At 45.4% G+C, this 122,934-nt stretch overlaps 3 protein-coding genes and 1 long non-coding RNA gene across 5 annotated transcripts; 2 read left to right on the forward strand and 2 right to left on the reverse strand.

The window, feature by feature from the left end:
- Window positions 1-2,026: 2,026 nt before the first annotated feature.
- NDUFA9 (NADH:ubiquinone oxidoreductase subunit A9) lies at window positions 2,027-43,799 on the reverse strand. 2 transcript variants are annotated; one of them, XM_047787785.1, is made up of 11 exons: window positions 43,689-43,799; window positions 37,577-37,747; window positions 37,155-37,252; window positions 32,616-32,707; window positions 30,906-31,047; window positions 30,022-30,124; window positions 25,948-26,015; window positions 24,593-24,669; window positions 21,817-21,912; window positions 18,961-19,027; window positions 2,027-2,296 (listed from the first exon to the last, which is right to left on the reverse strand). In XM_047787785.1, exons 1-11 carry the CDS (start codon window positions 43,735-43,737, stop codon window positions 2,222-2,224), a joined length of 1,038 nt encoding a protein of 345 aa, XP_047643741.1. In that variant the 5' UTR covers window positions 43,738-43,799; the 3' UTR covers window positions 2,027-2,221. The 2 variants fall into 2 exon arrangements, with proteins under 2 accessions (XP_047643741.1, XP_047643740.1); XM_047787784.1 differs by lacking the exon at window positions 2,027-2,296 and adding an exon at window positions 15,614-15,907.
- Window positions 25,166-30,060, forward strand: LOC125131337 (uncharacterized). The gene is made up of 2 exons (XR_007135896.1): window positions 25,166-26,077; window positions 29,439-30,060. It is a non-coding gene; the product is annotated as an uncharacterized LOC125131337 (long non-coding RNA).
- A 39-nt stretch (window positions 43,800-43,838) lies between the features above and the next one.
- Window positions 43,839-68,351, forward strand: AKAP3 (A-kinase anchoring protein 3). The gene is given in 7 exon segments (XM_047787782.1): window positions 43,839-44,409; window positions 44,878-44,921; window positions 49,908-50,015; window positions 52,798-52,893; window positions 55,774-57,426; window positions 57,428-58,090; window positions 66,739-68,351. Coding segments are annotated over 4 exon segments (2,568 nt in total). The 5' UTR covers window positions 43,839-44,409; window positions 44,878-44,921; window positions 49,908-50,015; the 3' UTR covers window positions 66,895-68,351.
- A 260-nt stretch (window positions 68,352-68,611) lies between these two features.
- Window positions 68,612-118,727, reverse strand: DYRK4 (dual specificity tyrosine phosphorylation regulated kinase 4). The gene is made up of 14 exons (XM_047787786.1): window positions 118,637-118,727; window positions 93,183-93,263; window positions 92,095-92,211; window positions 91,252-91,396; window positions 89,532-89,695; window positions 87,881-88,017; window positions 87,452-87,592; window positions 85,495-85,633; window positions 83,833-83,914; window positions 79,090-79,262; window positions 76,317-76,377; window positions 72,888-73,017; window positions 69,656-69,852; window positions 68,612-68,970 (listed from the first exon to the last, which is right to left on the reverse strand). Exons 1-14 carry the CDS (start codon window positions 118,721-118,723, stop codon window positions 68,741-68,743), a joined length of 1,884 nt encoding a protein of 627 aa, XP_047643742.1. The 5' UTR covers window positions 118,724-118,727; the 3' UTR covers window positions 68,612-68,740.
- Window positions 118,728-122,934: the final 4,207 nt, after the last annotated feature.

A 122,934-nucleotide genomic window follows, 5' to 3' on the forward strand; every position in this document is an offset into this window, starting at 1 on the left:
AATAAAAGTTAGGAGTTCTTGTCATGGCTCAGCAGTTAATGACCCCAACTAGTATCCAGGAGGACACCAGTTTGATCCCTGACATGGTTCAGTGGGTTAAGGATCTGGCATTGCTGTGAGCTGTGGTATAGGTCGCTGATGCAGCTCAGATCCTATGTTGCTGTGGCTGTGGCTGTGGTGTAGGCTGGCAGCTACAACTCTGATTCAACCTCTAGCCTGGGAATCTCCATATGCCATGGGTGTGGCCCTACAAAAAAAGACAAAAAAAACAGATTTATGGAATTCCCTTGTGGCTTGTCAGGTTAAGGATTTGTCATTGTCACTGCTGTGGCTCTGGTTACAGCTGTGGCATTGGTTTGATCCCTGGCCCAGGAACTTCTGCATGCCATGGGCATAGTCAAAAAATTTTAAAAAAGGGAGTTCCTGTCATGGCTCAGTAGTGACTGAGCGAATCTGACTAGCATCCATGAGGACGCATGTTCAATCCCTAGCCTTGCTCAGGGGGTTAAGGATCTTGCATTGCCGTGGCTGTGGCATAGGCCGGCAGCTCCAGATCTGATTGGACCCCTAGCCTGGGAACCTCCATATGCTACAGGTATGGCCCTAAAAAGAAAAAAAAAAAGTGATATTTGTTATGCAGATTTCAGTTGGTACCTTCTCCATTAATAAATCTCTCCTGATTTACTTACTCATCATTCTCTCTCTTCCAAGTACAGACGAGATACTCTTTTTTTTTTTTCTTTCTTTCTTTCTTTCTTTTTTTTTTTTTTGTCTTTTTGCCTCTTCTAGGGCCGCTCCCTCGGCATGTGGAGATTTCCAGGCTAGGGGTCGAATCAGAACCATAGCCACCAGCCTACGCCAGAGCCACAGCAACGCGGGATCCGAGCCGCATCTGTGACCTACACCACAGCTCACGGCAATGCCAGATCTTTAACCCACTGAGCAAGGCCAGGGATCGAACCCGCAATCTCATGGTTCCTGGTCGGATTTGTTTTTTTGTTTTTTTTTTGTTTTTTTTTTGTCTTTGTTGTTGTTGTTGTTGTTGTTGTTGTTGTTGCTATTTCTTGGGCCGCTCCCGCAGCATATGGAGGTTCCCAGGCTAGGGGTTGAATCGGAGCTGTAGCCACCGGCCTACACCAGAGCCACAGCAACGCGGGATCCGAGCCGCGTCTGCAACCTACACCACAGCTCACGGCAACGCCGGATCGTTAACCCACCGAGCAAGGGCAGGGACCGAACCCGCGACCTCATGGTTCCTAGTCGGATTTTTTAACCACTGCACCACGAAGGGAACTCCAGAAGAGATACTCTTACAAATGGAGATTTCCTTTATTTATTTATTTTGGCCTTTTTTTTTTTAGGGCCATACCCGTGGCATATGGAGGTTCTCAGGCCAGGGGTCTCATTGGAGCTACAGCCGCCAGCCTACCCCATAGCCATAGCAACACAGGATCCAAGCACATCTGTGACCTACACCACAGCTTTCCACAGTGCCAGATACTTAACCCACTGATCGAGGCCAGGGATTGAACCTGTGTCCTCATGGATGCTAGTCAGATTCATTTCTGCTGAGCCATGCCTGGAACTCCCGAGATTTCCTTTATAAATGTAAATTTCCCTTGTAAAAGGGTAACTTCTATTTTAGTTTCAGAGCTTCTTCTGTGTCTACTGTTTCTCAAAATAATCTTTGTGACGAAAGGGCATATTCTTGGATGGCATATTCTAGTCTCCAATTTCATCTATAAAATCTTGGCCACCTAACATCACTTAATCATGAGAATAACACCAGGGGGTGGAGGTCATAGGGTGCATCTTAGCTTCTTTCTTCCTATCACAGTAATGATACAGAAGATCCCAATAACACAATCAACGTGGCCTAATTGTTATTTACAGAACACTTGCCCATAAAGTTAATTATAAAGTTAATTATAGGATGTAGCTATTCCATTCCCAGGTGCTGTCCAAGAAAAATGAAAACTTTTGTCCAGAAAAGGATTTGTGTGTGAATATTCATAACATTGTATAATTAACAGAGTAGATTTTAATGATGCCACTAAAGCATATGCCTCCTTGTAATAAAATAGAAGCAATTAGAAATTCTAGGAGGTTTTTCTTTTTCTGAAGTCACTGAAAAAATGTGAGAGAGCCAGAGAGGCAGCTAAATACATGTTGGAAGGATGCCCTCATGCTCTTTCTGTCTTTTCCTCCTTCCTGGAAGATCTTAGCTACAGACTTTGGTCTCGAGGTAGCCGGACAGAGATCTTAGGTCATCCAAAGTTGGGATGGTGCACAGCATCTGCAAGGGAGGAAAAAGATAGTGAGAGAAGCAGCCATAGGTGATGGAGGGACTCCATACATGTGCAATGATGGTGGTGACGGTGGTGGTGGTGGTGATGGTGGTGGTGGCAGCGGTGATGGCGGTGGTGGCGGTGGTGATGGTGGTGATGGCAGTGGTGGTGGCGGTGTGCTTGTGCTCCTGTATGATGGGGTGAGTGGAGATTGTTATTAGAATCCAGCAGGACCCTGTTCGGCCCTCCCTCTACCCAAGCCCCTCCGTGTCCCCTACCTCTGTTTGTAGAAAAAGGCTTTGGTCTCCAAGGCCTTCCCTGAGCTCCAGAGAGCAGATTCCAGCCATTACTAATGGGAAGTGAGGGAACACAGAAAGGAAAGAACGCCGGCAACAAATGTAAGGGCAACAGTTCAGGGATAAAACAGAGCCCTAGTTCCTGCTCAAAGGATGTACGTAACACTCTGAGGCGCATCTTTGAGTTGCTCTGCAGAAAGGAAGACACCCCCTCCCCACTGCCCAGGTGGAGGAAGGTGATTGCATGCTGACCCCAAGCCCTAGACCCCAGACTGGCTGGAACCAGAAGATGACGAAGACACCCAAAATATCACTCTTTCACCCCACCACCAACCAATCAGAAGAGAGCCCACAAATGGGCGCCCCAAATGTTCCCTTTCAAAACCCTTCCCTGAAAGCTGTCAGGGAGTTCAGGTCCTTTGAGCATGACCTGCCTGTTCTCCTTGCTCAGTGCCTGCAATAAATGCTGTACTTCCCTTAATCACCACCTAAGGTGAGGAGATCAGAATTCAGCTTCAGTAATGCTATTTCATGATGGGTGGAAAGCAGCTTGGGCTGTGGGAGGCGCCGGGGGCAGGTGTCACTATTGCTGTGACTTCTCTCAGCCTTTTTTTTGCGGGGGGAGCACTTGAGGCATATGGAAGTTCCCAAGCCAGGGATGGAATCTGAGCCACAGCTGTGACCTCTGCCACAGCTACAGTAATGCTGGATCCTTAACCCACTGCATCACAGTGGGAACTGCTCTCAGCTATTTTTCTTTTTTTTCTTTTTAGGACTGCATCCGTGGCATATGGAAGTTCCCGGGCTAGGGGTTGAATCAGAGCTGCAGCTGCCAGCCTACACCACAGCCACAGCCACCCCAGATCCGAGCCACAACTATGACCTATACCGCAGCTCAGGGCAGAGCTGGATCCTTCACCCACTGAGCCAGGCCAGGAATTGAACCTGCATCCTCATGGATATTAGTCCAATTCTTAAACTGGTAGGCCACAACAGGAACTCCATCTCTCAGCCATCTTGAATGTTGTCACTATGGGATTATTCTTGGCGGAGGGGTGGGCAGGGGAGAGGAAGGAAAGTGTTTGCCAAAACTTAATAAGGGATTTTGCCAGAGTTCTAGCTCTTTGGGAATAGACTCCCCCTCCACCCTTCTGGAGCCACAATATATAAATTTTCTTACACCTTTTCAGGAAGGCAAAATGAACCAAAGTAGGAGAGGGCTTATTGCATACATATTTTAGCTGTGTGTGTGTGTGTGTGTGTGAGTGTGTGTGTGTGATTGGCATCCTGGCTTGATTCTAAATCTAGCTGATTCATTCAAATTGGCAGAGCGGCTCTTGGAAAGGCCCTGTGCTTTGGGGCTGAGGTGGGTCCTGGGAAAGTGTGCTCCTTCCTGAGCCCCTCCCCTATGCTCCACAGCTGGAGACGAAGCCCTCCTATCCCTGCTTCCCTCATCTGGGCAGTTTGCCCTCAGAACAGTCTCCTGTCCATGAGTCAGGCTGGTGCTACCTTTCCAGGAAGTGTGCCTTTTTAACTCTCTGGTTTTAAGGGGTTTTTCCAACTATCCTCTGAGACACTAATGACCCCATACAGAGGCATTTGGGGCTGACTGTAAGGTCAGAAGGTGGACAGCAGCCTAGTAGAACGCTAGACCCGTTATCCCCCTCACTATTTTCCTGCCTCCATGGACTACCTTGCTTTTATCTGTTTCACATATAAGCTGCCAGTAAAGGAAGATTTCAATTGAAGGAGGTGGTAGGCTGTTCCTCCCCCCCCCCCAAAAAAAAACAAAACCAATAATATGTTTGGAGATGGTCTTTCTTTTTCTCTTTTGCTTTTTGGGCCAAACCCAAGGAATACGGAAGTTCCTGGGCTAGGGGTCAAATCAGAACTGCAGCCGATGGCCTACACCACAGCAACAGCAACACTGGACCTGAGCTGTATCTTTGACCTACACCACAGCTCATGGCAACACCAGATCCCCCACCCACTGAGCAAGGCCAGGGTTCGAACCCACATCCTCACAGATACTTGTCAGATTCGATTCTACTGTGCCACAATGGGAACTTCCTGGAGATGGTCTTTCTGAAAACCTTGTGAAGAGAACTATTTCCAGAAGCTTCTGCTTAGCTCTACAACCATATGTGCTTTATTTCCTTATTTAAAGAATCTTTACTTACTCTTACTCATCGGGCATAAATACTCAATGCTTTCCTGAGGAAAATTTTTTTTCTTCTCTCTTTTTTTTTTTGGCTGAGCCTGCAGTGCATGGAAGTTCCTAGGCAGGGACTGAACTTGCACCACAGCAGCGACCCAAGCCACTGCAGGGACAACACCAGGTCTTCAACCCACTGCACCACAAGGGAACTTTGCTGAGCAGCGTTTGATTTAGAGCTTCGTCATAGATGTGACCTGAAGTTGGCACTTGTCATCAGCCGAGACATGGATTAAATTATGAGCCACTGCAGCTGCCGACCTGAAACACCCAGGGCAAATATCAGGAGTGAGGCGTTTTTGTGCTCTGGGGAAACTGGAAGAACAGACCATCAGAGAGTCAGATATTTTTAGAAAATTTTATGTGCCCAGTTCTTGCATCTCCTCATAACTAGAAAAAACACTAAAATCCTTCATGGTGATGTCTGCTCCTTGTGACTGGTCGTAGCCTTCAGACCCCAGCAACAAACTTTTGCAAAATGTGTGCTGCATGCACCTCCCCCTCCCCTTTATCACATCCTCATGTTCCCCCTTTTCCTCCTTGGGTGGTATTTGCAGTTAAGGATACAGAATGTCACAGTCATCTGTAAATGCAGTCACCTCCAAGGGTCCTGCACTGCAGGCTGTGGAAACTCAGGATACTGGCCCTGATAGTGACAGGGATGGAGTAGGCACAGGTGGTTGTAGAAGCCCCAGTAAAGGATCATAGACAGAGAGGGAAACCTAGGGGGCTTCGGGGGGTCACTGTAAGTTAATACATTGCTCACAAAAGCCATCCGAACAAGGCAGGCTTGCTCGACAAGTGGAAGTGCCAGAATTGCCTCAGGTTGATAGATGGGGAATGGGACGAAGCCTGTATTCAGATTCAGACCAAAGGCTGGAGTTTGAAGACCTCCCTTCTGCTGATTTGAATACGCACCTTACCGGATCCCAAGGAGGAGCTGCCACTCCCAGAAAGGAAGAGGCGGGCTTTTCCAACCTCCACTCCCCTTGGATGATAACACTGTAGCCCACCGGATCCTGGGGCACAGCTTCCCTGCCTGCCCGCTTGCATCTCTCACAAGCATCCTATCTTAATAAATCTGTTTCTTGTCTATCACTTTGTCTCTCGCTGAATTCTTTCTGCGCAGAGACATGAAGAACCTGAACCTCAGTGAGTCCAGACACAGGGTGCATGATTCTAATTTAAAACCATGGGTTTAAGTCCCAACCTGGGTTCAGGCTGGGTTTGAGTCCCAGCACGTGGGTTCAAGTCCCAATCTGGGTTCTAGCTAGGTTCAGGCCGTTAATACTGTAGGTTGCAATAGAGGACGTGCATATCAAAGGAATGATTTCAGTGACCCCAGGCCTCTTTTGCTCCTGCTCCCTGTCCTTTGTTGCAAAAACTCCTGTATCTCCTAGCTCCACCCTCACCACCTTGGAGTGGTGTCTCCGGGCTGCCTGAGATGCTGTCTCCTGGGCTTAAGTCCTAATTTCACCCCCAATAAAACCTAACTCTCGACTTTCAGGTTGTGGATTTTTTTAGTCGACTTAGAAAATGTACAAATATAAGTATCTACCAGCAAAAAAGTGTTCCCACTATGGCCACTGGGTTAATGATCTGGTGTGTCTCTGTAGTGGCACTGGTTTGATCCCCAGCCCAGCACCATGGGTTAAGCATCCAGTGTGATGTAGGTTGCAGCTGCAGCTCAGATTCAATCCCTGGCCCAGGAACGTCCATATGCCACAGGGGTGGGAAAAAAAAAAAACAAAAACAAAAGAAAACAAACAAAAAAACTTGTTTACAATTTCAGCTGAATGATGAGCCCTGTCCTTCTTCTTCAGACTGGTCCTTCCCTTCTCAATTTAGGTGTCATCCCACACTGGCAGCAGTGATTTAATACCATCATACTCTGGCAATGGAGGTTTAAAAACAGCTATTACTGCTTTTTATAATTTCATTTATGTACAAGTATTTATTAGTATTATTGTTGTAAAAATCCAACATGTTCATGACACAAAGCTTATAAAATAGAAGCAAAATCAAACAAATACTTAAAACATCTGTAATCCCAACACCTGTGGAGAACTGGGGATCGCATTTTGATTACTTCCTGCCACTTTTTAAAACATTTTTAACAATGAAAGTGGGATCATGTGAAGTTTTAACTTGCTTTTTTCTTTTCTTTTTTTGTCTTTTCATCCTTTTTGGGCTGCTTTCCTCGGCATATGGAGGTTCCCAGGCTAGGGGTCTAATCAGAGCTGCAGCTACCTGTCTACACCACAGCTCACGGCAACGCCGGATCCTTAACCCACTAATCAAGGCCAGGGATCAACCTGCAACCTCATGGTTCCTAGTCGGATTCCTTAACCACTGAGCCATGACGGGAACTCCTAACTTGCTTTTTTCCATTTCATGATGTATTTGCATATCTTTCCATTTAGTACTCCTCAAAAACATTATTTTGAATAATATAATGGAATAGAATGGAATTTTATTACAGTCATTCATCCATGCCTTGAGGGTTGGCAGTAATTTCCGATTTTTTGCAACTATAAACAATGCAACTATAGACATCTTTGAAGACAAATATAATTCTTTGTCTAAATTCAAGATTACTTTCCTAAGGTAGATTCCTTGCTGTGTTTCTTTCACGCAAATTCCCAAATTGCTCTTCCTTTCATTTTACATACCCCCACCCCATCCTCCCAGGAGTATAGAGCTTTACCCAGATCACTGATCTCTGCAAACTCTGAATAATAATAATCACAATAATAATAGTTATTATTTGCTAATATGATAGGTCCTGAGATTTTTTTTTTTGTCTTTTCTAGGGCTGCACCCGTGGCATGTGGAGGTTCCCAGGCTAGGGGTTGAATCAGAGCTGTAGCCGCCTCCCCAGGCCTCGCTCAGTGGGTTAAGGATCCAGCGTCACCATGGGTGCGGCCCTAAAAAGCAAAAAAAGAAAAAAAGAAAAAGAAAAACCGGAGATCTGGCAACACTGACCAACATCCCCGTCTAGAAATAATATCTGGAGAGTGTGTGGGGGGGGAGGCTGCCCCAGTTCTCCATCGTCCTTTTGCTTTGTGTTAAAGAAAAATTGTGAAGCAAGGGTACCACAATCTCATGCAGAGGTAACAATGAACACATTAAAGATTGTGTTTAATTCATTCATGGGGAGAGTGGAAGGTGTTACAACCACTTTAAAGGAGAATCCAAAGCTCGGGAATATGGAAATAATTGTGCCACTGGAGACAAAACTGGGGGAAGCAGGTCAGCTGAACCTCTGTGGGCAGAATTTACATGTCTATAGACAAGAATTATTCTAACAACTTGGTAAAGCAGCTCCCTAGAATCAGAGAATCAGATCACCTGGACCAGTATGTTCTCATCCAGACTAGACTCCAGACAACACCTCGTTTTTCATGAAAGTACAAATTTCCCCCTACATTTCCATTTCCCATTGTCCTATCTGCCTGGCCCCAGAAGTGTTTGTCCACCCAGATCTTATAGATGTGTCATTTCTCTTGTTTTCACTCAGTTTCTGCCATTATAAAATGTAGGAGTTCCCATCGTGGCTCAGCGGAAAGGAATCTTGACTCGTATCCATGAGGATGCGGGTTCAATCCCTGGCCTCGCTTGGTGGGTTAAGGATCTGGCATTGCTGTGGGCTGTGGTGTAGGTCGCAGATGTGGCTCAGATTCAGTTTTGCTGTGGTTGTGGCACAGGCTGGCAGCTGAAGCTCTGATTTGACCCCTAGCCTGGGAACTTCCATATGACGCAGATGCGGCCCTAAAAAGCAATATATGTGTGTGTGTGTGTGTGTGTGTATCTTTGGAGAAGATAGTGGGTTATGAAGCTTCTTTGAAAATTCTCCCAGCCCACTCTCGAAAGGGTCTTCCTTTCAAAAGGGCAGGTTCGGCTACTTAAAAAAAAAAAAAATCTGCTGCCAAGAAGGCCCAGACGTCTGAAGTCTGGACAGAGCTTCCCCCCATAAGACTGCACCCCCTTCCCCCAGCCCCTCCCCATACTTGGCCCAGTCCCAGAGAGAGGGCAATCAGGATGAAGATTAGTGAAGGCTGAGAAAAGCACCAGCCACATCATCTCACACCATCCCTCTGAACCCCAGCTGGTGGTGGAGAAGAGACTTAGCTGACCAGGCTAGAATTTTAATGATTACATGACATGGGAGATCCTAAGAACCAGACGGAGCCTGTTAACATGAGATTTTATTACAAAATGGAAAAGGTTATTACCTGAATAAGACCAGAACAATCTGGAGTTTGACGGAGGTTTTTTTTTTTTTTTACCTAAGAATAAGGAAAGAATCTTCCTACCCCATTCATTCATTCAACAAACATTTATCGAGCGCTGAGTAGGCGTCAGGCCCATCTCAACTACGTCTTCCATTCCCTCCACCTCCCGTTCACCCCAGGGCCTTCCAGAAGAATGTGAGTCTGAGCTGTCTCTCTGCTGTGTGTCCTTAATTCCTTCCTGGAACACAGCATCAGGGCAGAGCCAACTCAGCCACTCACTAAAGGCGCAAGTTACCTTCTCTAAGCCTCTGTTCCCTTCCTTTCTAAAATAGGGATCACTCCCTCCCTCAGGAAAGGAGACGATTACTTCCTGAGTCAGGAAATGGATGTATGACTCAGACAGCCACTGCACAGCAACTTGAATGGTAAGAGCTGATATTTACTTAGTGCTGTGGGCCGGGCTCAGCATTTTAGGTGTTTTATCTCATTTAATTCCTCAGCACAATCCTCCAGTGCAGGTATCTGTAGGTATTACTATCATCACCTCCATTTTTCCTGTGGCAAATGGAGGTTCCCAGGCCAGGGGTTGACTCGGAGCTGGAGCTGCCAGCCTACACCACAGCCACAGCCCCATGGGATCTGAGTCGCATCTGCGATCTGCACAGCAGCTCACAGCAATGCCATATCCTTAACCCCCTGAGTGAGGCCAGGGATCGAACCTGCATCCTCATGGGTACTAGTTGGATTCGTTTCCCCTGAGCCACAATGGGCACTCCCATTATCTCTATCTTACAGACAAGGAAACCAAGGCTGAGAAAGAGAGGTTGGGAATTTGTCCAAATGTCACAGCCACAGGGTAGTGGAGGTCTGGATAGAGCATACCAGCTGAACCACTGCATCACCTCTAAGGGAAAAGGCTCAACCACGCTGGCCTCCCCTCCCTCAACACCCTGTTGTGCTGCTCAGCTTAACCACCTACTTTCCTGCCCCAGTGATCTGATGGCTCAGGCTGTTCCCGTCATGCCCAGTGACTGCTCCCTCCTCACCCACCCACACACACACATACACAGCCACACACACACAACCCCACCCATCACCTGGTTAACCTCAAGACAGCTTTTTTTTTTTTTAAGATCATAATCAAGATAGCTTTAGAAATCTATTTTTGGTGGCGTTTTCCTCTTCAAGGATCTCAGGGCCCTTCACACACATTCTAGGCATGCTTCCACTCTAGAACTTACATTTGTCCTTGGGTTCAAGTTCGAGTGCTGAGAGCCAAGCAAAGCCAAGGGTGACATACAGGAGGGTCCAGGAAGACAGGAAATTAGAATTTGGAATAGGAACTTAGAGTGGGATCACAGGGTTAAATAGACTTGTTGAATTGGAGGCATAATGATAAATGTAGGGAAATTACAAATGCCAGGGTCGTGCTAAGTGGGGTGGCTAAAGTCAGCTTGGATGGTCAAGTCACAGGCAACTTGGATGCAGAGCACATGGGCTAACGTGCACCCCTAGGAGAACAGGATTTAAAGTCCCTGTGAGAAAAGCCCCTACAGATGGGCATTCAGCTCATGCTGAATTTTAAAGAAATCAGTATTTGTAATTTTAAAGAATTTAGCCTTTTGGAGTCTGGCAGATTCATCTTATGATCCCAATTTCAAATGTGAACTTCATTAATTCAGACCTAACATTATTATTATTATTATTGTCTTTTTGCCTTTTCTAGGGCTATCCCTTCGGCACATGGAGGCTCCCAGGCTAAGGGTCTAATTGGAGCTGCAGCTGCCAGCCTACACCAGAGCCACAGCAACGTGGGATCCGAGCCCCGTCTGCGACCCACACCACAGCTCACAGCAACGCCGGATCCTTAACCCACTGAGCAAGGCCAGGGATCGAACCCGAAACCTCATGGTTCCTAGTCAGATTCATTTTTGCTGCGACATGACGGGAACTCCAATTCAGACTTAACTTTAAGTTGAAAGGGATGAGAAATTTGCTAAATTTGTAAATAGTATCATGATTGCCAGACTTTAAGATTAATATCTATATAATTTTTTACTTTGTCTTTTTAGGGCCGCGCCCACAGCATATGGAGGTTCCCAGGCTAGGGATCAAATCAGAGCTAGGGATCAAATCAGAGCTGGGATCAAATCAGAGCTGTAGCCACTGGCCTATACCACAGCCACAGCAACACCAGATCCCAGCTGCGTCTGTGACCTACACCATAGCTCACAGCAACGCTTGGGTCCTTAACCCACTGAGCGAGGCCAGTGATCAAAGCTGAATCCTCATGGATGCTAATCCATGAGATTCATTTCCTCTGAGCCATGACGGGAACTCCTATATAATTATTAATTTTACTAGAATTGTTCAAATGTGTGGGAAATGTTTGTATATTAGCCTGACAGTTGCAGAACTTAAGAACAAATTCGTAACATGTAAAAACGAGTTTAAAATAAAGAAGAAAATCCACGTAGTTCCCACTTTGGCTCAGTGGGTTAAGAGCCCGACTAGTATCCATGAGGATCTGGTGTTGCTATGGCTATGGTGTAAGCCGGCAGCTGCAGCTCTGATTCAACCCCTAGTCTGGGAACTTCCATATGCTTCCTGTGGCCCTAAAAAGAAAAGGAAAAAAAAAAAAAAACTAAGATAATCTAAGTAACTAAGTTATAAGAAACTCTTAAAACTAATAGCTAAATTCACTTGATTTACAAATAATTATAATAGTGGGTTGAATTTAAAAGCTTAAAATTAATTTCATTTATTGCTTAGTAAATTGCATAATTTGAACATTTCTGTACTGATAAACTGCCCTCTGGGAAGCTAAAAAAAATCTCACAATAAGTTTATCTACCTGTTTCTTGCCACTAAAAGATAAATTCATTGAGTTTTCTTCCTCATTACCCTCCCCCCATCACATGGTGCAAAAATGGCCAGAATAGGTCACTCATGATAAGAATAGCAGCAGCTGGAGTTCCCACTGTGACCCAGCGGAAATGAATCTGACTAGTATCCATGAGGATGTGGTATTGCTATGGCTGTGGCGTAGTATCCATGAAGATGAGGGTTCGATCGCTGGCCCTGCTTGGCGAGTTAAGGATCTGGCATTGCCATGAGCTGCGGTGTAGGTTACAGATGCAGCTCAGATCCCGAGTTGCCGTGGCTGTGGTATAGGCCAGCAGCTGTAGTTCTGATTCAACCCCTAGCCTGGGGATTTCCATGTGCTATAGGTGTGGCCCTAAAAAGCAAACAAAAAAAAAAAAAAAGAGAGAAGAGCAGCAGCTAATATTTACTGTTCATTCAATGTCAGGAGCATGCTGTGTGCTTTACCTACACAATCACACAGAATCCTCACCACAACCTATAACGACCCAAAAAGCTTACACAGCTCTCAAGTTCATACAGCTAGGGAGTATTTGAGCCAAGGCTGAATCCAGGCTCCCTGACCCCAGGGCTGTATCTTCCTTCAACTTCTATGTTACCAGTTGAATGGATGAAATTTCTCAAAGGTGGAACTTTTTTTTGGCCAAACCCACAGTACATGGAAGATCCCAGGCCAAGGATCGAGCTACAGCAGTGACAACACCAGATCCTTAACCCGCTGGGCCACAGGGAACGTCAGAGGTGGGACTTCTGACAGAATTCTTTGAGCTGAGGAGACAATGGGTGGGAAGTGTCCTGTGTGGACAAGTGACCTGGACGGAGATGGCAGATCTAAGGGGAGCTTCCTGGGAAGGAGTTGAGAAAAGTGAAAATGCTGTTTTCCTTAGAAGACAGAAAAGCTGGAGCTTCTGAAAGGAAAGAGATAAGTGATGGGGAAGAAAGCAGCTGCATTTAGGGTTGGTTGACCTAGAAGTGAAACCCTAAACAGCCACTCCCAGAAAGTTCAGTTACTGTGCTGATGTGTGGCGAACCATGAACAGTAGGTCCAGGCTGTGATGTACCAGCTACAGTTGGTACTTGGAGACAGATACCACAGTGGCCTTTGGCACTGTGAACCTCAAGGGTGTCCTCTACTGAGTGTGCTTTGGGGAAAGAATCAGATGGCAAGTGGACGGCTGGACTGCGGTGTGCCCTGAGCCCACTCTACAGTAAAGCTGAAGAAGAATGTGTGGCAGCAGGGAGGTGGAGGGGGCAGGTGGTGGGGGTTCCACCTCTGCTCAAATGGTGTTTCAGATACTTAAACCATGGTCACCTAGCCTAAAACCAGCCCCCAAGACATGAGCAGCATCCTCCCCTCCCCTTCCCTCTTCTTTCTTTTTGTCTTTTTAAGGCCACACCTGTGGCATATGGAGGTTCCCAGGCTAGGGGTCAAATCGGAGCTGTAGCCACCAGCCTACACCACAGCCAAAGAAATGTGGGATCTGAGCCACATCTGCAACCTACACCACAGCTCATGGCAACGCTGGATCCTCGACCCACTGACAGAGGCCAGGGATCAAACCCTCGTCTTCATGGATGCTAGTCAGGGTTTTGGGTTTTTTTTTTTTTTTTTTTTGTCTTTTGACTTTTTAGGACCGCACCTGCATCGTATGGAGGTTCCCAGGCCAGGGGTCTAATCAGAGCTCTTGCTTCTAGCCCATGCCAGAGCCACAGCAATGCCATATCCAAGCCATGTCTTCCATCTACACCACAGCTCACGTCAATGCTGGATCCTTAACCCACTGAGCGAGGCCAGGGATTGAATCCTCGACCTCATGGTTCCTAGTCCGATTCGTTTCCACTGTGCCACGAGAGGAACTCCACTTCTTTTTTTCTTTTAAGGCCGCACCAAGGCATACGGAGGCTCCCGTGCTAGGGGTCAGATCAGAGCTACAGCTGCTGGCCTATGCCACAGCCACGCCAGATCCCAGCTGCATCTGTGACCTACACTGCAGGTAGTGGCAGCACCGGACCCTTTAATCCACTGAGCCAGGCCAGGGTTCAAACCTGCATCCTCTCAGAGACTACGTCAGGTTCCTAATTTGCTGAGCCACAATGGGAACTGCCACAGCATACTTTCAACGATGTCCATGGCAGAGATCACAGAAATTGTTTTCTTTCTTCTTTCTTTTTTCCCCAATTTTGGCTGCCCTGCAGCGTATGGACGTTCCCGAGCCAGGGATCAGATCCTAGCCACAGATGTGAGCCATGCCTCAGCTGCAGCAACATCAGATCCTTTAACCCGCTGTGCCCTGCCGAGGATTGAACCCACGTCCCGGTGCTGCAGAGACGCTGCCAATCCTGTTACACAGTAACTGTTCTCAGCAGGAGTGGCACAGCCCCGGGAGGGTACCCGGGAAGTCCCGGGGGGCACAACAATTGAGAGGGACTATGGGCATTTAGTGGGGTCAGGGGGACCAGGACTGATAAACACAGCACAGGAAGTTAGAACACACAAATGAAGACCTGAAACACATCTCATGTGACTTGAGAACCCACCCATAGTCGGCTAAACTTAAAATTGAACAGTTTTACAGATAGCAAGGATTTCTGGCATGGGTTAATATATGCTCAGTTTTGTAAGAATGCAACTACTATATAAATCTAGGGAGGATTGTATTTTGGTTTGTTCTGAACTTTGCAAGAAGCTGCTCACTGATTCAGAAGCAGATGTCAAGAAAGGCAACAACGCTCTCAGGTTTCATGTGGCCAGGACAGCCCCACCCTCTCCCCCACCTCAGGCCAACCTGTGTGCCTGTGACCGCGCCCATGGACACAAGCCCTCGCTGCTTGTCTTCAACGCTGCTGTGCTTGCACATTACTGGAGCGCGTGTTATCTTATTCCGTAGCACTCTCCTTGAATTCCTTGTTCATATAAGGCATTATATTTTTCTTTTTACAGCTGTACCCGTGGCATATGGAAGTTCCCAGCCTAGGGGTCCCACAGCTACAACAACACAGGATCTGAGCTGCGTCTGCAACCTATACCACAGCTCAGGGCAATGCCAGATCTTTAACCCACCGAGCGAGGCTAAGGATCAAACCTGCATCCTCATGGATACTAGTCGGATTCCTTTCCACTGTACCACAACAGGAACTCAGTTAAATGTTTCTATTTAATACATTAATATCTTGGGAGTTCCTGCTCTGGTGCAGTGGGTTAAGGATCTGGTGTTGTCACAGGTGTAGTGTAGGTCACAGCTGTGGCTGTGATTCCATTCCTGACCGGGAGACTTCCATTTGTCTCGGGTGTAGCCAAAAAAGACAAAACAAATCTTGAACACACACAGACATTCACAAACCCAATATGATTGATTCTTCTTTTTTTTTTTTTTTTTATTGTTTGTTTTTTTGTCTTTCTAGGGCCACACCCAAGGCATATGAAAGTTCCCAGGCTTGGGGTCAAAACGGAGATATAGCTGCCGGTCTACACCACAGCCACAGCAACACCAGATCCGAGCCACGTCTGCGACCTACACCACAGCTCATGGCAACGCCGGATCCTTAACCCACTGAGGCCAGGAATCAAACCCACATCCTCATGGATACTAGTTGGGTTCTTAACCTGCTGAGCCACAATGGGAACTCCCTATGCTCAAATTTTAGATGGCTGAATTTATCATTATATAAATCTAGAAAGAAAATGCTGCCACAGAATTTCAGCTCCGATGTTTTAATAGAGGGCTCTTCTCAATATGTACAGAATGCTCTAACATAGGTGACTTGGTCACTAGCCAGGTGACCCAAAGGACACCAAAACCACAGGCAGCTCAGGGGCCTCTAAATATTAACTGTCTTGGCTGGTTTCACATCTTCCATCTCTGAAGTCAGCCAGCGGTATGTGCGGTGACGCCGCAGCACCTCGATGGCCTTGAGCTCCAGGGGTGTGGCCTGAATGCCAAGGTCTTCCAAGCCGGGCAGGTGAGGCAGTGTCATGTCTGACATGTGAACCTTTGAACAAACAAGAGGCACAGAAAGTACTGAAAACCTGCCCAAGACACGGCGTGCTGTCTTCACAAACACTTCAACACGCAAGCTGGCCCGAGTCCCGCTACTGAGCCTTGACTGGTTTCCAAGGATACGTGGCAGGGTTGGATGCCTGGGAGCCACCAGAAGCAGAGCATGGCAAAGTGTGTGAGGAGGGAAGACAAGGTCCCCACGTGTCAGTCAAGGTCTATCCACGAGCCCAGAACACGGGCGAGGTGAGGTTTAAACAGGAGTCAGTATGGGCTGGAGCAGACAAGTCCTCACGCCCGTGAGGCTCAGGACACAACAGGGGCTGAGGCAGAGCCAGCCCGTCCCCAAGGCTCCCCTGTTCCTGTTCTCCGAGCACAGCTTTCCGCCTTGGGTTTTATGCCAAACCCAGATCATTACAGGCAATCCATTAACCTTTGCACTCCAGCCATACTTAACCTCCTGACTACCGCTCACTCTCCATCTAAAAATCCGAAACCGCCTTGTTTGGAGGGAAGTAGGATGAGCCCTAAGATTCTAGAGACCCTGGCCCACCCGGGAGCGAGGAGGAGGAGGATCAGTCTACACACACAGCAGTATCGACCCTTGCCCTCCCGCCTGGCACATCTGCCATCCTTCAGCCAGACAGCTGACAAGCCGACTCCAGACCAAACCCACCTGCCCAACGCAGCTGCGAGGACAGATGGAAGATGCACACCAGTCAGATGGGCCGAGGCGTCCTGACACCTGCTCTCCGACCCCATCCTTCCTGAACACAAAGGACATCCCGACAAAGGTCCCAGCTTTGCAGACATGGCCAGAGGGGAGGAAGACAGCCTCCTGTTCACATCGTTCCCCAGGGCTAAGTGCTGTCTTCTCTACACTCGAGCTTTGGGGTAACATTCAGAGGACAATCTGGCCACTTCTTATTGATAAAAGGCCAAGAGGTTTGCAAAGGCAGGAACGGCCACATGTGTTTATTTTATTTTGTACCCTCCCTAGAAACATTTCTACACGAAGTGGGCCATCCATCAGTGAGGAAGACCAGCACGGTGACAGCAAGATGGGCAGGGCCGGGGCTCTGAGGAGCAGCACTGGAGGGGGTGCGGGCCAGCCGGAGCCGATCGGGAACAAGAAGGAAGGGACTAACGCCTGGAGGAATGGAACGGAATGTGGGTGGACTGGAGACAATGAGTATTTCCTCTACCTTTCTGGAGGTGGAACACTGTCAATACTGTTATTAACATTTTCATGATAAAAAGTTGAATAAAAGGCAGGAGAGGGAGGTGAGATCTGGTGTGTGTTTTGGGGTGTTGCCGTCTTGAGGCAACCAAGTAGTATTATACTTGCTGATGGGCTTGTAGCCACGAGCCAGAGCGGTGACTTTAATTTATTTTGAACTAAAATTCAACAAAGTTCAAATCTTATCTCTGCAGTTGCACCACTTGCCACAGTTCAAGTGTTTAAGAGTCACATGTTGCTAGCGGCTACTTTTTTTTTTTTTTTTTTTTGCTTTTCTGCTTTTTAGGGCTGCACTTGTGGCACATGGAAGCTCCCAGGCTAGGGGTTGAATCGGAGCTATAGCTGCCAGCCTACCACAGCCACAGCCACGCCAGATCTGAGCAGCGTCTGCGACCTACACCACAGCTCACAGCAACGCCAGATCCTTAACCCACTGAGAGGGGCCAGGGAGTGAACCCGCATCTTCATGGAGGTTAGTCGGGTTCGTTACTATTGAGCCACAACGGGAACTCCTTTTTTGTGGCGGGGGGAGCTAGTGGCTACTTTTTGAATACCGTGGGTTACACAACATTTCCATCACTGCAGACAGCATGGGACAGACATCTAGGGTGGAAGGAAAGGAAGAAATCAGGGAGGAGTCCTGGATCTTTGGCTTGAGCAATAGTGATGCTGTTACCTGAGATGAGCGAGGCGAGGGGAACATCGGGTCTGCAAATCTACTGCTGGACAAGCCCTGGCTTAGAGGACCGTCCACAGCTAAGTGAGGGCCTGCAGCCGGGCGGGCAGGTTGGCAATTCAGGGCCGGAGCTAAAACAACGGCCGAGCACTTACAGACAGCAGCTGGAGCCCAGGACTAGGTGAGGGTCATTTAGAGGAGCAAGGACAGAAAATGGCAGAGCACAGAGCCCTCAGTCCCCACATCAGAAGCCAGGCACAGAGGGTGAACCAGGAAGGGAGACCAAGTGAGCAGAAGCAGAACATGGTCGCGGTCAGAGAACAGATGGAGATCAGGGTTTCAAGAAGAGAAAGGGGTGCCTCCAACCCAGGGCAGCTCATAGACAGAGTAAGCGGGGGGGGGGGGGAGGTGTCAGAGCACTGACCTCCAGACTTGGCGACCCAGAGGTCATAGGTGACCTTGACAAGAGCAGTATTTGGAAATAAAAGCTGTAAAGGAGGGAGTTCCCGTCATGGCACAGTGGTTAAAGAATCTGACTAGGAACCATGAGGTTGTGGGTTCGATCCCTGGCCTCACTCAGTGGGTTAAGGATCCGGCATTGCCGTGAGCTGTGGTGTAGGTCACAGATGCAGCTCGGATTCTGGCATTGCTGTGACTGTGGCGTAGGCCAGCAGCTACACCTCCAATTCGACCCCTAGTCTGGGAACCTCCATATGCCACAGGAAGCAGCCCTAGAAAAGGCAAAGACAAAAAAAAAAAAAAAAAAAGCTGGAAAGGAGTTAAAGCAAGGAGGTAAGAAACCATTGACAGGTGGACAGCTCTTCTGAGAAGCCAGACACACAGGGACAGACAAATAGGGCAGAGGGGAGGCCTTCCGCCTTTACACAGACACAGAGCTAGTAAGGCAGGTCCGCATGTGGATGAAGATGATCCAGCAGAGAAAGAAAAAGAGAAGATGTCAGAGGTAGGAGCCCGGAGACCCTGGGCATGGGTGCATTTCACGCACATGCAGAAGGGCTGGTCCGTGGAGGGACCGCAGACAAGCGCCTGGAAACAATGCAGGTGACCCCCAAGCAAACGCAATGCTCACTTACTGTCTCCCCCGGGCAGGTGCCAACCTTATCATACTCACCCGTTCCACCTTATCCCTCGTGGTCCAGGGCTCGAACGGACTCACTTCAAAGAGTCGACCTACCCATCTGGAAAGAGGAACAGACACGGCACGGCATGCGTGATGAGCGTCTCTGCTCAGTGTTCAATGTAAGAACAATAAAAGGGAGTTCCCGTCATGGCGCAGTGGAAATGAATCCGACTAGGAACCATGAAGTTTCGCGTTCGATCCCCGGCCTCTCTCAGTGGGTAAAGGATTCGGCTTTGCTGTGAGCTGTGGTGTAGGTCTGGTGTTGCTGTGGCTGTGGTGTAGGGTGGCAGCCCTTGCTCCGATTGGACCCCTGGCCTGGGAACCTCCATGTGCCACGAGTGCGGCCCTAAAAAGCAAATAAATAATAAAAAAATAAAAATAGGGAAGTCATAAAAAAAAAAACAAAACAATAAAAGAACCAAGAAAGGAGTTCTTGCCGTGTGCCATGGGTTAAGGGTTTGGCACTGCTGCAGCTCTGTCTTGGATTTGATCCCTGGCCTGGGAACTTTCATATGCCATGGGAGAGGCCATAAAAGGAAAACCAACAAACAAAAAGAACAAGGAAGAGCTGGCTGGAGAAGCAGGAACTCAGGCAGCTTTGAGGATACCATCAAACACTGTGGTCCCGCTGCCTGTGAGGCCACCTCTCCTTTCAAGCCAGCTGCCTGACCGCCTCACTGCCGGTTCTCCTCGGCCCCCGCCAAAGGGACAGAGAGTCGGAAAAACTAACAAAGTGCAGCCACCCCACCGCCAAGACACAACAAAGAGAGCCACCATTCGGTGACGTCCATCAAATTCAATCCAAGTTAAAACCAGACGCTGAAATGTGCTTCTGCAAGTCAAGGACACAGGGCAAGTCAAGCGGTGTGCAAGGCGGAAAGGGTGACCCTTCAAAGCACGGTCTAAAGGGAACCAGAAACTCCAAAGGTAAGGAAATGCCTCAGATCTACAGTTCGAATCAGGAAGCCCAGAGAAACCTGGACAGAAGGGCCACCTGCCTCACCTCTTCACTACTGAAGCTGAGACTTTCCTTATATGCCATCTGAGTTCCCATCTTTCGTGACCTCAGGACAGGGAGGCAATCCAGGAATGCCTCGGGGTCCCCAAAGAGGCCTGGAGGGGGCAGTGCGGTGGGGGGTGGGGGGTGGGGGGGGTTGGAACACGAGCTGTGAGCAGCGACCACCGCCATGGCCAGACCAGCTCTGCTTTTATCTGACACGCCTTGAAGAGCCTGTATGTAAAAAGGCCCTGAACACAGGGTTCCTTCCACAGCTCTTTCACAACCTGAACGGGTGCTGCCAAAAATGAAAAAGGAAGCTGGAGGTTGGTCAGAATTTCTCCAGGAACTTAGCAAGCCTCAGATTCTAGCCAACCTCTTCCAGTGGCAAAAAAAAAAAAACAAAACAACAACAACAACAACAAAAAAGGCATTTTATTGGCTTAAAACACACACACACACACACACACACACACACACACACACTCCCCTTCCAAAGCGCTGCTCTGGTTCTACACTCACGGGTAACCTCCAGTCTGTATTTCGGGGTCCCCAAGGGGCCTCCCCCTGTGCAGACACCAATCCAGGGTAATCCTTGGTGGACACACAACCATGAGTTGCTCCCTGCAAAGTGGCTGACACCCCCTCCGCTGCCACAAATGACCTCACCGTCAGCAACGGTGGAAGTCTTTCGGTCGCAGAGGGCTACTGCAGGCCAAGCACTGTTCTAGGTGCTGGCGACTCGGAGGGATGTGCACACGACAGCAGCACTCCTCTCCTCAAAGCCCCCCTCCCTTTGGTATCCAGGTGGCCTGACTCTCTCCATTTTCCAGTTAACGTCTGATTACTCTGTCTCAGCCCTTGACAAACGTCCCCTGCCCTGCCGGGCCTTTAAGTGCAGGCATTCCTCAGCCCTTCTCCTTGGCCCTTCTCCTCCATCTATGCCCCCTCACCCACTGGAAGTATTAAATGAGACGTAGTAGGCAGTCTGAAAGATGGGACATGCTTGGTAAGTATCATCATCACTCTGCACGTGAGTTGTCTATTTGTCTATTTTTCTGACACCTGTTAGATCAGCTTTTGAAGGGTTTGCTGTAACATCCTGAGTGCTCAGTACATTGCCTAAGACAGAGTCAGCCGTCAATAAATATCTGTTGAAGGACTGAATGACCAGACGAACGAAGACGTGGGCTGCCGTGTTAATCCAGAAGTTAACCTCTGGCAAACTGGATGGGACAGTCTCTCTGACCAAACCTTAGTGTGTGATGGGATCATTCCAAGAGCTAAACCTACGGAAGGAAGAAGCGAAGCCAGAAGCAGGACAAGCAGACAAGGCCACCGCAGCCAGGGCCGATCAGACTGGCTTAATGAGGGAGGGTCCCTCTCCCACTCCTGGGTGAGTGGGATGAATCAGGGGGATGCTCCTTTATACCATCTGCCAACAAGACACTGCCAATTAAACACAGTGGCTCCTGACCGGAAAACCTGAAGACCTGCAGGGGCAACCCTCCAAGCACAGCCTTTTCCTCACCCACACGAATCCACCGCGCCCTTTCGTGGACTCCTCTGGTTCTTTCCCACACTAGTGTCAAGACCCCGGGAGCCCCTCCTAGTGAGAGATTCTGGGACTTCACCACGACGGACACACTCCCTAGAACCCCTGGGTGAGGGCATCACAAAAGAAGTTATTAGCTCTCTTTTTTTTGGTTGCGCCCATGGTATGCAGAAGTCCCAGGCCAGGGATCAAGTCCTCGCCACAGCAGTGACAATACCTGCTCCTTAACCAGCTGAGCCACCAGGGAACTCCAGCTTTTTTTTTTAGAACGCACAGAAGGCAGCATTTTACTTACCGATAGGCAAAATGTGGCAAAGGGTAAGGGAGGAAGGGTCTGTAGGCCACGGCAAAGATATACTGCACCAGGTCAAAGAGAAGGTACCGATTGGGCCTACAAACAGAAAATGCACGGGTCTTCAGATTATTTGCTCCTCACAAACTTTCACTCCTAATTTAACCAAACAACATTCTTATGAAAAAGGAAACACGTGTGAACTATAGTAAAACCAGACTAGCACAAAGAAAACTCACCCAGTCCCATCCCCTTACAGTTTTTGCTTTATAATTAGAAAATTACACAGGTCGTCCTATTCTGTAACATCGTTTTTTTTAGGGCTGAACCTGCAGCATGTGGAAGTTCCCAGGCTAGGGGTCAAATCAGAGCTATAGCAGCCAGCCTACACCACAGCCACAGCAACACAGGATCGGACTCACATCTGCGACCTACACCACAGCTTGTGGCAACGCCGGATCCTTAACCTATTGAGCAAGGCCAGGGACTGAACCTGTATCCTTATGAACACCAGTTCGGTTGTTAACCCACTGAGCCACAGTGGGAACTCCTATAATGTCTTTTTCATTTCATGTTAAGTCCCAGTCATCTTTCTGTGTCACTAAATATTCTAGAGCAATGTGGCTGCCCACATTGTACTAAAGGTAGTCATAATTATTTAACCAATTTAGGTTACTAAAAATATTTTTCTTTTATAAAATAATGTTTTAATGAACATTCCTGTTGTAAATATTTACATTTACCCATAGTTATGTACTTATAATATGTTCTAGAAATAGAACTAGCTCGAAGTATATTTAAAAATTTTAAGGCTTTTATAAAATACTTCCAAACAGGTTATATCCACTTTTAGAAAATGCTATAACCTCCTCACCAAAAATGAGTTTAGTCATAAAAACATAAGCAAACAAAATTTTGCCAACCTATCAGGTAAAAAAGGAACCCCAATGTTTTCATTAGCACTACTTTAGTAACTAGAGATTTATTTTTTCTTCATGTATTTTTGGCTATTTACATTTCTTTCTTTTCTCTCTTCCTGGAGTCCCTTTCTATAAGAGTGATTGTAAAAATTTTTATATTTTAATGATATGGTTGGAAATATCTTTCATTATTTGTATTTTGCCTTTTATTAAGTATTTTGCAGCATACAAAAGTTTAACCATTTAATTTAACTAAAACTACTGATTTATTTCACAGTTTGGTTTTTTTTTTTTTATTTGGTCTTTTTAGGGCTGCACCCATGGCATATGGGGGTTCCCAGGCTAGGGAACAAATCACAGCTATAATTGCTGGCCTATGCCACAGCCAGAGCAACGCGGGATCTGAGCCGTGTTTGTGACCTACACCACAGCTCATGGCAACGCTGGATCCCTAAGCCACTGAGTGAGGCCAGGAATCGAACCTGCCAGTTCACACTAGATCATGGATGCTAGTCAGATTCATTTCCACTGAGCCATAATGAGAACACCACGGTTTGGTTTTCTATTTAAAAAGTCCCTCTAAGTCACTAGTGATACCTTTCTCCAGATATTTTTCCTAATGCCTTTGAGTTGTTTTTTTTTAATCCATAAAATCAGTCATCCTGCAAAGTATTTTTGTACTGATATAGGATAAAGATGTACCATCATTTACTGAATTAACCCTTCCTTATATTTTGAAATGTCACCCTTATCACACTCTGTTCTTACAAATATTTGAGACTCTTTCTAGACTTTCTGTTCAGTTCTACTGAGCTGAATAATTCTGTACCATTATAACCTAGCTTTAACAATGGCTGTTGCTTATAACACTTTAATATCTCTTCGCCACAGAAAGCTGGTGACAGTTGAGGACTGAATAGGTAATTCAGTGAGAAGCTTGTCATTCGGACATTTTATCCCCCCCCCCAAAAAAAACAAACCAACAAAAACATAAAAAACCCCACAAAAAATTCTTGAAAATGTCAGCTGGGGGAAATATAAGCTGACAAAGTCCTCAAACAGCTTCCTTCAAGTCCCAGAAGGCCGTGTAAGGGTGGCTGCTTACGAGATGTGCTAGGCCAGAGAAGAGCTGCAGCCTTCATGATGACAGGCAATACTGGCACCGTGCGGAAACTGACAGTGTCACAGACCCGCACTTCAGCTGTTCTGAAGCACCCTGTGTGGCATTAATCCAAAGACTCAGAGATTGGAGTTCCTGTCATGGCTCAGCGGTTAACAAACCCAACTAGCATCCATGAGGACACCAGTTCGGTCCCTGGTCTTGCTCAGTGGGTTAAGGATCCGGCATTGCTGTGAGTTGCAGGGTAGGTCACAGATGCAGCTCAGACCCCAAGTTGCTGTGGCTGTGGCGTAGGCCTGTGGCTACAGCTCTGATTGGACCCCTAGCCTGGGAACCACCATATGCTGCGAGTGTGGCCCTAAAAAGACAAAAAAAAAAGCCTTCAGTGGAGTTGTATAAAACCATCCTTGGGGATCACCAGACCATGGATATATAGTCGTCTAGGGTTCCCAGACTTTGGTGACAGAAGACTCGTTTACTCAAGCAGATTCCTAGGTTCCCTCAAATTCTGACAACATGAGCATTCAGGAGCTGCTGGTAATGATGGCCTTTGGTCAGCTCTTTGAGACACACTGGCCTCAGGGCTGAGAGAGTAAGGTTTCTGGAATAAATACCATCAAAGAAAGACATTGAAAAAATGCAACAACTAAACCTGTTAGAAATTACTGTTGTTGTAAATCACTAAGATTCTTTCAATTTAACAGGCAGCACAATTATAAGTCAAACTCAAGCCACCTACCCAACAAAGGCAAACGTTTTCCCTTTGGCATCTGGATCCTTAATTGCATTAATAATTCCTTTGGATACATCCACAACCTATGAGAAATTATAGCATACGTGTAAGTAACTATTGGCGGAGAGAAACGGAGAGAGACGGGGGAGAGAAAGGGAGACAGGGAGGAAGGCAGGGAAGCAGCCCACATCAATCACAACAAAAAAATGACAGAGTTACACTAATGTCACTGTCTGTTTTCAGAAACCTCCTCAAAGAACCCACTTCTCAGGAGCTCAAGCTCCACGGTGGAAGGGTCACCGAAACAATTTCTCTGGTCAGAACGAGTTTATCTTCAGATGGCACCAAGGACTTTCCCATCCTCTCCAACCCCATTCCCTACTCCTCCTCACTCTGTCACTGCGTTATCACAAACCATGGAATTACCAATATTCTACCTTTTTCTTTTCTTTTTTTTTTTTTTGTCTTTTGGCTGCAGCGTGCAGCGGCTTGATGTGGGATCTCAGTTCCCAGACCGGGGATTGAACCCAGGCCACAGTGGTAAAAGTGCTGAGTCCTAACCATTAGGCCACCAGGGAACTCCAATATTTACCATTTTGACTTTTTAAAATAATAATCCTATATAATGTTAGTCCCCACAATTTTTGCTGGGGGTGATTTTGGTACCCAAGGGACATTAGGCAAATGCCTGGAGAGGGTTTTGTCACAACTTGAGGGGGGTGCTGCTGCCATCTGGTGGCTGGAGGCCAGGAATGCGGCTAAATATTCCAAAACAGGCCCTACAACAAAGCATTTTCTGGCCCCCAAATTATCAACAGTACCCTGGTTCAACACCACATGGAGTCCAACACCTCTGCCCCCTGGGCCCCTGTACACACCACCCCTGCTGCATGGGGCACTGCCCCCAGCCTCCCGCACCTGACTCACTGGGAGTCGTCTCTAGGGTCTCACCATGGATGTCATTTCCCGTCCCTGACCCTAAAGTCTGGAGTAGGTGTCCTCTACGTATTTATTTACATAAACCCCTCTCCCTGTCATGACGCTTATGGCACTGCACGACCACTGCTTTGCTGACCTGCCTCTGACCGAGACCAACAAGATGGCAATTTGCATCTGTCACTGGCATTGCCATACCCAGTGACTTGGTATGCCTAGCGCAGTCAGGGCTCAATACACTTTTCTTAAAGGAGTGAACAAATGAAGACACAGAGAATACATGGATCTCTTAAGAAAACAGAGAGGTAACCAGTTGAAGCAAGCTGACAAAGACAAAAATGACAGAATTACAGGACTGGGCTGAAACCAGAAAACTGATCCCCTGAGTCTCAATTCAGCTAAAGCTCCTTCATCCAGATACTTACATATACTGGTTGTTTCACTGTCTTCTTGCCCAAGGAAATAAGAGGGACACCACCAAACCAGCGCATATCTGGCAGAAGAAAGAGAACATTCTTAGAAGGCCTAAGCAGCCACCATCTCCAGGTGCTCCAGGTGAGCATGACCATTTTGCATAGTGGAAGTTATGAAATAAATGTAGCCGACTCTAAGGAAGCTAATGATCTTACAAGGGGCATTTGTTTCTCACAGAACAAACATGGAAATAAAGGGGCCAAATACTTAAGGACACGAAGAACAAGGGAGAGCAGTCAAGTGGCTTGTTCTCCACTCCGCAATGCTAAGCGCATGGCCACTCCCAAGATTGGGTGCCACCTGCACCCCATTCTAAGAAGGAACAACAGATCAGCTGGTCTGATGATATTATACTAAGTGAAATAAGCCAGTCACAAAAAGACAAATACTGTGTGATGGTACTTATACGAGGCACCTAGAGCAGTCAAATTCATAGACGGAAAGCAGAGAGGTGGCTGCCAGGGGCTGGAGGGCTAGGAGGGAATGAGAAGTTGTTTAGTGGATACAGAGCTTCTTCGGGAAGAAGAGTTCTGGAGGTTGGTCGCAGTACAACATGCAAATACAAAACAGCACCGAGCCATACGCTTAGAAATGGTTAACACGGTTTCTTAGTCTGCTTGGGCTGCTCTAACAGAACACTACAGACCGAGAGGCTTATTTAATTCTTTTGGGTTTTTGTTTTGTTTTGGTCTTTTTTTAAGGCTGCACCTGCAGCACATGGAGGTTCCCAGGCTAGCGGTCAAATTGGAGCTGCAGCTGCCGGCCTACACCACAGCCACAGCAATGCCAGATCACAGCGGTGTCTGTGACCTACACCACAGCTCAGGGCCAGGTCCTTAACCCACTGAGCAAGGCCAGGGATCAAACCTGCGTCCTCATGGATACTAGTCAGATTTGTTTCTGCTGAGCCACAATGGGAACTCCTGAGTGGCTTATTTAAACCAGAGAAATTTCTTTTCTCACAGCTCTGGAGGCAGCAAAGTCCACAATCAGGGTGCTGATTTGGTTCCTGGTGAGAGCTCTCTTCCGGGCTTATAGGCAGCCGGCTATGTTCTCACAGGGCCTCCCCCAGTGCATGCACACAGGGCGAGCAAGAAAGCTCTCCCTCGTCCTCTCCCTGTAAGGCCACCAATCCTTTGGGTTAGGGCCCCACTCCATGACCTCCCTCATCCTCAATGACCTCCCAAAAGCCCTGTATCCAAACACAGCCACACTGGGGTTAGGGCTTTAAGAAATCAATGTAGGATTCAATTCAGTCCACAGCAGATGGGGAATGTTCTATTATGTATATTTTACCACAATTTTTAAAAAGGTAGTAATGAATACAGAATATGAAAGGACACGGGCCATGGGGGGAAAACACATGATAATAAAAAAATCTAAACTGGATAAACGCACAGTGATCCATTCACTGGTACAGTGGAATGTTACTCAGCTTCAAAAAGAAATGAGCTCTCAAGCTGGGAGGAGATTTGGAGGAAAAGTAATATGAATATTATTAGATGAAAAAAGCTAGTCTGCATGATTTCAGCTGTATGATATTCTAGAAAAGGCAAATCTGTGGAGGTAGTGAAAAGATCAGGGGTTGCCAGGTGCTGGTGTGGGGGACAGGTGGGCGGGAAGGGAGGGACAAAGAGGTGGTGCACAGGGCATTTTTAGGGCAGTGACTCTCCTGCATGATATTCTAATTACGTCACTATCCCTATTCTAATTACCTGTCAAAATCCACAGACTGTGTGACATGAGAAATGAACCCTAAGGTACAGGATGGCTGTCAGTTAAGTAATAAACCTATCAATATGGGCTCATCAATTCTAACAAATAATAGAGAAAACCGTTATGGAGGGAAAATGAGGGGGTGATAGGATATGTGGGAACTCTGTGCTTTCCACTCAATTTTTCTATCAACTGAAAGCTGCTCTAAAAAAATAAAGTTTATTAACTAAAATTAAAAATTCAAAGTAAATAAGTCATCAAAAAACAATGCAGCAAATACAACTAAGGATACAAATCCTTAATAAAGAGCCTAAATAAGTCAATTTTAAAAAGCATCTCTCAAAACACACATAAACACACACATACAAGCAAAGGACATATAGACCTTCTTTGACTTATGATGGGATTACATCCCAATAAACCCCATCATAAGTTGAAAATAGAGTAAGTTGAAAGTGCATCTAGGAGTTCCCATTGTGGCTGAGCAGAAACCAATCTGATTGGTATCCATGAGGATATGGGTTTGATCTGTGGCCTCGCTCAGTGAGTTAGGGATCTGGCATTGCCATGAGCTGTGGTGTAGGTCACAGATGTGGCTTGGATCTGGCGTTGCTGTGGCTATGGTGTAGGCCAGCGGCTACTGCTCCAATTCGACCCCCTAGCCTGAGAACTTCCATGTGCCAAAGGTACAGCCCTAAAAAAAGACAAAAAAAAAGAGAGAGAGAGAGAAAGTGCATCTAATATATACCTAAGCTACCAAACTCTATAGCTTAGCCTCGTCTACCTAAAAAATGCTCAGAGCCCTTACATCAGCCTACAGTTGGACAAAAATCATCTAACACAAAGCCTATCTTAATAATAATGTGCTGACCACCTCATGTAATGTTTTGAATACTGTACTGAAAGTGAAAAACAGAACGGCTGTCTGGGTTCAGGATGGCACAAGCTGGTTTACCCTCATGATCATGGGGCTGACTGGGAGCTGTGGCAACTGCTACTAGCCGGGGAAAAGATCAAATCCAAAATTTGAAGTACACTTTCTACTGAATTCATCTCTCTTTCACACCACGGAAAAGTCAAAAATCCTAAGTTGAACTATCCTAAGTCGGGTACTGGCTGTACACGGAGGAGCAGTACAAAGAGCAATGAGAAGAAACAGGGAGCTTCTGCTAAGGCAGTAACTCACTAACCTTCCCAGGACGTCCTAGAGGAAGGTCAGAATCTCTTCCAAGACATAAGAGAATAAATTGAGAGGAACCTGGCAATTCAGTACAATCAGAAATGGAAGCTGGGTTCTTATAACAGACTTTCCATCTTTTTATTTTTTTGGCCACGCCCATGGCATCTAGAAGTTCCCAGGCCAGGGGTCAAACCTGTGCCTCAGCAGGGACTCAAGCCTCTGCAGTGACAATGCCAGATCCTTAACCCGCTGTCCCACAAAAGAATTCCATAACAGATTTTTAAAATATATTCTCCTTTCCCCTCTGCAAAAGTACAGGGAAATCATTTTCTCACCCCTAAAATCTCAAAATCTCATCACCCAATCAAGGAGACTGAATTTCTCTGCCAAGACAAGTCTAATTAGTAAAATCCAAACAATTCAAAACTCTGGGTATAAGCATAAAACACTCCTGACCTATGAAAGCAATTTACATACCAACTGAACTATCTCCAGTTTGGCGATGGCCCAAATTACTGCTTACTAATCTCGCATCCCTTTCCGCAGAAATTGCCATCAACAAGGAAGACCTAGCAAATGTGTCTGACAACATATGATGCTACCCTCTTTGCCTTTCAAAATCAACACCCGGGTGACTTGGCAACCAGACTGGAAGTGAGACATCACGAAAGAAACCGGGGCTTCGTGTGACAAGGAGAGATGAAGCTGATATTGAAGGCTGGCCCGGGGCCAGCTGCTGCTGTAACAGAAGCTACCCTCTGCAATTAGCGCAGCACTCCTGAGCAGAGGGAGACTCCCCCAGCCTCAGTTAACAGATGAGGAAGCTGCTCTGTCCCCAGACCCACCAGCGTCCTGGGGCTGCTTAGTCCCAGGGCCCAAGCTGCAGTCAGGTCCCTGACTCCCAGGTCCACGCTCTTTCTGGGCGCCAAAGCTGCTTCTTTGGGTGTAGAGTGACAAAGGTGACAAGGGGGACTCTAGGGACTGGGGAAACAGAACCTTTGGGGAGAAAAAGGCAACCGGAGGAAAACACGACAACCTGAGTCTGTCAAGGCAAAGCACATCCCAACCTGTCCCAACCTTCCAACTGGTGAACCAGCTTCCCCTCTATTGCTAAGCAAGAGGGACCTACTTGCAAAATAATTGAGGAATCTGTCCTCTCTTCCAAAGATGTCCGATGGCTTTATGATAGTGGCTTCTGGAAAGGCAGCTCTCACTTCTTTCTCCCCAACGGCCTAAACAAACCAACACAACAGGGTTCAGAGGTGAGTGAATGAAGCAGCTGCAGCTTGGATTCAACCCCTGGCCCAGGAACGTCCATACACTGTGGGTATGACAGAAAAAGGAGGGGGGGAGAAAAAAAAGAATGCAGTGAATCAAAAAATTGGAGTCTGTGCCCAGGAACTCTATGGTCCTTATCAGTTTTGGCCCAAAGCAGGCTCATTACGGCAGAAACCAAAGGCTAAAGGCAGTCCCAAGCACTGCGATCCCTTCTGAGTCCCTGATGATAAAGACATTTCAGGTTACAGACTGATTCCAAACCAGGCAGGTCAGTCCCGAGGCACAATCTGGACCACAGTGGGGTTTCTGGGAGCAACAGAAGCCTAGATACAATGTGAGTGGCCATTTTTCCCCGCAAATACTTACCTTGTCACCCCCCAGCCTTCAATCACCCTCCAAGAGTGGCCTAAGACCATGACAACGAAGGGGTTAGAGAGAGAGATGGCCCTTTAGCGTTGTTAATTCTATTTTGTGCCAAGAAACGTTATGCACTTGAGGGCAGGTAATAATATGGCCCTTCCATCCTGAAGGCCCTTTTGCATAGTTCCTGTGGGCAGAAGGCACTCGACCACAATGTCAGAACACAACACACACATTACACTCTGGAAATGGAGAGTCGGCCGTCACCGGGAATTCTGGGTACGTCAATGAGAAGCCTTTCTCACTTCGCTCATGTTTCCAAGGGGCCAAGAAACTAGCTCTGTGAACCACTTCCCAGGTCAGCTTGTTACTCACCTTACTTCTCAGATACCTAGAGGGGCTTTTAATATCAGCATTCAGGTGAGAAATGTGAATAAGTTTTTCAACTCCGGCTTCCTTGGACACTTGAGCAATTGCGTGGGGAATCTTTACGAAAACATCCTCAAAATCAAAATTTCTGAAAGAAAAATATAGGGACCAGTGAATAACACCCAACTGGGGATTTCAAAGCTTTCTGTGATAAGCTGGTTTTCATACTATGCACCGCGGCATATGGAGGTTCCCAGGCTAAGGGATCAAATCGGAGCTGCAGCTGCTGGCCTACATCGCAGCCACAGCAACACGGGATCCAAGCTGTGTCTGCAACCTACACCACAGCTCAAGGCAACACTGGACTCCCAACCCATTAAGCAAGGCCAGGGATTGAACCCACATCCTCATGGATACTAGGCAGATTCGTTTCTGCTGCACCAATGGGAACTCCCAAAATTATTATTTTATAAAAATGTTACAGGCTTGCTTCCTGTCATCACTGTATATAATTTAAGGCTTATTGTAAGTCATAAATCGGCATGCATACTGTTCTCTGCCCCCAAGGAATCCCAAAGTTAAGGCTCTTTAAAAGCATCTGGCTGCACTGGTTGGGTGGGTGGGGAGAAGGGGAGGTGCTAGGCGCTGGAAGGGGAGTTACTCCCTACCCCTGACCCTTTGTTTCCCTCAGAGGAAAAAAAAGACTACAAAATACATCAGTTGCCCATTTAATCCAAAAACATGAACTAAATGCTTGCTCTGTACAAAGCACTGAGTTAATCATCACGAGGACATAAAGTTGAATACGACCCTCCAGGTCATCAAAGAACTTAAAAATATGTGATAGGAGTTCCCTTTGCGGCTCAGTGGTTATGAACCCAACTACCATTCATGAGGACTCGGGTCCAGCATTGCTGTGAGCTGTGGCGTAGGTCACAGACATGACTCGGAGCTGGCGTTGTTATAGCTGCGTTGTAGGCCAGCAGCTGCAGCTCCGATTCATACCTTGCCTGGGAACTTCCACATGCCAAAGGTGCAGCCCCTAAAAAGCAAAATAATAAAATAAAAAATAAAAACAAAAATATGCGACGAGGCAGAAACATCTCAATAACTCTAAGTCAAACTTTCCTGAGTGCTAAGAGATGTGAACACAGTGCTCTGGGACCACAGGATTAAAACATTACTTGTTGATTAAATAACCCACATCAGGGCTGAAAAGAGCTATTCAAACCGGAACTCACGGCCTCTTTGATGAACAATGTAGAGAAAAGATCTAGAACCCTGTCCAGGTGAGAAAAATCAAAGCTCAGCTTAGTTGGTCAGTGGAACAGGCAAACCCCACCCCATCTAACCCCATCCAAGCTGGACAGATCCAAGCGCAGCACCCACAATGGCAGTCTCGTCAGGGTGATGACACCCACCACACTGGCATGATCCATACTGGGTTCGATGGACAGCACATCACACTGCCTGCTCCTACTAGACTTAGCACCCACTAAATCCCTGGCTGGGATGGTGGGGCGGGGAGGGGTTGGCTAACGGGGAGAGGAGTGGGGAGGATGGTCACTGGGTGTGAAAACTGTTATTCAATCAACACTCATTGATGGGCCAATTGAAAATGACACAGTCACAATCCCTGGCATATCAGGTGCCCAATAAACATCCACTGACCTCTAAGATAGCTCTGCAAAGAAGAAACGAGGGCCAAAGACTTACTTGGTCTCCCATTCTCGCCCAACAAGGTTGATGACCACATTGCTGTGTTCCACCACCTTCCGGATAGAGTCCTTGTCTTTCCCGTTCCATTCCTGTAACAGCAGTAGCTGGTCACGTGAAAACGTCAGGAAGACACCCTGGCACGAGATACTTCTACTGCCCCCCACTGACCAGATTTGAAATGGGCCATCTGCTGTCGGCACAAGATGGTGCCATTTTATACCAACTCCAGGGACCGCAACAGAAATGATTCTGGGGTCTCAACCTCCCTGCCGAGTCTCTGGATCTTCTGAAGGTAGCAGAAGAGGCCAAAGCATGTTTCATTCATGTTATCAGATGACAGAACTAGAAAGGACACTATACATTTTAGCAATTTTTGTCCTCTCAAGTGTCCCCACAAGTTTATAAAGAAATCTGATAATAAGAGTTCCCACTGTGGCTCATCAGAAACGAACCTGACTAGTATCCATGAGGACGTGGGTTCGATCCCTAGCCTTGCTCAGTGGGTTAAGGATCTGGTGTTGCCATAAGCTGTGGTATTGGTTGCAGACTCAGCTCAGATCTGGCGTTGCTGTGGTGTGGCGTAGGCCTATGGACCCCTAGCCTGGGAAGCTCCATATGCCGCCAAGTGTGGCCCTAAAAAAAGAAGGAAGGAAGGAAGGAAGGAAGGAAGGGAAAGGAAGGGAAAGGAAAGGAAAGGAAAGGAAAGGAAAGAAGGAAAGAAAAGGAAAGGAAAGGAAAGGAAAAGAAATCTAATGATCAAGTCTCCCTTCCTGAATGAAATACAGCTAAAGAACCAAGGATCATTCGGGAGGTGAACTGACATTCCTTTTCTTTCTTTTTTTTGACCGCACCCATGGATTGAAACTTGTGCCACAGCAGAGACCCAAGCCAAAGCAGTGATGATGCCCACTAAGCCACCAGGAAACTTCGGACGTTCCCTTTTTAGCAGCAACCAGTTAAACTAAAGATAAGGAGGAGTGTCTCTTAAGGGCTAATATTAAATTGGGAACATTTATAATCATTTTCCTTTTTCTTTTTAACTCTTTACTCTTTATGATCCCAGATCTAGTAACTTCTACCTTAAAGATATGAAAACAACACTCAAGGAGAAGTGCCCTGCAGGTTCAGGGTAAGCCAATGTTTCAGTGGAGAATTACACTTCTGAGCTGTCATTTAGGACTTTGGTCAGATTCTTGTCCAAAATAGCGACCAAGGCCAAAAACCCCAGACCCAAAGGTAGAGCATTTTCTGTGTTAAAATGAAAATGAATGTTTAATGAATTTCAAAGGAAGATAATAAACAGTATGAATTTCTTAGTGTGCATCTGCAAGTGAGCTGGACAGAAGTGAGTGGTGTGGGAGGGAGCGCGAGAAAGGAGGGGAGAAGGGAAAGGAGAAAGAAGTGGGGGAAGAGAGAGAGAGGGAGGGAGGGAGCACACATGCACATCAAAATACCAGAGCAGGAGTTCCCATCGTGGCTCAGTGGTTAATGAATCTGACTAGTAACCGTGAGGTTGTGAATCTGACTAGTAACCCCCTCACTCAGTGGGTTAAGGATCTGCCATTGCTGTGAGTTGAGGTGTAGGTCGCAGATGTAGCTTGGATCCCCCAGTTGCTGTGGCTGTGGTATAGGCCGGCAGCTGTAGTTCCGATTAGACCCCTAGCCTGAGAAGCTCCATATACCATGGGTGTGGCCCTAAAAAGCAAACAAAACAAAACAAGACAAAAACCCAAGCAATTGAGAAAAGGAAAGACTGTGGGAATCAGATTCAAGAACCAAAAAAGAGGAAACCCTGGACAGGCAGAACTGGTTATGAATGATGGCACGGAGCACAGTACGAGAGGCAGGAGAGAATCGTAGCTGTGGAGTTAGACAGGAAGGCAGCCTCCACTTTGCCACTGACTGACTGTGTACAAACACTCCCTCCAAGCTCCAGGTAAAACCTGAGAATACAACCTACCCCAAGGGGTTGCTGTGAGCACTGGGTGAAAATCTACAGCAGCTCTACATATAAAAAGCTTACAACGGCTTTTTCAGAGTTCTCATTGTGGCTCAGTGGGTTAAGAACCTGACTAGTATCCATGAATATGCGGGTTTGATCCCTGGCCTTGCTCAGTGGGTTAAGTATCCAGTGTTGCGGCAAGCTGCAGCACAGGTCACAGATGTGGTCTGGATCTGGCGTTGCTGTGGCTATGGTATAGGCTGGTAGCTGCAGCTGCAGCTCCAATTTGGCACCTAGCCTGGGAACATCCATGTGCCACAGGGTGACCCTAAAAAGAAGAAAGAAAAAAAAGTGATGCCTGGAGAGGAGGAAACCAAATTCCCAGGAATAGGGCCCAGGGGCACAAGCAGGCTGGTAAACTAAGCAGCCAGACAGCAGTTCCAAACAGAGACTAAAGTGGGGAAATCAGCTCCTAATACAGTGTGGCTCATCCTTCTCAAAAATAAACAGCAATAATATAGTGAGGCCAGCCCTTCCCCATTAGACCTTCTCTGTGCTTCCCCTTTTCATAAACATGACCATTTTCAAAGTTATGCATTGAGTGTCTGAAGGCCCTATTAAGACTGTGAGCTCCCTGTGGTCTCGTTCCTCAAGACATGCTCAGAACTTAGCTCGATGCCAGGCACATAGCAGACACTCAGTAAACACCTGCAGAAGCAGGAAATGCACATCATAGGGCTTAATTCCAGTGACTCCACATTTGCAAGTCGTAGAAGTTTTCACCCATCACTTGAGAAATATTTGAATTTCAAGGACTGATAAGGTGACTGATAACCTTTAGTCATAAAGAACTAGGAAAAAGTTAAGGTCCTCTAACTGTAATACCAAGCCAATTATTTGAAAATAAATTCAGGAAAATTTATTTTAATCACTTTTAAAAACAAGAAATTTCCAATATAAATATTATAGTTAGCTTGTGAAACTTTAGTAAAGAAGAAAATGAAAACGCCATTTAAAAATAAGTCAAAATGTAAAGAGATCACAAATAACCCGTGTGAATATAACAGAGATACTAAGGATGTTTCATAAACATTTTTTTTTTTTTTTTTTAGGGCCATACCCGTGGCATATGGAAGTTCCCAGGCTAGGGGTCGATCAGAGCTATAGCTGATAGCCTACGCCACAGCCATAGCAACTCCAGATCCTAGCTGTGTCTGAGGCCCATACCACAGCTCATGGCAACGCCAAATTGTTAACCCACTGAGTGAGGCCAGGGATCGAACCCACAGCCTCATGGTTCCTAGTCGGATTCATTTCTGCTGCACCATGATGGGAACTCCCACAAACATTTTTTGAAAAAGGAAAGTGTGTCCATGGAAGAGGTCAGGCCCATGCAGGATGATGAAAGTAAGAAAAGTTAGCTACAAGAAGAGCTGACCCAAGCATCAAGGCCCAAGTGTTTTTCTGTAGGAAACTGCAGGCAATGGGGCAGCACAGTTCTTCATGGAAAAGGACTGTCCCCAACACTGTAGAACTCTTAGCATCCCTGACTCCTACCTAATAAACTAGTATGGACTCCGGTCCCCATGACAACCAAAAGGGCCCACACATTTTTTACCACTCCCTTGGAGGCTCTCCCCGCCACCCCCTCCACCTCACCCCACTGACAACCACTGGCCTAAAGGAAGAACCTGCAGATGAAGTAACAACACTGAATGCTCAGGAAGAACGATTCTAAGTCGGGTCTATGCCAAGCCAACCAAGTTATAAGCTGTCCTATTTGTGATGGTCTCTGTCTACAGCAGCACTGTCCAAGAGAAACACAACATGAGGCACACAGGCAATTTTGAATGTTCTCTTAGCCACATTTAAAAGAATAAAAGAAACAGGTGAAATTCATTTTAATAATGCACTGTATTTAGCGCAATATTTCCAAAATACTATTTCGACATGTCAAAAACGTTAAAAATTATTAACAATATGTTAAAGATTATCTTCTTTGAACTGAGTCTTTGAAATCTGGTATATATTTCACACTTCTAGCACACCTCAAACAGACCAGCCACCTTTCAAGTGCTCAAGAGCCACAAGATTTAGAGCAAGGATTGGTAAACGATGAGCCATAGTCTGCATTCAGCCTGCAGTCTAACTTTGCAAATAGAGTTTTATTGGAACACAGCCACTCTCACTTGTTTATATATTATCCAAGGCTGCTTTCAGGCTCTAAGGGCACAGCTGTGTAATCACGACAAAGAGCCTATGATCTGCAAAGCCTAAAATCGTTCCATTCTTTTTTTTTTTGGCTGTACCTGTGGCATATGGAAGTTCCTGGGCCAGGCATCAAACCTGCACCACAGCAGTGACTTGAGCTGCTGCAGTGATAATGCTGGATCCTTACATCCCCCTAAAATATTTCCTATCGGGCCTTTCACAGAAACGGTTTGTTGGACTAGAGTTTATTAGAGCAGCCTATGAATGCAGGATGTCCTTGGTCCACTCTGAAATGAAACTGCTGCTTTTTTATACCGCCTCTCTCTCCTAAAAATGATCTTAGTAACTTACACTTGTCAACTCCAAGCATCAGAGGCTCTTACCATAAAGATAATCTGGCCCAGGTCACCCATGGGCCGGAGATGCATGGTATCATACGGCTCACACCGGTAGGGTACAATCACCTGTGACCCCATGCGACCTAAAAAAAGAACGGATCAAACGCTGACATAACAAGGTTATGTTATACAACAGTGATTCTGTAAATACCTAATTTAGTATGATATTTGAATCGATACTATGGTCAAAAAAAACATATTTTGCCATGCCAGAGATGTCATGGATTTTCAGAGTCCCCTATTCCTGTATTAATATCCTATATAGGAAGCATGGGCATTCTCATAATGTAGGGAAGACTAAAATTACGTAAATCCGAGACAGAAGTAATTCGCAACACTATTACATTGAAAAGCACTGAGCTCACGGCTTCTGCTGGAATATGTTGAACTCAAGGAACTTTACTTACCAAGGTGGTTGACAACATAGCGGCCCAGGAATCCTGTTGCTCCAAACACAGTGGCCACAATCCCACTGACTGAGGAACGCCCACCTTTCCCGTGAGGGATGAGCGCGTGATGAAGCTGGCGCTGGGGCGGGCCATAAGACACTGATGTGGCTACTGCAGCAAGACAAGAACCTGAAAGACAGCCCCACATACATAAAAGGACCACGAATACAAATAGCTTCTTCTCCTAGAAATGCCAGTATTTATTCTGCAATCCATATTTTCATTTACTGAGGTTACACTTTAGATTAAAAGTTATACTTTAATGGGAGCTCCCTTCAAGGCTTAGGGTTAGTGAACCCTACTAGGATCCATGAGGATGCAGGTTCAATCCCTGACCACGCTTAGTGGGTTGGGGATCTGGCATTGCCGTGAGCTGTGGTGTGGGTCACAGAGGTGGCTCAGATCCCACATGGCTGTGGCGTAGGCTGGCAGCTGTAGCTTCGATTAGACCCCTAGCCTGGGAACTTCCATATGCCAAATGTGGGGCCCGAAAAAAAGCAAAAAAAGAAAAAGTTATACTTTTAGTGCCAAAAGCAATAATAAATGCCAATTACTACAAAAAGAATCCATTGGACATAAAGAAATGTATAAAAATTAGAAAGTAAACTCCTCTCCCTATAGAATATAATTTACCCAGAAAGATAAATCATGGTTAAGAAAAATAATCAACAGTTGCAAATTAAAAGAGTATAAACGTCTATATGAAAGGAACAGAGAGAATGCAAAGTAAAGGAGCACAAAGAAGAATTCTGAGGAAGGATTCTTCTTTTTTTTTTGGCTGTGCCCCTGGCACATGGAAACTTCCAGGCCAGGGCCCAAGCTGCCACAGTGACAATACTGGATCTTTAACCATGCCACAAGAAAACTCCAGGGAAGGATCCTTAAATAAAGTGCTTGAGAAAGGTTTGAAATATAGCAGAAAAGATAGATTTCCACATGAAACATGTAATACACCAAAAAATGCAGGGGTGGGAATAAATAAGACCAGTGCAGGGAACAGCAAAAGACTTACATGGAACAGACTCTGAAACTGATGATGAATGAAAAAGAGACTTGATGGGTTGGAGGCAAAGGTAAGAATTTTTTTTTTAAAAGAGTGCAGTTGAGACATAATACAAAACTACTGAAAATCATCAAAAGTAGGTAGGTAGATAAGTAAGTAACTAAGAAAGTAAATCTGTGTCTGTCTTCTAAGGAAGATTTTACAGTGGCAGTCTGCCTAGAAACTACTGATTTTCTCTATCCAAAAGTATGGAATTGGAGAAAAAGCCTAGCTTACCCAATAGTTACTAAAGCCACAGAGATTAAAAACAAACATCAGAGACCAGACACATAATAACAAGAATACTGTATAAATAAACATCTAAACCTACAAAGGCACCTGGCATCATTCTTTGTGCCTGGTAGGTATTACTTTCTGTAATGCTACCTTTATTGCCACTTTACAGATGAGGAAACCAAGGCTTAGAGAGGTTATGTGACTAACCCCAAGAGCCAGTAAAGGTGACTGAAACGTGGCCCAGTGAAGTGAGAGAAAAAAACAAAAGAGAATGAAAAAAGCAAATGAAGGAACAAAAACTGAAGCCAAATGAAGAAAGTGACTGATGGAGAAAACAGTGAACTCCATCAAATGCTGCTGAAAAGGGAAGTAGGAGGACAGAGGACCCCAGGATTTAGAAGATGCTGGCTGTAAATGGCCTGAACAAGAGCAATTTTACTGGAGTGAGGCAGGGAGGTCCTACAGGGAGTATCGAAAATTCCCAGGGGATATGATGTAAAAGGACAAAGAAAAAAGGACCTAGAGGAACAGGAACACAAGAAAGGGCTTTATTTATACACACACACACACACACACACACACACACACATATACATGATGCTATATCATATGACATGCTGATGGAAACAACCCAGTAGAGAGAAATGTTACTGACTCAGGAGAGGGAAGGAAGTGGTTAGGGAGGATGGCATCAAGGACCAAGTGAGGGAACTGGCCTTAGGTCAGACCAGAAGCTCCTCCACTGTAAAAGGAAAGAAAGCAGAGAATTACCCCAGCTCAGCTATTAGATTTTTACTGTGGGAAAAAGACTGTTCTCATCTGATTCCTTTGAGTTCAAGGTAAGAATGAGACAGAAGCACATGTTAGATGTTTTAGGAGACTGGTAATGCTGAATAATCAGAGAAAGAGAAAGCAGATTTCCTAGAAAAATGTGCTGAAAATCTGCTTGAGACTTGTATTCATGAATTTAAAATAAGGACAGTCAGTTGGTGTGGAGAATTCCTCAGTTTGGCTCTCCACTGTGCAGGGGCAGGCAGGAAATATGTGCAAAGCTTGGTTTATTCAGCATTGATTTTTTTCTTATGACAAAGGGATAAGGGCCGGGGAGTTGAGAATGTATGAAAGGGAATGATGAGAAAGATGAGTAAGGAAGTCAGGGCATAGGATAAAGGACAAAGCAAATAAAATGAGAAGAATTACTGGAGTCAAAGTATGAACACCTTTAAGGACTAATACCAGGGTTAGAGGAAATATGTGGGAAGCATTTAGCATGTCACCCCGTATGCATTTAGCACTCTGAGTAACAGCTGCTTTCATTTGTTATAACCTGAAATTCCTCAGAAGGTAGGTAATGGCACACTAATCTCATGTGGTTATTTGTTTTTTTCAATCACTATTCTAGAAATTGTGACTGGCACAGTACAAAAGACAGAGTCCCTGGCCTCATGGAGCTTACATTTTAGGGGCTGATATGAAAATTAATAATAAATGGGGAAGTTCCCGTTGTGGCTCAGTGGAAATGAATTCGACTAGTATCCATGAGGATGTGGGTTTGATTCCTGGCCTTGCCATGAGCTGTGGTGTAGGCTGCAGATGTGGCTCAGATCCTGCATTGCTGTGGCTCTGGCACAGGCCAGCAGCTGTAGCTCTGATTCGATCCCTAGCCTGGGAACTTCCATATGCCACAGGTGCAGCCCTAAAAAGCAAATAATAACAATAACAATAATAATAATAATAAAGGGGTAAGTATGTCATGGTGCCCTGCACATTGTAGGTCCTCAATAAATATGTTAACTACCTTCTTTGGCTCCAGCCTCTCCATTTTCTTCCCTTTATTATGAACACCATTAGAAATATTCTTTATTCATTTTATTTCTCTGCTCAAAAACCTACTTTGGTTTCCTACTATAATATCTAAACCAGTAGTCTCCAAATATATTTGCTTGCACACTGCTTTTAAGTATTTATGTGGAGTTCCTGTTGAGGCTCAGTGGAAACAAACCTGACTAGCATTGATGAAGATGCAGGTTTGATCCCTGGCCTTGCTCAGTGGGTTAAGGATCTGGCATGGCCGTGAGCTGTGGTGTAGCTCACAGATGTGGCTTGGATCTGGCGTTGCTGTGGCTCTGGCGTGGGCTGGCAGCTGTAGCTCTGACTCAACCCCTAGCCTGGAAACCTCCACATGTCCCAAGGGCGGCCATAAAAAAATAATAATAATAAAAAATAAAGTATTTATGTATATATCACACATGTTGTATGTAGTACCAATACGTTATACACATTATGCAACACACATTAAAGCACTTAGAACAGTGTTTGGTATATAGTTTGAATGATGTGTTAGCTACTATTACTATTAAAGAAAACTCTTTTTTTTCCCTCTTTAAGTTCTGGTATTGCATTTTTTTTTTCTTGGTCTTTTTGCCTTTCTCTAGGGCCACACGCTCAGCATATGGAGGTTCCCAGGCTAGGGATCTAATCAGAGCTGTAGCTGCCGGCCTACGCCAGAGCAATGCAGGATCCGAGCCTCGTCTGCAACCTATACCACAGCTCACGGCAACGCTGGATCCTTAACCCACTGGACAAGGCCAGGGATCAAATCCCAAACCTCATGGTTCCTAGTCAGATTCGTTAACCACTGAGCCACGATGGGAACTCCTGATATTTATTGTATTTTTATATACAGTCAGTTCCTCTTGCAAATCCCACTTGGAAGACCACTGGTCTAAACTCTGAGTGGTTTTCAAACGCCTCCATTATTTGATCTCATTTAACATATTCAACCTCCTTTCCTACTATTCCAGACCTTTAGGCAGCCATATCGCTGCCTCCTAAGTACTTCCTGCCTCCATTCTCATCCCCAAGTGCCAGGAAAACGTCCAGCCTCTTGGACTTTCCAGAAGATAGCAACGCTAAAAAAATCAGTGGAACTGCTGCAATTCTCCACAGGTCTTCTGATCGTCCCTCTGTACTTGAAAGGATCTAACTTTCCCTTTTCTGATTTCCTATGGTAATTGATAGTCTCTCCACATTTCACTACATATGTTTCACACAGTTCTGTTCTGTAGTGTTTTGATTATGTTACACACTAGACTTGCCTCTTCAGAGTATACTCAAAAGTTTACTTTACCAGAGACAATAAAGCAGAGGAGTAAAGAGCACAAGCTACAGTATCCATTAAAAAAAAAGAAAAAAAAAGAAAAAAAACCTTATGAAAATATCTAGAACTGTGATTAGCAGATGTAGGTCTTTGATAAATAGCAGTTAACACCATTCACAACCTACATTATGTGATGTCAATGCAACAGTTTAACAAGAACCAGCAAATGTCTTTGCAAAGAAGTCAGGACTACAAAACCGTCCCTTATAAATGATGTGCACCAATCACCTTCCCAGGTGCACAGAGGAGCTCTGCCCAAGATGGAAAACAGCACAGAATCCTCCAGATATCCCTTTCACCTCAGCCTGAACATTAGAACTACCTGTGGAGCTTTTTAAAATTTAAGGTGCAGGAAGTCAGCCTCAAAAATTCTGATTCTATAGCTCCTCAATGAGCCCCCATTTATATTTGTTACAAAGCTTTGAGAATGATTCTGACATGCACCTGATTTTGAAAGCAAATGATACTCTATAATAAATAAAATACACCACAGAAAAATGCAATTTTTGGAGGTGGGGGGGCATGCTTGTGAAGGAGGGTGAAAGAAGGATGATGAAGTCTAACTGCATTTCCAATTTCTTTGCGTTTATAGCCTCTCTCTCTCTCTTTTCCTCCTTTTTAGGGCCACAACCGTAGCATATGGAAATTTCACAGCATATGGACATTTCCCGGCTAGCTGCAGCTGCCAGCCTATACCACCGCCACAGCAACTGTGGGATCCAAACCAAGTCTGCAAACTACACCACAGCCACAGCAGTGTTGGATCCTTAACTCATAACCCACTGATCAGGGACAGGGATCAAACCCACTTCCTCATGGATACTAGTCGAGTTCCCTAAGTTTAGCTACAAGGGGAACTACTTTTTATAGCCTCTCTTAAAGAATATAAGGATAAACTGTTTTCAATTTGAGAACCATAGCAGATTAAATCAGAATATAAGGCAAAATAAACTACACTTAGACAAATCCTAAAATATTCCTTTATATTCTTTTTCTGTTTCTTTCCCACCAATCTCCTGGTTTTTCTCTTTCCGTGCATCTCTCACACCCCCAGGCCCCAACGCCTCCACAAAGCACTCTGTACATCTGTAGAGATGCTTTTGAATTAGAAAAGTGCTTTTATAAATACTACTTCATTGAATCTCCTCAGAAATCCCCGACTTTATGGTGTTATCATCTTTAGGGTGATACGCAGAATCTGAAGTTGAGACCAAAGAGGGGATTGCACAAGATCATAAAGTCAATCCATGAAGAACCTTTTCTCCACTATCCCTTTTCCCGTCCTTTTCAGGTTCCTTCTCCGCGCCCCCAATACTTCTTGTTGCCCCAAGCCCTTACAACCCTATCAATAATCTGAGTCTCTCGATCTTTTACACAAGACCCCCACTTGTTCTCCTTCCTTTCGCGTTCTTCACGTTCTCTCAGCGAAGAGCCTTCCCAAGGGCACAATTTAACATGTGAACCAGGGAGAGAGGAGAGGAAAGGAGAAACTGGACAGAGGTAGCTCCGGATCTAGAAAAGCCAGGGTGCCCAGAGAGTCAGCGCGACCGCTGCAGCAAGGCGCCGCTCCTAAAACTTTAGATCTGCACCTCGGAATGCCTACGCAGGCCGCCGTTCCCTGTGACACTTACGTGACATTGGCACGGCCCGGACAACCCGGGGGTGAACGGCCGCCGCCATCTTCTCCCACAATCCACCCCGCCGGCTCTCAGCCGACTACGGATACTAAGCTGAGTCAAAAGTCATTTTTCTCGGCCGTCTGCGCAGGCGCCAATTGGGAACGGAAGGGGGGGGGGGGTCAGAGGTTGGAGAAGGGTAGGAGAGAGGCCCGGAAGAAAGTCGCAGGGCTAGCGTAAAGGGGCTGGGACAACCGGAAGGAGACGGGGAAGAGAGGAAGTAGGAAGAGAAGAGTCCCGTTGTCGAAATCCTAGCTATGGAGCGGATTGTAGAGATAACTTCTTATTGTCAAGAAACCTGAAGTTCAGGGTGAACCAGTGACTGGCTGAGAGCCAAGATGGCAGCATCGCGCTGGAGGGGTTCACCTCCCCGGACTCTCAGGCCATTGTTCTCTGAGATTGTCAGATGCGGCGGCTCCAGTGAGGCAGGGATGGAGAAGGCGTGGCCCCTGCGCTCTGGAAGCTTCTTTAAGGAGAAAGCTAAGGCTAAGGGCAGGGACGCGGAGATAAAAAGTGAGGACAGGGACTGGATGTGAGAAAGGATGCGTTCGTCGAACTCGCCGAGCAGGTTCTGTCCTGGAAGCCTTTGCTTTTGCTGTTCCTGCTTCCTGGCGTGCTCACCAGCTCAAGTTTCTGCTTGTGGGAGACCTCGGAGACCGATGTCTTATGTCATTCCGTATGTCCTTTAATTAACTCTGGCTTATCAAAGCCCTTATCTCACCACCTGACGTGAATCCAGAGATTCTTAAACTTGGAGTACTCAGAGGTGGGCTTTGGGAAGTCCGTGAACCTCCTTAAATGTCATGTGAAATTTCGTGGTCAGGTATACACCTGCACATTTTTCTAGGAAGAAACTAAGACGGCTCTCTCTAGAGGAATGGTTTATATTTTTCTTTAATTGTGGGTCCCTTTGAGACCCTGCATTGTTCCAGAAAGTATCTAGAGCTTGTGGAAACCCCAGAAAGATAAGATAAACACTCGCATTTTAAAATACTTCCTTCAGGGCAACCCCTCAAGATCCCCTAAGTAGGAACAGCGACCTGCAGCCTGTCCTGAGACATCTATCTTGGGCGTATCAGAAAAACAAATTAGTTTGGGGGAATCTTTTTAGACTTGATCATTTCTTTAGTGTTTTGTTTTTCAGGAAGAAGGAAGTGTACGTTGCTGGGGATGGACAGTACGCCTGCAGTGAGTAGAAGTGGCCTGTTACTAGACTTCTAAGATTGATTGTTCTCACTCTGCCCCACCCCCACCGTTTACTGAAGTGTCATCTACCAAAGTGAATTGGAAGAAGGAAAAAAACTCTTGAAGAAATTGTGTCAGAGAGTTTTACTAATGTTGCACTTTCCTATTTTTTGGCCTCATCTTTTGTTCACTGAGTGCTCACATTTTGCTAATATTTGATTCTGGAGTCAACATAAATAAAAACTCACTTTCCTGGTTATGATAAATTGACAAATCCCATTATCATCGGCAACTTTTTTTTTTTTCTCCTTTGGCTGCACCCGTGGCACGTGTAAGTTCCCATTTCCGGGATTGAACCTATGTTGGATCCTTAATCCAGTGCGCCGCAAGGGAACTTCCATCAGCAGCATTCTAAAACCTGTATAATATTGCCAGTTATGTTAGGTTTTATCTTCAAGTCAGACAGCACCTCCTGTTAATATTAGTTTCAAGGTGGCATGATAGCATTGAAAGAGGTACTCAGAATGTTGGATCCCAGTCCTAGTCTACCAGGTATTAGTTGTGAGCTGGGTAAGGATCAGATGACATGAATGTGAAGGCGCCTTGTCAGCTGCAAAGTGTTGTACGTGTGTTCATGCAGTTATATTCACATACCACTGAGTTAATCAAAATCACAAGATGTTAGGGCTAAAAGGGACCTTAAAAGATCAATAAACCCAACTTCTTTATTTTAAACATGAAGAAACTGAAATGGAATATAAAAAATCATTTGAAGGATGCTTATAATAAACTAGTCACATTTGAATTCATTAGTGATTTTAATCTTTGTCTCATAACCTTGTTCAGAGAGTCATTAAGAGTACCTAAGGTGACAATGCAAAGAGATTGCACTACTACTAAATTCTCAAGCCTAGAATTTGCCAACCCAATGCCTCTGGGTCTCCGCACCATTTCCCAGTACTGTTCCTTAGGTCGAGAATTGCAAAGCATGGATTAGGGCTACTCTGAGATTTATTATAACACAGAGATGGTCAGTTTAAGTAAAACATCTCAAAATTTGTATTTTTATGAAAGGTAAGATGCCTAAATTAGAAAGAGTCCAGGCTGGATCACCCAAAATGGCGATCCCTTGAGCTTTGCATAAAAAAATTTAGTAGACTCAGTTCTTGGATTTCTTATTCTTTGCACCCATCTGGTTTTGTTAACACATAATCCTTTGTTGTTTTAAGAGGACTCCATTGACATAATTTCCCCCTCCCATATTCCCTACCAAAATTAGACATCCAAATGAGAAAATTAATCCAGAGAATGCAAGCCCAGTCCTTCCAAACTGAGCATCAGAGGTTTGGAGTGTATCATCACTCCTCCCCTTGTCCTTTGAGCCTCCCCACTGTTGCTATAGAGACAGTGATATCACCGGTTGTGATTCTGACGTCACTCTCCAGTCCCAACAAGGGGGAGGTGCATGGAAGGCTGGGGGAGGAAACAAGATCTTGAGCTGAGCACAAACATCCCAGCATCTTCATTGACTTGAAAAGTATATTCTGGAATCTTCTGTGGTTCACGATTCCAGTGCTACGGAGGTAGGAAATCCCACTGGACTGATGAGACAGCCCATTTTCTGATCCTCTGCTGTTAAAAGGGAGAATTCAGTCACAAGTGATGGGTAGCTTTTATTATTCAACTGAGCCTCCCTCTTTGCCCAGTTTTAATTTCACATCAGATCCTTCTGGAAATAGCCTCTCTCTCTGCAGCTAAAACTATATCTTTGCTGTCGAAGTTTCAATTTTGTTGCAGATTGACCAGACCCCCCTTGACCATACTTTTAGGGAACGGGAGGGTCTTACTCTCTGCTCTCCAATTCGATGATGAGACTGGAAGTTTCACTACCTGCTGACTTTTCCTCTTCATATGTGGCTAGTCCAAAAGTTTGTTTTTCCAGTGCTGTCATAACAAAATCAGACTGGTACAGCTCCAAGTGCCAATTCTCAACCACTTTCACTATCTCACTGTTATTTCTGAATTCTTGGCTTGATAACGGAGAACTGGGGAAAGGCAGGATTTATATATACTATGTGAAGAAAATCTATGGTGCACTAGAGGAAGAAGTTATTACTAAGAGTGAAAATATGGGAGATCCACAGGAAAGCTTAATGAGTGAAGAATGGTACCACTGAGAAAAAAAACACAACAGGCACACTTCTAATCCGTATTTAAGCAAAATAACAGCAAACCCATTTCACCAACAACCAAATTTATTGTCTTCTGTATGCCAGGCACTTAGAGGAAGGGAGTGAGAGAAAAAGAGAATGGATATAAAAGAATATATTTTTCCTTTGAAAAATGGTCAAATAAAGTTCAAAACTTGGTCAGATATGTATCAACCCTGCAAAAGCTTCATTTATGCTGCATGTAATTTGAGTTTTTCTGTGAGTTTGGGAACCTTGAGTAAACAGGAGCTCTTGCTTGCGATGAAGACAGGAAACATGTCTTGAGAAGGAGCTGAGGTCTGGGGTACAAGCACCATACCTAAGCCCCTGTGTCATTTACAGGGGCTTAGGTATGGTCGTTTACACCCTCTCTGGCTGGCATAAGTCAGTCTTCTCTTGACCACCATAAAAAAAAAAAAAAAAAAACACCTGTAGCTTGTAGAATGTTAACCTGCAAAGCTGTAATATTTCAACGGAATGTATCCACTGGTTTCATATGCCATTTCTGGGCCTCAATTTCCTAATCTGGAAATTGGTTTCTAAGCTCCATTTATCTTCATATTGTATACGGAGCATCCTTTTTTTTTTTTTTTTTTTTTTTTTTCCACGCTAGCTCCAGGATGTTATTCACCAACCTTGAAGTTAAGAAATGAATGAATCCATTCATTGGCTCCATTAGTCTCTAGATTTTCCTTCCCTCTTTTCCACTTCATTATGAAACATCTGTACAAATTTAGGAGTCTGAATATCAAAAGGTATTTAAATTCCTCTTTACATATACTATTATCCAGGGCAATTTAGGGAACTTAAAGTCTAAAACAAACTTCCTGGATACAGACAAACATGCAGAAGATAAAATAGAACAAAACGTTAAGCTATATATAAGCGAAAGTGTTTGCCAAAGCTATATGACAAGTGTGAAAGCAGTACAGGAGTTGCTTTGAGATCTTAATTTATTTGTATCATCGGGATAGGAAGGTCTGTTAATCATTGGCTAAGAAGTTACACCTTCCAGGAGTTCCTGTCTTGGCTCAGCGGTAACAAACCTGACTAATATCCTTGAGGACACAGGTTCAATCCCTGGTCTTGCTCAGTGAGTTAAGGATCCAGTGTGTGGCCGTGAGCTGGGGTTGCAGATGTGGCTTGGACCCTGCGTGGCTGTGGCTGTGGCATAGGCCAGCAGCTATAGCTCTGGGGTGAACATATCCCCTAAGGAGGCAAGTTCACGAAAGCCTGAGTGTATGATTTATGGCCCTAGCAGGCTTGAGCAAGTTGGGGTTTTTTGTGGTGGTGGTGTTATTTTTCTCATTCTCCAATCTAAGAAGAAAAATAAAGCTATCTGGAATTAGAAATAGGCAGTATGCATATATTCACTCTTTCAGCAGGCAATTACTAAGTACCCACTTTAAGATAGTATCTACTGTAAAGGACACTAAGATGAATACAAAAATGCATCTGCTGGGAGTTCCCTTTGTGGGTCAGCAGTTAACGATCCCAACTAGGATCCATGAGGGTGCAGGTTCAATCCCTGGCCTCAGTGGGTTAAGGATCTGGCGTTGCCATGAGCTGTGGTGTAGGTCGAAGATGTGGCTAGGATCCTGTGTTGCTATGGCTGTGGTGTAGGCCGGCAGCTGCGGCTCTGATTCAACCCCTAGCCTGAGAACTAACATATGCCACAGGTGTGGCCCTGAAAAAAGAAAAAAAAAAATGCATCTGCCCTCACAAGCCATCCAATAAAGGTAATGAAATATATTTGTACAATTAAAATGCTAATTAGGATGGAAAGGTCAAAACAAAATAGGATGGAAACTCTGATGAGGGAGCAGTCACATTCAATTAGGTATTGAGACATTTCATAAATGGCGTAAACTTTGACCTGGGCATGAAGTAAGGGTGGGTTTTTTTGTTTGTTTGTTTTGTTTTTTTCTTTACGGCCACACCCGTGGCATATGCAGGTTCCCAGGCTAGGGGTTGGCTTGGAGCTGCAGCTGTGGGCCTATGCCACAGCCACAGCAATGTGGAATCTGATCCGCATCTGTTACCTACACCACAACTCACGGCAACACCAGATCCTTAACCCACTGGGTGAGGCCAGGGATTGAACCTGTGTCCTCATGGATACTAATCAGATTCTTTTCTGCTGAGCCTCGATGGGAACTCCTACAAAGTGAGGTGTGGTTTTTTTGGTTTGTTTATTTGTTTGTTTTTAAGGGTGGGGTTTAGAGAGCCATCTTTGAGAGGCTGGGAGGAGAGTCCAAGATGAGTGTCCAATGCCCTAATGTCTTCCGTTTCCGTGTCTTAATAGAGGTAGTGTAAGGAAGGAAATTGATCTGGAAGCTGGTCTTGACATCAATTATGAATTCCTTTTATAACATGAGAATGTATGTTTCTCTTGAGTCCTCAAAGGAACACTTGCAATGTGTTTTAAGATCCACGAACTCAGGGCACTTATTCTCCATTCTAGCTACTTATCTTTTGACTTCCTCTTCAAGCCTAGTTTGAAATTAGGCTTAAAGTCTCTGGGTCCTCGTTGTTAAATCTACTAATTTTTTGAAAGTGGAAAATAACAACAGAGGATGAAACCTCTGTCGTCATCTCGGAACCATCAGACTGCACCAAGGATGAGATCTGGACTTTAAATGTGAATGTTGTTTTGTGCTCATCTCTTAACGTATCACACGTGAAAAATAAAGAATAGGTCAAAATCACTACTTGGTAATAAAAGCAGTAGAGCTTGTGTGTAAAATTAGTTGTTTTTATTTGTGTCTTTCCATTGCAGATTCCTTATATTACATGGCAGGAGGGGTGGATAAATTTAGGAATAGTGACGACAGTAACACATTACTCCAGAACTTTCCTCATATCTCAGAACCTGTCCTGAGTAAGAGTAAGTGATCACACAACTTCCTTCGTTTTTTATACTTCTCTCTCATCCTTGCTTTTTTTTTATTGTGGTAGATAACCTAAGTAAGTCAGTAGAACGTACTGATTTTGTCATTTTCCATTAGAGGTAATTCATTAAGATGAAATGTAAACTACAGATTAAGAGGCTTCTCATCCTCTGGCCAAGTAATAGTGCCATCTAGCCCTTTAGTCGCAGTAGTGATTCAAGCATAAGAATATTTATATAAAATAGTGAGCTGCTGGAGTTCTTGCTGTAGTACAATGGGATTGGCCGTGTCTTGGCAGTGCTGGGACGCGGGCCTGGCACAGTGGGTTAAGGACCTGGCATTGCCACAGCTATGGCTTAGGTCACAACTGTGGCTTAGATCTGATCCCTGGCCTAGGTGCTCCATATGCTGTAGGGCAGCCAAAAAAAAAGAAAAAAAGAAAAGAAAAACTGTGAGCTGCTGAGAGACAATATAGGATTTAACTTCATAGACATTAGCAGCTTCCTTGTTAGGGTTTTTTTAAAAAAAAAAATTAAAATAAGATACCAAAAAAGGTTAGGAGATTTCAGAAAAAAATTTTAAAGAAAAGAATAAATAATTATCTTTCTGGAGCTGGCAAGTCTTTCTTAGAGAGGATCTCACCTATAAGCCCAGGCTTGGGGATTCTCAGTTCTAGATGTACAAGGGAATTGCCCAGAGAGCTTTTAAGAAATTCAATGCCAATGTTTCCACACTCTAAAAGCTTTGAAATAGGATTCTTGGCGGAGGGGGGCGAGGTCTCCCAGACTCCGTATTTTTAAACAGGGTGATTCTAAGGTCTAATCATGGTGCAAAACCCATAGCTTCCCCAAGGGATCTATTGTATTACAGTGTTAGGAGGAGTGAAAGAAGCTGTTTTCGTAGCTCAGTAATTTGAGTTAGTGATTGGGGTATGAAAACAGGTACAAATCCTTTGGGAGCAAAGAAAAGGTAGCTCTTTTATTTTCTTTTTTTTTGTCTTTTTTTTTTTTTTTTTTTTTTTTGCTATTTCTTGGGCCGCTCCCACGGCATAAGGAGGTTCCCAGGCTAGGGGTCCAATCGGAGCTGTAGCCACCGGCCTACGCCAGAGCCACAGCAACGCGGGATCCGAGCCGCGTCTGCAACCTACACCACAGCTCACGGCAACGCCGGATCGTTAACCCACTGAGCAAGGGCAGGGACCGAACCCACAACCTCATGGTTCCTAGTCGGATTCGTTAACCACTGCGCCACGACGGGAACTCCTATTTTCTTTTTAATAATTACCCATAATGTTATATATAAAAAAAATAATAAAGACTGATGAATAAGTTTAAATTATGTGTAATCGGTGCTTGATTTGTCTTTGTTTTATTTGGGGGGAAGATGTTTGTCTATCTCCACCAAAGCCTAAAATCCTTTAAAGCAAATATTTCCAGTTAACCAGGTATTCAATCCCTAATAACACTCCACTTATTTCAAGCCATTCTTTATATAACACAATTTCACTATTAAAAAATTAGGATAAACTTTGGTACTTTATTATAATATATAACAGAATTTTAAAGCAGTACATTTGTTGGAATCAGGATATATGTATATGTGTATGTATTTTACATATATGTGTGTATGTATCTGTTCGACAAAGAGTTTAGGAGACATGGGGTGGGGGGGATTGGCCATCTTATTCCACCTTGCTTATTGAGAAGTATAGACCTAAGCAACATTTATAATAAAAGAAGGGAAACTTCAGTGTGGAAGCCTAGTGATATAATTCTGTCAAGGAAAAAGAGGGCAAAATATGATAATTAGCCATGTTTCCAAGAACCATCTTGGAATAAGATACAGTGATAGAGGAAGTGGATGAGACCAAGGCCAAAGGCCAAGGAGTGTATGGATTAGGAGCCATGATGCTCACTTATGAGATGAGGCAGTGAAAGCTGCAAGTGTAAGCAATTCTTTCAAGAAAAGTGACCACAAATGAGAGAAGAGAGAAGCGGTAGCTAGAAGATGGCTTGAGTGAAAGAAGACATGTCCAATGAATATCAGCTTCTGGAAGACCAGGTAGACGGTGGTGCCATTACAGAGATTAGGGAATAGGGCAACGAGTCGGGAAGGTTATGAAAAAAACCAACCTGAGCAAGAACATCACTGCCTCCAAGGCCCTTTGGGCGGTACATGTGACATCTCCCTTCTGGCATTCAGCAGGCTGCCTGAACCATGGAGACTGAGAATTCCCTCAGGACCCTTGGCTAATTGGAAGAGGGATTATTCTTAAAGAGGAGATACTAGATTTTCTGTTGATACAGATAAGCTAGTGCTCAAGACATTAATTATAAATGAAGCGTATGTTACTTCAAAAAATTGGTGAGGCAAGACCAGAGAGGGAGAGGTAAATTAATTCTATTTTGATCACATTGGGCTTTTAGCTTGTACTGAAAATCCAGGATGTGGAAGGGCTGTCAAGCCAGGATACAGAGAGCAGGTCAAAACTGCTTATGTTCATTCATGAGTAGGTCTGTATTAAGCACCTCTAGAATACAGTGACCCCTGGCCTCTTCCCTTAGGGATGCATATGCTTAGGAAATCTCCCTGCAGTTGAGAGCTGGGGATGGCAACATCCAGAGCAGAGTGAGCCTGAAGTAGCTCTTGGGACAGATCTCTGTGGAAAGCATTTCTCCTGTTTTCCACATCTCAGTCTTTCATTTTATTTCTCCTTTCTTCTATATAACTAGCCCATTTAAAGATATAATTAGCCCTTCTCATTTTTTCTACTTCCAGATGTCGGATAGGGTTGACTGGTTACAAAGCCAAAATGGAGTATGCAAAGTTGATGTCTATTCCCCTGGAGATAGCCAAGCCCAGGACTGGAAAATGGTAAGGGTCAGCCTCCTTGTAACTGCTGAGTTAGGAATGTGTAGAGCGCCATTGAGAGTAGCTTTATTCTCTCCACCACCACCAACCATCCACCTCTTATCTTGAAGATGAAATTTTCAGGGGGCGGGGGGGGATGAACTCCTTTAGAATAACAACAACAAATCCATCTGTGGTTTTTTTGGGGAAAAAAAAATCCTATAGTATGAGATTAGTAAGAGAAATGTTCATGGAAAAAAAAAAAACTATGTATTACAGTTGTAAATCTTTAATTTTCAAACAGAAACAGATTCAAACAGAAATATCCCCAAAGTCCATAAAAGATTTTTTTTCCTGAAATGTCGGATGCCTCATAATTTTCAGGATTATAAACTCATCCACGTGATATTGTCATTTTTGTGGGGGAGTTCCCGTTGTCGCTCAGCAGGTTGAGAATCAAACTAGTATCCATGAGGATGCGAGTTCCATCCCTGGCCTCTTCAGTGGGTTAAGGATCCAGCATTGTGGCAAGCTATGGTGTAGGTCACAGATGTGGCTCGGATCCAGTGTTGCTGTAGCTGTGGTGTAGGCTGGCAGCTGCAGCTCCAATTTGACCCCTAGCCCAGGCACTACGTATGTCACAGGTTTAGCCCTAAAGAGAAAAAAGGGGACATTGTCATTCTGCCTTCATCAACAAACATTTATTAAATGCTTATTTAGAATCAGGCACTGTAGGTCAGGGTCCAGTCAGAAGATGGAAACCACACCAGTAATTTAATATTTAAAAACTATTCAGTAGAAGTATCTAACCACGTTAACTACTACATGCTATGAAAGAGGACTCTAAGGGTTCCAGAAGCAGCAGATGCAGAAAGCAGCTACTACAACTACCCCTGGGCTGAGAGAGTGAACAAGCAAGAAACCGAGGCCTCACCAAAGCTTCCTCTCCCTCAACCAAGGCTGCTTCAGATCTCCTTGGAGAGCGTGGGCTGCAACAGGACAGCAGCATGCGTCCCTGTGGTGCAGGAGACACCTGCCAGAGGGTGCAGGTGGCCAGAAGGGAAACCTCTCCCTTCTGCTATGACCACGTGGTGCCCTTCTGTCAACAAAGCCAGCTGCCAAAGGAGAGTTGTCTCAGGGGTCCTTTGCAGTTTTCCCACCTGTGAAACTGGAAGAAGATACCAACCATACAGGGTGTGTGTGAGAAACTAAATAAAATAATGTGCGTAGAGCACTAAGCACCATGCTTAGAAGACATAAAAGTATTTAACAAAGTCGTAGCCAGCGACTCTATGGCACTTGGTAATTAAAATGCCAAATTATTTTTTTACAGATGGGCAGTTCTTGTGGTCATCCCCAGAGAGACATAACCACAACAATCCTTTACATTTGATGGCAAATAGGACACTTTCACACTATCTTATTTTAGCCTGTGTTCAAGTGAAGATTATAGATTGTAGTCAGCAAACATAAATATGTGCCTGTGTTTTTCACAGGCAGTGTCCATGAGAGAATCTGCATTCCCTCAAAACTAATTGTCCATAGATATTGACTCTAATTACACACCAAATTGTTTACTAAGTCATGTCCACCAGCAGCCATTTAGCATATCAAGGCTGTGCTTATGGGAGTTGCAGTGATGAACCCAGCTAGTATCCATGAGGATGCTAGTTCGATTCCTGGCCTTGCTCAGTGGGTTGAGTATCCTGTGTTGCTGTGAGCTATGGTGTAGGTTGCAGACATGGCTCGGGTCCCCCCGTTGCTATGGCTGTGGTATAGGCTGCCAGTTTGCAGCTCTGATTCGACCCCTAGCCTGGGAACTTCCATATGCAGCAGGTGTGGCCCTGAAAAGCAAAACACAACAAAACAAAACAAAAGGATTGTGCTTGTGGGGCCCGGCAAAGTGATTAATTCTGCACGGTTGTCCTTGAATTTTCTAATTTTTAAAAAACTGTACTTATAAATAGATCTAAGTAAAACAGATAACCCATAGAAAATAGCCATTAATATTGATACATGAAAAACCTGATTCAGCTCAAATGCTAACTCTGTAGCTGATGATGGTCAGATCTTAAGGGTATAAGTTGTCGGGGTTTCCTTGTGGTGCAGTGGGCTAAGGAACTGGCCTTGTCACTACAGCATCTTGGGTAGCTGGTACTTGGTATGCATTTGATCCCTGTCCTGGGAACTTGTGCATGCTGGGGGCGCAGCCAAAGAAAAAAGGATATATGTTGTTACAGGCAATATAGTGCAGTGGCCCAGAGCATGGGCTTCGAGGTTAGCCTGCCTGGGTTGCAATTCTTCCTCCATCCGTGATTAACTGTGCAACCTCAGATAAGTAATTAACGTAATCAGCTCAGTTTCCTCTTCAGTAAAAAGTAGATAATAAGAGAGCTAGCATTATAGGAGTTCTCATCGTGGCTCAGCCAGTTAAGAATCAGCTATAGTATTCACGAGGATGAGGGTTCAATCCCTGGCCTCGCTCAGTGGGTTAGGGATCTGGCATTGCTGTGAGCTGTGGTGTAGGTTGCAGACACGGCTCAGATCCCCTGTAGCGTAGGCCAGCAGCTGCAGTTCTGATTTGACCCCTAGCCTGGGAACCTCCATATGCTGCAGGTATGGCCCTCAAAAGGGGAGAAAAAAGAATTGAGCTAGCATTTCAGTTTACTACCAGACTATTACATGACATAACAGAACAATACTAAATGCCGCAATAGTCTTAAAATATCTGGAGCAGTGCCTGATACACAGTAAGCACTCAGTAAATGTTGGTTACTTTTATTGGGCTGATGGCACAGTTAAGACGAGAGAGGTGACCACTTTTGTAGCTGATATTTGAGGCTGTCCTGAATATCCTGTATCTTTACTTTGTTATAGTCGGATGAATCCTTGTCTATTTTTAAGGAAGCTTCCACCGACCCTATCAGAGTGCTCAGCTGGCTCCGCAGAGACCTGGAAAAAAGCACAGCAGAGTTTCAGGACGTTAGGTTCAAGCCCGGAGAATCATCGTTTGGCGGGGAAATGGTCAACTGGACAGACCCCCATAAAGGTTTCTGTGTGGACTATTACAACACCACCGCCAAGGGCAGTCCAGGGAGATTGCATTTTGAGATGACTCACAGAGAGAACCCTTCCCAGGGGCCCAGTGCCCAAGTGGGTAACGGGAGCTCAGTGGACGAAGTGTCCTTCTACGCCAACCGCCTCACCAACCTCGTCATAGCCATGGCCCGCAAGGAGATCAACGAGAGGATTGACGGCTTCGAGAAGAAGTGTGTCCACCAGTCAGTGTACCTGGGGGAGGAACCCGCACCCAACAAAAGCCTGAGCAAGGTGGCCTCCTCAGAGCTGGTCAACGAGACCGTCTCTACATGTTCCAATAATGCCGCTTCGGATAAGACTCCTGGCTCCGGGGACAGAGCCTCAGGATCCTCACAGAACGCCCCAAATTTGAAGTACAAGAGCACTTTGAAGATCAAGGAGAGCACCAAGGGAAGCAGGGGCCCAGACGACAGACCCGCTTCTAAGAAGTCTTTCTTCTATAAGGAAGTGTTCGAATCTCGTAATGCAGGCGACGCCACGGAGGGTGGAAGGTCCTTACCTGCGGAGAGAAAGATGTTCAGGGGGCAGGAGAGGCCCGATGACTTCACCACCTGTGTCAGCCAAGGGATCATGACCTACGCCAACAGCGTGGTGTCCGACATGATGGTCTCCATCATGAAGACGCTGAAGATCCAGGTGAAGGACACGACCATTGCCACCATCCTGCTAAAGAAGGTCCTGATCAAGCACGCCAAAGAGGTGGTCTCGGACCTCATCGACTCCTTCATGAAGAACCTCCACAATGTCACGGGGTCCCTCATGACGGACACGGACTTTGTCTCGGCCGTGAAAAGAAGTCTCTTCTCTCACGGAAGCCAGAAAGCCACGGATATCATGGACGCCATGCTGGGTAAGCTCTACACGGTGGTATTCGCCAAGAAACCCCCTGACACTGGCAGCAAGGCCAAGGACAAATCCGAGAGGTGTTCGCTGGTCTCCGTGAAAGAGATGGGTGACCCTAAAAACCGAAACATCAACTTTGCCTCGCTGAAATCCGAAGGGAAATTGAGGGAAAAAATATGCTCTCCTTCACCCAAACCAGAGACGGAGAAGAGTTGTGCCGAAACTCTGGGCGAGCACATCATCAAAGAGGGGCTGACCCTGTGGCATAAAAGTCAGCAGAAAGAAGGAAAATCTCCAGGTTTCCAGTGTTTACCATTCGCAGCTCCCAACAAACAGTATAAACCTGCGGCAGACATTCTCCTGGGATTTCCTTTCGATCCGTGCAACCTCAGCCCCCCTCTGCATCACTTAGAGAAACCTGAGAATTTTATGTGTGATTCAGACTCCTGGGCCAAGGACCTGATCGTATCTGCCTTACTTCTGATTCAGTACCACCTGGCCCAGGGAGGAAGCATGGATGCACAGAGCTTCCTTGAAGCTGCTGCCAGCAGCAACCTACAGGCCAACAAGTCCCCTGCAGTTTCCGATGAGTCCAGCCTGAAGCCACCTCATGTGGGGGGGTGACCAAGAAGAAGCAGAAAAGAAGGATCTAATGAGCGTTTTCTTCAACTTTATCCGGAACTTACTCAGGGAGACCATTTTCAAGAGTAACCGTAGCTCTGATCCCAAGCCAACTAAGGAAGAAGATAGCCCCCAGTGTGAAAGACCTGTAACCCCTTCTCCCATCAAATTCAGTGAAGGGGATGAGGCAGGGGGTACTTTTGCTGGGCTGACCAAGATGGTTGCTAACCAGCTAGACGGCCACATGAACGGGCAGATGGTGGAGCATCTGATGGACTCAGTGATGAAGCTGTGTCTCATTATTGCCAAGTCCTGTGACTCTCCCTTGGGAGAACTGGGGGATGACAAGTCTGGGGATGCCAGCAGGCCTGTGTCCGCCTTCCCAGAGAACCTGTATGAGTGTTTACCAACCAAGGGCACGGGGACAGCAGAGACGTTGCTGCAGAACGCCTATCAAGCCATCCACAACGAACTGAGAGGCATGTCAGGACAGCCCCTGGAAGGGTGCATGGCACCCAAGGTGATTGTCAGCAACCACAACCTCACCGATACGGTTCAGAACAAGCAACTGCAAGCCGTACTTCAGTGGGTAGCCGCCTCAGAGCTCAATGTCCCTATTTTGTACTTTGCTGGTGACGATGAAGGAATCCAGGAGAAGGTAAGGAGGCAGAGTCGGGGGGAAGGGTGGAAAGGCTGATTTAGGGGTTAATGAGGGTTTCAAGTTCTTCTTCTCTTTCTGATGGAAGGACAGCCACAAGGAGGTAGAATGGGGACAGTAAGGATTTGAAGCTCCTGCCTCATAGCAGAGATAATGGGTCATTAAAATTAGATTTAGCCTAATAAGAGGCATATCCAAGGGGAGACAGATAAATAAGTTTCTTTTTTCGGCATACGCATATTGATGGGGATGTACAGGTAAGGAACTTCCAAGAGACACGGTGAAAGAATCAGATGAAGGCCTGAGCTCAGGCTGAATTCTGGATGGGACAGCTTGGCCCAAAGAATGAGAAGCAGCAGCTGGGAAACATCCTGGAGATGTGCAGGGGAGGGGCGTGGGGGGAGAAGTGTCTAGATTTATGATCTTTTCAAGCCTGTCATTCCTCTCTTAGCTGGTGATCTAGGAGGTGTTGGGAATTTGAAGGGAAATCCGGTAAATAATACCCCTTTTCCCCTCACCCTGAGTTCTGAATCAGTTGAGAAGTAAGACTAAAAACTAAGGCAGGCAAATCAACTTACTACTTTTATTACTGGTAAAGGTAAGTGTGCCTCTGACTCCTTTTCTTCTCCCAATTTAGGCCTTGGCACTGCTCACTGAAGGGAAATTTGGGGTCCAGAGAACTTCTGTTTCTGTAGTTGCTGCTTCATGCTACTGTGGGGGAATTAAAACCATCCCCACAACACACACACACACACACACACACACACACACACACACACACACACTTCGGGGTTTTGATTATTTCCTCTCACTTGAGAAAAGTGGAAAAATGGCATTTACTAATTAAGTAGGAAGGAGTGGCTCAAGAGTCTGGGATTATTTATAAAAAGTATCCATCCTCTTAGAAACCAGAGGATGTGGAGGAAGAGGCTCTCTCTGTTTAGTAAGTGGTATTACTAACCCTGGTTAACTGGGTTACGTGGTTTAGCTGATGTCTGAGAAGACACAGGCCTGTACTGCATCCACATGAGGCCACACACAGCCCAGGGGAGGAACTATGTGATCGGGAGACTTGCTACGCTGGCGGCCTGGGGACCAACGACATTAGCATCATCTGGGTGCTTGTTACGAATGTAGCTTCTCAGGCTCCACTCCTGACCTGCTGAATCAGAATCTTCACTTTAGCAAAATCCCCAGGTGATTTGTATGCATGTTCCAGTTTGGCACAGAGGATAGAACCTGGGCTTCCAATCCTAGATTTATCCCCGAGTCCTTGCCAAGTTCTGTCTCTTGACAGTTTTTCCAGTCTATAAAGCAGACAACTATTTTGGCACATGGCAGTCCACAGAGGGGACTATATTCACAAAAGCTTTAGACCAATGAGAAAATCTAAAAAGAAGCATAGCTTTTATGTGTACAGTGTGTGAAACAGGCTTTGTTCTGATGCTGTCTTTTAAGTCAACACATCACACATCACTTACATAATACTTCACACACACACACACACACACACACACACACACACACACACAGTCTTAGCCCAAGTAAAGACTCTCATATTTTCTATCTTTTTTCTTTCTTTCTTTCTTTCTTTCTTTCTTTCTTTCTTTCTTTCTTTCTTTCTTTCTTTCTTTTTCTTTCCTTTCTTTCTTTCTTTCCTTCCTTCCTTCCTTCCTTCTTTTCTTCCTTCCTTCCTTCCTTCCTTCCTTCCTTTCTTTTCTTTCTTTCTTTTAAGGCTGCACCACCTGCAGCACATGAAAGTTCCCAGGCTAGGGGTCGAATCGGAGCTGCATCTGCCGGCCTACACCACAGCCACAGCAATATCATATCCCAGCCATGTCTTCAACCTACACCAAGGCTCATGGCAACATCACATCCTTAACCCATCGAGCAAGGCCAGGGATTGAACCCACATCCTCATGAATGCTAGTCGGGTTCGTTACTGTTGAGCCACGACAGGAACTCCTCATCTGTTTTCTTAAAGAGTGGAAGGGAAGGGGGGCAGCACACCCAAACTAATCAGTAGATTTGCATGGAGCATCAGAGTGTGTGTGTGTGTGTGTGTGTGTGTATACATATATATACACACATACATAATATACACACATACATAATATATACACACATACATAATATATATATACACACATTATATATATATACACACACATTTTATATATATATATATTACTTTTTTTATGGCCATACCTGCAGAATATGGAGGTTCCCAGGCTAGGGTTCAAGTCAGAGCTGTAGCTGCTGGCCTACGCCACAGCCACGACAACGTGGGATCTGAGCCACATCTGCGACCTACACTGCAGCCCACCACAACTCCAGATCCTTAACCCGCTGAGTGAGGCCAGGATCAAACCTCCATCCTCATGAATACCGGTTTTGTTCATAACCTGCTGAGCCAGAACGGGAACTCCCAAGCATCGGAATATTTTTAAGAGCAATTGGGATAAAGATACATCAAAGAAACTACCTAAATGAGTTGAAATTTTTTGGGAAAAGACTTAATTAATGTATGCAAATATTTTCTTGCTGATGTTGTGATTGATCCTGGCAACACTGGGTTGCATATGAGCCCACTTCCTTTAATAAACACGTTTGTCTCCATTTTTTAATAGGTCATATATGCACAGTTCAAAATCCAAAGACACAAAAAAAGATGCATAGTGAAAATTAAGGACTTTTTCTCATCTTTATCTCCCATCCTATTGTCCTCCCTGGAGAAAACCATTCTGATCAATTTCTTGTTTATCTTTCTAGAAATACACATGCAGAGACAAGTAGAAACTCATATATACATTAAAGTCATAAGTGGTATTATATATATTCTCTTCTACAACATATAGAGTCTTTTTAATGGCTACATATTTATTGTATGAAGGTTCTGAATTTAAAAACCACTCTCCTATGGATGGACATTTCTTTTACCAATATTTTGCAACCATAAGCAACTCTGCGTGCACAGATTCAAGTGTATCTGTATATGTTCTTGTAGATTTGATATATATTCCCTGAATGCCTTTCATAGAGCTTGCACCAGTTTGCACACCTATTCATGGGAGTGCCTGTTTCCCACAGTTTAACAAACAGTCCACGCCAAACTTTTGATCTTTGCCAAGTGTTGCTTTACTTTGGACTTTCATATTAGACGTGAGGGTGAATATCTTTTCAGATGTTTAAGAGCCATTTGAATATCCTTTTTCATGGACAAATTGTTTGTAACTGCTGTCCATTTTTCTGTTGAGTTGTTGGTCTTTTTCTTCTTTTATTTATTTATTTTTTATTATAATTTTTTTAATTTTCCCACTGTACAGCAAGGGGGTCAGGTTATCCTTACATGTATACATTACAATTACATTTTTTCCCCCAGCCTTTCTTCTGTTGCAACATGAGTATCTAGACAAAGTTCTCAATGCTATTCAGCAGGATCTCCTTGTAAATCTATTCTAAGTTGTGTCTGATAAGCCCAAGCTCCCGATCCCTCCCACTCCCTCCCCCTCCCATCAGGCAGCCACAGTCTCTTCTCCAAGTCCATGATTTTCTTTTCTGAGGAAATGTTCATTTGTGCTGGATATTAGATTCCAGTTATAAGTGATATCATATGGTATTTGTCTTTGTCTTTCTGGCTCAATTTCACTCAGGATGAGATTCTCTAGCTCCATCCATGTTGCTGCAAATGGCATTATGTCGTTCTTTTTATGGCTGAGTAGTATTCCATTGTGTATATATACCACCTCTTCCGAATCCAATCCTCTGTTGATGGACATTTAGGTTGTTTCCATGTCCTGGCTATTGTGAATAGTGCTGCAATGAACATGCGGGTGCATGTGTCTCTTTTAAGTAGAGTTTTGTCCGGATAGATGCCCAAGAGTGGGATTGCGGGGTCATATGGAAGTTCTATGTATAGATTTCTAAGGTATCTCCAAACTGTTCTCCATAGTGGCTGTACCAGTTTACATTCCCACCAGCAGTGCAGGAGGGTTCCCTTTTCTCCACAGCCCCTCCAGCACTTGTTATTGGTGGATTTATTAATGAGGGCCATTCTGACTGGTGTGAGGTGGTATCTCATGGTAGTTTTGATTTGCATTTCTCTTATAACCAGCGATGTTGAGCACTTTTTCATGTGTTTGTTGGTCATCTGTATATCTTCTTTGGAGAAATGTCTATTCAGGTCTTTTGCCCATTTTTCCATTGCTTGATTGTTTTTTTTGCTGCTGGGTTGTATAAGTTGTTTATATATTCTAGAGATTAAGCCCTTGTCAGTTGCATCATTTGAAACTGTTTTCTCCCATTCTGTAAGTTGTCTTTTTGTTTTCTTTTGGGTTTCCTTTGCTGTGCAAAAGCTTTTCAGTTTGATGAGGTCCCATGGGTTTATTTTTGCTCTAATTTCGATTGCTTTGGGAGACTGACCTGAGAAAATATTCATGATGTTACTGTCAGAGAGTGTTTTGCCTATGTTTTCTTCTAGGAGTTTGATGGTGTCCTGTCGTATATTTAAGTCTTTCAGCCATTTTGAGTTTATTTGTGTGCATGGTGTGAGGGTGTGTTCTAGTTTCATTGCTTTGCATGCAGCTGTCCAGGTCTCCCAGCAATGCTTGCTGAATAGACTTTCTTTTTCCCATTTGATGTTCTTGCCTCCCTTGTCAAAGATGAATTGACCATAGGTGTCAGGGTTTATTTCCGGGTTCTCTATTCTGTTCCATTGGTCTGTCTGTCTGTTTTGATACCAGTACCACACTGTTTTGATGACTGTGGCTTTGTAGTATTTCTTGAAGTCTGGGCCTACACAATTTTTAAAATGTTTGTGTAGTCAAGTGTGACATTTTATCTTCTATTTTTCCTGGGTTTTGTGTCATATTTCGGAAAACATTCTCCACTACAAGATATTAACAGAACCTCCTCATGTTTTCTTCTAGTGTTGTTAGATGATTTCTAAAAAAAATGTTTTAGACATTGATCCATTTTGAATTCATTTTTACATAAGATATGATGTAGGGAGATGATCTCTTATTTTTTTCCAGATAGCTTCCTCTGCCTTTTTTTCTTTCCTGAGTTTTCTGTTCTATCCATTGAATCATTCATCTGTTCTTACTACTTTAATCCTATTTTAATAGTATATATTTTAATAGCATGTTGTTTTAATCACTGTTATTCTATGTTTTGATATCTAATAGGACTAGCGACTCCTTATTCCTCTGTCTCAGGATTTGCTAAGCTACATTTGTCGGTTTCACCCCCAGCCACAGGCAGCCATCAGCCTGCTTCCGAGCACCACAAGTGTGCCTCTCTGACATCCTATAAAACAGTGCTGTAAAACGTGTAACATAAGGTTTTCGAGGCTTTCCCGTGCATCAGCAGTTCATTCTTTATATTGGTGAACAGTATTTCATTAGATATGTTTTCCTATCCATTCACCAGCTGATGGACATTTGGGTTGTTTCCACTTTTTTGCTGTTATGCATAGGGCTGCTGAGAGCATTCACATACAAGTTAGTCTGTGTGTGGACATACATTTTCATTTCTTTTGAGTAACAAGGAGTGTAATTGCTGCATCTTTTGGTAAATAGTTTCTTAAGAAACAAACTGTTTTCCAAAATGGCTGTACCATTCTACATCCCTCCTGGCAATTGACATCGGTGTCAGTGTCTCTACATTCTCATCAGTATCATTCTTTTTGAAAAAAAAAGATCGCTGTTAAAATGGTTTCTGACTGTGGATTTAATTTGACATACACACATTAAATTGACTGAAGATGTTGAATATCTTTTTATGTGCTCACTAGCCATTCATGTATATCCTTTGGCAAGTTGTCTCTGTAAATCCTTTGCCTATATTTTTGCCTGGGTTTTTATAAAATTACAACAATTCTTTATGTTTTCTAGATACAAGTCCTTTATCAGATATATAGGATTTATAAATATTTTCTCTCAGTCTCTAGCTTGTCCTTTTGCTTAATGGAGTGTTTCACAGAGCAAAAGTTTTTAATGAGGACGTCTAATTTATCACTTTCTGCTTTTATTGCTTATAATTTTGATGTCATATCTAATAAATCTTTGCCTAACCCCGTGGTTCTCAACTGGAGGCAGTTTTGCCCCCAAGGGACAAATGGCCAATGTCCGGAGACACATTTTGCTGTCACAACTAGGAAGCGGGTGCTACTAGAGTCTACTGGGGAGAGATCAGGGATGCTGCTGAACACCCTGCAGTGCACAGGACGGCCCCCAGCAAAGGGTTATCTGTCCAGAAGGTCGATAGTCCTGGACTGAGAAACCCTGACCTAGTAGCCAAGGTCATGAAGATTTCTTCCTTTATCTTCTAAATGATAGTTTCAACACCCCCCCCCCCCCCCCCCCCGCCCCTTTTTTTTTTTTTTTTTTGCTTTTTAGGGCCGAATTTGTGGCATATGGAGGTTGCCAGGCTAGGGGTCCAATCGGAGCTATAGATGCCAGCCACAACCACAGCCACAGCAACACAGGAGCCAAGCCATGTCTGCAACCTACACCCAGCTCATGGCAATGCCAGATCCTTAACCCACTGAGTGAGGCCAGAGATCAAACCTGAAACCTCATGGTTCCTAGTCAGATTCCTTTCCACTGTGCCACAATGGGAACTCCGTAAAAACATATTCCGAAGTACTGAGGCAAATCATTTAGAGTTTATACTGAGATTTTTACTGTTTCTGTTGTTCTTTGTTCATTCCTGATGTTCCCAGTTTCCTTCCGATACCATTTATCTTTTGTCTGAAGAACCGGGCATTGAGTTCTTTTAATCTGAGTCTTTCTTCATTTGACCTTCATTCCTAAAGTATATTTTCTGGGCATAGAATTATGGTTTGACAGCTACTTTCTTTTAATGCTTAAAAATGTTGTTTTGAGGTTCCTGGTGGCATGGCAGGTTAAGGATCCAGCATTGTCACTGCTCTGCCTCAAGTTGCTGCTGTGGCATGGGTTCAGTCCTTGGCCATGGAACTTCCACAGTTGAGGGTGAAACTAAAAAAAAGAGAAAAATGTTGTTTCACCTCCTCCATCCTCTATGGTTTCTGATGAGAAATCTGCAGTCATTTGAATTGTTATTCTCTTATAAATAATGTAATATTTTTCTCCAGCTTTTAGATTTTTTTTCTTTTCCTTTAGTTTTCAGCAATTTGATTATGACAGGTCTCAGAAGGGTTCATTTGATTATGAACTTTCTTTGGGTTCATTTTATTTCAGGTTCACTGAGCTTCTTGAATTTGTCCATCTGTCTTTTGGCAAATTGGGGAAGCTTTCATCTATTATTTCTTCAAGTATGTTTCTGAACCAGCCTTTTTCTCCTTTCCTTCTGGATTCTGGAGACATAAAGGTAAATAAAGCCTCTTGGGATTGTCCCACAGGCCCCTGAGCTCTGTTAATTTTGTCAATCTTTCTGAAAGTGGTTTAATCATTCTCTTACGTTGTTTAGTGGGTTGATTTGTATTGCCCTGTCTTCAAATTATCGGGTTTCCTCATCTCCATTCTGTTACTCCATCCAATAAGTTTTCCCTTTGGATTTTGAATTATCATTTTGTTCTAAAACTTCCATTTGGGTCTTCCCGATATCTGCTCTTTGCTGAGACTTTGCCTTTCCATTTGTTTCAAGAATATCTGAGGAGTTCCCATTGCGGCTCAGTGGTTAACAAACCCGATTAGTATTCATGAGGACATGGGTTCAATCCCTGGCCTTGCTCAGTGAGTTAAGGATCTGGTGTTGCCGTGAGCTGTGGGGGTGTAGGTCGCAGACATGGCTCGGATCCCAAGTTGCTGTGGCTGTGGTGTAGACCAGCAGCTACAGCTCCAACTGGACCCCTAGCCTAGGAACCTCCATATGCTGCAGGTGTGGCCCTAAAAAGACAAAAAGAAAAAAAATGTATGAATTTAAGTCTCTGCATAGAATTAACCCTGAAAAAGCTCCTGATAATTGGCCTGTCAGTTTGCCCTTTGACCGTCTATAGAGTTAGGTGCAGAATACACAAGATAGGAATCAGGTTAGTTTGTTGCCATGAGGATTCCAGATGAATGGCAATGCACTGCATTCACATCAGAATAGTGGCCTTGGCTAGTTTCTCTCATTTGATGCTTGGAAAGAGAATTAAACATAGGGTTCAGACCCGGGTGTGAGCCTTGCCTCTGATAAGGTCCAGCGCTGTGTTACTGACAGTCCTCACCCCTCCAGGCCAGCGTTTTCCTGTGGGCAGAATGGTTCTTTGAGTTGCTTTCCTGCTTTACCATCCTAGGGTTCTCTGGCCCATAGGGCAGGGGAAGCAGCACCCACATTTGTCCCTGGCCACTTTCTATCCTGCCCTTGTTGGTCCTGGACAATGGTGGAGACTTTGATGATATTACAGTGAACTTAATTCTTAGATGGCAAGAACACTATTGATGGAAGACCATTGCTGGAACACTCATGGAAGCAGGAAGATTTTAGTCTTAGTGGGAGATCACATGTGCCCTATCAGGGACAAGGGGATGTTACTTAAGGGCGATGTCACCAGCTTTCTTTGGCCAGGCAGGCGGCGAGCTCACGGTCATGGAAGTCTTCTTCCGCGGCAGGGACTCTCCCCTCTGGCAGGGCGGGTGGGAGGCTCTGCCCGCCAGCACCACTCTCTTTCCCTCCCTCAGCTACTGCAGCTCTCGGCGGCCGCCGTGGACAAGGGGCGCAGCGTGGGCGAGGTCCTGCAGTCGGTGCTGCGCTACGAGAAAGAGCGACAGCTGGATGAGGCGGTGGGCAACGTCACACGGCTGCAGCTGCTGGACTGGCTGATGGTGAACCTGTGACAGGAGCCCGCCGCGCTCCCCCCCTCTCCTGTGCGAGCCCGGCCCCCTGCTTCTTTCTGGCTTCCGCAGCTCCCCTCTGCGCAGCCTCCCAGAGCCCTCATATCATCCTCATACCACTCACATCCAAGACAGGTCATCTTATGCTGGTCATTGGCTTTTGCAGATTTTCCTGTCCATGCGAGCGAGCAAGGACATAAAATAAAAAAAAAAAAAATTACAATGAAAGGGCTCCAGGTATCTGGTTTCCTTGGGTCCAAATGGTCAATAAGTTGAAGCAGTGCCAGGAATGAAAAAAGAATCTGATGGATAGAAGAAAAATAGTGCCGGCCTGAGAGGCCATTTGGTCTGTTCCCCTTGGATCCTTGTTCCCTGAAAATTAGCCATATTTTATCAGCCCCTTATGATACAAATCTGGTGTTCAATATCCAATCTAAATCCTTCTAATCAGGATCTGCATGGCTTCTTGTCCTGACTGTTCACCTCAGCTTTATCTACGGTTGAATATGGTGGGAAGAAAAGGTCCAAAGGACCTGAGTTCTATGGCCAGTTGTGTCACCTGCTCTGATTTAATGTCAGTATCCCCCACCTCAGAAGCATTTTCTGTTCTTATCCTGACCTTTCTGTGGAATTTTATATTCTCTAGCCTCCCTTTTGGGAACTTCCTCCTCTGGTTTTTAGTTTTCCTATTTTCCACTTCTCTTAGAGGCTCTACTCAGTGGTGTCAAGCCCTTGCATTCTCTTTCCTAGGACTTTCTCCTGACCCTGTGCTGGTTTCACTCTGGCCTCTTCCCTGGGCGATGTCATCTAAACCCATAGCTTCAGCTACCTTGTGCCCCCTTCATGGATATTACACAGTGATCCAGTGAAAACCATGAAGCCGCAGATATAGTCCATGATGTTTTTGATGTTATGGCGTTCTTGTAAACCTGTCTGAACTATAATTACAACCGTACACAGACTGTGAGTTCAGGTAGGTAAGGACGAGGAGGGCAGGTACCGATGAGTAGACACCTGTTGTAATCAGCTCGTCTTCCTTTGGGAAACCCACTGCCCCCTACTCCACATGGTTCCAAAGAAGCATCAGTCTTGGTGCCGCCACCACCGCCCCACCCTGTGGGCATATGACCCAGGCTGGCCAATCAGAGGGTCCTAACATCTCAAACATAGTGATGGGCTCAAGTCCAGTCATTTCCGAGATTTCCTTTAAGCAGGAAGACTGCACCTTCTGATGCAGTCATCAGATGGTAGTGGATGATTCTGGATGGTCGTGGTCATCTTACCCTCGGGGCAGAGTCTGTCTTTGGAATGAAGATAACCAGAGAGAGAAGCCAGACTAATAGGGGGAGGGGGAGCCTGAGCCCCTTGGTCTTGTTTGAATTCCCAGATCCTGCTGTACCGACACCTGCCCTTCCTGATTCGCCAGCCACATTATCCAATAAACGCCCTTCAGTTGTTCAGTTTGAACTTGGCTTCTGTCATTTTCAAACGAGAATCCTAACATAGGTCAACTGTCTTGGGCAAGAAGAACACTGTTTTTGTTACTTAGAGTTGTATGTGTGGCGCTCTAACACTCAGTACTTCATGCTCTTCCCGCCCCACCCCCACAGGCGCCCATTGTTTCATTTGGTGGGGGGCATAAGGAGGGAGTGTGGGTGCAAGGACTCCCTCTCCAGTCCCTCCCAGTCCCAATCACGCCAACTGGCCATGTGGATAGAGTTTTTGTTTTGTTTTGTTTTGTTTTTCAGCAAACCTTTATGATTAAAAAGCAACAATCTTAAATATTGTACAATATAAGTACTGTCTCCAATACAAATCACTGGTGGAAAGGACACACCCTCCACTCAGGTCATACAATAGGTGGTAAAATGTTTGTGTTCTTGGGGGAGGAGTTTTTGTTTTGTTGTCCTGTGGATGTCTTGGACTCTGCCGGCCCCAAAACTGCCTCTGACTTTCTGGAAGCTTCTGCTAGATGGGGCAGCTGGATCACTTCTGCTGTGGGCTGGAGAGAGCCCTGCTGATTACCTGGATTCTGATCCCGTTTAGTGGTATTATCTTTTATTTTATCTTTAGTGTCTCCTTTGAGGATCATATCTGCCAAAGAGAAGACAGCAGGAACAAGTGTTCACACGTGAATTACAATCTGTCCATTAGGCTACAGATCACTTTGGGGAAACCCTGGTTGAAATGATAAAAAACAATGCATTTATAAAGCACATTCTGTGGGCCAGGGATTATTCTACACACACTTTACATTCACGAATTCCTTTGATCCTCCTGCAACCAGGGAGAATAGATGCTATTCTCATCCTCAGAAATGGAGAAATTGAGGCACAGAGACGTTAAATAAAATCACTCCAGGGCCCACATCTGGTAAATGGTAGGGCCAGAATTTAATCCCAGCAACCTGACTCTGGTAACCAAGTATATAACCGGGAGTCTCTAGTGCCTATAAAAGATATTTGCATAATCCCATAATCTGATAAAAATTCAAAAGGTAATTATAGGGCACACAGAGGAGGACATATTGAAAGGAAAGGAGAAGGGAATTGAAAACAGGAGGGGAACGGAAAGTCCTAATGATGAGGGGGCAAAGGAGAGGAGAACCCAGCTCAACCCAAGTTTCCTGAAAGAGGAAACCCCCCCCCATTACGCAATGGCTGGCCAGTCGTGGTGGAGCAGAATAACTAACCACGGCTGGGCTCGGAGAAACTGCCGCGCAGTCCTCCAGGGATGCCTGATCCCGGGATTATGGAGCTGGGACTGGCTCTTTGAGGGGCTGTACCTTTTTTGCCCAAGCGATGTTGCCCTTGAACTTTGTCCTTCTTGGACTCCGAGGGGAAACAGAGACTGGTTTTCCTCAAGGTCTGGAGTCTGGGCCGTGCTTTGAGGTTTGGCGGCTCGTGAATCCAAGCATGCTTGAGGGCCTGGTCAGGGGTCATGCGAAGAGAAGGCTCCCAGCTACACACCAACAAAGCCCAGCACTGGTTAGGGTTTTATTTCCCTTTTAAATAATGAAGTATTTTCAAAGGCCCCAATAAAGAACCTAAGTAAGATATCAGAAAAGTGGTTCAGGAGTTCCCGTCGTAGCTCAACAGTTGACGAACCTGACTAGTGTCATGAGGACGAGGGTTCGATACCTGGCCTCGCTCAGTGGGTTAAAGATCCAGCATTGCCATGAGCTGTGGTGCAAGTCACAGATGCTGCTCGGATCCTGCATTGCTGTGGCTGTGGTGTAGGCCAGCAGCTGCAGTTCTGATTTAACCCCTAGCCTGGGAACCTCCATGTGCCGAAGGTGCGGTCCTAAAAGACAAAAAGAAAAAGTGGTTCATTTTCCAAGAACCCATTTGAGCTGTAACTCAAAGATATAAAACAGAGATGATGACATACGATTTAAAAGTACCTGGAGAGTTCCCATGATGGCTCAGATGAAACGAATCTGACTAGTAACCATGAGGACACAGGTTCGATCCCTGGCCTCACCCAGTGGGTTAAGGATCCAGGGTTGCCGTGAGCTATGGTGTAGGTTGCAGACACGGCTCAGATCCCACGTTGCTGTGGCTGTGGCTTAGGCTGGCAGCTACAGCTCTGATTCAACCTCTAGCCTGGGAACTTTCATATGCCTTGGGTGCAACCCTAAGAAGACTAAATAAAGAAATAAATAGAAGTACCTGGAGGCAACTGAAAATGATCTTTTTGGAAAATGTAAGGAAAATCTTGGAGCCCAAGACTTCCAGAGTTTCTAGAGATTCCCTTACAAGAAATATTATAGAAAATCTAAACCAGTGGGATTTAGGGTTTAGTAAACTAAGACTATCAAACAGGTGCTTAATATCAATTCCCAAACTATGAATTTGGATCTCCAACTATATCCCAAAGAACATTATTATAGAATGCTAGAATATTAAGATCATACAGGGACCATGTTATAATCCAGCCGAACTTCTAGTGCACTAACAAAACACTTCTGACTGAACACCCATCACGGAATCGCCTTGCCATTCTTGAGTAATTTTAATGACAAGGCACTAACTCAGAACCAGCTATTCCCGTTTTGAAAAACTCCAATTCTTTAAAAGTTCTTCATTTTTATTAAGCCGAATTCAGTTCTCAGGAACTTTTACCCTCATAAGTTTGACCCAGTCCAAATTCTATCCACTGGCATCATGCAGAACAAGACAACTAATCCATCTTTTATGTCACAACTCCTTAACTATTTGCAGACATTTTTACATGACTACTAATCATTAATCACATGGTATGATCAATCCCTTCCTAGGTAGGAAATCTCAGCTGTTAGCGACTGGTGTCCTGGGAATAGATCCTAACTGCAGCGAGATGGCAGAGTCTAATATTCTAGATTCGTTGAGGTCTAAACAACTCCAGTTCCTAGTTCTTTGTCAAATGAACTGCTGTTAAGCTACACCTTCCTCTCCTGAGCTCTGAGAGTTAGCCTAAAATAGCTAGACACAGAAATTTACATTTACCCCCATTAAATCTGACCCCAAACTTTCAGTCTCTTACTCCAAAGATTTGCTAATTAGCCAAATACAGACTGAGAAAGCAACATGCCCCATTAGCTTGACTGCCTTTTGCAAGGTGTGACCAACCAGCCCTTTGCACCAGAAAGGATGGTCTAAGCTGTTTCTGTATAACTCACCACCGTCTCAGTAATATTCCTCTCCCTAGTTAATGTCCATTCATTCTGTGGCCTAGGCAAGAGGCTGGGGTGGGTGGCGGGTCACCAGGGGGTACAGGATCCTTCTCCAGCTCCATTTTTCAGATGGGTAGCATGATCTCCCCACCCCGACGGGGAAAAGTTCCCTGATGGTTTCTATTCTGAGCTAGTACCTAAGTTCCAGATGCACAAAAGCCAGAAGAGTAGAATTTTGTAAAACACTCCATCTCACTGGAAGAAATGAGAGAACATAAAAATATGGTCTTCCAAAAACACTAACAAACAGGAGTTCCCATCGTGGCGAAGCAGAAACAAATCCAACTAGGAACCATGAGGTTGCAGGTTGATCCCTGGCCTCACTCAGTGGGTTAAGGATTCCGCATTGCCATGAGCTGTGGTATAGGTTGCAGACACGGCTTGGATCTGGCATTGCTATGGCTGTGGTGTAGGCCGGTGGCTACAGCTCCAATTAGACCCCTAGCCTGGGAACCACCATGTACTGCCGGTTCGGCCCTAAGAAGACAAAAGACAAAAAAAGAAAAAGCCAAAAAACTAACAAACAATGGAACTGATATGGCTAGAAGGAAACTTGGGAAAAAACCTGCTCTACAGAAAAAACCGAGGCCAGAGAAAGACACTGACTTGCCCAATGTCACGTGACTAATCTATATGCCACTCAGTGGAGACAGACTTGCATAACCTCTTTAAAATAGGGATAACAGCTAGTATTTTCTAAATATCTTTCTTTCTAATACCAGGTGCTGTTCGAGGTGCTTTATGGGCTGTTATTTTTTTAAACTATGACTTGACTGAAATACAGAATCTAATTTCTAAGATTCAAAATATGCGTACAGATTCTAAGAAGCTGTACATAATAAATGGTTCTAGATCACCCTTCCCCAGAATTCTCTAGCAGTTAAGGGCCCGGTGTTTGTCACCGCTGTGACGTGAGTTCGATCCCTGGCGAGGGAACTTCTACATGCCCCAGGTGCAGCCTCCCCCCCGCCCCAAATTAGATAACCCTTCCCCCAACTCTTTAACGCAAAAGAATTTAGGCAACAGGTGGGAAAGCATCTTGTAGAATCTAAAGATAAATTAGATTCTACAAGATAGATAATCCTTCCCCTAATTCCTTAACACAAAAGAATTTAGGCAACAGGTGGGAAAGCATCTTGTAGAATCTAAAGCTCTATGGTCCATGTTTATTATGTTTTATAACTGCTCCCCAGCCCGGGTCCCAGCCTTTCACCAGCAAACATGTGGGAAAGTAAAGTATTTAAGAGGAAACCCAGAGGCAAAGACACCCTGGCAAACTCACACCAAACACCTTCTGAGAAAGTCCAGGAAGCTGGTGTCGTAGGTTTTCAGCACCATTGTGAGATCCTTGGAATCCGGGTATCTTTTTTTCCCCCTGTTGTTGGTTATATTTTTAGGAAAACCTTTGGAATCTTTAGAGATACAACATTCTGGGTTTAGTTCCAGGTGTCAAGAGGCATCGGTCACATCACAGCTGTTCATTCAACCACAGTGCTTCTCAGAGGGGACTCTGTAGCATTCACGCGCGCTGTCCCCTCTCTCCTCCCCCAAACACACTCACAACCTCCATCAGTTTGAAATAACCATGTGCAAATTATCCAATGAACATAATTTACTTTTACAAACAACTTTCCCTCCTATTTGGTATGTTTTGATCCTCCTTCTCACTGCCTCCTGCCTGAGTCAATAAACAGTTTTCAATGGTTTAATAGTAACTAATTGAAAATAATAATGATAATTATCATGATGATGATGATAAAAATAAATCTGAAGTGATAAAAACATACTGTCCATTCTTGGGTTATCTATGCCCTTTGCTCCTTCCTCATTAACCCCAAAACCTGAGCATTTGGGACACCCATAGGGAATAACAAGAAAGTCATTTTGGGAGAAAGACTTGGTTTCAGAGCTCAGGTACATGCAACACAAGAAAATTAATCTCATGCAACTTTAAGTCACATAAACATTTTGGCCATGATTGGAAAGATCAAACTTGGTTGGTTGCTTAAGACACAGCTTGGACTGACTTTCTTCAGCCATTTCCACTGATGAAAGCCCTCACCAAATAAATGATCAGTCATTGCTGAAAAGAAGCCCTCCAGACAGCTCCAAAGGTGGCCCAAGAATGCTTAGTGCAATGCTGTGAAGGCAAGGCCACTCATTTGGGCCTCTAGGTCCTGGTGAACGTGTTCAGAAAGTTGACTACTTATGCTCACACCTTGTAAATCTGCATGGAAGTGGGTCGATAGGTATATATACACAAACAATTTATACATTCACACAATAGAAATCTCACAAAAACCAAATTTCATATAATGGATATTCTAGAAGGTACATAATGAATGTTTCTAATTATAGTTGCAATCAATGCAATTTGCGGGGCATCCAACAGAACACTTCTTACTGAATTCCTGGAAGAGCCCAAGAATGTGTGTATGTGTATATATCCATACACAGGTATCTGTCTGTTTATAAGATAAAAATGGGCTGAGGGTTACCGCATAGGGAATAAGTCCTATGAACGCATACAAATGCCCACTTGCTTTCTGACTGTGGTACCAGTGAGCCCAGTTTATCCTGTATTGTCTTTCACAAATGACCCAAGAAGAATCAGGCTCATGGCTTACAAATAACATAGCTCCTACAGTCATCCTTTCCCCAGCTCTCTGATCTACCCCAATACCTCATTTTTCCTTCTAGCGCCCAGGGCACTTACATATCTCACAGCCCCCGAAGCAACATCCCTTTGCTGCTAATGAAGGGTATTAACTAGGAATGGCTGGGGCGGAGGGTCTGTTGGCAGTCCAGACCTGGAGAAGGAACAGCCAAGAACCGAAGCGGACATCATGTTTCCCAAACTCGCCTCCTCATAAGAATTACAAGGCGCTGTTGTAAAAAACAGACTCCTGGGTTCCACCCCAAACCTACTCTATCATAGATTATACAAAAGAATTATGGGAATTAGCATTTTTGCCAAGAACCCAAATTCTTCTTTTTTTTTTTTCTTACAGCCACATTTGCAGCATATGGAAATTCCGGGCTGGGGTCCAATCAGAGGTGCAGCAATAGATCTAAGCAGCATTTTCGACCTATGCCACAACTCGTAGCAACGCGGGATCCTTAACCCACTGAGAGAGGCCAGGGATCAAACCTGCATGCTCACAGAGACAACATCAGGTCCTTAACCTGCTTAGCCACAGTGGGAACTCCCCAAGCGATTCTTTTTTTTTTTTTTTGCCTTTTCTAGGGCCACTCCATAGGAGGTTCCCAGGCTAGGGGTCTAATGGGAGCTATAGCTGCCAGCCTACACCATGGCCACAGCAACGTGGGATCCAAGCCGCGTCTGCAACCTACACCACAGCTCATGGTAACGCCAGATCCTTAACCCGCTGAGGGAGACCAGGGATTGAACCCGCAACCTCATGGTTCCTAGTCAGATTCATTAACCACTGAGCCATGATGGGAACTCCTCAAGTGATTCTTATAATCAGATGAAGTTTGGGAAACACTGAACAGTCTGCTGTTTCCAGTAAAGTCCTTTCTTACCGAAACCTCATCACTATTCTGCAGCCCAGCGCTGGTGGTAAAAGACAGGCCCTCTATGAAATGGACATATGGATGTCTTTGGTAGCCACTTACCAAAGTGCCCTGTATGCCCTTCCTTTTGATCCCTCAAGTACACATCTCTTTTCAAGATGTGACTCATCCCACAATGTCTTTATCTAGCAGGAGGGAACCCCAATGTTCCTACTTGCCTTTCCCCAAATCCTTTGAAATCTAGGCTGAATGGGAAAAGAATATTTGAGGTTAAAAGGTCACTTCCGGAGGGCCAGAGTGGATTTTTCTACATGGGCTACCTTATCTTCCTATGGTTCTTTAGAGGGATCTTAGATCTGGGACTAACTCCATCTTTGGCTGTATAGTGGCCCGGAAGCCTGCCTCTGTGGGACCTTGTTGATCCACCTGTGCATCCTGGACTGCACCACTCGGCTGGAAAGGCAGGGGATCATAAAATCCAGAGCCTGGGAATTGTGATGGTGGGGGTGAGCTTGCATGGGGACCGTGGAGAGGGCTTCGTTCTGGCAAGGAGGCAGATGTCCTAAACATAATCAGCAAGCCACAGCCCACCCACAGCAATGCTGTCCTGAGGGCCCTTGCTTATCTATTCTAAACCCAAGTAGCAATGAACCTGGAGTAGTAAAGGGACTGGGGCATTATGAGAATTTTGGGAGGGAAAAAATAAGGCTCCACTAATGAGAGAATGTAGCAATAGAATGAATTTCCCACTATTCTTGCAAAGTAACTTCTGATCTTTGATTTCCCTGCACAGTGCATAGTGTGAACAGACAGACAAGCTGCTTGGGGAGACAGAGTTTATAGAAGAGGGTGGAATTGTAATCTTTTGGGGTTTTAAGAGCTGCTGACAGATCTTCTGAGCAGGCACCTGATCATTCTCAGGATCCTGCACATTTTCACTGCCAAGACCTCGTCCCAGCATGACTCCCCCAACCCACCTCCGGCATGCACTGGGTACCACTTCTCAGCATCCTGTCACTTTTCTGAAAGCAACTCCTAAGCACAACCTGTCTTTTGGGGTGGGGCCAAGTGGAAGAGCATCAAATGGGGTTTAGCCTAGAAAGGTGTCTTAAAGGGCTATGAAATCTAATCAGCCACAGTGGGAACAAGACGGTCGGTCAGACCTAGGACTCACCAAAGAACGTCTGTCTCCTGGAGGCCGTCTGGATGAAGCGGGTTGGTGGCAGGCCTAGCACCTGCAACAAGGACAAAGCAGTGGGTTCACTCTCCTGGAGCCAAGACTGCTAGGGTGGGGTGGCACTTTGGCCAAACGCTGCCTCCAGAGATAAAGACCCGGGATGTTAAGTGGTGCTCTCAAGCCAGTGGCAGAGCAGGCCCTGGGCCTTGACCCCTATTCCACGGACTTTTCAGTATCCTGAGCATCCATATCGCCCACACTGCTCTTTTTTTTCTTTTTTTCTTAGCTGCCGGTCTATACCACAGCCACAGCAACTCAGGATCTGAGCCGTGTCTGTGACCTACACCAAAGTTCATGGCAACGCCAGATCCTTAACCCACTGAGCGAGGCCAGGGAACAAACTCACATCCTCATGGATACTAGTCAGATTCTTAACTCCCTGAGGCACAACAGGAACTCCTCCCACACTGTTCTAAACAGGCATCTGCACCAACTAGGCAGCCACTCTTGATGGCAGGCAAATCTCACTGGCAGGATGAATAAACCCATGTACCTGCTGACCACCCATAATTAAGGGGTGACATATCCCAGCTGGGGGGGGGATGGGAAGGAAGGAGAGCAGGGGGAGATGGAAATCACCAGATGGGCATCAAACCACAAAATGACAATATACCTTCTAGAAGAAAACTGTGGCACTTTCCCCATTGTAACCTATAAGCTGCACAGAGAGAGGGGAAGGACAGGTGTCCGCCTCAGCCCAGGGCCGTCCTTGCAGCTGGGCTCCCAGCCACGTCCCTATGTGACCCTGCCCTCCTGCTCCTCTGCCTCGTTGACTGAGGTCAGGAGGAAGCTGAGTCAGCTCTGGGGCAGCAGGAACCGTCCCCCAAATCCCACAGCCCCATTCTCCTCGGCAATGGAAGCAGCAGTGGTCCGGGGATGCTTCATTAAATGGTCCACCATCAGCCTTAGAAGCCATGGACTCTGGGCCCCTCATTTTACAGAGATTCAGGGCAGGGGAGTGACTGGCCAAAGAGAAGAATCAGGATGAGCCTCCAGGCTGACGGACCCCCGGGTCAGTGTTTATCCCACCACAGCTATCCTTTATAGCTACTATTACCTAAGTTATTTTAATACTTTATTATCAGTTTCAACCACGATATGAATCTCTATATTTAATAATTCTCTCCAATCATCTTTGACTTTAAGGCAATCTAGAAAATAGAAATTTGGGATGATGGATAGGTAGAGAGAGAGAGAGAGAGGGAAGGAAGGAGGGAGAGATTAGCTATATCCTTATTCACAGTCAAAATATCTTTAACAGAAATATAGATCAGTGGAACAGGACAGAAAGCCCAGAATTAAACCCACGCATCTACAGTCAACTAATCTATGACAAATCAGACAAGAATATACAATGGAGAAAAGACGGTCCCTTCAACAAGCGGTGCTGGGCAAACTGGACAGCCACATGTAAAAAGAATGAAATTAGAATGCTTCCTAACACCATACACAAAAATAAAATGGATTAAAGACCTAGATATAAGACAAGACACTATAAAATTCTTAGAGGAAAACATAGGCCAAACACTCTCCGACATAAACCACAGCAATATCTTCTCAGATCCACTTCCTGGAGTAATGATGATAAAAACAAAAATAAACAAATGGGACTTAATTAAATTTAAAAGTTTCTTCACAGCAAAGGAAACCCTAAACAAAACAAAGACAACACACAGAATGGGAGAATATTTGTGAGTGAAATGACTGACAAGTGATTAATCTCCAAAATTTATAAACACCTTCTGCAGCTCCATACCAAAAAAACAAACAACCCCATCAAAAAATGGGCAGAAGATCTAAACAGACAACATACTGATGGCCAGAAACACATGAAAAGACGTTCAGCATCACAGTCAAAATATCCTTCTTCACTGGGAAAATGCTAACATATGAAATTTCCAATTTTTAGGATTGTCTTCTCTTTTGTCTACTTTAGCTTCAAAGCAAGATGGCTTTAAGTAAAAGAATAGTTGGAGTTTCCGTGGTGGTGAAGTGGAAACGAATCTGACTAGGAACCATGAGGTTGCGGGTTCAATCCCTGGCCTTGATCAGTGGGTTAAGGATCTGGCATTGCTGTGAGCTGTGGTGTAGGTCGCAGACACGGCTCAGATCTGGAGTTGCTGTGGCTGTGGTGCAGGCCAGCAGCTGTAGCTCCGATTCAACCCCTAGCCTGGGAACCACCATGTGCCTTGGGTGTGGCCCTGAAAAGACAAAAGACAAAAAAAAAAGAATAGTAGGCATAATAATCATACGAGAGTCTTGGTAAAATGTTTTCACTGGGAGGTAGTCTTTCCGGAAAGTTAAGAGGGTAACTAATGACGGAACAGCATATAGATCTCGATGGGTGTTGTGTCACTCTGGTTTTGAGATTCTTTTGAATGTATCCAAAAGATGGGTACAGAGTTGTGTTTGAAAAATGTCACTATTCACTATTGAAAATGTCACTATTCACTACTGAAAATGTCACTGTTCATTTTTTGTTCATAAAAATGTCAATATGCTGGAAATCATATCCTTTGCAACTACTTACATTTATGATAAAAATGTGAGATGTCAACTCAAAAGTGTACATCATTTCAAAATCTCCAACCCCCCCCCCAAAAAAAGGACACAGGCCACTGTCCTGCAGCGAGTCCACGCGGCCCGGGAGCTGACGGCGGAGGTTGCGGATGCTGAGCTCGGCGTCTGGCGCGCAGTCTGCCCCCCTCACCTCCATGATGCAGGCCAGCTGCTCCACCTCGTTCTCCCCCGCGAACAGGGGGTAGCCCGTGTACAGCTCGGCCATGATGCAGCCCAGGCTCCACATGTCAATGGCCATGTTGTAGGGGTGGCCCAGGATCACCTCCGGGGATCGGTAGAACCGGCTTTGGATGTAGGTGTAAACTGCGGGGGAAAGGAGGAGAAGCCTTGGGTAGAAGCCTCCTCTCTAGAGCACGCTGCTCCCCTGAGGCTTCTCGGGAGGGTGGACAGCAACTAAGATGCCCCCGGACTTCACTCGCTGGGCTTTGGGACCAGCGCTTAGGAGTCACCGTCTGTATCCAACCTCTTCATAGCCTCAGGGCAACCTGATTATTATGGAGGGATCGTTATCCTCATGTTATTTTTTTTTTAAGATTTTTATTTTTTCTATTCGAATTGATTTACAATGTTCTGTCAATTTACGCTGTTCAGCAAAGTGACCCAGTCATGTTATTTTTCTCACATTATCCTCCATCATGTTCCATCACAAGTGGCTAGATATAGTTATAGATATATTATCTATATATATACAGATAGGTAACAGATATATTATTCTTCATCATGTTCCATCACAAGTGACTAGATAGAGTTCCCTGTGCTCTACAGCAGGATCTCATTGCTTATGCCCTCCAAATGCAACAGTTTCATCTACTAACCCCAAACTCCCAGCCCATCTCACTCCCTCCCCCTCCCCCTTTTATCCTCATGTTATTGATAAAGAACTCGGAAGTGGAGTCGCCTTATGGTGTGATGGGTTAAGGATCCAGTGTTATCACTGCAGTGGCTCAGGCCGCCACTGTTGTGTGGGTTCTGTCCCTGACCTGAGAACTTCCACATGCCTTGGGCATGGCCAAAAAAAAAAAAAAAAAAAGGAACTCTAAAGTAAGCATTGTTCTAGGAAAGTAAATTTGTCCAACACGATTTATCAGAAGGAAGCATAAGACTAATAATAAAGCCAAGTTTTCAGATTGTACAATTAAATTTGAGAGTAGACATCTGAAAGTATTGTGATTTGGCAAGGGAAGCAGTGTATCAAAATTGAAAAAGAAGCATGCAAAATGCATAATTTTAAAAAGTAGGAGTCCCCTGGTAGCATGGCGGTGAAGGATTCGGCGTTGTCACTGTTAGGACTCAGGTTCAATCCCTGGCTTGGGAACTTCTGCCTGCCAAGGGCATGGCCCTAAAAAAATAAAATAAAATAAGGTAAAATGTATATTCATGTATCATGTGCATGTGCTGCATAATGTAAAGGATAGAAAGAAAAGCTCAGCAAAACCTCAGCAGACGTGGAGGTACAGAAGACAGTATTGTAGGCAGCCTAGATTTTACAGATGAGATGAAAGTTGGAGAAATGGGCCATTATAGTTAGTTCTCTACACTGCTAATTGGTTACCTAGATGGGGGCAGAGCAGGGATTCTGTAGTCACTTCTCTGGTGTTTGAATGGGTTACAGTAAGGTTGTAGCAAATTTTTTTTTTTTTTTGTCTTTTTAGGGCCACATCCACAATATATGGAGGTTCCCAGGCTAGGGGTCGAATTGGAGTTGTGGCCACTGGCCTACACCACAGCCACAGCAACTTGGGATCCAAGCCGCATCTGCAACCTACACCGCAGCTCACAGCAACACTGGATCCTTAACCCGCTGAGCAAGGCCAGGGATTGAACCTGCATCCTCATGGATGCCAGTCAGATTTATTTCTGCTGAGCCACAACAGGAACTCCAAGGATGTAATAATTTTGTGATCTAAAACAAAGATTTAATAAAAATGACTTTTATACCCTTTCTGCTTCCAAAAATGGGTTTAAGGCATCTTGCAATTGAAGTACAAACATATAGGATAGTGTTTTTTTTTAATTTCTTTAATTAAAAAAATTTTTTATGGCTGCACCTATGGCATATGGAAGTTTCTGGGCCAGGGACTGAATCCAATTTGCAGCTGCCACCTACACCACAGCTGTCGCAATGCTGGATCCTTTAACCCACTGCGCTGGGCTGAGGATCAAACCTTTGCCTCCACGGGGACCCCAGCCACTGTAGGTGGGTTCTTCATCCACTGTACCGCAGTGGGAACTCCTAGTTTTTAAAAATGGATTTAACAGAAAAAGATAAGTACAGTATGATTTCACTTATATATGGAATTTAAAAAAAAAATGAACAAAGAAAACAAAACAGAAACAGATTCACGGAGACAGAGAACCAACTGGTGCTCACCAGAGGGAAGGGGTGGAGGTGGGGATGAGTGACGTGGGTGAAGGGGACCGAGGGCTATGACCTTGGGTTTGAAGAGTTCTAAAGTAAATAAGCCACGGAGATGTAACATACAATATAAAGCAATAACTTTGTATGGGGACGGATGGTAATTAAACCTATCATGGTGATCATTCCATAAATGCATGCGGATATCAAATCATTATGTTGTACACTTGAAACTAAATTATATCATAGGTCAAAAAAACGAATATGAGAAAAAAACTAAAAGTGGATTTAATGGATACGTACATGACATGTACCATATGCCAGGCACCAGTCCAAGTGCTTGATACTGATTAACCCTTTCTTTTTTTTGTTTTGTTTTGTTTGCTTTTTGGGGCATATGGAAGGTTGCAGGCTCGGAGTTAAACTGGAGCTGCAGCTCCTGGCCTACACCACAGCTCACAGCAACGCTGGATCCTTAACCCACTGAGAAAGGCCAGGGGTCAAACTTGCATCCTCATGGATACTAGTCAGGTTCATAACCCACTGAGCTACAACGGGAACTCCCTGATTAACTCTCTCAATCCTTACAACAACCCTGTGAGTCAGGAATTATCATCATCCCTATTTTATTTTATTTTATTTTTTTGGTTTTGGCCACACTTACAGCATTTGGAAGTTCCTGGGCCAGGGATCAAACCCACACCACAGCAGTAAGCAGAGACCCTGCTGTGACAACACTGGATCCTTAATGCACTGAGCCACATGGAAACTCCACTACTGTCCCTATTTTAAAATGAGGAAACTGAAGGAGTTCCCATCGTGGCTCAGAGGAAACGAATCCGACTAGGAACCATGAGGTTGTGGGTTCCACCCCTGGCCTCGCTCAGTGGGCTAAGGATCTGGTGTTGCCCTGAGCTGTGTGGTGTAGGTCACAGACGAGGCTCAGATCCTGTGCTGCTGTTGCTGTGGCAGAGGCTAGCGGCTACAGCTCCGATTAGACCCCTAGCCTGGGAACCTCCATATGCTGCGGGAGCGGCCCTAAAAAGCAAAATAAGTAAAAATTAAAAATAAAATAAAATAGGGAAACTGAAGCCTACAGAGATGAAACAAATCCCCAAGGTCACTCAGCTATATGTGGCAGAGCTGGGAATTGAACTCAGGCAGTTCAAGTTGAGTATTCATACCCTCCACAGTCTCAACGGTTAATATAAAGATCAAAGGAAGTCAGAAAATATAAAAGGGGGACATGCAAGGATGACATCATTAAAAATTCAGTTCTGAGCCCCTGGCAGCCAAGATAAATGTTAATAGGTTGTAGAGCTTTTGTCTCTGAGGAGAGAAAGCATATGAGTTCTTTGTGGGAGAAATACTGTTTTCTAGCTGGAATTTCTTATGGCATTCATACACAAAAGATAAGTCTTCCAGAGTGGTTCTGGAAAATATATGGGACTATCCACCTAGTAGTCTGGTATTCTCTTCAGTCCCAGGGAGCTTCCTTTGACACACTGCCACGTGAAAGCTGGTCCCAAAGCCCCTCTTTCCTGCGCCCATAGCACAGCCTGTAAATCTCTCTTGTCCTTGCATCTGTCACGTTATCTTTGTACCTTCCTGTCTCCTCCATCAGGCTGTAAGCAATCTGAGGACAGGAAATGCTCATTTTTTTGTCTAGTACCCAAGACAGTGACCAACACATAGCAGATACTCAACAAATGTTTGTGTTCTCAACATTAAACTTCGTAAAAGCCAAAAGAAAAGGCTCTTAAATCAAGTTCAGTGACGGCTGTACAAATACCAGGACTGCTTTCTGGATTCTAGCTTGAGAAAAATACAAAGTCTGGAGAACCTAGGGCTGTGAATGCCCAACTTTAGAATGCCTGTGTTTTCTAAAGTGTAGACTCCTGGGTCCTCCGCCAGAAATTCTGATCTGGTATCTCTGGGGTCAGGCTGCGGAAGCCATGATTTTTCAGGGGCCTCAGGTGACTTAGATGCACATCTAGTTAGGGTTTTGTTTTGTTTCATTTTTTTGTCTTTTTAGGGCCGCACCTGCAGCATATGGAAGGTCCCAGGCTGGGGGCTGAATCAGAGCTGCAGCTGCCAGCCTACACCACAGCCACAGCAACACAGTATCCGAGCCACATCTGCAACCTATACCACAGCTCACAGCAATACGGGATCCTTAACCCATTGACTGAGGGCAGAGATCAAACCTGCATCCTTATGCATACTAGTCAGATTCATTTCTGCTGAGCCCCAACGGGAACTCCCTGTTAGTTTCGGGGCCCAATATTCTTGGATAACTCCAAATCCCTAGGGTATGAGAGCAGCAAAGGAGCCTTATGGTATTTGAGCCAACCTCTGTTTCAGAGACATGAAACAGCTTGTTCCAAATCATATCAGCAATTGCTATGGCTGAGCCCGGACTAGACCCCAGGTGACCTTGGGTGTGAACCATTCATTTCAGTAAAGGAAAGAAATCGCAATAGAGAAATTCAATCCAAGGGACTAGAATGGCCCTACCTTTCTGGTGTTCATAACAGCTTGATCCGAAGTCAATGACTTTAACAGTGACTTGGCCCTTTTGGTATAACACTATATTCTCCTAGAGAGAAGAGAGACACATCAAATTTTAATCCTGTTGCCCCAGACACCCTATATACCTAATCGCCGCCCATCCCCCAGGACCCGGTCCTGGTCTAAATGCAACCACCTCCAGGTGGACCCTCCCACATCTCCAAAGCCCCCCGTTCTCCATCCTCTGCCTTCCCATGCCACTGTGGGCCGTGCCTCTTGTCTGGACTCAGCATGTGCTGCTTGGCAGTATGTCTTTGCATGTATGTTGCTTCCATTCCCATGTAGACTGCACCTCCTGAAGACTGAGTTTCTTTCTTTCTTTCTTTCTTCAGCATTCTTGGCCGCCCCAAGGCATAGGGAGTTCTCAGGCCAGGGATCAGATCTGAGCCGCGGCTACGGCAAAGCCAGATCTAACCCACTGTGCCGGGGCTGGGGATGGAACCTGTGTCCTGGCACTGCAGAAATGCCACCAATCCCATTGCCACCGCGGGAACTCCCTGAGGTTATTTTTTATCTCCCTGGCACCTGGTTCTACACCCTGGTTGTATGAGGCTTTAGAAATATCACTGGCTGACTTTGATGTTTCTAGTAAGTGCCTCACTAATATTCTGCTATGATAGTAAAAGACACCCCCTCCCCCCAAAAAGAAAAACCAATGATTTGATTGGCACTGTGATTCTAATACTGCCTTGGGGGAAATGTGAAGCCAGGGGTTCGGGAAGGGTCCTGGCTGACAAGGCAGAACTCTCTAGGGCTCTCCTCTCAGAGCGTGGGAGGGGACCACCTGGGGCTGGAAGAGTAAGTCCTAAGCATAGTTCCAAGGATCTCAGCAGCAGATGGACGGCCAGGAATATCCAGTGATTTGACTGCTTCCAGAGTCCCTTAACATTCTCCATATGGCATTCCAAGCCCGGTCTGAAGCTGCTAGTGCCACAAACTAACAAAGGACAGACCAGTCCATGGTACCTTTTCTAAAGAATATTGGTATTAGCCAGAAGATGATGAGCAGCAAAAGTCTTTAAAAAGTAGGAATTTCTAGTGCATCTCTAGCCCAGTGGAAAGGCTCCTTCCCTAAATGGGGCTGGCCATGCCCTCTTATTGGCAGAAATAGCTCTACAGTGGGGGTGGAAGCCAGGCCATCCCAGGTCATTGACATACCCATGAAGTCCCTAAGAATGACTCCCTGATTCTTGAATTCATGCTCACGAAACTCTCCCGGTTGTGTGTACACTTCCCTAGTGAGCACATATTTATCCCATATTCCAATATTTCATCTATTGTTCAAGGAAATCCCTTAGCTCATAGGTTGGCTACCAAGTATCTAGTGAGGTTCCTTGGTCTGAGTCAGCCCCCTATGCCCAAAAACCACACGTCTCCACACGCCCTAAGCCCTCAGTCCTCTGGTTCCCGTCTGTCTCCGTGCCACCACCTCTCTCTCCCGTGCCTTCGTCCTCCCTGCGTCCCACTGGGTTTACGCAACTTGCAAACATGATGCTTGGCTTCCATCTGGAAGAGCTGGCTGGTGACCCCTGGGGAACGAACGGAGCGGGGCAAACCATTTCTGAGGGTGAGACCCAGCTCCCCTGGCAGGACAGAGGTCGTACTCACGGGCTTGAGGTCACAGTGAATGATTTTCTCTACATAAAGCATCTGCAAACACTTCAAAACAGAGAGGGTGAAGCGGCGAATTATGGACAAACTGAAGCCTTGGAAACTGTTGGTCTTCATCAGCTCATACAGGTTGATGCTGGGAAAGAGAGAGGATGGGATGGGTATCGGCGTGAACAGTATGGAGCCGACTTTGAACCTGTGAACAATCCCGCTCCACCTGGTTTCCCTGGGGCAGGAGGCAAGGCTCAGACCAGGAGGCGGGGCTTTCACGTCCTATAAACTCAACTTTCCCATTGATTGATGGTGGGTCAGGGCACAGCGCTACTGTGCTGGCCTCTCAGATGTACCTTTCTTATGCGGTGGCAAAGTTCTTCAATCACTTTGTTACACACGTGTGTGTTAAAAGTGTGGACCTTTGGGACTGGCATAGGCACGATATTGTATACGGAATGGATGATTAACAGGGACCTGCTGAAGAGCACAGGGTCTACTCAATATTCTGTGATAATTTATACGGAAGAGAATCTGAAAAAGAATGGGTATGTGTTGGAGTTGCTGTTGTGGCTCAGCAGTCATGAACCTGGTTCCAACCCTGGCCTCGCTCAGTGGGTTAAGGATTTGGTATTGCCAAGAGCTGTGGTGTAGGTCACAGATGTGGCTCAGATCTAGCATTGCTGTGGCTGGCTCTGATTCAACCCCTGCTGGGGAACCTCCATATGCTGTGGGTGCAGCCCTAGAAAAGACCAAAAAAAAAAAAAAAAACCAACAAACAAAAACAAAAACAAAAAACAGTGCATCCTAATCCTAACTTGCATTGCAATTAGTAGGCAACACAGGCAGCCTGGGTGGTCCCTGATGCCACAGGAAGATAATTCAGCTCTGCAAATTGGAACATGAAGCGCATTTTGTCATCATCAGAGATGGTGAGGAGAGTGTTGACTTTCCCTTTGATTCAGTTTAGCTGTTCTGGAATTTCCCGTCAGTGATGGTGTCTGAGGGGTACCAAGCCACCAGAACACTGATGCCAGCAACACTGGGCCTCTAGGGCTGGGCCCTGATGATTCCCCTTTGCTCAATGCACTCTGGGTTCCTGGTCTTATTTAAATGGCATCAGATGGTCTTCCCAGAGAGAAAAGGAATCAAATGAGCACGCCCTTCCCATTAGCACGCTCTTTCAGCTCTAATATCCCACCCAAAGTTGCCTGTCTATTTAAGTCAGGTTCTGCTCTCTTACCAAAAATATCTGCTCCTGTCCTTGGCTGCTCAAAATCAAAGCCCTTCCCCTCTGCCACTTTGTGTGTGTGTGCCTTTTTAGGCCCACACCTGCGGCATATGGAGGTTCCCAGGCTAAGAGTTGAATCGAAGCTATAGCCACCGGCCTATGCCACAGCCACAGCAACGCCAGATCCGAGCCACATCTGCAACCTATACCACAGCTCAGGGCAACACTGAGTTTAACCCACTGAGCGAGGCCAGGGATCGAACCTGCATCCTCATGGTTGCTCGTCAGATTCATTTCCGCTGAGCCACGATGAGAACTCCCCTTTCCCCTTTCTGAGCAGCCAACTCTCTGCTCCCTTGGGTTCCAGCCTCTGCACCGCAGTGTCATAAAGCCAGTGTGTGGGGACATGGCAGCCAAGGTACATCCTTTCCTACATATCTCAGTTTAGCTTTTGAGGGCAGAGGCCTTGATTTGGCTATGTCATCGAGCCCAGCACCTAGACAGCACACCTTGATACACTGGCAGGGGACCGGTGTGACCAAGGGATGGGGTGAGATGGGCAGCTTTGGGTCCAGCTCTTGGGTTTTCTAGATGACTGAGTGGCCAGCGTGTCCACTCTGGTCATGAAATGTTCACATCCAGACAAATCTAGTGGTCTGACTTCCAAGTGTCTCTTCTGTCACTTAAGCATCTTTTCAAAAGAAAATGAATTACAAAGAAAAAGCGGCTGACCCCAGGAGTTCAAAGGTGATGCAGAGGTGATTGCGGAAGTAGAAGAAGTCCTTCATGTGCACCACGTTGTAGGTGTTGTCTTTGTCCTTCCTTCTGAGAGCTTCCAGGATCTTCAGCTCCACCAGCGCCTGGTGGTGAAATCTGAAAAGTTTGGGGAGGGGTGGGGACAGAAGACATGGTGTCATGTCAGGTTGCAGCAGGTGGCCCACTTTCTCAGCCCCTCCCAAGACCCCAACAAGGCAGAAGGTGCTGGACACTCAATACTCTTGCCTCCTCTCTGCCCCCATCCTGGACTCAGACAGAGAGAGAGGGGACAATGGAAAGAAGAGGAAAGTCAGAGAGAGAGGCAGAGTCAGGAAGCCCTGGCATCATGAAGGGGCCGGCCACGTGGTCCCTCCTCTACAGCCGGTGCCAGCTGCCAAGCCACACCTCTTCTTGTTCCTGATGATTTTCAAGGCCACCAACTCATTGTTTTTATGATCCAAGCACTTGGCCACCTGTCCGAAGGACCCTTTCCCGATCATCTCCAGAACCTCGTAGCGGTAGGCAATGTGGTCATGCAGGACCTGCAGAAGCCAGGCCAGGGGTGAGGAGCAGAGCCATAGCCTCTGGGGCCACCCATTCCCAGCTCATGGCTGGCACCTGTGGAGAACTCCACTGGGCACTGTGCCACCACCACCCTCATCTCATTGCTACTGCAGTGGGGGCCGCTGCCTGGATCCTTGGCCATCAGGGTGGCACCAGGGAAAGTCTGTCGTGTCAGGCAGTGCAAAGAACCCTGGAAAGTGCTGGGGAAACTTGGGTTCTGATCCCTGTCCTGCCACCATCTCTAGTTTTCTGTGTGTGCAGGAACCTTGAACAAAGTGACCCTGAAAGTCCTGTCCAGTTGGGACATTTCATGATTCTTGAAAGCAGTTGGGCAGCTGTATCTGTTTGGGGGAAATTCTCTCTGATCCCTGCTGTGTCTCCATCAATCAAAGACAGTTCTGTGTCTACTAGGCCACTTCCTGGCCAGATCTGGTTCCCCTTGTGACTTATTCAGACTTAATTTCATCTTGGAGTTAGCAGTTCAGAACTTGGACCCTTTTCAACTAAGTAGAGAAATACGGAGTTCTCTCTGGCACAGCAGGGTAAGGATACGGCATTGTCATTGCGGCGGCTCAGGCCGCCGCTATGGCACAGGTTTGATCCTGGCCTGGAAATTTCCACACACCGAAGGCACTAGAAATTAAGGAACAGGTATCTAGTCAAGGCAACAGGAGCTGTTCAATCAGAAGGACTTTATCTGGGGGTTTTCAGACAAGCCACTTAGCGCGCTGAGCGGCAGAGCCTGTGACCGAAGGTTCTGGACAAGATAATCTCTAAGGTTTCCCCACCCCGAGAATCTGATTCCTGGTGTTAGATTCATGAATGCGGCCAAGGTGAAGGTTAAGTGTGAGTGTCTGGGTCCAGGGTTTGTGACTGTGTGGTGGGGATCTGTTCACACAGGAGCCGTCAAGATGATGAATATGAACCAGTCCCTGTGGGGGAAATGACATGTATGATAAAACAGAAAAAGGTCATCCAGGAGCTTTTATTGGAGGAATCCAAAAAAGAGTATATTGCGAGGATTTCATCTTATATCAGTCTGGCCTTTCCAATGGGTCCAGGGCTGTGCGGGAGAAGAGCCTGTGGGGGAATTCATCTGGATGCCAGCCTGCTGCCCCAAATACTCTCAGGGAAAATCAGTATCCTCTGAGCAGAGTACTTTGTGATTTTTTTTTTTTGGCCATGCCCACAGCATTCGGAAGTTCCCAGGCCAGGGATCGAACCTATGCCACAGCAGTGACAAGGCTGGATCCTTAACCTGCTGAGCCACCAGGGAGCTCCCTTCATCTTTTAACTGCATGTTTTTCTCCCCATATTTATACGTGGTGTTTTTTTTTGGTTTAGCATCTAGCAGAAGCCTTCGGGGTGCCTAGAGTTCCAGACACATCAGCTCCGGATGCTACAAAATAACCCACACTTTTTTCCTTTCCAGACTCTCTCTTGTCCCTCAGGCCCAAAGCCCAGCAGTCGCTGTGACCTCCTCCCTCATCACCTTCATGTAGGAGCCGTGCTCATCATCAAAACTTGACTTGCTGAACTTCTCTGGAGCCATGTGGAGCTTCTCAGCTTCCAGCCCCAGGAACCACAGCTCTGTGTAGCCCAGGATTTCACTTTTCTCATAAGAAGACAGCTGGTTCTTAAAAAACTTTAGGGCCTCTGTGTGAAAAACACCACAGATGTCAGGTAAGAGGCAGCAACCCGGGGATACGCCAGACAACAGCATCCCTTCCTGTTCACGAGCTGGGGGGAGGAGTACCTTCCTCTACAGGGTGGCCCGCTAAGGACCCAGTATCCTGCATCTCACAGGGGCCAAAGGGAACGAGGAGGCATGTCAAGGTGTGGTACAGATTTCAACCAACCAGGAGGAAACACACAGGAAAGAAAGTGAGAATTTAGTCCCCAAAGAACTAGGGGGTGGAAGATCCAGGAGTCAATGCAGCATCAACAGCTGTGTGTAGTTAAGGCAGCCGTCACCCAAGTTTGCATGGTATTGGGCTGTACGAAGGTCTATGCTGAGAGGGTGTGCAAACTAGGATGCTTTCCGGGGCCAGGCAGGTAGCACACATGCATTTTAAGACCTGGGAGGTATTTCTGCTCAAATCTGCACTGAGCCAGTGAGTCTGAGATGGGGAAGGGATGTGTGTTAGCTCTTCTCTGCTTTACACCAGCCCGTATTGCATTGGAGGCGGCTGTCTGGTCTGGGGTGCAGGGGCAGGGGGGTCAATCTTGGAGATGGTGAGTGCTGAGAAGAGACAAACTGGGATGAGGGTAGCAGGGGCGTTATCACGTTATTTGATAAACTGCCAGAGTCGGAGAAGGAACTGCTGGGAGAAAAAGAGGCTGTAAGGAGGGCAGGACCTGCATGCCTGTATGTGTGAAGGGGAGTCACCACGTGGAAGCTGACTGAGGCAGGTACTTTGCCCGGAAGACAGGGCCACAGCCTGAGAGAGCCAGATACTGGCTCTCTAAAGGCAGAACTAGCTCAGAACTGACTTGACCTCCTTGAGGGCAGTTCCGGAGGTGGTTTAAGAGGAGCAGTGATAACCAAGTTCAAGGTTGTGGGAGAAGCGCTCTGAGCATCTGCTCGTGTGGCCCATGGTGGATGCTCAGAGGACTTGGGTTCCCTTCCCATGAGCCCTGATGGGTGTGAATCCCTGCACCTTGCATGGGCTCCTGGCCCAAACCTGTGTGATCTTTCAGGCCCGCCCACAGGTGAGGACCAAGGCTTTACCTGGCAGCCTCCAGGGCAGCCGCCTCTGCACTGCACCCTTGGTGCACAGCCAGTGCAGGGGGCTCTCTGAGGAGCTGTGGTCAAGGACGTAGGCTCCCCTGCACTGGCTGTTCTCATATCCCAGGAGCCTCCATTCAGGGCCCCCTCAGGTGCTTCTGCCAAGACCTCCTTACCAAGGGGGTGGGGTGGGAGCCTTCAAGACTTCCCCCACTCTGACTCAGGACTCAGCACCCCTCCAGTCCCAGCTCTCCTCCTCCCCTTCCTCCATAAAACATCAGCAAGGAGCCAAGTTCAGGCTCCCCCGACCATGAGGCAGTTCCCTCTGCCAGTGCTGGTACATCTGCCCTTGAACTTGACTGAACTTGCCTCTTGGTTCATTGTTTTGACTGACTACCCCAACACCTGGCAGCTTAGACTTCTCGGCGGATGCCTGGACCACAGAGCCACCCCGCCACGCCCCACTGCCGCCCCAAAGGCACACCTGCCGCCGTCAGAGGCACCTTGTGCATGTGCTTCTTTGGCGGCTTCTCCTCTGGCTTCGGATCTTGGGTTTTAATGCTCGGAGGGAAGGGCGTTTCTGAAGCCTTGAGCTCAGAGGACGGTACCTGTCTGTGAGTTTGATTCTCCTGTTCAGGGAAAAAGACTTGCAATCAAGGACTGTGTGGGCCCCTTCTGGGTGCCCCTGACCATTTATCTGACCCAGGACAGCCCTGTCTCGTCAGACAATTCTTTCTCTCCAGAGTGAAATGGTTAACTGTGAGACAGCAGGTTTTCCCAACATTTCACTCAAAGGAAGAATCCACCTGACTCACGTTGCGCTCTAGGAGACCCATGTGCATTACAGTCTGCACTTGACTGCCCCGGTGATGTCTTTTCAGGAAGGGTGGGAACAGGTCTTTCCTGCTGCTCTGCAGAAGGCCAGTTCCTAAGGAGACGGAGTGGCCTGCCCAAGGGCACACATACTTGAACTCAGATGTGTCTAACAGCCCTTTCTCTTGGCACCTTCTTGCATTATTTTGTGTGGTCCTTACACAAGAAAAGGAGGGGATGTGGCTGCTTCTACCATCTCTACACCCGACACTTCTTCTTTCCTTTTCTCAGGGAGTCCTTGGGACAAGCCTTTAAAGAGTCTGCGTCATAGAGAAGGTCAACGACTTCCTCTTCACGGTCACATTCATTGTAAAGAGGGAGAACGGGACAGACGCCCAACCCTTCAGCTCCCCAAGTGCTTTCCCGCCACCTTGGCCTTTCGGAACCTGGCTCTGGACTGGAAGCAGGTCTGTCCCCTGCCTGTCCCGGGCCACGCCCACCGCCCTGTACTCACCTGGGACAGCAGGGGTGGCTTTAGCGGGATCTGACTGCTGATGTGCGGGAAGCTCACCATGTTCTTCTTTCCCTGGGTGTCCACGGAGGGCAGAGACGTAAAGCAGGTGTTTGTGTTCTGCAGGAGAAGAAACTGGGTGCGTTGCACACCTTAGGCAAGAAAGTGTCTCCAGACTCACAGTGCTCCCAGCCTCCTCCCCAGAGCAAGGACAAGCCTGAGCCAAACCCAGGCCTCAATCTATTTCTGAAGTTCTTGGAAAGAAAAGCAGAGTGGTCAAGCAGACAGGCTCTGGGTTCGAATCCCTGCTCCACCACTTGCTGGCTGTAGATGTTGGACAGTCACCTTGACGCTCTCTCGCTGAGCTTCAAGTGTCTCAGCTCTCCCATGGGGACAAAAATGGGACCTACCTCATAAGGCTTTTGTGAGGTCAACAAGGTAAGCTCTGTAGAATATTCCAGAAGTGTTAGCCATTGTTACATCATTCCAATGTCTTACCACCCTGACCGGAGAAGTCCTTCCTTCTCCACAAAGCAAAGCTTCCCTGGTGTGGTGTGAGCCCTCACTGTCTCCACGTTATTGACTTGACCTGCTCCCTTGGATCCAAGCCCCTCCACATCAATCGATTGATTAGGAGAGAAGTACTCTGGCTATCAGTGAACAGGAACATTTAAAGTTGTGCAGAGATGGGGTATGGTGATGTGGGTAGAGCAGGCTCATCGTGTTATGCTGAGTTGACCAAAAATGCCTTAAAAGCGACTCCAGGGAGTTCCCTTTGTGGCTCAGCCAACTAGGATCCATGAAGATGCGGGTTTGATCCCTGGCCTCACTTAGTGGGTTATACGGCATTGCCATAAGCTGTGGTTTAGGTTACAGATGAGGCTCGGATCCTGAGTTGCTGTGGCTGTGGTGTAGGCAGGCAGCTATAGCTCCGATTCGACCCCTAGCCTGGGAACTTCCATATGCCACGGGTGTGGCCCTAAAAGCAAAACAACAACAACAACAACAACAACAAAAACCAAAAAAAGCAACTCCAGCCACCCACCTTCCTTATTCTCTTCTAGGGAAAGACAGTGAGCATCACTTCCTACCTTGTTCAAGGATCGGGTCCTTCTGAAGTTCTTGATCTTGGAAGGTGGCTTCTGGATTTGAAGCAAGGGCTTACTCTCAACCTGGATCGATTGAAAGAGAATTGGAACAATACTTGACATGGTTTCACTCTAGGGCCTGATGTTTCTTTTTCTTCATGACAATAAAAAGAGGATACACATGAAGAGAGCTCTCCCAACCACAACGCTAGGATGCTAAGAGAGCCTCAAAGTACTGAATGGATGTACGAAAGAACAAATGAACATCCAAACAATTCATCTTTCTAGAGGGTTTATCTTGGATTGACCTGTCCTGTGGTTTTCACACTTGATACCAAAAAATTTGTAGAACCCTTTCTTCACCTAAAATGTTAACTAAGTGACCTGGACATGGGAAGACATAAAACTGAGCTGCTCTTTCTAAAGAGAAGAAAATGCCCAGAGTCTTGCCTAGAAACTCTTTCCACCCTCAGAGTGGCTTTGAAGTACCTTAGTGGAGTTCCTGCCTTGGCTCAGTGGAAACAAATCTGACTAGTATCCATGAGGACGCAGATTCGATCCCTGGCCTCGCTCGGTGGGTTAAGGATGCAGCGTTGCTGTGGCTGTGGTGTAGGCTGGTAGCTCTGATTCAACCCCTAGCCTGGGAACCTCCGTGTGCCTCAGGTGCGGCCCTAAAAAGACAAAAAAAAAAAAAAAAAAAAAAGAAGAAGTCCCTTACTGGAACCCACTAGAATATCGGAGTCCAGCCTGGACACCAGTGACCTGATCAGAGGGGACTTCACCTCTAGAAAGAGGTGATGAGGAAAAGACCAAAGGGCAGAGCTGTGTCTCCCCGCCAAGGGTGGCAAGCACACAATGGAGACATGTGACATAACGGTGCATAGATCACAGATAACAGTTATCTAATGGTTATGCATTTATTTTAATATCCATTTAAAATAACTATAGCTAGCACATTTAAAAAATTATAACTAGTACATTAAAGCTGTAATTTGAGGGTTGAGACTAAAATTTAGGTTTTTTAAAAAAACAAAGTGTGAATACTCCATAGATATGGAAAATATCATGAAGATGGCATTGAAATAACTAAAGTCCAGCAATAATAAGCTGCGACTTGAATCTAGTTCTGTTCTTTGAAGCAGAGTCCAGGAGGTCTGTTCCAGCTCTCTCCTAGGGAACTGAATGACAATTTTCCAAAGCTGAGACACAGCCAGTGCCTGACCCACTCCTGTAAAACTCGGCATGCTGGCCACACTGAAATAGTAACTGGGCATAATACTTCAACTTAAGATCACCCAGCCAAACCTTCCACAGACCTGTAATGATGGGGACTATTTAGAACAGTCCATCTTTAAAAATTTTTTTTTTTTATTTTTAGGGCCATACTTGTGGCATATGGAAGTTCCCAGGCTAGGAGTCGAATCAGAGCTGCAGCTGCCGGCCTAAGCCACCATCACAGCAACGCTGGATCTGAGGTGCATCTGTGATCTACACCGCAGCTTCAGGCAATGCCGGAGCCTTGACCCACTGAGAAAGGCCAGGGATCAAAACTGCATCCTCATGGACACTAGTCAGATTCTTAACCTGCTGAGCCACAATGGGAACTCCTAGAACAGTCCATCCTGATCTCCTAGAATAGGGACGTGGTCTAAGGGAGAATGGGGGCAGCATAGAACATGGATCATGAACTCACACAAAACTAACTACACTGGCTAACATGTACTAGATGTACAAGATGCAGGATTTCGTGGTCTATTGGGTGGACAATGACGATATCTGAGCAAGTACTGCAGTTGCCAGTCTCGGAGTCCCAACATCTCATCAGATAACTTTGTGGAGATTAAAACCTATAACCATCTTCAACAGTGACAAGCTGGCATTGACGATGAGTTGGGGAGACAAATACAAAAGTACATTACAAAACCCAACCCAGACTGAATACCAAACAAAAGGCATGGACAGCGAGTGACCACACAGAAGGAAGCGATGGCTGGGAGTGGTCAGCCCAGGAGGATGTGGGGGGCTCTTGCAAGGGGCATGGCTTGGCGAGGGCCTCTCCTGGGAGTGAAGAGAGAGAACATGCTCATTAGACGATACAGCCGTATTTGAGTGTGCTCTGGGGAACTTCACTGCTCACGCAGGTTAAACTGAAGCTGAGGGTCCACTGTGGATTGTGGAAGGCACTGACTGCCAAGTTAAGATACTCGGTCACTATGTTAAGGTTGACAGTGAACCACTGACAGTTTGTAAGGATGGAAGTTACATGTGCAAAGCAGTCTTTCAGAACGACTCTGCTAGCAGCAACGTGGCATAAAATAATGCTCCTGGATATGCACTCTGAAGTCAGTGGGGTTTTGATCTAAGCTCCTGTCCTCGAGCGAGCTATGAATCTTTCCTCATGTAATATGGAGATTCATAACAGTACCCACCTCATGGGGTTGTGGAGAGGATTAGAGTTAATATGTTTAAAGCACTTAAACCAGTGTCTTGAATATGTGCACAGGAAGTGTTTGCCAGAGTTCACACCCCTCTTTATAAAATGGAAAGAATGATCCTCGGGCATTTCTTGTAAAATAGGAAAATCATTCAAGATACAGGAAGCACAGAGGGCCCCAAACAAACTGAACCCAAATACACCCACACCAAGACACATATAATAAAAATGGCAAAAGTTAGTGATAAAGAGAGGATCCTAAAGGCAGCAAAGGAAAAGCAGAATGTTACCTACAAGGGAACCCCCATAAGGTTATCAGCTGATTTCTCTACAGAAACACTACAGGCCAGGAGGGAATGGCAAGAGATATTTAAAGTGCTAAAAGGAAAAAACATGCAACCTAGAATACTCTATCCAGCAAGAATATCATTTAAAATAGAAGGAGAAATAAAATTTTTTTCCAACAAACAAAAACTAAAAGAATACAGCAACACAAAACCCAGGCTAAAAGAAATACTGAAAGGGCTTCTCTAAACCAAAAGAAAGGAAGGAAAGGGAAGAAAAAAGAAAAAAAAAAAGAAGAGGAAGAACTAGGACTGAGGAAAACGCAATCAGAGAGCAGTCACTCAAATAAGCCAGCATACAGATTTAATCATGAACATGATTCAAACAAAATAAAATTAAAAAGGGAAAAAAAAAAGAGTCATCAAAATCATAAAATGTGGGCAAGGGATGTTAGGAAATAAATAGACCCTTTTTGTTTGTATCTTTCTCTTCTTAATTTTAATATAGTAATGAAGCATTTGAACCTACAGGACCATCAGGCTAAAAAACACAATTATAGGAAGGGGTTAGCATACTTAAAAAACAGGGCAACCACAAGCCAAAACCAAATGTTGCATTCGCAAAAAATGAAAAAAAAAAATACACTCAAGCAGATAATAACAGGAGACCATCCAACCAAAAAAAAAAAAAAAAAAAGGAAGAATGGAGAACCATAGAATCAACTGGAACACGAGGTTCAAAATGGCAATAAATAATCATCTATCAATTATCACCTTAAATGTCAATGGACTGAATGCTCCAATCAAAGACACAGAGTGGCTGAGTGGATAAAAAGGCAAAAACCTTCAATATGCTGTCTACAAGAAACTCACCTTAGGACAAAGGATACATATAGATTGAAAGTGAAAGGGTGAGGAAAAATATTTCACACCAATAGACATGACAGAAAATCGGGAGTTGCAACGCTCATATCAGACAAAATAAACTTTAAAACAAAAGACATAAAGAAAGACAAAGAAGGACACTACTTAATGATTAAGGGATCCATCCAAGGAGAGGATGTTACTATCGTCAACATATGTGCCCCAAATACAGGAGCACCCAGATACATACAGCAAATATTAACAGACATAAAGGGAGAAATTGATGGGAATACAATCATAGCAGGAGACTTTAATACCCCACTCACATCAATGGACAGATCCTCTAGACAGAAAACCAATAAAACAACAGAGATCCTAAAGGAAACAATAGAAAAGTTAGACTTAATTGATATCTTCAGGACACTACATCCAAAAAAATCAGAATACACATTCTTCTCAATGCTCATGCAACATTCTCAAGAATCGACCACATATTGGGACACAAAGCTAACCTCAATAAATTTAGGAGCATAGAAATTATCTCAAGTATCTTCTAATTTCACAATGCCATGAAATTAGAAACCAACCATGGGAAAAGGAAAGAGAAAAAACCTACTACATGGAGACTAAACAACATGCTACTAAAAAACCAATGGGTCAATGAGGAAATCAAGAAGGAAATTAAAAACTACCTTGAAACAAATGATAATGAAGACACAACCTCTCAAAACCTATGGGATGCTGCGAAAGCAGTGCTCAGAGGGAAATTTATAGCAATACAGGCCTTTCTCAAAAAAGAAGAAAGATCCCAAATGGACAACTTAACCCTCCACCTAAATGAATTAGAAAAAGAAGAACAAAAAAGTCCTAAAGTCAGCAGAAGGAAGGAAATTATAAAGATCAAAGAAGAAATCAATAAAATAGAGATTCAAAAAACAATAGAGAAAATTAATAAAACCAAGAGCTGGTTCTTTGAAAAGGTAAACAAAATTGACAAACCCCTGGCCAGACTTACTAAAAAGAGGAGAGAAAGAACCCAAATAACCAAAATTATAAGTGAAAAAGGAGAAATCACAACGGATACAGCAGAAATACAAAGAACCATAAGAGAATACTATGAACAACTATATGGCAACAAGTTTGACAATCTGGAAGAAATGGACAATTTTCTAGAATCTTACAGCCTGCCAAAACTGAATCAAGAAGAAACAGACCGATCACTAGAAATGAAATTGAAGATGTCAAAAAAACACTCCCTACAAATAAAAGTCCAGGACCAGATGGCTTCACAGGCGAATTCTATCAAACATATAAAGAGGAATTGGTGCCCATCCTCCTTAAACTCTTTCAAAAGGTTGAAGAAGAAGGAATACTCCCAAAGACATTCTATGATGCCACCATCACCCTCATTCCAAAACCAGACAGAGATACCACCAAAAAAGCAAACTATCGCCCAATAGCATTGATGAATATAGATGCAAAAATTCTCAACAAAATCTTAGCCAACCGAATCCAACAACATATCAAAAAATTATACACCATGGCCAGGTAGGGTTCATCCCAGGTTCACAAGGATGGTTCAACATACGCAAATCAATCAGCATCATACACCACATTAACAAAACAAAAGTCAAAAATCATATGATCATCTCAATAGACGCAGAAAAAGCATTTGACAAAGTCCAACATCCATTCAAGACCCTCGCCAAAGTGGGTATAGAGGGAACATTCCTGAATAGAATCAAAGCCATTTAGGATAAACCCACAGCAAATATAATACTCAACGGAGAAAAACTGAAAGCCTTCTCACTCAAATCTGGAACAAGACAGGGATGCCCACTCTCACCACTGCTCTTCAACATCGTTTTGGAAGTCCTAGCCACAGCAATTAGACAAACAAAAGAAATAAAAGGCATCCATATAGGAAGAGAAGAGATCAAACTGTCACTGTATGCAGAGACATGATACTGTACGTAGAAAACCTGAAGGACTCAACCCCAAAACTACTTGAACTGATTAAGAAATTCAGCAAAGTAGCAGGATATAAGATGAACATTCAGACGTCAGTCGCATTTCTGTATACCAGCAATGAAATATTAGAAAAGGAATACAAAAATATGATACCTTTTAAAATTGCACCTCACAAAATCAAATACCTCGGAATACACCTGACCAAGGAGGTAAAGGACCTATATGCCGAGAACTATAAAACTTTAATCAAAGAAATCAGAGAAGATGTAAAGAAATGGAAAGATATTCCATGTTCCTGGATTGGGAAAATCAATATTGTAAAAATGGCCATACTACCCAAAGCAATCTACAGATTCAGTGCAATCCCTATCAAATTACCCATGACATTTTTCACAGAACTGGAACAAACAATCCAAACATTTATATGGAACAACAAAAGACCCAGAATCGCCAAAGCAATCCTGAGAAACAAAAACCAAGCAGGAGGCATAACTCTCCCAGACTTCAAGAAATACTACAAAGCCACAGTCATCAAAACAGTGTGGTACTGGTATCAAAACAGACAGACAGACCAATGGAACAGAATAGAGAACCCGGAAATAAACCCTGACACCTATGGTCAATTCATCTTTGACAAAGGAGGCAAGAACATCAAATGGGAAAAAGAAAGTCTATTCAGCAAGCATTGCTGGGAGACCTGGACAGCTGCATGCAAAGCAATGAAACTAGAACACACCCTCACACCATGCACACAAATAAACTCAAAATGGCTGAAAGACTTAAATATATGACAGGACACCATCAAACTCCTAGAAGAAAACATAGGCAAAACACTCTCTGACATCAACATCATGAATATTTTCTCAAGTCAGTCTCCCAAAGCAATCGAAATTAGAGCAAAAATAAACCCATGGGACCTCATCAAACTGAAAAGCTTTTGCACAGCAAAGGAAACCCAAAAGAAAACAAAAAGACAACTTACAGAATGGGAGAAAACAGTTTCAAATGATGCAACTGACAAGGGCTTAATCTCTAGAATATATAAACAACTTATACAACCCAGCAGCAAAAAAAACAATCAAGCAATGGAAAAATGGGCAAAAGACCTGAATAGACATTTCTCCAAAGAAGATATACAGATGACCAACAAACACATGAAAAAGTGCTCAACATCGCTGATTATAAGAGAAATGCAAATCAAAACTACCATGAGATACCACCTCACACCAGTCAGAATGGCCCTCATTAATAAATCCACCAATAACAAGTGCTGGAGGGGCTGTGGAGAAAAGGGAACCCTCCTGCACTGCTGGTGGGAATGTAAACTGGTACAGCCACTATGGAGAACAGTTTGGAGATACCTTAGAAATCTATACATAGAACTTCCATATGACCCCGCAATCCCACTCTTGGGCATCTATCCGGACAAAACTCTACTTAAAAGAGACACATGCACCCGCATGTTCATTGCAGCACTCTTCACAATAGCCAGGACATGGAAACAACCCAAATGTCCCTCGACAGATGATTGGATTCGGAAGACGTGGTATATATACACAATGGAATATTACTCAGCCATAAAAAGAACAACATAATGCCATTTGCAGCAACATGGATGGAACTAGAGAATCTCATACTGAGCGAAATTGAGCCAGAAAGACAAAGACAAATACCATATGATATCACTTATAACTGGAATCTAATATCCAGCACAAATGAACATTTCCTCAGAAAAGAAAATCATAGACTTGGAGAAAAGACTTGTGGCTACCTGATGGGAGGGGGAGGGAGTGGGAGGGATCGGGAGCTTGGGCTTGTCAGACACAACTTAGAATAGATTTACAAGGAGATCATGCTGAATAGCATTGAGAACTATGTCCAGACACTCATGTTGCAACAGAACAAAGGGTGGGGAAAAAAATGTAATTGTAATGTATACATGTAAGGATAACTTGATCCCCTTGCTGTACAGTGGGAAAATTTAAAAAAAAGAAAGAAAAATAAAATAAAAATCTAACTATCAAAAAAAAATAAAATAAAATAGGAAAATCATGGACTCAGAATTGATGGAGGATGAACAAGATGGTGTGGAGCTTAAAAGGTTAAAGGAACTGAGGGCGTTTAATCTGAGACAAGATAAAACAGAACAAAGCAAAACTTCTGAGACATTAATAATTCTGACACTGCCACACATATATCCTGGAAGCAAACAATTAAATAAATGGATGGTGATGGCAGAAACTGGGTATCTCACTGTTGGACTGCAAATTTATAGATAATCAGAGCCAACATCAACACTACCACCATGTGATGACGGATTGGAATTGGAAACATCCGTAAGAACCCTTGTTTAACTTAATATAGATATAGATGGCTACACAGAGAATAGTTCTAGATATGTGGGTATGCAAGGGCTAGTGCATGCATGCATGCAACACACACACACACACACACACCAACACACATGCACACACACACACACACACACACACACACACACACACACACACACACACATTTCTCTGCTTATCCACTGAGAGCTCCTAACAGAAATAACACCTCAGTAGAAACAAGCACATCTCACCCTCAGACCTTGGTTTCTAATACCATTCTCCAATAAGAGGAATCAAGGCTCCTTGAAAAAATAGTTGATTCTAGGACTGGGGCAGGAAATGTACAAGATGAGCCTGAGCCTGCAGCATCTTCTGGTGACAGAAAGTGAGTTAAGTGTTCAAAAAAAAAAAAAAAAAACCTGACCCCAGAGTAATTAGAGTAAGTCAAATGGGGCACAGGAGCAAATTGAAAGAGCTCCTTGTGTCCAAAGCTGGACAATTTGAGCAACAAAATAAAGTAGTACTGGATTATAACTCAAAGTATAAAAATAAAGATCCGTGAGTCCAAACTGATGTGAATAAATGTTTTAATGAAGAAATACACAGGGGAGCAAAGAAGAATCTCCCTTGCAGAAGAATTCCTCATCAATTACAGAGATCCCACCCAAGAGGACAGTTCCTTAAGCATGGACCATGCATAGTGAGTGGTGTCCTAAAAGTTTCACGTGAAAGAGGGAAAAGGAGCAACATCACAGAGGAGGGCGAGAGGCACCGCCTCAGCCAGGTCATCTAGAGCAACATCAACAGTCATAAATCATGCTGACGTATGTGTTGTTGACATGATGTGACGAAAATGGCACTTTACTTCAGCAGTCTTCCTCCCCAAACCTATAACCCCAGTCTTATCAGGAGGAAACAGACAAATGACAATAGAAAAGCATCCTGCCCAGTAGTCCTCAAAACTGTCAAGATCATGAAAAACAAGGAACGTCTGAGAAACTGTCACAGCCAACAGGAGCTTAAGGAGACAGGACAAAACGGAATGTGATAGCATGGGTGGGATCCTAGAACAGTCCAAAGGAATTAGGGAAAAAATAAGGCAATCTGCCTAAAGTACAGAATTTCATTAATAATGCATCAGGAGTTCCCGTTGTGTCTTAGTGGTAACGAACCTGACTAGTAACCATGAGGATGTGGGTTCCATCCCCGGCCCTGCTCAGTGGGTTAAGGATCTGGTGTTGCTGTGGCTGTGGTACAGGCCAGCAGCTGCAGTTCCAATTTGGTTTTTTTTGTTTTTTTGTTTTTGTCTTTTTGCTATTTCTTGGGCCACTCCCACGGCATATGGAGGTTCCCAGGTTAGGGGTCGAATTGGAGCTGTAGCCTCCAGCCTCCGCCAGAGCCACAGCAACGCGGGATCCAAGCCGCGTCTGCAACCTACACCACAGCTCACGGCAACGCCGGATCCTTAACCCACTGAGCAAGGCCAGGGACCGAACCCCGCAACCTCATGGTTGCTAGTCGGATTCGTTAACCACTGCACCACAATGAGAACTCCTGCAGTTCCAATTTGACCTCTAGCCTGGGAACTTCCATATGTCCTGGGTGCAGCCTGAAAAAGCGAAAGAAAGAAAGAAAGAAAGAAAGAAAGAAAGAAAGAAAGAAAGAAAGAAAGAAAGAAAGAAAGAAAGAAAGAAAGAGAAAGAAAGAAAGAAAGAAAAAGAAATAAAGGAGGGAGTTCCCATCTCCGACTCAGTAGTAACAAATTCAACTAGCATCCATGAGGATGCAGGTTTTATCCCTGGCCTCGCTCAGTGGGTCAGGGATCCAGGTTGCCGTAAGCCCTGGTGTAGTTTACAGCTCCAAGTTGACCCCTAGCCTGGGAACTTCCATATGCTGCAACTGCAGCCCTAAAAAGATAAAAAAAAGAAAAAAAGAAAAGAAATGTTCATGGATTTGAGGGGTGGGCAGAGGCACCATCCGAACTCCAGTCTGTCTGTAAGAGTCATTCGAGTACCTCCTGGGAGTGTGTCTTGGAGGAAACCATCCCCCCGTGGAACCAAGACTGAGAGCTGTTGTATAGAACAGGGCTTCCCAGCTTCTGTCACATCACATAGCACATTAAAAATTATATATATATATATATATATATATATATATATATATATATTTTTTTTTTTTTTTTTAAAGGAGTTCCTGTCGTGGCACAGCAGAAACGAATCCAACTAGGGACCATGAGGTTGCAGGTTCGATCCCTGGCCTCACTCAGTAGGTTAAGGATCCAGCATTGCCATGAGCTGTGAGGTAGGCCACAGGTGCAGCTCAGATCTGGTGTTGCTGTGGCTGTGACGTAGGCCGGCAGCTATAACTCTGATTAGACCCCTAACCTGGGAACCTCCATATGCGGCAGGTGTGCCCTAAAAAGGCAAAAGACAAAAGACCAAAAAAAAATTATATTTGTAAGATAAGCCAAGAGAGAGAGGAGGCAGTTCACAGACAGATGCCCCCAGCCTGGGGGTCCAGCTGCCCCAGGCTTGACAGCCCCTGCACTCCACTCACAGGTACCAAAGCATCACAAGCTTATGAACTCACTTGTTTGTCTCCAGCAGCTTCCTCCAGAGGCACCCAATGCCCTTGACAACCCTCCCTTCTACAGCAGCGTCCCCAGGAGGCATGAAGAAGAGCGTGTGTTTGCCGGTATCCACGGCCGCAAAACAGAATTCTTCCTTGAAGACTGCGAGCTTCCCAGCATTGGTCTGTGGCTCCTCACTGACCTCACTGAGCCAGTACAACAGGAATCTCTTTAGTCCTGAGTTCTGTATCCAGATTTGGAATCCTCAGTGCAAAAACATTCTATTCAGGAGTTCCTGTCATGGTGCAGTGGAAACGAATCCCACTAGGAACCATGAGGTTGCAGGTTCGAACCCTGGCCTCGCTCAGTGGGTTAAGGATCCTGCGTTGCTGTGGGTGTGGCGTAGGCCAGCAGCTGTAGCTCTGATTTGACCCCTCCCCTGGGAACCTCCATATGCCACAAGTGTGGCCCTAAAAAGCAAAAAAAAAAAAAAAAAAACCCAAAAACAAAAAACCCAAATTTTATTCAAGTGGTACATGGCATTGGTGCTGATTCCTGTTCTGTCTGAGACCTGGGTCCTGGACAGTGGCTGGAGAAAGCCTCTGGAAAGGCTGGGAGATAAAAAGGCATGTAAAGAAGCCACCAGGAAAATTTCACGACCTCCTTTTGTGTCATCACAGCTCTCAGAGGCCTGCTCAACAACCAGAACTCAACTGTGAAGCTTCTTATTTCCCAAACTTTTTGTGTCAACATTTGCTGCTTTTATAATTTAAAAATTCTATTATTGGCAAATTGGTACAGATACTGTGGAAAACAGTTTGGAAGTTTCTCAAAAAACTAAAAATAGAGTTAGCATGTGACCCAGCAATTCCACTCCTGGGTATCTATCCCCCCAAAACCAAAAACATGAATTCAAAAGGATACTTATACCCCAATGTTCACAGCAGCATTGTTTACAATTGCCAAGACAGGGAAGCAACCTGTGTGCCTATCAACAGATGAATGGATAAAGAAACTGTAATACACATACACACAGAATACTACTCAGCCATGAAAAAGAATGAAATTTTGCCATTTGTAGCAATGCATATAGACTTGAAGGGGCATTATGCTAAGTAAAACAAGTCAGAGAAATACTGTATGATATCACTTACAGGTGGAATCTAAAAAATACAACAAACTAGTGAATAAAACAAAAAAAAGAAGCAGACTGACAGATATAGAGAACTAGTGGTTACCAGTGGGGGAGAGAGGAAGGGGAGGGTTATTATGGGATTATATGAAATCATGTGAAACTTTCGAATATTGTAAGGCACTAAAGAATTTAAAGAATCTTCCATTCAATTAAAAAAACCCACTATTATTAAGAATTAAAAGTACAGGGAGTTCCTGCTATGGTGCAGTGGGTTAAGAATCTGACTGCAGTGGCTCAGATCCCTGCAGAAGCATGGGTTTGATCCCAGCTGGCACAGTGGGTTAAAGGATCTGGTTTTGCCGTAGGGTCACAGCTGTGCCTCAGATTTAGTCCCTGGCCCAGGGACTCCCACATACCACGGGTGCAGCCATTAAAAAAAAGAATAAAAAATATATATAATGACAAAATTCTAAGTGGTTCAGTGACAAGTGATGGGGGTGAAACCCTGTATCAGTCCCTAAATCTTTGTGTTTTGAAGTTTAAAGGCCTTTCCTTTTGCCTCCCAGGCCTCCCCTCAGTCTCAAAAGGCTGACTCAAGAGTTAATGATTAGGAAATATAGTTACAGCTAAAAACTAGTCAAAACAGTGACCCGTGACATCTCTGGCTATGCTCGCTGTCTCTGGGTCACGGACCCCGAGCCCAGCACTGCACCAACTTGCACCAAGAAAAGGCTGGGGGACCAGAGGCCTCGAGCCTCAAGTCCTGACCCCAGGCCCCTCTCTGGCTCTCTCGTCCCTCTGTCTTCTGAGCTGGCTGATTCATTTTCCCTGGGAAGAGCTTTCTAAGGCTCATATTTTTTTCATTTTCCCAGCAAAAAAAAAAAAAAAAAAAAAAAAGGCAACTTCCAAAAGCCAGCTCACCTTCCTCAAACAGAGGTAGAGTCCAGTTTAAAAGCTGATTAGGAGGAAGGGGGGAAAGTTGACACCCAGCTGTCCCCCCCCACACCCATTTTCCCTGCATTCATACGAAATAGGTGCAAAGGTACCAAACTATTCCATAGAATGCCAGCTCTCAGCAGTGGTCCCTCTGGCTGGTTGACCTAGGGGTCACCACAGTGCCCAGCCTGTGTGTCACTTTCCACACCATCATGATAAGAGCCTGGACTGGGCTCGGACCACCCTCAGAGGCAGTCTTGGATCTTCCGAGAGTCTTGCGCTGGGGACTGGTTCTGCTTTAAGATGATTCTTAAAGATGATACCCTTGCCGCAGTCATGGGATTAGCTATAGGCGCCTTCCAATGAAGGCTGCCTCTGTATGCAAACCTTTTTTTTTTTTTTTGTCTTTTTAGGGCTGCAACCCATACCTCAGCTCGCAGCAACACCAAATGCTTAACCCACTGAGTGAGGCCAGGGTTCGAACCTGTGTCCTCATGGATGCTAGTCAGATTCATTTCTGCTGAACTACGACGGGAACTCCTGTATGCAAATCTTTTTTTTTTTTTTTTTTGGTCTTTTTGCTATTTCATTGGGCCACTCCCGCGGCATATGGAGGTTCCCAGGCTAGGGGTCTAATTGGAGCTGTAGCTGCCGGCCTACACCACAGCCACAGCAACTCGGGATCCGAGCCGAGTCTGCGACCGGCAACAAGTCTGCGATCCGGCAACGCCGGATCGTTAACCCACTGAGCAAGGCCAGGGATCGAACCCGCAACCTCATGGTTCCTAGTCGGATTCGTTAACCACTGCGCCACGATGGGAACTCTAAATCTTGATTGTCAGTACAAGCTGACTGCAGCAAGCACGACTCTCTCACTTGCAGTAGGGAATGTGAGAACGGTCTTACAAACTTTCAAACTGGCACTTAAGGTTTCTTACCCCGAGCAGCGTAATTGTCTGAGGAGGAAGATACCCCTTTAAGACTCCGCCCACTGCATCCTTAGTTCAGGCACCTCTCGCAATGGTCTTCTAAGCAGTTCCCCCCGCCCCCAGTCCATCCTCTACTGCCCAAGTGACATCAGAAGTTAAACCTGACCATCTTATTTTGTGGCTACATAGCTTAAACCTTCTCAGGAATTTCCAGGGCACAGAGGTCCTGGCACCCACAATCCTCCCAGCCTCCTCCCTGTCGTAGCCCTGGCCCTATGCTTTTAGTTCCAGCAATTGTGAACGCCTTGTGGTTTTCAAATACTACGCTACTTCACATCTCAAAACTTCTCTTGCCTGCTCTTTTTCTGCCTGGGATGGTCTGTCTCACCATTCCCTCCTCCCCAAACCCCTGTCATCCACCTTGTGAATTTACCCACGTTCGAGCCCCAGCCAAGGCACCACTTTAACCCTCTAAAACCATCTCCTCTTGCATTTGTAACCCTCCTGCCACCTGGTGCTTTGTACTTGCTCCTAGCACAGGAACTCGAAGGTTCTACATCCACCTCCTTCTGCTGGATTATGAGACTAATAAAAGATCCCCAAGCCTGACATGATAAGTCACACATAGTAGGTGCTTAAATATTTGCTAAAGGAAGGAAGGAGGGAAGGATGGGAAGGAGGAAGGGAGAGACTGAGGGAGCAGGAATCCTCATACTTGTCCTCAAAGGTTTGAGCTGCCCTGCAGACAGTCCAGCTCGGACTTAAGCATCCCCCTCGTGGGTGCAGCCCACCTTCCCCAGCACAGCCACTTGCCCGCTCCAGGAGGCTGCTATTCCCGCCAGGGACCAGTGCTCCCTGCTCCTGGCACTGCCCCTAGGAATGAACCCCCCTCACCAGCCAATTCACACTACAGAACCCCTGTCCACATGCCTTCTCAAAAGCAATAACGATTCACAGGGTATCCTTAGGAAAGGAAGCACTGTGTCCCAAATAAATGAATCTCTACTCAAAGAAGACTTTGCGGCACTGGGGAAAGAGATGAAGGAGATGGTTCACTTTAGGAGAGAAGGACTTCAGAAACCCTCCAAGGCAGGAGCCCACCTCCTGTCATGAATCACGCAGAGGTATGACTTCTTGGTGGGAGTGGAGGAAAGAGGTACCCAGAAAGGTGACATTCCTTTGTCCTGCAGCAGCGTCCTCTCCCTGGCGAATTCTGCCTCCCCCTACCTATCCTGCATTCTCACCACACCTGCCCCCCTCCCTGACACACACAGTTTACCCAGAGATCTCAGGGAGCAGCCTTCTTGTCCCCTCACTCTGCCAGCCAAAGGGTAACAGGCTTGGTCCCTCTGCGGGGTGGTTAGAGCAGAACCCGAGACACCACCTTACCAGTTACCTTGGACACAACCTGGGATGTCCTGTCTGTACAGTTCAGGGAGAAAGTGGCTGGCTCTCAGCCTGGTCCTCTGCCCTGAGGCCACCAGCCTTTTCAGAAAAGCGCACCCCCATCAGATGCTGCCGCCTGGGCCATACCTCACAGGCTACTTCTCTGTTTTCTTAGCTGGCTCCTCCTTGCTTCTTCCTCCTCCCCGATATACACAGATCTCCCCACGAGCCTGTCCAGGTTGGTCAGGCAGGTGAAGCTCAAGTTCTGTGATATCAAATCGCAGTCCCTCCCTGTAGGTTCCACGATCCCTTCGCAGAGGCCAGAACAACCCAGAGCTCAAAACAAAGGCACCGATGCAGGCAGAAGGTGTGATGAGGAGAGAGAGGAAAGGTCCTTGGGGATTCTCTGCAGAGCACAAGTTCCAGGCTTCCGCCCAGCAGAGCACCTCTGGCAAATCACAGCGAGATCTGTGCTTAGAGACCCTGTATGTACTCGTGTGTGTGTGTGTGTGTGTGTGTGTGTGTGTGTGTGTGTGAGAGAGAGAGTTCACATGCACACAACATGTGCGTGCATGTGTGCACACACCCAGGATGCCCAGGCAGAGGGGAGCGGACACACACAGCAGCTGGACTCTGGAGACCCATGAGCAGAGCAAATGTGGCCAGACCCTTGGATCACCAGGGCTTTCTCCCATGGATGTGGCGTCCTCCCTGGGTCCTGCCCGCCCGGCTATGCCCTGGTGGAGGTGGAGGAAGGAGACCCTGGCCACCCTTACGTCCTGAGAGAAGGGCAAGAGTACAAGCCTGATAGTTCAGGTGTTTGGAGCCATTTTCAATGCACTCACTGCACAGCCCAGCAGGGAGGGGGACACTTCACTTTCTGGACTTCTGGACCCAAGCTTGGAACTCCTGGTGTTGGAAGCCACTGTAGGGATTTTTTTTTTTTTTTTTGGTCTTTTCTAGGACTGCTTCCCGCGGCATATGGAGGTTCCCAGGCTAGGGGTCTAATCGGAGCTGCAGCCACCGGCCTACACCACAGCCACAGCAAAGCAGGATCCAAGCCACGTCTGTGACCTACACCACAGCTCACAGCAACGCCGGATCCTTAACCCACTGAGCAAAGCCAGGGGTCGAACCCGCAACCTCATGGTTTCTAGTCGGATTCGTTAACCACTGTGCCACGACGGGAACTCCCACTGTAGGGATTCTGTAGTCAAAACCCTCATTTTACAGGTGGAGGAGGAGGCTAAGGAGATTATCTGAGTGACTGGTCCAGGATCACACAACAACAGCAGACCTGAGCCCAAGAATCTCTGCTCCCTGGTGCCTTTTTCCTGATCAGCTGATCTCCTCTGAGCTCGTCTCTGTTCTGCCACGAAACTACGGGAGGGATTATAAAGAACGTCCCCTCCCAAGGTCTCTAAATAAAAATAAGATCATGCTTTTATTCTGATGGCACCCGGATATAGCTGACAATAGACAGAAACATTCAGAAAGTAGGCATTTATTTTATATACTAGACCCTCGCACTAATATAAAGTGGATTGATGCATCATGTAGGAGGGTTAGAGCTGATGATTTCTGAGGCTCTATTCCCTTTGATTCTGATTTGTTTGGTTTTACGTGTTATTCCTTCTGCCTGAAATGCCCACTCTCAGCCCTCTCTGCAGTCTCCTCGCCTAACTCCGGGGGTGTCACTTGCTTTGAAAAACCAAGGTGAATGATGAGCCCCGTAACGATCCCTTGATGGGGCTGTACTTGAATGGCGCATCAACAGAGCATGATATTGCCTCTGGGCACTAGCCAATGGCTCAAGAAAACTTGCCCTAGGTTCCCAGAAAACTTTGTTTCTGCCTTAGTGAGTACACATGTCATGCCTTCTGGTCCCCTGTCTATTTACGTGTTTACACCCCCACTACACTGTGCAGACGGGGTAGGAAGGAAATGATTGTTGTCCATTTTTGTATCCCAACACCAAGAATAACTCTTGGCTCCAATTCTGCTCTCAGTTAATATTTGTGGGATCATTTATGGAAAAGCTAATCAGTCAAGGGTCTTCAGGGCTTCACAGAAGTATGAAGGACTGTTTTTTGGCCTTTTTTAGGGCCACACCCATGGCAAATGGAGATTCCCAGGCTAGGGGTTGAATCAGAGCTGCAGCTGCCAGCCTACACCACAGCCACAGCAACATGGAATCCGAGCCACGTCTGTGACCTACACCACAGCTCATGGCATCACCAGATCCACTGAGCAAGGCCAGGGATCAAACCCGCGACCTCATGGATACTACCTGGGTTCGTTAACTGCTTAGCCATGCCAGGCTTTGGAATCAGACAAACTTTAACTAGAATTTTGCTCTGAGGCTTGCTCATTGTGGGACTTTAGCAAGACGTCTACCTGCTTTAGGCTCAGTTTCCTTTTCTATAAACAAGATGGTAATCTCAGGGTTTAAAGAAAAAGTTATAAAATATATGAGGAAACAAGTGACTGTGAGAACTGGCAGAAACTATAGATATGCAATCAGATTCCTACCCCCTCAAAAAAGCCAAATACTGGAATTATCAGGTCAAATTACAAAATAACAATGCATAATATGCCCACATAAATAAAAGAGAATACAAAATATAAGTAAAATGTAAGATATCACACAAATAACCAGATTTAAAAATGAACGAATTAGAACTTTCCAAAATAAAAATGTATAAAAATTGAAACTTAAAGCTCAGTGAATGGGCTTAATGAAAAATTGTACATAGCCAAAGAAAGAATGAGTGACTTGGAAGACATAGGTTTGGATAGAGATAAAGAGATGAAAAACATGTTCAGGAGTTCCCGTCGTGGCTCAGTGGCTAATGAATCCGACAAGGAATCATAAGGTTGTGGGTTCGAACCCTGGCTTTGCTCAGTGGGTTAAGGATCTGGCGTTGCCATGAGCTGTGGTGTAGGTAGCAGATGCCGCTTGGATCCCATGTTGCTGTGGCTCTGGTGTAGGCCAGTGGCTGCAGCTCCGATTCGATCCCTGGCCTGGGAACCTCCATATGCCGCGGGCGCGGCCCTAAAAAACACAAAAGACCAAAAAAAAAGAAAAGAAAAAAGAAAAATAGGTTCAGAGATTAGCTACATGGAGGATAGAGTGAGGTCTAACATACATCTAATTAGAGTTTTAAAAAGAGAGATGAATATGGCAGACACAAAGACAAAACGGCTCAGAGAATTTTACAGAACTGATGAAAGAGAAAATTATAAAAATGTTAGAAGACATAGTTCTATTTTTACGGTTTTGGGGTATGGAATGATTTCTTTAGATAAAAAGTGCATACTATAAATTTACCTACTTTCAATTAAGTACTTCAGTTCATTTAAAGACAAATAGAGTATAAAGACAAGCCAAGGTCATAGCAAGTTCACAGCATACAACTTTACTATACAAAAGTTAATTGCTTACCTATATGCCAGCAGCATACAATCGGAATTTAAAATTTGGAGTTCCCATCGTGGCACAGCAGAAATGAATCTGACTAGGAACCATGAGGTTTCAGGTTCGATCCCTAGCCTTGCTCAGTGGGTTAAGGATCTGGTGTTGCTGTGATCTGTGGTGTAGGTCACAGACATGGCTCAGATCCTGCATTTCTATGGCTGTGGGTGTAGGCTGGCAGCTGTAGCTCCAATTCAACCCCTAGCCTGGGACCCTCCATATGCCGCAGCTGCGGCCCTAGAAAGCAAAAAAAAAAAAAAGTTTTTTAATTAAAAAAAAAAGTTTAATTAAAAAAAAAAAGGAATATTTACCAAGGGTTTAGGGGCAGAGGGAAGAGGATGAATAGGTGGAGTACAGGGCATTTTTAGGTCAGTGAAACTACTCTGGGTGATGCTATAATTGTGGGTACATTACACACATGTCAAAACCAAAAACTGTGCAACACAAAGAGTGAGCCCTAATGGAAACTGTGGGCTTAATCATAACATATCAATATAGGTCCACCAATTGTAAAAATCGTACACTGATGCAGGAGGTTAATAATAGGAGAAACTGTGGCGGGTGAAGGGCCATGTGGGAACCCTACTTTCTGCTCATCTTTTTCTGTGAAGCTAAAACTGCTCTAAAAAATAAAGGACATAGAAGACAGGCAGATCAATGACTAGGTGAAAGTACTGGCAGCATATACAACAGGCAGAGAATTAGTAAGCATTTTGAATAGTTCATATTTGTAAATATATATATATTATTTCTATTTCTTTCTTTCTTTTTTCTTTTTAGGGCTGAACCCACGGCATATGGAAGTTCCCAGGCTAGGGGTCAAATCAGAGCTGTAGCTGCCAGCCTACACTACAGCCACATCAATGCAGGATCCAAGCTGTGTCTGTGACCTACACCACAGTTTACGGCAGCATGGGATCCTTAACCCACTGAGCGGGGCCAGGGATCGAACACACTTTCTCATGGATACTAGTCAGGTTCGTTTCCACTGAGCCACAATGGGAACTCCTGGAGCTGCATTTCTAACATCCCCTCATCCCACCTCCAATGTCAAACAAAGAAGCTCTACTCATGGCCTGAGGAAGCTGTCAACAGGAGTTATCTATTCACTCTGGTTAATTGTGGTACCCAGAGCCATGCTGCCATGCCTGCTTGCCCCTCATCCTCATCACAGCAGTTGATGGTAAACTCAAGTCTTTGTCCTCCTCTGTCTCCAAAGCACTGATGGGAATGAGAAATGCAGAACAAAGGAACTGGTACTTACTACGTAGATCTTGGGAGGAAGCATGGGGCCCTAGGAGAGGATGGTAAAAAGCATGTAAGCGCTCTCCTTTAGAACCCCAAATCTGCCCAAACATAGATATTAGATGGTATCACATGCCTATTTGTCATTGAGCCACTCATTCTAGACTGGCTCCTTGTGGTTCTATTCAAAATATTTTAATGTTTAATTCTCTGATCATTATAAGCTCTTCTAGCCAGGGCTTTCCATTTATTTTATTTTTTTAATTAAATGTATTTATGTATTTTTCTTTTTAGGGCCGCTCCCATGGCAGGCATATGGGGGTTCCCAGGCTAGGAGTTGAATCAGAGCTGTAGCTGCCAGCCTACGCCAGAGCCACAGCAACACAGGATCCAAGCCTCGTCTGCAACCTGCACCACAGCTCATTGCAACGCTGGGTCCTTAACCCACTGAGCGAGGCCAGGGATCGAACCCAAGACCTTATAGATACTAGATGGATTCGTTTCCACTGTGTCAGGAATGGGAAGTCCCCTTAGCTTTCCATTTACATTCATTTACATTCATTCCATAAATAATAGCATAAACACCAAAACCAGACCAAACTGGCAACTGGAGTTTCTGCTTCTTGTCCTCTCTACAGTTACAACTGACTGTGGAGTCAACTCTTTTGCAATACCAAGTGTTCTGATTTTACGTTTCGCCTGGGGAGCACTAATGAGATAAAGAAATGAGACTGGACACATGGCCCTCAGATGCCCTCCTCTAGTGGGGGAGACTCATCCATAAGCCTGTCCCCTTTCTGGTAAATGGAGAGAAGGAAAGAAGGTGAAAAGCAGCCAGTATTTATTGGGCTCTTAAAATCTGCCAGCTAGCAAGCTCAAGTTCTCCTATCTCACTTAATTTCACTGTAATTGGGGGATGTAGGATTTACTATTCCAGTGTCACAACCAGCAAACAGAGACTTGATCTACAAGGGTCCCTTAGCTGGCATTTAAATGGACCTTAGTCCCCAAGTGATAGAAAAAAACTTTAAATTCATTGGTCTTTAAAATCCCTCCCTACCCAGATTTAAATACACAGCCAAGGCTGAGAACCCCTGATCTAGTTCACACTCAACTCTTTACCAATGAGGAGGATGCAAGCTGGTCACTACGGGTCTCTCCACCTGACGGCACCATCTGGCCCTTCTACAAAGAATCCCGATTTCAAGCCACGTGAAAAGTTTTGTTTTTGTTTTTTGTCTGTTTTGTTCTCTGCTGCATCCGCAGCTCCTAGAACGATGCTCAAGATGAGCAGGCGCTCAATACATATTTGTGGAAGGAACAAGTGAGTAAATACTTTCTCGATTTCTTTTGATGAGAACCCATCAAGTGCTAATCAAGGTTCTGGGGATTCAGCCCCGAACCAGACCAAGGATATCTTTGCTGTTATGGAGCTTCCAGCCAAGAACAGCACTATCCATTAGAAATACAACGCAAGCCACGTGTGAAAGTTTAAATTTTCCGGTAGCCATATTTAAAAAGTTAAAAAAGCAAAATTAATTTTAATAATAGAACTCATCCAACACAATATATTTAGGATACTCCTTTATTTTTTTAATTTATTCTTATTTTAATTTTTTTTTTTTGTCTTTTTGCCATTTCCTTGGGCCTCTCCTGCGGCATATGGAGGTTCCCAGGCTAGGAGTCGAATCGGAGCTGTAGCTGCCAGCCTACGCCAGAGCCACAGCAACGCAGGATCCGAGCCGCATCTGCGACCTACACCACAGCTCACGGCAACACCGGATCCTGAACCCACTGAGCAAGGCCAGGGATCAAACCTGCAACCTCATGGTTCCTAGTCGGATTCGTTAACCACTGAGCCACGACGGGAACTCCTAGGATACTCTTTTAACATGTTATCAATATGAAATTATTTTTACAGTATTACCATGTTGGAGTTCCTGTCGTGGCTCAGTAGTTAATGAACCCCAACTAGCATCCATGAGGGTAAAAAAAGAAAAAAAGAAGAAATACCTCATTGATAATTTTTTATAATTGGGTGGATTTTATAGTAGCTAGTTAATAACTTAGTAATTTTCTTTCTGTCTTTTGTCTTTTTAGGGTTGCACCCGAGACATATGGAGTGCAACCTGTATTCGACCAAGCTAGAGGTTGAATCAGAGCTGAAGCCACCGGCCTACACCAGAGCCACAGCAACGCGGGATCCGAGCCTCGTCTGCGACCTACCCCACAGCTCACGACAACACCGGATCCTTAACCCACTGAGCAAGGGCAGGGATCGAACCCACAACCTCATGGTTCCTTGGTGAGATTCATTTCTGCTGTTCCACAACAGGAACTCCCAATGAAGTATTTCATGTTCGTTTTCTCACATGAAGTTTATTAAATCTGGTGTGTATTTTTCATGTACAAGCACACCCCCCATTTGGACTAGCCCATGCCAAGGGCTCCATAGCCTGTGTGGCCAGTGGCTGTCATTCCGGACAACGCCCTTTCTAGGAGTAAATGAACAGATATATCATTAGAAAGGGTGGTGAGGGAAGACCTGTCTATTCGCCAGCTGAATGATTTAAAGGATGGAAGAGAAATTACAAGCCCCTTTTCTCCCAGTGCTCAAAATAGAGAATGTGTCTTTAGCAGGCTTGCAGGGGTACTTTGTGGTCACCTACTCATTAATTGTCAGGAAAATTATAAAGAAACATCCAAAGTTAGCAGAGCTCCCTTGGGCAGGCCTCTCCCAGGTTCCTCTCCTGGGAGAGCCTCACCCAAGACCCTGGACTTCTGCTTGCTCCTCCAGTCTGGGAAGTGGCTGCAAGTCCTTTTTCTCTGAACAGAATTGTAGAAGCGCCAAACATCCCAACTTACTGGCTGTGTGGGATTCCCCCTGCCAGCACTCAGGATAAACTCTAACCCGAGAGCATCTTCCTAAAGGGTCAAGGGATCCCGTGTCATCAGGAGGCCCTGTAAGCCTTCTGTGACCCCCGCCAGCTAAGCTGAAAAGATGGCACCAAAGATAGAGGACCCTCTGCAGAGATCACTCAGTGGTAGACAGCTATTTACTATTTTACCATATTTTTGCCAAATGAATGGGGACATTTTAAAAAGAATTGGGAGTTTCTGCTGTTGCTCAGCGGGTTAAGAACCTGACTAGTATCCATGAGGATGCAGGTTCGATCCCTGGCCTCACTCAGTGGGTTAAGGATTCAGCTTTGCCATGAGCTGTGGTGTAGGTCAAAGACGCAGTTCAGATCTAATGTTGCTGTGGCTGTGGTTTAGGCTAGTAGATGCAGCTCTGATTTGACCCCTAACCTGGCAACTTCCATATGCCACAGCTGTGGGCCCCCTCTTCCCAAAAAAAGCAAAAAAAAAAAAACCACATTTAAAAAACTCCCTTAGCTGAAACACTGTCATGATCTACATTTAAAATACTTAAATATTTAATTATTACTATAAACTTTAAATGTATAACATATTATATATCATAAAATAAATATAAATTATTATTAAGTATGCAATTTTTTTTCAGCACTTGCTTGGGGCAATGGATAGGCTGAGACACAACTCTCTCATCTTCACTGAGTTTTTTTTTTTTTTTTTAGCAAAGAGATTCTAGTTCTTTCTTTTCATCCTCCAATTAATATCATAACTATGGGAGTTCCCTTGTGCCCAGTGGGTTAAGGATCCAGCATTGTCATCGCAACAGCTTAGGTCCCTGCTGTAGCACAGGTTCGATCCCTGGCTTGGGATCTTACACATGCCACAGGTGCAGCCAAAAAAAATACATCATAACTATGCACTGAGACCCAAGAGTTCATGTGCTAAGGACAGGTATTGATTTGTTTGCATTTCCCTAAGTTGAATAGAATAGATTCAACTAGATGAAAACTCCATTGGGGAAAATGAACAGAAGGTGAAAAGACATTTATTTAGAGCCCATAGAATAATCACTGATGTAAAGACAATAGTTAAAAGTTTAATAAATAGTATTTTTAAATGGTACTGTCAATGTGTGGGCAGTTATTATACATTTCAACATAAATGAATGTCTTGAATATGATTTATTATTTTTTTGACTGTACCCATGACATATGGAAGTTTCAGGGCCAGGGATCAAATCTGAGCTGCAACTTTGACCTACACCACAGCTGTGGCGATGCTGAATCCTTAACCCACTGTGCTGGGCTGGGGATTGAACCCATGCCTCAGGAGTGACTACAGCCACAGCAGAGACAGTGCCAGATCCTTAACTGGCTACACCACAGTGGGAACTCCAATTTTTTAATTTTATTTTTGATAGTAACTGCAGCAGAATATTTTTCCTTAAAATTAATTTAAATAAATTAAATGGGTTAAGGAACTTTATAGGGCAGCATTTAACAGAGTTGACATTATGCAGCAAAGAGGCATGGAATAGACTGCTTACGAATATGGGATACTCAAGGAAAAAAAAAAGGATATGGGATACTCAAAGGTTTATGGCCATGGGCTAGTTAGTTTCACTCGAATCTCAATTTCTCCACCTATAATAATAGCACTGCAAGGTTTTTTGGCAGTCATCTAAACACTCAGAAAAGGTGAGCTCAAGCAGCTAAAAAAGAAAGTGTCATTTGCACAACTTAGGGTGATTTTGCCGAAGTAAAATCATGACCAAGACCATTCTGGTTGCATAATATTTTAAAATTTGAACAGAATGTTATGCTTATTATATTATGTTTTTCTTTGTATTTACTATTTCAAATACTTTATACTAATTTTGTTTTACCAAAGGAAATGTTTTAGGTATTCATAAATTTTTGTACCTTTAAGTTGCAAAGCATTTTTGTTGTACGTGGTAACAGCAGGAGTGGGGATGTGGAACAATGGGATTTGCATTAGGGTATAATTTTATGAGTTACAATCTTGAGGGGGAGAATGCCAGGGTTAAATCAGGAACACTGCTTGGAGGAGGTGGACCTAAAAATAATAAGGAGGTAGGGCGTGACCTCTGGGGAGGAGATTTTTTTTTTCTTTCATCTTTTAGGGCCACGCCAGAGGCATATGGAGGTTCCCAGGCTAGGGGTAGAATCAGAGCTGCAGCTGCTGGCCTACACCACAGCTCAAGGCAACGCCAAATCCTTAACCCACTGATCAAGGCCAGGGATCGACCCTGCGTCTTCGTGGATGCTAGTCAGATTCGTTTCCACTGAGCCATGACAGGAACTCCTGGGGAGGAGATTTTTCACCAGGGCTTGGGTAGGCTGCTGGACTCTGATCAGCAATGCAGGCAGGATTCAGAAAGTCAAATCCGAATGCTCTGAGCAAATATTTGTTGCAAATATTTCAGAACAACGATCCCAGACAATATGCTCTTTTGGGAAAGTTACGAAATTTGAACTGAAGGCACGAGACTAAAAACCACACCTGATTTAGACCTTGATCTTAAGAGACAGTAATCCCAAAGTTGCCACGTTACAATATTACCTTCAGTGCCCCCAGGGTTTTGTTAGTTTTTGAGGCAGAGTAAAAAAGAAACACACCACGTCTGCATTAAAACAAGGAAGCAGACCTGTCCTGGACATGTTCTTGGGGACATTATCGAAACCACTCCAGGACACTTACGGTAGGGACCCAGATATAGAAAGCAGAATAAAAGATACTGCGCAAGAGACGCTTGCCCAGGACTCCTCATTTACAAGTCACCTGTTAGAGTGAGACCCCGAAGTCCTCAAGTTCAAGAAACCACACCCTGGCTCTCCAGCTAGTTTTCCCTCCAAGCCCACCCAGATCTAGCTCTGCCCCCAACCCCCCGTCATCAAAGACACTTGGGACACAGCAATCCCCCTGGGTCCGGGGTCTCAGGTCCCCAAGACTTCATGATGAAACCTCTCCTCCCCAAAGGAAATTCAAGGATCCTTACCTTCACAGCGGTGAGATTTTGTTTCTTTCTCGCTTTCAAAATCGGGAAGGATGTCAAACTGCATTTCCTTGGCTTCTTTGCATCCATCGCAGTCCTGCAGGAACAAGAGGAAAACATAAAGTGGCATTAGGAGTAAAATACAAGCAATGGTCCCCACCCCTTGGGATGGGAAGAACGCAGGGCAGGCTTGGAAAAGAAACAGCAGCGAGGCTAAAACATGGCCGAGGCGCCACTAGTTCAGTCTCCCTTCTGTTGGCCAATGGGGTCAGGAGAGGGGACGCCTGGGCACCATCCCGCATAAGTTCAGGGCAGAGAGAGACGGGGCCACGGGAGGACCATGAGCTACTGAGGAGGTTAGCAGCTTAGGATGCCACTTGCCCTGCTGACTACACAGTAAACCACTCTCTTGCCACAAGCACCTTCTCCCCTAAAATATGGATCTATCAGTGGGCACTTGGGAGCTTAAAGCCAATAGAAAAAGGAACGGGGACAATTGGTAGAAACGCTTTTTCTGGATCTCGTTTGGCCATTTTTGCATCTCTTTCATTCAGGGTAATTAACTCCCTGGGTAATTAACTCACACCAAGGTGAAAAACTAACTCATTAAGTTTATAGCATCCATAAAAGTGGTGACTTTAGGAAGTGGAAGGGAGAGTCTTGAGGGCTCTCCCGCCACTGTCACTCTCCTGTCATATCAGCAGACCTCGTCTGTGACTCCACTCTGCCCCTCAGAAGCCCCCTTTCAGCCCTTCACCCTGGCAAGAGCAGAGGGAGTTGGGAATACACAGAGCAGAGAGGGAACAGAAGCAGATATTATCACAGCTTCTGCAAATCCCTTCATCCGCAGGTTCCTGGGGACATGATAAGAAAGGGTGACAGCATCATAACCGACCAGTTATTCAGAGGATTGGAGACAAGTCCCACCAACTGTTACTGCAGCCTAGTGTTGACGAATTAGTATTTGTTGATGTATCATGAGAAGTTAAAAAAATGGCAGGGATGTATCATGGCACACAATGCAGTCATTTTAAAAGCATGAGGTAGACGATATGGTGCCCATAAAGTATTGAGTAAAAACAGTAGAACAATATGTATAAAGTGAGTCCATATTTAAGAAAAAAGCAGAGTTCCCGTCGTGGTGCAGTGGTTAACGAATCCAACTAGGAACCATGAGGTTGCGGGTTCGATCCCTGCCCTGATCCCTGCCCTTGCTCAGTGGGTTAACGATCCGGCGTTGCCGTGAGCTGTGGTGTAGGTTGCAGATGCGGCTCGGATCCCGCGTTGCTGTGGCTCTGGCGTAGGCCGGTGGCTACAGCTCCGATTGGACCCCTAGCCTGGGAACCTCCATATGCCGCAGGAGCGGCCCAAGAAATAGCAAAAAAAAAAGAGAAAAAAGCAAGATGTCCACATGTCTTTATACAGCATACAGAAGGATCTATGGAAAATAAACTGTAAAAAGCAGTTACCTCGGAGGACTGGGACTGGGAGAGGAAAGTGGGAATGATCATTTTAATACACATGCACACACACCCTGTCCAGAGAACCCCAAGCAATCAGTCATCTCTGCTTGAATATTTCTGGGATAGAACTCACTGTTTTTCCAGGCAACTTATTTCACTCCCGGCTGTTAATTAATTACTTTTATTTATTTATTTATTTTGCTTTTTAGGGCTGCACCTGAAGCATATGGAGGTTCCCAGGCTAGGGGTCAAATCGGAGCTACAGCTGCTGGCCTACACCACAGCCACAGCCATGCCAGATCTGAGCCGCATCTGCCGCCCATACCGCAGCTCATGGCAACACCGGATCCTTAACCCACTGGGTGAGGCCAGGGATCGAACCTGCAGCCTCATGGTAACACCGGATCCTTAACCCACTGAGTGAGGCCAGGGATCGAACCTGCAGCCTCATGGTTCCCAGTCAGATTCGCTTCCGCTGCACCACGACGGGAACTCCCCAGCTGTCCATTTTTAGGTGGCTAGGGCTTCCTCAGTGTTGGTTGGAGGAAATGATACTAAGCAACATCCTCCACTGATACGTGTATCCTTTGCAGAGCAACAAAGAACACACTCACTCTCTCTTCCACTCAGGAGTTCTGGAACACTCACAACTGTGGCTTTTTGCTTCCCCAGCACTTGCTCATGTCCAAGCCCTCCTCCCTCATATGACGGGGCATCTGGACCAGACAGAGAGAGCTTGGTTGTCCCTCTCTATTTTCCAGTTTTTTATGACCTCAAAGTGGCTCTAGTTTTCTAGTTTCTAAAGTCTAGATTATGTTCTAAGTGATGCTATGTTAGGCAGCCAGAACTTTGCTTCCCTCCCTCATCTGGTCACTGATTTTCTAGTAATGCAGCCTAGACCAGCATGTGCTCTTTCGAGCTGTTACAACCTATTCATGCTGGGTGTGGGGTTGGCCGAAACCACTGACTCCCAGCACCGGTGCTCCACTTGCTGAGATGCATGCACAGCCCAGGTACTGACAACAAGAGCAGTTGGAAAGGGGCTGGCACAGTAGACTCCCTTCAGGTTAATCATTATCCTCTTTGACCAAAACAAAAGGGAAATAACAGACTTAAGTCACAGAACCAACTCAGCAGAGACCATGTTTAGACAATTCATTGGAACTCCTAGATTTTATCTACCCACATGAAGGCGATTAAATGCCTCAAGCAAGACTGGCCACAAAGGACACTTACAGTGTCCTTTTTTATTTATTTTTTTCTTTTTTACGGCCACGCCTGTGGTATATGGAAGCTCCGAGGCTAGGGATCGAATCAGAGCTGCAGCTGCAGGGCCACGCCACAGCAATTCAGGATCTGAGCAGCATCTGTGTCCTATGCTGCAGCTTGTGGCAGCACCGGATCCTTAACCTACTGAGCAGGGCCAGGGATGGAACCCGCATCTTCATGGATACTAGTTGGGTTCATTATCACTGAGCCACAATGGGAACTCCACATTATCCTTTCATAGTATGAACTTTCTATTTAAATGGCTTCACACCTTTGCCAAGTCTCCATTTATGCCTAAAGAGTGAAGCTTGAATTAAGATTGCCGCCCATCAGTCATTTAAAGCAACTCAAAGGGGTCACAACTTACCTAAGCCCTATATCAGCTGACGGACATTTCTAACAACGAACACTACAAATTAACAACAGTCTTAAAAAAAAAAAAAAAAAAAAAAAAAAAAACCTCAACCTTTGCACCGATCAATCCCCTAACACTGGGAATTACCCTCGAGGGGCAAGTACCATCCGAGAGGCCAGTGTGGTGGGGATGTACAGCAGGCATGTAGGCTGCTCGGAATAGGCTCGTATCAGCAGGATCCTCCTGGACCTGAGGCGTGAGGTCGTGGGCTCACTTCTGATGACCAAGAGGACAAAATGCGCAGAGAAGATAAAGAATGGAAGAAGAAAGCTTTGTCCCCCAGGTTGTCAGGGGCAGGGCTGGAAACAGTGTTAGGGTAATCTTACGAGATCCCTAAAATCCACCTCTCCCCATCCTGCACTCAGTCTAAGCCAGCAAATGCAACATTATCTTAGTGGAAAAGTATACTGATGCTGGACCGTGAAGATGCAGCTGCTCAGAGCGTTTCATGGCATTTTCCCCCTCTGGGCACTCACACCCGCCCATCCTTCCTCCCACCACAGGCCTTTTCTGCATTCTGGCACCTCCCTCTTGTAGCCCAACCTTCCACCCCCGCCAATGCCCCGGCCCCCCTTACTTGGTGGCGGTGGGGGTGGGAGGTGGGAGGAGCTGCATCGGGCCTGCGCAGACTGCGGGCACTGCTGGCTCCCACCTGTAACCGCGGGGTGGACCACACCCTCCTCCCGTCGCTATAGAAACTGTTTCCGCCCTTTTTGTGACTGCGGAATTGAAAGGCCTGGGCCGTGGTCAGGTCTCAAATCACCTTTCACATCAGCTGGAAGACACTTCTGTTTTCCTCCTGCTCCCATTCTCTTGTTCTCTCAAGTTTGGAACAAGAATTGAAGGAACCCTTGGTTCTTGTCATTGCTCAGCAGTGGTTCGATCCCTGCCCGGCCTTGCTCAGTGCATTAAGGATCAGGCATTACCACGAGCTGTGATGTAGGTGGCAGACTCGGCTTGGATCTGGCGTTGCTGTGGCTGGTCACCTAGGCCCACAGCTACAGCTTGGATTTGACCCCTAGCCTGGGAACCACCATATGCCACAAGTGCGGCCCTAAAAAGGAAAAAAAAAAAAAAAGAGTTGATGGAAACCTCGAGGATAGAGAGATTAGAGCTGATTGAACAGACTCTACCCTCCACTCTTCAAAAAAGTT

This window comes from Phacochoerus africanus, chromosome 7 (assembly GCF_016906955.1).
Source record: "Phacochoerus africanus isolate WHEZ1 chromosome 7, ROS_Pafr_v1, whole genome shotgun sequence".
NCBI lineage: Eukaryota > Metazoa > Chordata > Mammalia > Artiodactyla > Suidae > Phacochoerus > Phacochoerus africanus.

What these genes read in the sequence shown, in the direction of transcription:
- NDUFA9 (XM_047787784.1), bottom strand. Translation starts at nt 43,737, where the DNA reads ATGGCGGCGGCCGTTCACCCCCGGGTTGTCCGGGCCGTGCCAATGTCA. An exon ending in CTATGTTGTCAACCACCTTG is followed by an intron (nt 37,253 to 37,576) that starts GTAAGTAAAGTT and finishes TTCTTTTTTTAG; the next exon opens with GTCGCATGGGGTCACAGGTG. An exon ending in GGGCGAGAATGGGAGACCAA is followed by an intron (nt 31,048 to 32,615) that starts GTAAGTCTTTGG and finishes TTTTTCTTTCAG; the next exon opens with AAATTTTGATTTTGAGGATG.
- DYRK4 (XM_047787786.1), bottom strand. Translation starts at nt 118,723, where the DNA reads ATGGATGCAAAGAAGCCAAGGAAATGCAGTTTGACATCCTTCCCGATT. An exon ending in ATCACCTTTGAACTCCTGGG is followed by an intron (nt 85,634 to 87,451) that starts GTCAGCCGCTTT and finishes TCTCTTTCCCAG; the next exon opens with CATCAACCTGTATGAGCTGA. An exon ending in TTCACTGTGACCTCAAGCCC is followed by an intron (nt 83,915 to 85,494) that starts GTGAGTACGACC and finishes TCTTCTCTCTAG; the next exon opens with GAGAATATAGTGTTATACCA.